This window comes from Anser brachyrhynchus (assembly GCF_964034855.1).
Source record: "Anser brachyrhynchus genome assembly, chromosome: 3".
Taxonomy (NCBI): domain Eukaryota; kingdom Metazoa; phylum Chordata; class Aves; order Anseriformes; family Anatidae; genus Anser; species Anser brachyrhynchus.
In genome coordinates, this window is record NC_137696.1 from 71034356 (window position 1) to 71178534 (window position 144179).

The 144179-nt window shown below is 40.8% G+C and overlaps 3 protein-coding genes and 4 long non-coding RNA genes across 16 annotated transcripts; 1 reads left to right on the plus strand and 6 right to left on the minus strand.

Annotated features, from left to right (window-relative positions):
• Window positions 1-533: 533 nt before the first annotated feature.
• On the minus strand, window positions 534-55516 carry PKIB (cAMP-dependent protein kinase inhibitor beta). Of its 8 annotated transcripts, none has more exons than XM_080588362.1 (4): window positions 55187-55516; window positions 25365-25496; window positions 5995-6169; window positions 534-1443 (listed from the first exon to the last, which is right to left on the minus strand). In XM_080588362.1, exons 3-4 carry the CDS (start codon window positions 6140-6142, stop codon window positions 1358-1360), a joined length of 234 nt encoding a protein of 77 aa, XP_080444488.1. In that variant the 5' UTR covers window positions 6143-6169; window positions 25365-25496; window positions 55187-55516; the 3' UTR covers window positions 534-1357. The 8 variants fall into 8 exon arrangements, with proteins under 8 accessions (XP_080444488.1, XP_080444484.1, XP_080444486.1 ...); XM_080588358.1 differs by having other exon boundaries at window positions 25287-25496; window positions 55187-55515; XM_080588360.1 differs by having other exon boundaries at window positions 25334-25408; window positions 55187-55514.
• Window positions 55517-59284: 3768 nt separating this feature from the next.
• LOC308193536 lies at window positions 59285-64459 on the minus strand. Of its 2 annotated transcripts, XR_013949706.1 has the most exons (4): window positions 64237-64459; window positions 63543-63659; window positions 62536-62828; window positions 59285-61454 (listed from the first exon to the last, which is right to left on the minus strand). It is a non-coding gene; the product is annotated as an uncharacterized lncRNA (long non-coding RNA). The 2 variants fall into 2 exon arrangements; XR_013949707.1 differs by having other exon boundaries at window positions 59285-62828.
• A 2958-nt stretch (window positions 64460-67417) lies between these two features.
• LOC308192443 lies at window positions 67418-72137 on the minus strand. The gene is made up of 3 exons (XR_013948816.1): window positions 72109-72137; window positions 69638-69949; window positions 67418-67934 (listed from the first exon to the last, which is right to left on the minus strand). It is a non-coding gene; the product is annotated as an uncharacterized lncRNA (long non-coding RNA).
• Window positions 72138-74085: 1948 nt separating this feature from the next.
• LOC308193544 lies at window positions 74086-77759 on the minus strand. Its single transcript, XR_013949715.1, has 2 exons — window positions 75808-77759; window positions 74086-75595 (listed from the first exon to the last, which is right to left on the minus strand). It is a non-coding gene; the product is annotated as an uncharacterized lncRNA (long non-coding RNA).
• Window positions 77760-78638: 879 nt separating this feature from the next.
• Window positions 78639-95772, plus strand: SERINC1 (serine incorporator 1). The gene is made up of 10 exons (XM_080588369.1): window positions 78639-78804; window positions 83973-84134; window positions 84929-85122; window positions 88108-88187; window positions 88365-88502; window positions 90370-90539; window positions 90667-90757; window positions 92354-92495; window positions 92606-92836; window positions 94176-95772. The coding sequence occupies exons 1-10, from the start codon at window positions 78766-78768 to the stop codon at window positions 94312-94314; spliced, it is 1386 nt and encodes a 461-aa protein (XP_080444495.1). The 5' UTR covers window positions 78639-78765; the 3' UTR covers window positions 94315-95772.
• A 1070-nt stretch (window positions 95773-96842) lies between these two features.
• HSF2 (heat shock transcription factor 2) lies at window positions 96843-111700 on the minus strand. Of its 2 annotated transcripts, XM_080588366.1 has the most exons (13): window positions 111420-111700; window positions 108525-108633; window positions 108179-108306; window positions 107267-107391; window positions 104893-104968; window positions 103687-103748; window positions 103493-103577; window positions 102478-102644; window positions 101110-101379; window positions 100452-100557; window positions 98904-98957; window positions 98199-98283; window positions 96843-97813 (listed from the first exon to the last, which is right to left on the minus strand). In XM_080588366.1, the coding sequence occupies exons 1-13, from the start codon at window positions 111558-111560 to the stop codon at window positions 97524-97526; spliced, it is 1698 nt and encodes a 565-aa protein (XP_080444492.1). In that variant the 5' UTR covers window positions 111561-111700; the 3' UTR covers window positions 96843-97523. The 2 variants fall into 2 exon arrangements, with proteins under 2 accessions (XP_080444492.1, XP_080444493.1); XM_080588367.1 differs by lacking the exon at window positions 98904-98957.
• A 20045-nt stretch (window positions 111701-131745) lies between these two features.
• On the minus strand, window positions 131746-139416 carry LOC308193543. The gene is made up of 3 exons (XR_013949714.1): window positions 135711-139416; window positions 132278-132425; window positions 131746-132169 (listed from the first exon to the last, which is right to left on the minus strand). It is a non-coding gene; the product is annotated as an uncharacterized lncRNA (long non-coding RNA).
• Between the last annotated feature and the right edge of the window lie 4763 nt (window positions 139417-144179).

Below are 144179 nucleotides of genomic sequence, written 5' to 3' on the forward strand. Positions count from 1 at the left end.
CCACCCTTTACTGAATGGTCCCAAAAGACAGCCCATGAACAAATGCAAATGCATAGTATGGGTGGTAGCTGTGTGGGAAAACCTCCCTGCCAGCTCTCTGCCAGCTGTAAAATACACAGATATTTTGTAGATGGAATACCTGTCAGATGTCTGATGTACCTATTGGGGATGCTTCTTCCCTCTGGCTACAGTCCAGCAGAGACTGTATGGGCAAATAAAAGCATTTGATTGTCAGTGCTGGTTAGGTTTCACAAAGCACATAAAATGGCAGCTGCTTTAGACTGCAGTAACGGCGCACGTCTGTGCATGACTCTTGGGTCTCCTACAATAAAGGGGTGCATGTGGGTGTTTCCAGGAGCACGACTTCCATTGCACAACAGTGCCTTTCAGCGGGGAACACCCATTGTAAATATCAAAAACATTGGAACATCTTCATCAGCAGTAAAGAAAAAAAGCAAAACTGAGATGAAATAATTTTATATTATGGGGTTTGAGTCTTGTCAAATAAAAGAAACATCAAGGATTCAACAGAAGACGGAAAACATAATAGCTATTTAATTTCCATTGTAAGATCAAACAGTTTTAATCACTTACAAACATGGCTATTTTATTTCAGATACACATGAATAGCTACAATATTAAGCCTGAAAACAGAAATGACAGAAGTAGCAAGACTGCTGGGAGTAGGATATGTGAAATGATCTGCCATAATCAAATAGAGTTTAAAGAGAGTTTAAAAACAGACACTGGTGGTTTAAGTGGTATACAAAATTCTTTGAAGTCAGGAGGAAGAGAGAAAAATAAATATTTTTTTGTTTCCTTTTTTTTTTTTTCCTAATTTTCACATTCATCTACATATCCCTAATGAGAACAAAAATCTCTGGAGATGAACTGCAGATTAGGTCAGTAATCTAATACATACTTATTATCATCTTAAGGTGGGGAGAATAAATACACCTTTGTGTTAGAGAGAAAGAAGCTATTCTGGAAAATTAAGAAATAGGTCTTTTATTTTAAAGCGATCATTACTTGGTACATCTGCTATTTATATTCATTGAAACTGTCAAAGAAGATTAGTTAGGATGAATACAATAACCATTACAGAACTCAGAACAACAGATACATTCTTTAGTTCTCTTCCCGTCGGGATGTGTAGAACATTGTTTCTGATGGACTACAGTAGAAAAAAAAAAAAAGTAGTTCCATCTTAATGCCACCTAGATACAAGGATGTTGCAAAAGTCTTGAAGTCTTGTCTGTGCTGCTGCAGTAGCTACCACACTTCAGAACAGGTAACAACACAGGGAAACTCTGGAAAGTCTGTTGATGGGTTTCGCTAATCCAGCAGTCCTTAAGTGTTAGGAATCGCTGCTCTTTCCCTCTGCCTCTTGACTTTCCAGCAAGGCTTTGGATGATGGCATTTCTCCACCTTCTGCTCCTTCATCTACAAAAACAGAGAATCAAACATTTATACCACGCACACTCTCAGAGCTTTTTAATTGCTGCTAAATATTTGGGTTTCCTGATCACCTCTATTTAGATTGGCTCTTTATTACCACACTCATGGGTGCTTTGGAAAGGGAGATTAACTGAAAAGATAAAGAACTTGCAAAGGCATCATCCAAAAGCAATTTCCTATTGGTGCTGATTTCCCTGTTCCTTGCACCTGCTGATCGATGTACACTTGGTTGTAAGAATCAGACTGGAGAAAACTTTTCTTTATTATTATTTTTTTTTCTGGGTTATTTCCAAAGTCAGGTTAGAATATTGCATTCCTCTCAGAATTGCCTGGTTTCAGGTAGATAACATTACAGTTTATGAACATGCCAGTTATCTGGCTGACCTTTTTTACCAAGAAATACCTAGGAAAATTCATCCTGTTTTCACAAGATGATGGGATGTGTGTGTGTATATATATTAATATATTTTTTTTCCCTTGTATTCTGACTTGGAAGTTCATTCTTCCACACACTAGAGTGGAATGATTACACAAGTAGTACAAGTAAAAGCACCCTAGCATAAGTGATTTATGGTCATGGTCATCATTAGAACAACAGAATTCAGCTCTGTCTCTTTTGATGCTCGATTTCTGTCACTGAGAAATGAGAACTCCTCTTGCCTTGATTTCCTTGCAAAGCGTAATTATTTTCACACTATCTTCAAGTCCCACATGGCATTAACAATGGTAACAAAACAGTTTGTATACACAAATCTAAGACAGACCGTAGCTTTTGGAGGCAAGGAGGGGTCTGCTCAGCAAATCTGGTTGTACCATCTTCCAAGTTCTATCCACTTTAACAGTCATAATCTAAGGGGTACATTTTCAGCTATTTGCCCTGAAGACTTGCCATAAAATATTACAAACAGACAAAAGAATTATACATCTTGGTCTCTACATACCACAGCAATTTATCAGCTAAAGCTCTTGGCAGAAACTGCTTGATGTTCTCAGCCTGCTCAGTGATTTGGAAGCTTTGGAGATTTACAGTGGTAAATTAAGAAATGAGTTATTTGCCATCCTTCACTATTACATAGCACAGCACTGCTGTGGAAGGGGAGATAGAGCTCTATCCTCTATTGGCTGCTCCTATGTGGGGTTGGATGTCCAATACCAGTGCAGTCTTGCAAACAGGGTAGAGGAAAACACACTTTGCTCAAGGAAATCTAATCTCGTACTTGGCAGCATTTAGGTGTGCAACAAGTGCTAAGCTGCTGAGTGCATCAAGTCAGTCATACATAGTCACCTAGAAAAAAAATCAGCAAACAAGTTATTGGCAGAATTTTCCCCTAAAGCAGATTACAGGTGGCCAGTGTAGCCTCTTTGCTCTCAAACTTCTTGCAGACTCCTCTTTAACCTTTGGATCACCAATGACACCAATCAATTGTTTAACGTGGTTCCACTACAGCCTCCTACCAGACCACCTTTGGGAAGTATCAGCCCTCCGAAACTAACGCATCACCAGAGGTAGTTAGGCTACAGATAGCCTTCATTTCAGAATTAGGCTCTGACAGAAGTAGCTGGTGCCAAAATCTCTCCCATCCATGTCAACGAGAACATGAATTTGGTGCAACCTTCAGGGTGCACGGGAATTTGTATCACACAGACAGGATCCTTGTGTATTCATAAAGAATACATGCATCTTTTCTCAACCAGACAAATGGTATTAGCACATTCTGTTCCTGACCTTTCTATCTGACAGCAAGTAACAGCATTTTAGAAGGAAAGGAAATGTATGATCCAATGAGCATTAGCTAAATTTGAAGCAAGATGGAGAGAGTCCTCCTCACCATTTCCCACAATCTTCACTGAATCTTTCACAGCAGAAAAAAATAGGGCATGCTTTATATAGCCACATGTTCCATCTTCACTTTTCTCATTTATCCAGCCTTTTTGCTCTGAGCTGGAAGTGGCTTTCATTTTGTTAATAGCTTATTGTTAAAGCCAGAGACAGGCAAAAGAGTTGCTTGTTAGAGCTCAAAATGTTTCCCAAGCAAACAATTTCCCAGTCACAGCATTTGAACTTACAAATTTTCTGTCCATTTTGATGAGTTCCCCTCATTTTGCTTGCTAGCTGATTGGAAGTTTAACTGACAAGAAAATGAGGCTGTAATTCCCATTCGATACTTGTAGAATTCCCAATTCCCAACCCCAAAAAGCACCCAAGCAGGGCCCACTCGTCACAGTGTGCCTAACTGTGTCCTGTATTCACTTTCTATTATCATTACTGCAGAGTGCTGATAACAGCCGCTGCTCCTTCCGGGCATGCTCTGGTACAGCTATATGCCGACGACAAAAGCAAAGGATAATTCCGTGCTCTAAATTGTTCTCCAAATCCTGGCAGTGCTGGTCCTTGCATTTGTGAGAAAGCATTGGTACATTTTGCTAATACTAATGTAGCTGTGTCATTTCTTTTTCTTTATACATTGGATGAACACCAGAAGAGGATTATTCTGTCTGGAGTGCTTATTATATGTTGTGCTGTAACATTTCTTTTAACAAGACATTCACTCTTTCATGTTTATTTTTATTCAGGGAAAAAAAAAAAAAAGGATCAGAGAGAAATTTTCCATATTTTAAAAAGTATATAATTTCCAACTACTAAGCTTTCTAGAGACCAAAATGAAACAAACATGAGGCACTTATCTTCCGCTGCTGTATGTTTTGAGCTTTGTTTAACATGGTTTTGTGCATGTCCCTCAAGGTTCACTGCTCTAAACAATACAAAGGTTAGTTATACGTAATGTAGCAATGAATATTTCAGTGGGTTGGACTGGCCAGTTCAAGAGCTTTACTTCCACAGTTCCTGACACTAATAACAGCAGTAATTCCCATCTGCATCCCGTTTGATAAGGGAAACAGTTCTCTCTTGCTGGAACCTACTCTGTTCACCATGTGCAACCTGTGCCAGGTGGAAGAGCTTTTTGAAATTAAAAAAACAAACAAACATCATATTTGAAAATTAAAGCATTAAACATTAAGTGCCTGTTTATACTTTGGAATAGATTTTCAGCACTGAAGTCACATACAACACAATGGGAAAGTCTGTAGGGATGTACTTCTCATATTCCTAGGGAAAAATCACTTCTCAAAGCCAAGGAGTTTGAACTGGGGCTTATCTGCTGGCATTAACCCGTGTTACTTTGAATGCACTCTGACACAATGCCCACTGCCTGTCCCACCTGCTCTTCCAGATTCCCCCAATTCTCCTCAGTACTGCCCTTCAGCCTAAGTATATCTGACCATCCTTGTTGTTTCCCCTTTTTTTTTTACGTCCACCCTCTCCCCTTTATAAGTCCTTGTTCCATTTTTCAAAGGTAATGCCTCCTTCCAGCACCCATTCAGATCCTTATTTCCCTCTCCTTCCCACATTCAAAGCCAGGAGGTGGTGATCCAGTCCCTTCCCACTCCTCCTGGAAGTGCTGTTTCTACCTGCCCTCTTTTTCACCACCAGCAGTCCTTTGATGCACCCAAGATGGGTTTGGATTTACAGAATCCCAAAGAGTATAAATGAAATGTTCAGAGCAAGAACAAATTGTAATCAAAGAACCCCCGACAACTTAAAGGTGTTAGGAGGCTGTAAGTTCAACATCTTGTAATTGCTTTCAGCAATATACAAGCAGGACATACAGGACATACACCCTTTGTGCCTGGGAATCCTTCCTGGGATTCATGGGCCCTCCATTCCTTAGCACAGGCTCACTGTGCTGCCCCTGCACCATTGCAGTTGCTAGAATTGGACCACCAGCTGCAGTGGTGTTTGTAAGAGCTGCAAAAGTGACAGGCACGAGAAAGAAAAAAATCTTCCAAATCAGGACCTAAAAAAGTAGGGGCGAGCCATGCTCAGGGGCAACATATAATTCTCATTTCTCTGGCATCAGAAATCAGACTTTTCCTGAGCAGTGGAAAGAATCTGAAAACCTCTCTAAAAGTGAAACAAACAAACAACAAAAACTTAAATGCAAAGCCAGCATTGATTAGACCCGTGTTCATCAACAGGACATTTACCAACCTAAAGAACACGGCAAAATGCAACACTGCTGTCAGATAGCAATGTCCAAAGCTTAGTAGCAGGAGTAAATCAGTGTAAACCCTACTCTTAATTTAAATGTCTGAGTTGGGATGACAGCTGTAATCGGATCAGCAGCGCAGCTTACTGTCTTGTGCTGTTATCTCAGTGCAGGAGGAGACCCTAATTTATAGCTGATGTGGTGGTTTTCCAGGCTACCCAGCAATGTACTGTTTTTCCCTTTCTTCAGTGGAACTGGAATTCAGTTCCCAGCACCCTTCCCCAACCTACTGCACAGAGAATCTGTGGGTGGATGTGGCAGACTCAGTCTGGGTTAAAATTAACTTGTCTTGTTAGGAGGTACAAGCGGTAACTGCTTTAGAAGGTTGAACTTAATCCTGAATGAAGAAAAAGATTAGTATTGACATCAAAATTGCATGACGGCAGAATGCATAGAAATGTCTGCTTCTGGGACGTACAGGCATTACCTTCTGAAACGGAGAGCTCGGCCAGTTTGTGTGGCAGGTCTGAAGTCCCAGCACCAGCAGGAGAGCCCAGGATATCCGGCAAGGCGTTCCGGCGGCCCGACCTTCCTGATGCTGCAAAATCTGTGACCAGGGGCTCCACATCAGTCATTGCTGACTCCTTTCCTCATAGCAACATCTGGAGATAGATCAAAAACATAAGAAGAAAACAGCCACAGCCTGGCAAAACAAAACAAAACAACAACCCTGAAGTTGGGTCTGGTTCTTTGGGATGGATGCTAATCAAACGAGCTGCTCAACAAAATGATAGCCACGGGCTTTGACCCAGTGGGTCTCTTGTTAGTAAAGCCGCATACCTCAATGTCGGGTGCTGAAGCTGTACGTGCCTGTGCATTTCCTTACGTTGCCATTTGTACACCCAAGGAGCACAATGCACAGCTCTCGACCTACAGGAAACCTGCGGATGAAGTCAGCAACAGACCTTTCTGCCAGCCACTTGTATGCATTTTTATGACCTGAGCCCTCTTTTTAGTTGGTTTTGACACACAGCCACTGGGAAGGGAACTGAAACTCTGTTTAGTCATACTGTCTCTATGAAGCAGAACATGTTTTCTTTATTTGGAATCTTGTTTGGACTATTATTTAGAATCTTGTTAGAACAAATTCCTTTCACAGAGGAGTAAATTATATAAAAAGACCTCTCAAAAAAATAAAAAATAAAAATCTGCACAAAATTTCTTTATCCTGTAAATTCCAAAACACTTGCTTTCTTCTGCTCCTACAGGAATAACTTGTTTGCTTGGTTTAACCTCAGCTTGTGCACGTGACTTTTACCTAACAAATAACCAAAGCCTGGACTGAATAGAGCCAACAGTGCTCTGTTCCCTCAAGCCTGTCTCAAAGCCAATTGAACTGAATGTGAAAACTCCTGCTGACCACAACGGGCTTTGGATCAGGAATAGGTGTGTTTGCAGGATCACACCCCAGGGCACCAGCTTCTGTGAGAACACCTGGAGCAGAAGGTGGTGATACTTAGCTGCCTGCCACACACAGGGATAGTGTATGAAAGCTCCCATTAGCAACTGTTTTATTAAGAATCATAGAAGGCTATCACACCAGAATTTTACACATTTATTTTCAGTAATTAACAGAGTAAATTCTAATAATTAGCCATGAATTGTTCAATTAAAACCAATACTTGCTCTGTATGAGCACGGTTCTGCGTGCAGTGTGAGAACAGGAATATTGTCTCTGTGTCACTGGGCTCAGCATGTGATGTGGAAAGGATACAGATGGGGTTGGAGACCTGCCTGATGGAAGGCTATCAGGTTTTGATTGACAACTGCCTGTATTTAGAATAAGAGTTAGATAAGCAAAGTCTCATTTTTACTGTCCTTCATATAACAAACAGAGAATCATAGTCACCACTCTAAAATTCTGCCAGGGTTGGGAAACAGTAGTGCTCTCACTTCGTGGATGGAAAAAACAAGGGAGATCTCTAGGCCAAGCATTGCCTGTTCTGATGTGCAGGAAAGGAGGGGCAGAGCTTTAATTACTGATGCTGACCTTGTTTCCACCACAAAGAACATTTCCCTCTTCTCCCTCAAACTTCCTTCAGCTGTGTCACTCCAATTACAGTAATAAATATCCTTAATCTTCTTTGTATCTCTCAATGTGTTGTAATAAAAGAAATGAATCCTCCTTGGCAAGAAATGAGGTTTAAGTAGAATCTGCAAATCTGAAAGATGACTTGAACTGGCAAACAAACCACTTTCTTCAACCGAAGTCAGTGATTAAAGGTTCTGACCCTGAGATTTGAAAGCTCCATCCTACATGAAAACAGCCAGGCCAAGTCCAAATGAATCTTTTCCATAAGCAGCAAAAATATAAAAGTGATAATAGACATTCAGGAATGTGACTTTGAGAAAATATACAAGGTATGCATATCACAATTCTGGTTTAGATACAGCATTATACTTCGTATTCATTAAAATGGGTGAGCTCAGCACTGGACAAGAAATAACAAAATAAGGAGAATGAATCCAAATTTACAGACACAGTCTCACGGCTTTTTGTAGGTGTTTGTACTTAGTTAACTGTAGGTGTCATAAATATATTTCTCTACATGCTCACCAGAGAAGGAAAGGAGACTGTAAATTACACTTCAGAACAGAAAATACTCAGCATCTTCCTTTGCTTGGTAAAGGCATTAAGATTTGTTCCCAATGCCAAAATACTGGTGTGGTATCCTCATTTCACTTCGGCCACGCAGTTGGTGGGCCAACACTGTTGTGAGCTGGCTGCTGTTCATCAAAAGATCTCCAGACTGACATGAGTTAAAACACACCAGAGACTTTCTCAGACCTGCCTTGTCCATTTGTTTTTTCCTCTTTTCTCCCTTGCAATTACTTTGTAAATGGACAAAATCTGCTCTACAACTACAACTGTATCAAACCACCCTCTCCTGTAGCACAGTTTCATCTTAGCCATGTTGGACACTTATGTCAAATCCCTCCCTTTTCTCTCCAGCCTCCCTCTTTCTTCCCAATGTAATCTCCCTTTGGTGCATAATGCTAGGCCACCCAGGAAGATGACGAAGGGCAGTCTGACATCCTTCCATGTACATGAATTTTGATTTATTATTTGATTTTAAAAATGTGCAGGGGCAAATCTTAGAACACCTGTTGGACAAGAAATCAGCCCATCATTATCTGTCACTCTGGTGGGCACAATTCAAGTGAGCTATCTAAAAATAACAGCAATACACTGTCCTTTGCGTAGCAGTTACCATTATGGTATCATCATCATTTTTTCTGTATTAAATCTTAGGTATCAGAGGCTGAGGAGAAGGCTGAGTTCAAAAGTTAAGGGCTACTCACTTCTAAGTGAGTAGCACACTTCTAAGTTTGAAGAGAAAGGACTGAATACGGGACACTGTCTAAGCACATTTCAAAGATGAGACTACTCCAGCAGGCTTATAATTTACAATATGAATCAAAACTTATGACCATTTAGGTTCATATAAATCAAAACTTAAGTCTACCTCCAAACATGGAACAGACTGTATACAAAATGTCTTTCTATAGTACTACAGTTAAATGGCATTTCTTTCTTTAATGTTCTAAGGAATTTGTTCACTTTCATTCTGCTGCTCCGTTACAATAGTATTTTCTAAGTCCTACATCTAGGTATGGATGTAGAGCTCTACTTCTCTTCATCTGTGTCTAGCTTTATTTTTTTCACCATTTCGATCAGGAAGTAACCATCTCCCTGAGGCTGGCATCCTCTCACACGTGTTATGTGTACCATTTTTCATGCTTTCTCACAGGGTAAATAATAATCATGGTGTGCACAGCATCAGTTTTCCCAATTCCACTTCTCCCTCCAGCAACATCTCCCTCAGCTTCATTGAGTTCATTTTGCTGTAGACTTATCCTAGATAAAGTTATGTACATCTCGCCAATGCCAGCATGCAGTTGTCTTTCTCAGCTTCCAAATTACTGTTTTCAAGTTCCTCCCATGTCACCGCTCACCAGGCTAATGGTATATGGTTTAAAGAAAGAGTGACAGATTGCTGGAGCAGAAGATTCCCTACTTCGCTGCCTCTCTCTTTTCCAAAGCAAAAAACAGGCAGCCCAGACAGCAGAAGGGACTGGGTGGGACATGAGTTGAGTGGGGAAAGTGGCTGTTTGCAGCGGGTCAACAGTAGGAAGGCAGATGGACTGCCAGACCAGCTCTCCTACTGAAACTAGAGACAAGGGCTTTGGCTGTCATTATAAATAAAACGTAACCCAACAAGTACTCCATCAATATTCCATGGTACCAGATTAATTTTGCTGCTCATTCATGGGCCATGACACAGGGCTAAGGGATTCTCAGGAGTATAGTTAATCCTCTCCGATAATCCTCTGAAATTCCTACAGGACCACACACGATAAACAGCAGACCACTCTGGTGCACAAGGGGGAAGGAAGAAGTCTGCTTGTGCAAACTGGCTACCACCAAAAGTAAAATTTGATTAGTGTACCCATCAGATTTTCAAGTGAGTGTCCTCAGAGAAAATGATGGCAGGCAAAGTACCAGCATTTTTTTCTAAGCAAGACAGCTAGTTTGTTAATCTTTGAATCTTCTTTTGTCAGCAGCATAGCCAGCTTCTCTGGGGAAAATGAGTCACAGGTTTATTTAAATGAATTACAAAGGAAAAGAACAAATAAGTCTCCCAAAACAACTTGTGTTGAGGATCAAGGAAAAAATGCTTTACAGTGCTCAGCTGTAACAGGTGCCACAATCCACGTTAAATGTCAGCGCTGTCTCTTGCTCACCTTATCTACTAGAAAGTAGATAAGTCACCACCGTACATGTTTGTGATAGCTTTTTTCTTCTCATCTTTTTACTGTTTTATACAAAGACAAAACACTGTTTTTGTTCTGCTTATAAGGACAAACTATTCTTCAGGAAATGTCAAAATGTTCCTGACATCCATGTTGTTGCAACTCCACGTAGGAAACCGAACAACCAAATACATCTCTCCTTGCCACTCAGACTCTTCTCTCCTTTTGAAAACTTTTCTCTTAGGCCTTTGTCTGCACTATTGAATTGAAAGATACACTTCCCAAACACCTTTCCACTCCTTTTGAATGCTCATTAGTGATAACAGACTGGAAAACATAAATCCTCTTAGAAACACTTGAGAAATAGAATAGCCAAGTAATACTGCAAGAGCCAGATTGATTGATTTTGTGTCTTGACGGTCTCTTGCTGTAAGATGTATTTCAGCATCTTGTTTTATTCAAGAAAAACTTCAGTTGTTTTTATTTTTTTTTCTTTTAAGTAAGAGGAGTGTTCTTCAAGCACCTTTTCCCCAAAAGTCTGTAGGTTCAAAAGTGTTCAAGTAAGGAGAACAGAAAACTTATTGAATGCAGTACTTCCCACTGTGCAACTGAGATGAAAACCACATCTCCTTGCTACGCACTTGCCATGCTTTCACATCCTCTTCTGCTGCTGCTGCACCCTCGTGGCTTTGCCTGCTCTTCCCAAAGATGTCAGAATAGGAACATTCTCATACGTGCTAATGTAATCTTTACACTTTATCCTGAAGCAGTACAGGACCACAGAAAAGGAAAAAAAAGTTAGGAGCAGTCATGATTTTAATGAAGACTGTCCAGAGATTACAATGATGACTAATAGTAACCTGGACATTTGCATAACAATTTTTGTGAGATCTCTGTTTGGTGTTTTTCTCCACCAATGAAATTTGCAACACACTCATTTGCCCAGTGGTGGGAAGCACACAAATAAAAGCAAGCAGTCTTTAGGATTTCTGTAGCATACACAGATGTCTTGGCTGTTTTGGGCTTAGAACAAGAGTCCACACACTTCTTGATAACTGGAAAGGCAAAACAATATAGATAAGTATACAAAAGTTAAAAGTGAAGCACTCAGGAAAAGAAGTAAATTCTTTAGTTTTGTTTTTTTTTGTTGGTGGTGGTGGTGGTTTTTTTTTGTTTGCTTGTTTGTTTGTTTTTTTAAATATATCACTAAAGTTGAAATGAGTTTCTGTTATTTTTCACGGCAGAAAGATGATTTGGCTTTCCGGTACCTCCAGAGATGTTAACTAAACTAACCGGGAAATTAAATTATTTCCCGTCTCTGTGAATCTATAATGCAGAAGCATGTCTGGGTCTACAGACTTCCTACATCTTAGGTCTCAGCCTGGGCTATTACAGCCCATATAACACATGACATTCTTGGCATGGCATCTGAAAGTTTGCTATGTTGTTTACAGGTTTTCAATTTGGTTTCTTCACAAAGTGAAAAAAGCTGGACACACATCTGTATTCTTCTGCTCTGGATGTGACCTACTCTACCTTCATGTACCGGGGCAATATCCTTTCTGATAATCTGAAGAAATGGCGTCCAGATGTTATTTTCAAAACTTTTTATTACTTAGTCTCAAACCAGTCAGGTTGAGATAGCAGTTTCACACCATCCCTTCATTTCCTGCCTTGGTCCTCTCAGAAGAAGCACTGAGTCAAAATCCAAGATCTTTCTCCTGCTGTTCAGGTGCTCATCAGTTTGGGGTGCAGAATCTGAAAGGCTGGCCAAAGCTGTAGAATAATGACAAGAACTGAAAATTTTTGCCCCTTGGTAACATACAATTTCTAGATATATCTTGTCTGTGCTTTCATTAGAAATGGTTCAAGATGGGGAATTAATTTTGTTAAGTGTTAAGGACTATCACAATCATCTTCTGTCCAAATGCAAAATATATATTTTTCTTAACCTCTGTTTTCTCCTGTACACTGTACCTGGACTTTCTGAACACTTCCACATAGCTTATGTTATAGGAAAGAGAAGAGAAAAAAGCTACATAACGTATTAGTCATGATGCTTTTGTACTTATGGAGAATGTGCAGATGCTATGGTGAAGTTCACCTTCTGAAAACCTACACAAAGTAGAACAGGTTTACTGTGAGCTCTTAGACACTGAGTACACGGTGCTCTGATGTACAGAAAAACACATTACAAGAATAATAATAATAGCACTAAGTAATGGTACAAATTTCCCATTTTGAAAGAAAATAAGGAAGAGGGGAAAGGGTCATGATACTGACAACCTAATCAGAAGTTATTTGCAGTAAGTAATAAATGAAGTGACATTAGCTGAAGGCGGTCAATACCAGCAAAGAGAGCAAGTCACTTTCCAAATGTCTCTGAGTGACCAAAAGCAATGACAGACACAAGTTTTAGTCGAAAATACAGTTCAACAGGGAAGAAAGGCTGATGCATCAGCTATGCTGGAAAAAAAAAAAAAGTCAAATGCATCTCCTACTATGGAATAAGAAATGAAGCTCAGCGTGGGGCAGGGGAACAACCTAATTCCTCCTCTTATATTTTGGCCATTCATCCTCACAGTCTTCGTTACCCATTGCAAAATGTATACATATCCCCTGTCATACACATACACTTTCTGATCTCTGCCACAGAGCCTCATATCCTTCCTGAAGATTTACGCCTGGCCTGAAATGCTAGAAAAGTTTGTCCACCCACAGGCACATACTCGAGAAGTAAGTTAGGAATTACTTAGACATCATTTTTAACTACCTAAGTTTCCAGAGGCCCTGGTAACTCTAAGACTGCAGTTATGTTGTATTTATGATTTTTCATATTGCCACAGGCACACAAGGAAGCCAGTATCTTTACTGTACCACCTAGTCTTGTTACTATGGTCACACGTGCACCACACCTTTCGTCTGTCCTCTCCCCTCAGCTTGTTCCTCAGTCTTTGAACTATGAATTCATTGAGGGAGAACCAAAGGAGCTTCTCCCTCTGCTTTCATACATAGCCATTGCCCCAGAATCCCAGGAACACTTTCCTGAAGCACACACAGATAAACAGCTGCGTAAGCCAGCATATGCACACGTCGGTACTGCATTCTCTATGTGAATCAGGGAGTGATTTGGTCTCCACTTGCTCTCTCTGTGGAAGAAAATTACTCTGACAAAACCACTTGGAGAGGCTCAGGCAGCAATCAGCTTATAGCATGCTGTGGTCTGCCCGCATAATGCCCTCTGGTAAGGCAAACAGCGCAGTGCAATATAAAAAGCAGCAGAGAGAAGATGAATTTATAATTCAGCAGATATATAGGATATATAGGAACAGGACAATCTTATGCACTAAACCAACACACATATATACCAAACTCTGTTACTGGAGAAGGCCCAAGTCCCCTTCTGATCTTACAGGCACAAATGAGGAACATTTCCAACTAGACCAGAGTGAATCAGGGGGTATCGATATTTATAGGGAGGTTCGTAGGAATGGAGATCCTTGTAGACGTGCTTACTAAAGGGAATAGTGGCAAGGAAAGAGAAGTCTGGTAGGAACATGTGGGCACAAATTGCTGAAAGACAGGAGAACAAGCATGGCAGAGAAGTAAGAGACTATAGGTGTGCTTGTACATCAGAAGAAGGAATGACAAACTGAGATCTATCTGAGGTAAAGAAATTACCTGGCAAACTAAAGAGACAAGGAAGGATAACTCTGAAAAATGACTGAGGAAGAGGGATGAAATTACGTAATGAGGAATTTATTTGGATGGCAAGTGGGATGTAGGCAGGGAAGAAGAGAGGCATGGTAAAGTCTGGGGAGACTTTCAGGAAACCAGTCCTACTGGAGGATGCATACATCCAGTAGAGCCTATGGATTAGCAGCAAATTAGGTAGCAGTAAAACAGGCATGTATGTGCTTAAAAGTTTGTATGTACAATTAACCCAATAGGCCCACATACAGAAAACCTGAAGAGTCTGCACAAGAGAGTTTAAATCACTACAGATTTATTTATTTTTTAAGGGGGATAAACTATTTCATTAACGTGCCACATGCTATAACGTCTTGTTAACTGAAGATTCAGTATTTGCAATGACCCCTGATGTTGCGGGGACTCCTCAAAACAACAAGTAGCTACAACGTGAGCTTCTGCACAGCAGCTCCCTACCAGGGTGAAAAGTCCCTGTCTTCTTCACATTCAGATTTCCCAAGGACTCTCAGAGGCAGAAGCAGGTTTGGTGAAAGAGCTACCTTGCTGTCATGAAGCTCAGTGCTTCTCTCCAGCTAGGCAGTAGGTGGTAACAGACTCGCAGTGAGCAGACAGCTGGTTAAAAGGCTTTGAAGTCCCTAGGCCTTCAAAACATGGGTCTATTTCAATGAAAAAGCAAGGACAAGCTCTCAGAAGCACTTTACTGTTTTATTTATGCAAATGACAGCTGACTTTTGTTTTATTATCTTTGTCACCACTAAGTAACATTCCATGATTATATTGAAAAACATAATCATATCTTATTTGTATGATTCTTCCTCCTTCAAACCTACAAGCTATATCTTTTAGTTTTTTGAAAAACAACAACAATTTGAAATACTGATTTGATTGGTTTATGAGCGCTTTTAAAAAATTAGTGTAAGGCTACATTTTGTCCTTGTTTACTGTCATGAAACTCAGGGAAATGCCAATAAACAGATAGATATACATGGTCTTAAAAGATGTAGGATGCAGGCAGTGCTCATATAAGCAATGCTAGACCCAACCTCAGATTGGCCTGAATCACACCCGGAGAACAACGCGTCCTACATGTGGGCTTCTTCCCTGTTCAGGTTCAGTCGCACCTCGCTGATGTGGAAATACTTGTGTTTAGCCAGTTTTGCACCACACACCTTTTTGCTTCCTTGCCTGAACACAGGAGAGCATCACTTTCTTGTGATGCTGTGGTTCACGTCTGCTGGACACTTTGGAAGAGCTGAAGTGTAACCAAATCCAAGCACCCACTCTTCTCCTTTGACTGAAGTAAAACTTGCCTATTTCAATTTTTCATTTCTGTATTCTGGCTTCATGCTGCCAAACACACAGAAGGAGAAGTCACTATTTCCAGACCAAGAATTACTCACAGCAGTCTGTTTAAGGAAGGAGAAAAAAAAAAAAAAAAAAAAAAAGGAAAGAAAAGAAAAAAAGAAAATCCCGAAGAGAAATTTACCATTTCATTGCTAATTACTCATACGGGTCTGCATACTACATTTAAAGCCAAGTCAGCTTAACCTTCAGCTCGTAATTGGGCAATCAAAGTACTGCTAAAGTACCATAAGCTAATTTTATTTTCTTTATAGCTGCAACAAAGCCTGCTTGTCATTGTCATGAGAGGGTTTCTAAATCTAGCATTTTTCAAGTTTTTATTATTTGTCTAGCTTCTTTAAGAACCAAATCAAAAGGCAAAGCTGTTGACAACTTCAAATAAATCACTAGTGCTTATTGTTGGTGCTAGCACCTATTCCACTTTATTCACAAAGAGCAAATGTCAGTTTGATAGCTGCTCGGATGTTTGAGTGAAGTGTTGGGGTGATGGCTACAAGACTAGGTTCTCAGGGCTTCTACTGACTCAAGTTCTTTGCTTTCACCGTGAAGCTCTGCATAACTATTTTCCCCCAAAATTTATTCTTTCTCTCACTTCGGTTACTTCTTCTACCCAGAAATGACCTGGGTTTCCCGAAATATTCTTCTAGCTCACTCACAAATGCTGCTGGAAATCCAAACCAGAATACTTCTTTTAGCTTTCTTTAGTGGATAGGATGTTGGAAGGCAAAATGTATTTGCTCAACTTCATACATGTTTATTTAGGTAGTAAAATATTATTTTATTAACTCAGCTCAAGGGTAATAAAAGGTCTTTGATTTTGCAAATATAAATGAGCTATTGTAGGATAATTCTATAAAGCCATCCCAGCTTGAAGAAGAGCTGCTATATCCAAAAGGTTTTGCGAAGACATTTTCCTAATTAATAAAATATATTTTCTGTCCCTGTAAACTTTTTTGCAACCACATCCTTAGGCCAACACAGGTGCCGGAAAGCTTTACTAAATCACTTTGGTTCAGCCTGCCTTCGGAGGAAGATGAACCAGTGCATGTTGGTGTGCTTTTCACAGTAATCTGATGACTTCTAAGTAAACCCCAGCAGAAAACAACCACTTGATATGTGAAGTCTAACCCAAACAGAACAGAGCTCACCCTGGGCTGCAAGTGACCCTGGTGCACTGAAGCACCTCTTAATGAGTTACAGAAGTCTCTTACTGCTGTGCTTGACATCTCAGTGACTTTAACGTTCACAAAGATGAAAAATCAATAGGACATAAGGCTGCATTTTGAGAGTTTGTGTTGAACTGCTTTTCTTCACCCTCTTCTAAAATTGTATTTTAAATCTGGATCATCAGCTCCACTTCTTTCCCCTGCTCTGTATGTTGCATTCAAACTCTGCTTATGACTTAGCACATATTTTACTTCATATACAATATTTCTTCAATATCAAATGAATAATTTTTCATTTTAATTTCACTTTTTGACACACATCATTTTTATTCTAATATAATTCCAATCAGTCATATATCCTCTACAGCATACCTGTTCAGTCTTGGTAGCAATCCTGTTTACTGATTTTAGTGAAATTTCAGATAGAAAAAATCTGCCTCGTTCTATGGTGACTCACCAAGAAAAATAGACTGAGATTTGAGAAATGTGTTTGCCTTTAGCCTTATAATTAAGTTAAAAAATGACCCTGATTCATGAGACTTCCCGATTATATTTACAGAATATTTTAATGTGCTGATTAAAAAAAAAAATTGATTACAATTCACTGAAACATATACCCTGATAGTATAAGTTTACATTTTGATCCTGCAGTTAGTTATGCACGTGCTTAACTTTATCTAGTTGGAAGGCTTCTGCTCTTTCTATTCAAATTTGGCAGTACAGAAAGAGGGCTAAACTAGGAATGTGAAGGTTACAGAAAACCTTCAGGAACAGATCACTGTGTTGGATTTGTCCCACTCAAACTGGGAGACAGCAGTCTTCTCCATTGGATCAGATGCCTAAATGTTATCTAAAACTCCACAGAATGGGGAGTATGGCAGCACAGATATTTGAGAGCACCTTGTCCTTAAATTTTCTGGGAATGAGCCAGGTACAGTCTGCTCCCACTGAACGGCACTGCTGAAATTGAATTTCAAATAAATGAAGAAAATACCCCTGAACCCACAATCTCTTGAGGACTAAAGATGGAAACAAGTAGGGCATATGATTAGCCACAGTACACATTAAAAACTTCTTCTTTGCAATTTATTTTGGATTAATTTTATGCTCAGGTGAAGGGTTTTATCTGCAGCACTCTAGTTGCTCCTCACTCCCTATATTTAGATGACTCCATTTTTTTTTCTTTGCATCTCTCCTGAAAGGATATGACTGATCACAGAGATTTATAAACTCCCTGACTTTCATGCTATTTCAGAGTGTCTCTTTTCCCCAAGAGAATAGGCCTAATAGGTGAAATTCATACTAGTTATAAGGCTAAACAAGTCAGTGGAATTACACCTGGGATTCATTTGGTTTAATTTCTTTAGCCTTTCAATATACTTCCATTTTATGAAAGCATGAATCACCTCTATTACCCTCCAATGCCCTTGCTCTAGGACATTAAACAGCCTTACTGTCTTAGAGCTTCACAGTTATAGAGTAGCTCAGAGTAGCTCAGGAAAACAGACATATTTCAATCAAACTTCCAGTAAAATATACTAAGGAGATAGTTTTATGGTCTGCCTGAGCTTATTCGGTAATTGAGGAGAATTATTGTCTCTTAAAAAAAAAAAAAAAAAAAGTAAGCTCTAAAACCAGATCTCTACCTCCAAAGATTATCGCCTGTTGTTCAAAAACAAACACCAAACAGCCATTTCTATGACATGTACTGAGCCAGTCAGATAATTTCCACACAGTTGAATTAATGTGTTTTAAATTAATTCAATTAAAATTACCTATAATTAAGACAGGTGGCTTTCAAAGAGTCATTTCCATTTTGGTAAATGATCCTTCAGTAAACATGCCTTTCTACCAACACCTAGATAAAATGCTTTAAATAAGAACCAAGGGGAAAAAAAAAAAACACACATACAAAAAAAAAAAAAAAACCACATTTTTATATCCCAAATGATAACAAGGCTATGAAAACAACCAGTACAAATGGGACATGTTAAAAGATGACAGAGGAGAAAGTAAATAAATAAATAAATATATAAAAGTGCTTTTATAAATGACTTGAATCAAGCGCGGCTAGATCCTTCAGCTATTTTTAGCTGGAACATAACCAAGCACAGAGCTTTTATTTAACTTTCTTAATCTACGTGGGCCACTGATGCATAAGGGAAGGTGGAGGGGTGGAAACCAAAACATTAAAAAGCTTTGTCCCTTGTCAAGTCTTGCTCCTATCTATCATACAAATAACTTTAGTTTGCAGGCCTGCATACTTATTTATCTGGTTCTTTTGGTTATAAAAGTTTAACAATCATCTTTTTCTCTTGTTTTTATTGTTATTAATTTAACATTTTTGTCTGCTGTATTCTGAGCGAGAGACAGGCTTAATTTTGACATATCGAATCGGAGCTTTTCTCCCACAAGCAATAGCAAAAGCAACAAGTGAGACCAGTCCAACCAAGCATTTTTACTCTGTTTTTCTGCAGAGCAGAATTGGGTGGGATTTCCTACTGAGTGGGAGGCAGCTCACCACAGACAGTGCGCTTGCCATTTGCCTCGCTGTCTGAAGGTGCTCTGATGCTGCAGAATGAGTGCCTGAAAGAACCACTTTCAAGTTGGCTATGGATTGCTTTTCTGTGCTGACATTTTGTAGCCTTTACATTTTATGTTAAACTGGAATTACTCCCCTTGTGAGCTACTTGGAAGATTTTGCATCCTCCGCGGCAGCTGGCCGATGTGCATACCTGTGTAACGTGTTGTGTGAGTTCGGGAACTGCTGAATGCTCACAAACAAATTTTTCCCATCTGCTAAGCTAATGACATCTTCTAAAATTTCTATGAGCTCTGAACATTTCCTTTTTTAGCTTTGCCAGCATAATCACATTACAGCCTGACACCCGGCAGTGTAAATTAATCTTTTTTTTTTTTTTTTTTTCCCACGTAAATCCCTCGGAAGAGGATTGTTCCCCATTTTGTCTTATTAAGCAGACAGGGAAAGAAGAAAACAGATAGGTACTATCACCAAGCAAAACTTCTGTTTCTAGACAGATTGAAACCAAAACAAAGGCAGTTTTGGAGGACACATTCAAAGATGCATCTTTTCCAGAAACACACAGATCTAATTGCATTGCTTCATAGGAACTCCAAGTGAGTTTTGTTTGCAGAAGTATGGAGTTGAGCTTTTCAAAACAACTCCCTAGAAATTATAGTAACTGTGTTAGTATAACTGGTGTTCTGTTTAATGTTGTTCTAGCACTCCAAACATTTACTTCTTGTTTTACATACTTCTGCATTTACTTTGCGTTAAGACCTTATCTGAGAAGTCAAAAATATGAAGGATGCTTGCCTTGCTTTCCCATTGAACATACGTCCTTAGAGATGGTGGATTCTGGTTTTCTAGACTCCAGTCAGCACTGGAGATAAGTAGAACCTACACTTCCCTCCTAGAGTCCTATGTGAATCTGGATAGAGAACTGTAGATGGTGGCATTTCAGGCAACTGGCTTTTCTGCAGAAGACCACTTGTTCTTGAAGAGCTACAAAAGGCTACAGGGGCCATGGGAGATATTTTTCTCTGATCTTCTTTGCCACATTTTATGGCTCAGTTTAAAATAAGCAGTTGCAAAGTTTATTTTATTCATGAGTTTGAGTTTTTCCTCAAACCTCCCCATCCCCCTTTAAGAAATAATTCTGTATTTTCTTGGTTGCAGACAAAAAGACATGACCCTTTCACAGATCTGCATGCTGCACTTATTCTGAAACCACAGGTCACATTCTGTTCCTTATAACGTCAACCAAACCAGTACAGATTTGTTCAACACAACAAAGGTTTAGGAGAGAGTTGATATAAATCTCTGCAAATATCCCTCCAGAAAGTCTTGTTCATTCATTCTGAGGAAAAAAAAAAAAAAGGCAGGATTTGTTGTTGCCTTGAACTTGTAACACCCATCCCGAACTGTAAAGAGTCTGTTGAATTCATGAAGACTGTACAGAGACCCCATAGCCAGGTCCAAGCCCACACGGTGCTTTGTGTTCAGAGCTGTTTGTGGTTAGTGCTCCACCACCTCCTGGTGACCATCATCCTCCTGGTCACAGAGCTCCAAAAGCCTTGCAGTGATACAGGTGTCTCTACAGGACAGACCTGACAGTCTGCATCTGGAGGGCCACATGGGCAGTGGCTCTCCCCAGTTTCACCTGATGAATCACTCTTCCTCTCTGAAGGAGGAATAGCTGCTTCCACAGAAAAATTGCGGTACCAAAATTCTGTACTGCTCAGCAGAGAACTCTGTAAGGCACCGACAGTCACAGACAACGAGCAAAATCTGAACATAAATCTAGAGGCTATTTCTTTCTTTCTTTTTTTTTTTTAATCTAACCACATTCATTATACCTCATTATACCAAAGAAGATTCTTACTCTGCTGTTTCAATGGAGGGGCTAGAAAGACTAAAAAACCCTTCTTGGTCACGTGTATGTAAAGCCCAGCAAGCAGAAGAACATCAGAAAGGCTAAGAATTTTTAAATAAAAGGGTTCTTTTCTGCTTGCTTAGTTTGTTCAAAGCAATACGGAGACAAGTACAGCTCTTTAGCTAAAGCTCATTAGGAATGCTAGACACTTATGAAACCTCATAAAATATTAAAAAAAAAAAAAAAGCCTACCAGAGGTAGAGAACACAAATGGTAGAATACAGCAGATGAGAACATAACTCACAGGACAGAAAGAAAGGATATCGAGTATCAGAGAAACAACTAGAACATTATCTCAATTTCTGGCTTTCAACTGACTACAGCAGAACACCAAGGGAAAGCTGAATTGTGGCCAAGAGGGAAACAAAACTTGAACACGTTTCAAATAAATAACAACACATCCACATACAAGATCATATGCCTTATAGGTAGACTTCTGGGCTTCAACATTTCAATTTAGGGCACTTCTGGTACAAAAATCAGCTTTCTACACTCAGTCCTTAATAACAGGGTCTTTGAATTCTCCATCCTCCAGTAAAAGAGGCAGACTCTCCGCACTTGCTGTGCTGCTACATTCACTTCAAAGGTAGTAATTACTGCCTAAATGCTAGTTAAGGAAGCAAGCTGTGTCTATTTAATGGCATTCTGCTGCCAGAAGTGATAATTCAGAAGCTGTCAATAGCCAGTCACGACGACACTGTAGCATAAAAATTGCTTTTATGAGATAAATAATACTTTCCCACCCAATTGGCATCAAATGTCTACAACAACAGGTATTCCAGCATCTACACACCGAGTTTCACAGCAGCCAAGAAAGCTACCTGGAAATAACCATATCACTTAAGTTTCTATTAGCCGTCAGCTGATTTGCATGGAGAACCAACTGGCCAGCAGGGAAGAGGGTTACCTACTATGGTCAGTCAGCCAATCTTGCCCAATTCTGTTCCACAAAATGCCAAGTACCTTAAAGTTCATGGTTCATATATGCCTTCAGCCCCACAGCACGCTCCTTCTGGAAGAGGGACAGGGCATGAGCTAAAAAGAGGAGAGAGCCACCAGTAGAGCTGTGCGTGATCACTGCGAGGAACATCCAGGAAGGCAACGGCAGCTCTGGCTCCCACCACCCCCACGAAAATAACCTGCCATCACACAGCTACCAGAGAAGCAAATTGCCAATGGAAAAATCTCACTGCTTTTAAAACTCAGGAGGGCTGAAACAACTTGTTGTTGTACAAATAAAAAAAAGCTCTTGTGTGCAGAGTGTGTCAGCAGGGAAAAACAAGAAAAGGAACACTGCGGAAAAACAAACTTCTCAATCAAGGAAATGACTCAACCATTTGTGCAACGGCAAGAGAGTCTCCACCTGACATTTTTCAAGGGTCAAATACACACAAGTGGAAGGGGTGATGGGATTTTATTAACCACTGGATAGGTTTCTTCCAACACAGAGGACCCAAGCTGAGTAAAACTCTACTGCTGTAAATCCAGAGCAATGCCACAGGAGTTATGCTCCTCTGGATGTACACCAGGGCAACTGAGATCAGGGTCATCCCACAAACTGTTCATATCAGCCAATTATTTAGTTACTAAAGTGAAAAGAGCTCATATACAATGGGACATTTTAGCGGATGTCTGTGGAATCATAGTTAGCAGAAATAGAAATCAATTTGCATAGATATATTCTCCTTTTGTGCACTGTCATCTCTATTTTGAATGTTTAATCTAGACATAAAAAGAAGAGAAAAAAGGAAAAAAATGTTTAGATGGTTATATTAAGTTAGCCTCCAAATCTCTTATGTATTTATTTTAGTATACTACAAAACCACATCAAGTCTACACTGATCTATCCATCCAAGAATTCAGGACTTCCCAATATAATATTCTCTTCCCCATATTTTCTCTTGGGTGACCATTCTTCCCTCTGGACTTTCAGATTAAATGATATTACTCCATGAAACCCTGCACAAACCCAGCACAAAACCCTGACTGCAGGTACTAGTTATAAAAAATGACACTCCATGAAGTTACTAGAATAGTAATTCAAATATCAGCATTTTGAAGTTGATAGGGGTTTGTTATGGAGAGAATATTGTATTTCAAAATGCTGCAAAATCAATTGTACCACTTCTCCACCTCCACGTCTTTGCAAGAGGAATTGATACAATAAAAAAGAGTACATTTACAAGATAAATTGCAGTCTTCTCTGCAGCTTTTAGCACTCTGTTAAATTAGTTTTCTTCTTGTGCTTGTCAATTACGCCTATGTTATTGGTTTTGCTTAATTAACACAATCCGGAAAACTTCAACAACATAACTATTCTTGGACACTGGCTATGAGATTGCTTCATTTATTTTACTAGTATAGTTGTAAAACAAAGCAGGAATGGGGGTCTACCTAAAATCCAGGATCTGAAGGGACTAGCATTAGTCAAGGGAAACAGTAAATGGTATCATGGTCATACCTACCTGTGCTGCAGGAGCAGGAAAGAAGTATGTGGTTGCCATCATGCTGATACACATACACAGCCCATCTCTGGAAATGTAATAGCTAGAGCTCTGTTAGTCCCCTTTTCAACCTATTTTCTTTCCTTCTACCTTCCCTTACCACCTCTTTCAGTAAATCGTGCCTGGTGTCATTAGGGAACCACAGAACTGCAAATGTTTTCTCAGGGTAAAACATTCTCCCATTCCAAATTTGTTGTTTACCTGAAGACTGAAAATCGTGTTTTTAACTCAGTTGCTATATTACTGGACAAACAGTTGGTACAGTCAGTGCTCTGAACCACATCCTCAGCCTGAAACACTTTCTTTGCACACATGCCCTTTCAAACTTGACATTTCATGTGTTGATTTTAGCTGCTTTATAGTTACCTAAGTGCTGAGGAGAGGAAGAAAACAACATGCACACATAAAAGGTCTGTTGATGGCTTCTCTCTTTTCTATTTTAAAGTTCAAAAGCATACATATAATACATCTTTTCAGCTCTACAGGGTTTTCACCAGCTAAAGGATAGATTTTTTTTATGAGCTGTTACTGCAGTTGCTGAAACTGTGACTCAGCAACCAGTCTCACACTTAGAAGTTTGGCAAATGGCTTGATGCCAGATAAACTATTATCCACCTAACAGCTTCCTCATAAATAGCAGGATGCTCTAATGCAAGCTCGCCTACTACCTGTGTAAGGACAGATTATTTGCTGTAAATCCAGGTAAACTTCACTGGTCTTGCAATGCTGAGAGCATTCAGAATCTCCCAAGCAACAGGATGTTTGGGTTGTGGAAAGTCTATTCTGGCATACCATCACTAATTAAGAAAGAATTTTACAAGTCTCATTTCAAGAAACTTATTTTCCAAATAAAACTGCTGAGACTTTTCCTTGCTGGCTTTTTCCACAGTAAGAAGTTGTACTTAGCTGTTGAAGAAAATGATGAAGAAAGTCTTCTCAATTTAAGTTCAGTACGCTCAATCTCAGTTAAGTCTGTACTACTATACACCAATCAAGCTATCTTGTACAAAGTCTGTAAAGAAATTAAAGTTAGACTATGAGATATGTAATTGACATCCAGAATGCTCTTATTTTTATAGATGAAATGCTTACCTATGCATATAAAGGCCATTTCAGGTAATTAGCATTTATTTTGTATTATTAGGTATGGATACTGTTGTTGACATACAGCTCTTACACCAGTGTTTGAGGTCATATGTCATCCAAATTCTTTTTCCTCCAAATGCCATTCCAATGGCTATTAAGGTAAGGTGACTAAAGATGAAAAGAAATCTCTCTACATTTGACTGGATATGGAACTGTTCAGGCTCATACTACAGCTGATGAAAAAATCCAACCAAACAAAAGAAACAGCTTCTCTCTAAAGTGAATAAAGATGGGTATAAAGCTCACTGTTAGCCATAAGCAAAATGAAGCTTTTTGTGGACTGTCACTATGAAGGCCCAGTACTGTCCCTGACCCCATCTTGCCTCATTTCTTGTTCCACAGACCACAATTATTTGCAACATCTGGGACTGGATTCTTCTTCCTTCTTCAGCAAAGAGCATGTATACACATTAGATGGGTGCCACAATACTTTCACTTGAGGTACCAGTCCTGCAAGGTAGAAAGAATCCAAACCATGAAAGTAGATGCTGAAGCATCTACAAAGACTTGATGCTTCAGAAAACCACTTCAATTTACAAAGCTCATACATGAAAGGAAAGCCACCTGGAACTAAACAACTGATAATACCTGGAAGAAGGGCATGCCTAGGGATCCTACCTGTTGCAAGGAAGTTGGGTTGCCAGGAAGTACCTCCATCTACTCACCAGCAACTTCATCAGATGAAGAAATAATCACCTCTGCAATGACTCCTTCAAATCACCAAGCAGAGCTCTGTCCTCCTGTTGAAAAGGTGCCCAGAAGAGGAGACTTAGGGCTCTGAAGGAAAACTGGCTTCATCTTCTGTTTCCTAGGTGAATGCTTTGCTCACTAGGGAAAAAAAATAAGCTGAGCAACAGCACTTTCCACTGTGCAGAAGATAATGGAAGTATTCTAAATTAAATTCTGTCTTTTTGAAGTCAACTAAGTTTTACCACCATCTTCACACTTTAACTTCTAATACAATGCTTCCTTTAAGGGAAAAAAGAAGTATGTCATAGAATTTGGGGTCAGGGATGGCATTAGTCAGGCCACCATTTGAAACACAGAGGGAAAACATTATGCTTGAAGCCTAAAGACTGCTTCTGTAATTTATGCAGTGACTGATTCTTATACAAGAAGAGCGAGCCCTTGGTCTCAGTGCAAGGTTCACAATTCCCACATCTCCAATGGAGTCCTTTAATGACTTTGCTCATTTTGTCCCCACAAATCATGAATTCTTACCATCTTCTTCTCCTATTATCTCTCAAACAGATGGATAAAAAGTGTTCACAGCAATGAGCTGTTAGTAAAACCAAAACAAAATTAAAGTAAAACCACTGTGTGTTTATTTAAGACTTAACACTAAAAGCATTGACCACGTTCCAAGGAACTGCTGTTTCTCTGAAAGAGTATTTGCTTTGCATTGCCAATATTACATTGGCAAAGTACTGATAAAGAAAGCACTAAGAGGACCCCATCCCCTCAGTCACATCCCAAGGTAATCACTGAATTTGAACTCAGCAACTGCTAAGAAAACAGTGGTGGCAAGATGTCAAGGCAGGTATAACTAGATGGTATGAAGCAACTTTTGATAGACAAACTGATGAGCCTACACCACTGTCCACTTGAGGCCCTATGTTTTCTGGGAGAGACTATTTGCTCTCCTTACTGTTAGTCAATCTAGCAAATTTCAGTTTCAAAAGTAACATTCGGGGGGAAATGATGCATTATCAAAGATTCAAGAGTGTCCCAAAGAGAAAGTGTCTGTTATATACTTCACTTCATCATAATTTTTGAAGCATTACATGTCATTAATCAACATTAGAAATCTGACCTTTGAGTCCTTTCATTATAGGAAAGAAAATAAATTCTGCAATTTTCCTAACTTTATTTCACATTTATTATTAAGTCATTATTTCAGGCTATTCTTAGGTACATTTTAGATGATGTCTTCATCTCTTCCCATTCTGTATGAATTCTAACTTTGCTGCTGAAAAAAAAAAAAAAGCATAAGCTTTCTGAGTTTTTCCCAAAGTCTGCTGAAAGGGGGAAAGGAAGAATTAACATAATTATGAAAAATACGAACTAGTTCAACTTCATCCTGTCTAGTCTTCTAAAAGAATTCTACATATGAAAATGGATTAGGATCACCACTTCCGGGACAACTCAAAAACCTAATTAAAGGAAAGCAAGGTATCCTACTTGACTTTGCAGAACACTTTACAGATAGACGGAGTGAACAAAACAAGAAGAAAGGGCAGGGGTAGGGGGGAAGGTGGAAGAAAACTCTGGTGGTTTCTCAGACATCATGGTCTGCTTATGCTTGCTTTTGAATATCAAACAAACAAATTTAGGGATATCCCAAAATGTCAGTGTTCTGGGAAAAAAAAAAGGAGCAATCATTTCAAAACAAAGATTTTCCTATTTGGACAATTGCTTTACACGTCCTGGTTAAGCACCTCTTTTATGAAGACAAGGTAGGGTTTTTCTCAAAGAAAAAGTCTGTCAACATCTCAAAACCAGCACACTTTTTTATCATGCCAAGGCTCAGTTGGAGGAGATCAGCAATGATATTTTGCATTAGTGGTAGGTCTCTGAGAGTGGCATAGGACGTGCAGCCAGGAGGAGATATCTGGGACAGAGCCAGAAGCATAGGATAAAGCATGGCTGAAAACTTGGTGATATATAACAACAGAAAAATTCAAGTTGGAAGAGACCTCAGGTCATCTGCTCCAATCTCCTGCTCAAAGCAGGGTCAACTATTCAGATCAGTTTGCTCAGGGATTTGTACAGTCTTGTTTTGAATATGTCCCAGAATGGAGAATCCTTTCCAAGGACAGAGACTCCACAACCTTTCCAGACAACCTGTGCCAGGGCTTAACTGCTCACATGGTGAAAAGTTTTCCCTTACCTCAAGTCAGAACCTGCCCTGTTCTAGTTTGTAACTACGGTTTCTTATTCTCTCTGCTGCGCAACTCTGTAAAGGGCCTGGCTCCATCTTCTCAGTAATCCTTTGTAGGTACAGGAAGGCCAATCTGAGATCCCCTCGTCTTCTCCAAACTGTACATGTCACGGACCCTCAGCCTCTCTTCATAGGGCAAATGTTCCTCAACTTGATGGCCTCCCTCTCCAGTTTATCAACATCCTGCTTATAAGGCAAGGACAAAGCTAGACACATTCTTTCCAGACATAGTCTAACAAGTACAGCGCAGTATCTCGTTACAACTTCCTCGCCACCAGCATGCTCTGCTGAGTATGTTTAGCTCATTGTAGACAACACACAAAGCAGGATCAAGATGGTCAGAGTCACAAAGAGTTTTCAGGTTGAACTGCTCACTCCCACAGGTGTGCAAAAGACAGGGAGCTATCAACCGAAGCAGTGTGACTTTGCATCCTAAGAGCCTCCATCTTTCCGAAACTGGGCATGGCACCAGATTTCCTGTTAGGCAGAGCATTTGGTGCTCCAAATCAGGCATCAAAAATCAGCTTTGTTATTCTGAATGGGGCTGGCACCGAGACTGGTTTCCAGATGGTTTTCTGTTGTGTGTTTCTATTGCATAGAGGAACACAGCAAAATCAGAGGAAAAAGCCTTTTCCAGAGAGAAGCAAGAAATCAGGGAAACTGAAGTAAAATTGTGAGGGCTAAGGCAATAATTAGTAAATTAAGTCACTTCCTGTGTCGCTCTTTTCTCAAGTAAGGAAACAGCTGTGGAAGCTCTCACTTTCATGCCAAACAAATCAGTGCTTGACTCTCCGGTCTGTAGTAGCCTTGGCTGGCATTTTCCAGTCTCATTTATACAGTTATATGCAAAGCAGCCAATTACTGCTCTTATTATATCTTTATTGACAAAAATGGTCTTTGAAAGGACAGATGCTCTTGTTTACCATCCCCTCAGATTTCAATCAGTCTCCACATCAGTGTTTGTACTCTATGATACACGAAGTATGACTTCTTTTGCTCTTTATCTGCTTTTGATATTTAATTTTTCAAACAGCTTGATGCCTGTATTAGGGACTGTTTTGAGTGTTTCCATCTTTGAATGTGTTTCCTACAGCTCACTGATCTCAAGTTCATTGATGAATATCATTAAAACTCAATGGGAGAAATCAGTTTAAGAATTTGACCCCTGTACTAATCCTGGCTCCTAACAGAACCCGAGTATGGCTGGAGGGCACACACCTAATAATACAGTTGGGACACACCAAAACTGAGTTAAAGGACTGCTGACATCACTCACCTTTAGCTATTTAACCATGTTCCATCTATTTATTGCATTAGAGCCCACTTTCTACTTGGCAAAAGACAACTCAAACACAGTAAGGGATAATGTCAAATCAATGAACTGAACTGCAGTGCAATATCAAATCAAATGCCACTTTTACTCCAAAGTTGTAGCACTATTTGTCACTGTACCACATAGCTCTAATCCATCAGGGCACTCAGTGAAGTGTTTAATTCTTGTAGTTGGAAGCCTAAAAACACATACTTAAGCACTCTGTACAGCTGGGGCCATAATTGCTTATTTGATCTTGTTTTCTAATTTTATCTTTCAAAATAGCAGTCACAGGCTTAAGAGAGACCACCAAGAGAGAACAGATCCAAATATTCACCTTTCTACTCTTATCTCTAAAAAGTCCTGAGTATTTTTGACTTCTACAGATATTGGACACCGGAAGTTACTTAACAACTTACAGGATCAAGCTTTACTAAAACTGCAGAAATTTGCAAGTTTTCGTCAGAAAAGTTTCTGTCATTATTAAACTCTAGGAAAATGTTCTTTTCTAACAGTGGACCTTTCCCTGACATCTGAACTCCGGTACCAAGCTGGTACACTGACAGACATGCAGTCATGGCCTAGAGCCCAAACCCTCTGAGGAGACCAAAAGGACAATGAAATCCCAAGTCATGAAAAACAGGATTCACCTTGCAGCTCATCCCATCCTGCCTATGGGCAACCACGGGAGGCTGAGCCCGGAGCTCCTTGCTGCTGCTGAGAAGCAGGAGGTGGGGTGGAGGAATTGGGGCAGGAAGGCACGGTACCCTCTGATGCCACGGCTTCTTCATCCCATGCCTCTTGACCATGAAGCCATGTCATGGTTTCCTCACTCCTTACCAACTTGCTTCTTTTCCTTCCATCTTACTGATGCAGAATTCAAGCTAATAAGCTCTGTGTGCTTCTCGTTCTTCAAGTGAACTATAAATTACCTGGCTTGAAGCAGAAGCCCAGGATCTACAGGCTACAGGAAGCCAAAAGATCAAGTTAGATAAGCCCTGTGCAGACAGAGGGCCAACTGCAGGGTTAGGGGCACAGGTTAAAAGTTTGTGAACAAGAGTAATGTTACTGCTGGCTGCACTGTGAAAAGGTAAATGTATGGCTGCAGTGCTAGGGCCTATGAAACACAAAGCGTTAGCAAGAAGCATTTTGAAAAGCAAGGCAATTTAATTTTAATCACCGGTCAGAGATTTGGGGAAGGCTGAGGAGGAGGAGGTTTGGGCTTTCCATGTTCCACAGTGCAACCACAGAGATGCTAGTGTGGAAGTAAACACCTTTATTGACAAGATCTAGCACAAGGTGGACGTAAGTAGAGCCACATGGACGTCACCAGAGCACCTCTGGGGCAGATCTGGTAGCCTGAGACACAGAGAAAGTCACAGACTCAGAAGGGGCTAGGGGAATGTCAGTCAAAATGAAAGTCTTGTCTTTCCTCTTAGGCTGGTGAAGCTGATCCTGCCTGTCTGTCAAACAGAAAGGGAGAGGGGACAGCAATCTCCTCCAAACACCAGTATGTAATCTTGGTGACTCGCAGTCAGCAAAGTCACACAGACAGACCTCAGTCTGAGTGAGGCTGTAGACTATTTCCGCGCAGGTTATCATACTGTGCACAGGATTTTTTAAGTGCAATTATAGTCTCTGACATCCTATCTAAAAAGAGTTATCACCATAGTAACGCCGAAATCACACGGCTCGGCACACCTGATACCAATCAATCTTGAAAACATCTTTTTAAAGAAACAGGCTTCTGGAAAACTGCAGATGGAGGTTTCTTTTTGCTACCAAGAAGATGCTCTCATAACAAAAATGGAAACTGTACATTATAATCTTACCATTCCTGCATTCAACCCTAATACCTATTTATCAGTTTAAAAAAAAGGGATAGAAAATAAAAAGGGCAGCGGTTCTGTGTTGGAAAGAGTGACAAACGATGAAGTACTGCTGGCATGTAAATGGCATGTTGCATTTTGTCCCTTGAGCATTAACTGTGACTTCTGAGAATACAATTTGTGCTGAAACAAAACATGAACATTCCCACCGTAATGCCACTTCACCTTCCCAGGATACCAGCTTTCCCCTCAAGTGTTAAACAACTAGAAATTTTGTCAGCTCTTCCTTTTTTCTTTTGCAGCTTGCAATTTACTTCGGTTGATTAGAGTTGCGTTCCTCTGCATGGGTAGAAAATCCTGAAGAAAAACACGTTTAAGGAAATGATTTTTGCAATCAGTTTGCAGAGCAGGCTGCTGGGCACCACGGCTTCCTGAAGTGCCTTCTGCCATGGGCCCTCTGGACACATCCAGCAGCCAATACACCGATGAAGCTGCTGATGTCTGTGTGGTTTTGTTTGTTATTGGTTTGTTTTTATCTCTGCCCTAGCAGCCTTTGGGCGATCCGTGCAGTGCCTGCTGCTGTGCCTGTTTCCACAGCCTGCTGCCTTTCATTATTCTAGCAAAACCACTGCTAAAGGTGGATGGAAATAATTCCAGCATATAACCCATGCACAAAGTTCAACCAGCCTCAGCAAGTTAACCCTGCTATTTCTTATTTGATCCTATCCCAATTATCACTGCATTTTGAAAGCCTACCACTTCTTAATTTTCCTTTGAAAAAGACTGTTTCTGTTCTGATGATTTCCATCTTCGTCACCTTCCATTCATCTATATTTTATTTTTCAAGTAAGTCACCGCTGTAATCATTTATTGTGACAGTGCCTCTCTTTTATTAGGCATGATTTCAGAACAGAAGAGCCATTGAATTTGCCAATGCCATTGATTGACAGTAGCTGGATATCTATCCACCACAATGCTAGTAACGAATTTGCTTAGAAATTCTTCCTCCTACATTCATCCTGGAGATGAGTGTAAAAACATCATGAGTAGACAGTGTATCAGCCTAAGGAGGTAAGGAGACATCCTTCACTAAGCCTGCTGAAGCCTGTCCCCCCTTTGCCATTCTCTCAGTGCTGACCCACCAGAACAGATTATGTGCGCACGAACTGTTTGAGCTCCTCTGGGTGACTGTGCACTGAAATAGATTAGGAAAATGCTTCCACAACTCATTCCCAGAGAGATGGTCATATCCAGGACTGATTAATTTCCTAAATCATTAGGTGACCACTTTGGAAAAAGCTGTTGCGCTCCCATCGCTTTTAAGAATGTTACCAAGATTTTTATAACAAATAAAGTAATTTGGTGCTTATGATATATATATAAGGCAGCTGTTAGGATAAGCACTTACTTACATCACTTTGCACATATCACAGCTGAAATGTGAAGCCATAAAAAGATATTTGTTTTGCTTAGATAGGAAAAAATTCCAGTTGCCTCCAGTTTTAGTGCGCTGTTGGCCTCTTTCCTACAGGTGTGCTCCAAGTCCAAAACAAAGAACAGAGATAGAACTAAGCTGCTGGCTGTTTTGAAGCTAGAAAAATAAAGGGAATTGCTGATATGTAAACATTTGCAGCATAATGTTAACACACATCATTAAAGTTAAAGTGCCGATTTGGTGAAAAGCAATCATCTTTGCAGTTCACTTGTACAAATGAAGTTCTGCAGTAATTCCCCCAAGATGTTGCCATGCAATACCTGAAAGCTGTACGAGGTATTTGTGCTATCTGCAGCACTTCAGAAACCAGCACAGGTGGTCATGAAGCTCTATTATGCACAAGGAAGCTGGGCTACACATCTGCTCTCATAGAGCATGGATGTTAAATTTATTCAGCTGCACTTCTGACTTGTCTCACGGCATGTTGCATTATTCTTCATCAGGGCAACAGATCCCAACAGGTAGAAACATTTGTTCCAAAATTAAAATTAAGAAGCCACTAACAGTTAACTGAGTTTCAAGCTATGCCATGGCCCAAATACGGTTTTCAAACTGCACAGGTATCAACTGCAGAAGAGAAGCACTGATTTTGGTGAGGATTAAAGACCATAACTTGATTATATCAGTTACCTTTTGTAAAGATAAGTGGCAAGGGAAAATCAGGAAAGTGCAAATGAGTAGTTAGAGCAACTGATAAAGCTGTATGTAGCCTCCTGAGCTTTATCAGCTTATTGAAAAGAACTAAAACCCCATCCTTCCCAAATCCTTAGTTTAAAGTCAACCATGTAATCTATACAGTGAAACACACAGAAAAAGTCTACCCTTGCCCTTAAAGAGTTTTAAATAACCATTTACCACGCATTTCAGCCTGGGAGGATTTCCTACTCCAGCACCAAGGAAAAAAACAGTTAGGGAACAGTATAACAGATTATATTTGCCACATCAGAACGTTGATTCAATCGTTTCCCATATTCACTTATAAATCAGGGATCATCACAAAGAAAGGTGAGGGTCAAAACACCTCATGAATATTTCCATCACCTTCTCTAGCAGGTCGTTGTATGCTTTTGCTGACTTCAAGATCACAAACTCTTCACTCCTATGCAGCTGACACAGGAACACTGTACAAGTCAACAGCATTGCAGTTTTGCAGCGCATGCTAAACTGATGCTTTCTGTTAAGGCTGCCTTATGCATATGAGCTTCAAATATCAAGTATCAGACTGTGGACATGACTTATAGAATCATAGAATATCCCGAGTTGGAAGGGACCCATAAGGATCATCAAGTCCAACTCCTGGCACCACACAGGTCTGCCCGAAAGTTCAGACCATGTGACTAAGTGCACAGTCCAATCGCTTCTTAAATTCAGACAGGCTCGGTGCAGTGACCACTTCCCTGGGGAGCCTGTTCCAGTGTGCAACCACCCTCTCGGTGAAGAACCTCTTCCTGATGTCCAGCCTAAACTTCCCCTGCCTCAGATTAACACCATTCCCGTGGGTCCTATCACTGGTGTTTACGGAGAATAGGTCCCCTGCCTCTCCACTCCCCCTCACGAGGAAGCTGTAGACTGCGATGAGGTCCCTCCTCAGCCTCCTCTTCTCCAGGCTGAACAGGCCCAGTGCCCTCAGCCGCTCCTCATCTGTCTCCCCCTCTAGGCCCTTCACCATCTTCGTTGCCCTCCTCTGGACACTCTCCAACAGTTTAATGTCCTTTTTGTACTGTGGTGCCCAGAACTGGACACAGTACTCAAGGTGAGGCCGCACCACCACACCTTTTACGTTTGTGTTTGTTTGCTTGCTTTTTTCCCCGGTGCTCTCTTAGAAATACTATCTTTATGTAAGTACTTCTATTCTGTGACTTTTTTTTCCCCTGATGTTGTAAAGTATAAATAACTATAATAAATAGCTTGCTAAAGATTTATTTGTACAAGTACAGACATCAAACCACTATGATAATATATTTTCCTTTTGTACAAACCACTATGATAACATATTTTCCTTTTGTACTAGTGTAAAACTGTAGTGAAATGATATTGGCATGACAAAAATTTGGCCCATAAAAAGCAAACAGAACTAGAACAGCAGAACAAACAAGCAAAGTCAGTCAGTTCCCCTTTCCAATTCAAAATTGCCTCCCTGGCACCTATGTCAAAGACTCTATTCTCCTAGTTCATTTTTAATTTCTCAGCCTCACTACTATCCCCTAGAAGCATTTGCTCACTTTTTTCCCCTCCACTTTCTGTGCCTCAGAGAAGAGCAAAAAGCAAAGACAGAGCTTGGCTTCTCTGACAGGATTTGCCTTCATCCTGTGATAGATGATGCTGATGCTATACTGGGATTTGGTTGTTTTTTTCTTGATTTAAACTTGAAAAACATCAAAAACAACAACATCCCTCTGAAGCACTGAGGAAGAAGGGCACCGGCTCAGCACATTGCTGTAACTCGGCCTGAAGCTGTCTGAATAGCCTCAAGAACATTTGAGGACAGAGACATGCCTCCTAACAGAGGATTTATAGTTTTCATTTACCTGGGATTTAGACGGAGCAACCACTACTTACTTGCCAGCTGTGAAACGTCAGAGGAGTTGCTGCTACCAGCCACAGCCCACGCTCCCCTTCTCCAGCCATAGCAGAGAAGGGCTGCAGCAATACGAGGGTGTGACAGCCACCAGCCCCTGCCAACAGGAGCAGGCGACCAGGAGCAATACAGACACCCCCTGCCAGCCCACGCAAGGCTCCCTCTAGCAGCTGGGACTCGCAGCTCGGGGACGTGTCTGTGCACCCCATCCGCATTCCCAGGGACAGCTAAAAGCAGCACTGTGCAGAGCTCTGGAGCCAGCTGGCAGGTGAAACAAGGGGTATGCCCAGGCCACCTGGTTAGCCCTCCCCGAAGTACGGGGGCATCCCTTTTTTTGTGTCGTTCTTTAGATTTTTGGTGTGCACGGTTCAGGACTCCTTCTCCACCCCCACCCCCTTCACTTCTGTCTTTTCACAAATAATTTGACCTATTCAGAGTAAAATGGAACTTCCGGGGGATTTGAATGTGCTAAATGACAAATACTTGGAGCGTAGCTTTGAGGACCCAGATGTCTGATTCATGCATCATGGAAAGTCATGACAAATGTCAGTGCACTCTCCAGACACTCACCTGCCACTGTTTTCCTGAGGTAGCCTGGCCTTTCACAATCATTCTCAAGATAAAATGTAAAAGGTTACTGACATGGCAACAAAAGAAGACATGGCATATTACAGCTGCTCTTATGATTTTAGTGCATGCTCTGTTTGGAGAATGAATCAGAACCAAACTAGCCCAGCAAAACCATCTCCACTCCTAACTCTGTCTTCTTTTGAAAGAAGGGAGCAACTGGCAACTCCAAACACATGCACCCACTCCTTGTCCAGACCGTGGACTGGAGAAAGTAACCCAGAGGAGACGGGTCTGTCCCATCACACACAGAAAGATCTGGCCGATAGACAATAGGCTAATGAAGTGCTTCTTAGTGAGGCCCCCACAGTTCGGCTCCCGACATACCTACCATTTGGCTCATTCTGTGTTTGGGTTAGATTGCATCTTTCTTAGGAGACAGCCTCCAAAGTGCTGGTCTCTGCCAAAAGGCATTTTATGCCAGCTAAGGAAGGCTACAGGCTTGCTGGCCAGGTAAAACCCTGCAGCAGGTGAGGGACCAGAACTTCAGCCTAGGGACAGAGCTTTTGAAGGCTTCCTGTCTGCTCGCATGAAAGCAAGTACAGCATCTGTTTGGCCACAAGAGGACAACTTGCTCTTTCCTCTAAAATATGGAAATATGGTGTAGGTTTAGTCTGTGCAGTGCTTTTACAGAACATCTTTAACATGCATGCAGAGCAGTTTTAGAGATTCCACCATTTTTTCAGTGAGAAGTTTATACATGGTCTCTCCAATGCAAAAACCCTTTATCACAATTCCTGCATGGCGCAGTGTAATTACATTGACCTGGATGTCAGTGTTGCAAACTTCAGTGGTGTGCTTACACAGTCCATGGAGGCTTTGAAGAGAAAAAAAAAAAAAAAAAAAGAAGGAAAGAGGGAAAGAGGGAAAGAAATAAGGGGGAAGAGGGGAAGGTTTCTACATTAAAGAAATAAAGATATGAAGTTAACATGGACTGAGTACCTGATCCAACTCACACTGAAGTCTGAAGGGAGAGACTTTCCAGGATCTCAGTCAGGATAGGGCTCAAAGAGAGGGCTGTTGTATAGGCTTGGACCAGCAGCAGAGTTCTGCCTTCAGGACATCTCTGAACCTTGAGAAGATGCACAACTATTTATTCCTCCCCATGCAGCCTACGCTGAACGTGAAGGATATCGGCAGGCCTGATTTCCACACTGTAAACCCACATTTTAGAAGTTTATCTTTCAAAAATGTATGCAGCTTATCAATTTCCACATTTTTACCATTTCCAGACAGAGATATGTGGCCTCTGCATCAGAACAGATAAAAGAGGTTAATTCAATTTCTGATCTCATGTTGTAAACTATTAAGCTACACAGCTTGTGTCATGACCATTATCTACAGTGAAATAAGGGGAAAAAATGTATTTCGTGAGTTCTGCTTTTATCAAGTCTTAACAAAAATGTCTACAGCTGATCGATAGGTTAATCTTATGCTTAAGCCACATCCACTTACAGTTTTGGCTCCTTCCTCTACCAGTTACTTGCGTAAGCAAAGAGCACTCTACTGCTTCAAAACAAATTTCACAGCTGCAGAGAGAAAAAAAACCATTTTAATACCTTGTGTTACTACTACTTACTCATAAGTATTTTAAACTCTTGAGATATTTAAAATCTGTTTGCAGCATTCAGGAACGAGCACCCTGAAAAAGGTTGTTTTCAGCAACAGAAAACTAATTTTCAAAAACAAGTCACTCTACAGCAAAGAGGCCTCAGTAAGCATCCTTCCTTTAAAAAATCTGACTGTAAGCACTTACTGAATTACTGATTTGCAGACCTGCTGAGTATTTGCACTTCTCATGTGGGGACTCTACAAACTTAGGCTGAATGACACAATGTAAAAATCATCTACTCTAGTTAGGCTTGATTTCAATGATGTAAGTTTAGAAGTTTTTGTTAAACGTACAGTTTCTTCTGCTCTTCAAATGCAACATTAAGGAGCTCTACACTCCTGCTCAATAAGATCTTAGAAATCATCAGGATTATTTCGGTTTCTTCCAGAGCTGTGACGACATCCTATTTCACTCTATTCCTCTGGGGTGTCTGAATGCACATCTTCTGAAATCAAAAGAGCAGCTAGATCACCTGAAGGCTGGTCACCGTGCGTAACAGCCCACCTCACCTCAGAACTTCTTTGTGTGCTGAGAGGCAGTGCTCCTGCCTCCAAAACGGCTTACCCTGTGAAGTACCAGCCATGTACCTGCACACCTGGAGTGGACAAGAAAGCAGTGGTGACGGCTGGGCTAGTGACAAGGAGATGATTATAACAGTTGGCAGATGGCATCGAGGAGATAGCAGTGCCATGAAAAGTAATATGAATCTGGCAGCAGTGAGGCTTGGCTTTGAAAAGACTGAGGTTATCGTTCTGAATCTCTTGATCTTTGGCCAGGATCTCTTTCAAAAACCAACACCGAAAATTCCCACACCTCCACAGACATATGGCTTGCTTTCCATTGCACATGATCTTAGCATTTCGGATATCCACAGGATCAATAAGCAACAAATCTCGATTGTTTCCAGAACCAAACTTGCTTGGTGTCATGCAGGTGTCATTATGAAGCAATGTCTGGATGTCTGAGGCAAATCTATCCTGGACCTGAAAACTGGATTCAATCTAAAGAGATGATTGAGGGGTCCAGGATGTAATTAATAATGCTGAGAAGGTCGAGAGAAAGAGATAAAGAGAGCAAAACCTATCAACAGCTACTAAACACAAAGATACCATATCTGGCTCAAGTAACCATGAGCTGTTGAGCACTGTAGGAATGGAGAATATAGAGGGGGAAGTACTGTTGTGTGCTGATAGTCTTTTTCCAGTCCATTTGTTTTTGACCTCTGTCAGAGGCAAGACACTGTACACTACATAGTCATTCAACCTGATCCAGTACAACTGTTCCTGTACTCTGCAGGAAAACATGAAAATTAAAAAACAAACAAACAAAACAACTTACAAATGAAATTCCCATTTTGTCACTTCAAAGCAAATGGAAAACTTCCCTCCCCTTCCACACCAGAGACATCCAAATCATTCAGTCAACATCAATTTAGACAAATCCATTTCTTTCTGGACACCCAAGCATGGCACAGCACGGCACACAGAGGTTTCTAGTTTGGTGTTGGCAGCCTGGTGCTGTGGCTAGGCAGAACATCACATTTGTAATGAAGAGAAGATCACAAAAAACATTTGCAGTTTTGATTTCCACCTCCAGAAGTTGGTGTACAAGACCTTCCCCAACCAGCCTTACAGCAGTCTCCAGATGGGAATTTCCTCCTGTAGCAAGGAAAAGTCAAATGGGTCTGCTGATTCTGGAGAGGCATAAAGCAGAATCTGGAAGTGGAAAATTACAAGGGTATTTTGGGCTAATAAGGCATTTTGTTTTCAAATGAAAATGCGAAAAGACCCTATAAACTGTTCATTCAGTTTAGTTTTAGATTTCAAAGAAACTGAAAGAATGCGAAAGTGCTCTAAAGACTGAAAAAGCTCAATCAGAAAAGAATATAAAGATTATCAATTTTGTCTTCCTATTGAAGTTGTGTAACTCCTCCACTTGTGCTGAACTCTACTCAAATGTTAAAATGGAAGCTTTGCAGCATACAGAGAGATGAACACACAGGTTTTTCCATTTTGATCGTCCCTGAAGCCCTGCCACTCTCCACTGGTGGCTGCAGAGGCAGCCTGGAGTACTGCAGGTTGTCCTTCTGAAAGGGCAGCAACTGGAGAAATCAATTCCTAAAGCGGTGCTCTTTCAAGCAAGGTGATACCGAGGAAATTTAAAAGTCAAATGCCTCAAAGAAATAACACCTGCTCTCCTGTCTACAGAGACATCCCTGACACTGGGCAGTCAGGACATGACAATTTATGTGCTGCATCTGCATAAATAAAGCTATCAGCATAGATGTGAGCGCCGAAGTCAGCAGTTCCAAAACGAAATACCTCTTTAAAAAAAAAAACAAAAAAACGTGATTAGAAGGAAAAGGATGCCAGAAGCCCAGAGCCACCTTTAGCTACAGCTTGTATGGCTGCTTATCAATGTTCGGCTGAAGTAATCTGCTGCCCCACCAGGGCTTGCCAAAGGCTGAATGAATGGCTTTTGGAGGTGAGGTGCAGGGAGCCCCAGGGAAAGACCATAAATCACATCTGATCCCTAAGGAGGCAGAGGAGAACAACAGAAGGTTTTCTTCAGGTTTTGATCTTGCAACATGCAGACCACACAAAGATGCAGCTCAAGGTGTTCCCTGAGGGTTAGGGCTGCGCCTCTTAGCTCTCCCCTGAACAACAGCATCTCTGCAAAGAGCACAAGAGAGAACGCAGAAATCATTAAACCCCAGCCCTACTCTCTTCATACCCCATCCACAGAGCGGATTGCTTTGCAATCCCCCCAGCAAAAATTCTTGCTGCTGTCAGTAGAAGAATGCAATTTAACCTCTCATGAAAACACAGTATTTGTATTTTCAAGTAGCAGTAACAACAACCACAACCAAAGCATAGCTGATGTTAACAGCAGGAGGATGACAAGCCTAAAGAGAAGCAAGCGTGTTTGAAAGCTACCATCCTGTGTCCAGAATGACCACTGCATGCACCATACTGCCTCACCTCAGACACAGATTTTCCCTCCCCAGTTTCATGCCACTTTAATAGTGCTCATCCTCCTCCCTTTCTCCCACCCATGCTGTTCTGCACAAAACCTGACCATGTTTGTTAGCACGAGGGTCTCTGTCGTGCCGGCTCTAGGACCATGTCTGCCAGCATTTCTTTCATCCGAGCAGGCTGGCTGACAGCACATTATTCTGCATCAGGTATCACCGAGATCAAACCTCAGATAAACTAAGGGAAGGAAGCCTTGGCACACTGTATATCCAAGGATATCACATTGATTATAACTAAAGGTCACCTCTGGATTCAGTGTGCTATGAAACCAAACCTCAGGCATTTTAATGGTATTTTTGCTTTTCCATCCTCTGTGTATATGGTTTATGTATGACAGGAGACTACTTATTCAGCTTTTAGCAGCCTGTAAGTGAACATAATTCTGATTTTAATTCACTAGCTTATTATTCCTGGTCCATCTCTCAGCTATGCACAGCAACGGAAAGAATATATTCATGTTTATGCACAGTCCACTCTGCTCTTAATAGGGCACTTATAGCAGACATGATTTAAGAAGACATCTCATAAGTCAGCACTGGTGAGGTCCAGCTGCAGCCCCAGCACCAGCACGCTGCAGAGGAGGGGAGCCTGCTAGGGGGCCACGGAGCGATTTAGGGAGCTGGAGCACAAGATATGCGAGGGGAGGCTGGGGGAAGTGGAACCATTCAGCCTGGAGATGACAAGGCCAAGGAGGGACTGCCATGGCAGTCCTCCACCACCTCCACGGGCCTACTAAAAAGAGATCCCGGCTCTTCTCAGAGTCGCTCAGTCACAACAAGGAAACTTGGTTTGGGCAGAGGAAGAAAAGATTTATAGTGAGAGTGGTCAAGTCCTGGAAATGGGGCTCAGAGAGGCTGTGGAAGCTCTGTCCTTAGGAGATTTTCAGGGCTCAAACAGAAAGCCCTGAGGAACCTGTCCTCACTTTGATGTCAGCTGCAATAGGTAGGCTAGATCTCACAGAAATTATGAGTCAGGCATTGGAACGGGTTGCCCAGGGAGGTGGTGGAGTCACTGTCCCTGGGGGTGTTCAAGGAAAGGTTGGACCTGGTGCTTAGGGACATGGTTTAGTGGGTAACATTGGTGGTAGGGGGATGGTTGGGCCAGATGGTCTTGAAGGTCTTTTCCAACCTTAATGATTCTATGACTCTAAGCATGGCCCAGTCCTCAGGAGTCTGTGTATTCAGCCAACTTCCTTTTGGGGTTATTTGGGGTGAAAAATATTTGTGCGTAGCAATGCAGGCATACCCATAAACTTTTTCACAAATAATGATTTTCCGTTATCATCTGCTTGGCACAGCTGAATCCAGAGGACATCACTCATTTGCCTCGTTAAAGAAAACAAACTCCTTTGTCTTTCCGTAAACTTTCCTGGTGACACTGTTGTCTGTTCTGCATTTTAAAGGCTTTGTCTTACAACTCAAAGTAATGTTTATTCTCAGGATTATTATAGATTAGAGGACAACTTGAAATTTCTTGATGAGCATGCACGTTTTCTTGTATTCTGCTTTACAGGATCTCAGGCCTGCACAAGCATTGCCAATGCTCTTCCTTGAGACTAAATACATACTGCTGGCCTCTGTTTTCCTTCTCCATCATTTAAAAACAGAAAAAAAATATATGTTTTGAGGCAAACAGGTAAATGCAAAAGTTCTGGCTGTGCAGTCCTCCAGGTGCTGTGGTGGAGCCAGTGAGGATAAGCTGGAGGTCTATGAGAAAATGTACCCCTGCTTCACAGCTCCCCCAGCTGAATGCTGACCTCCAGCTGGGGGGGCTGCTCCCTATGCAGGATGCCCCATAACCACCAGAGGGGCCCCACTGCCAAACCACAGCGTGGGGCCATCTGTGAGGTGCTACAGCCTAAACCCTGAGAAGCTCTTTTCATCTGTTTTGTTGCTAGTGGTTCGTGGTGGTGTTTTTTTAAAGCCTGAGCTACCCATGAATATAAAGTCCAGTACAATTCCTCCATGATCTGAAAAGGCACTGCTGGTTCAAGGCAAAGACTCATAACAAATCTGTGACTCCCCAGAGCCATTAAAACAGCAAGTTAGCAGATGGGAAAAGGCAGGTACATCTAACTAAAAATCACCTTTCCTACAGATTTCCATGTTTGATTACAGATTTATTTCCTGCTTATGCAGACTCACTTTGCAATACGTACAATATTTCATTACATTTCCTGTCCAAAAAGTGGTACAGTGTAACACCAGAGCTGTTCCTGAGCTATGGAGAAGAGAATAAGGTAATGTTTGCTACCAAAGCAGAAGCATAATTCAGTAGTATTATAATAATATATAATATATATAATAATATAATATAGAATAGTATTATAATTCAGTAGAAAATCAGTACAATTTCATGCAGACTTCTTCTAAAGTGAAGGTCCTTTAATAAATCCTATTAAACCCAAGCTTCGGCACCAGATCCAGCATGAAGTTGTTAAAGATGGAGCTATCTTTCTGTGGGAAATTTATGACCAGAGGAAACATCCTAGCCCTGGTATTTTTATAGCACCCATTCATTTTTAAAAGGAGGACAGAGAGATCCAGGATATCAAAGACTACTGAAAGTGCCTTCTACCTTGAAGGAAGAAAATAACCTGAATCGGGACACCTGCCATAGCTCCTGAACTACATGTTTACAACTGGGTGCAACTGGTGTTGCCACCACACCTCCATTTTTTCAGCCAGCACCCTCCTCAGTGGGGGAGGGAAGCATTGCAAGGTCTCGCTGGATTCAACTTGCCCACCCTGGCTCTAAAACCCGCAGTGACTGCTGCTCCTGTTCCAGCACTCGTGTTTGCCGTTTGTCCTCCTCAAAGGAGTGTGTTGACAGAATAAACACAAGGAAAACAAACCATCTACAAGAGTGATGCAGACAGTACACATAACTCTCCTCAGAGGGGGCAACACACTGTGCTCAGGGCAGCTGAAGTCCTCGGCCTGCTCTGCCCCTGCGCCCACACAAGGCCGCGGTGCCCCTGGCAGCTGGTGGCAGAGCTGTCCCTGGGCTCCCCGGGCAGAAGCGGTGCCAGGACGTCATGCAAAGCCACCACAGCACCAAAGCAGGCGTCCACCCGCGCTTCACTGTGATGAACAGACACCTTCACAGGCCTCAGAGAACGAGCCGAGGTTGTGGGGGAGTTTTGTTCCTGCAAAATGCTCCCACCACATTACACGAGCCCAACATTTCCTCACTTCTCTGCTCTACATAACTGATGCCTGTCGTCAAAGTCACCACATGCAGAAATCCACAAGGCCACACAGCACAAAGCAACCGTTCCTCACGCCCTTTCCATGCTTTGCAGATCTCGTTTTCCAAGTCACCGGCTGGCCAGTCACCCCAGCTCTGCGTCCTACTCCTATGTGCTCTGCCCCCGGCTGCTTTGCTTCAAATGAACGTCCCACAGACTCAGTGCCCCAGATGAGACGTGCAGGAAAATTATGTGCTATTTTCATGCAATTTATGACCAAATATTTTTGTTCCTCTAATTTAGAAAATGAGGGAACAATTTCCTCTAGAAGGTAAAAGCTACAGAATTCATTCCCCCAACACCCTACTATTTTGTTTAGTTTAAACATTGAAATTGGAGTCTCAATAAGTGTTTGTTGGCCATTTAGCACAGTTAAGTTCTATTTTTATCTAGAGCAGTATTATTTCAGATGTCACAGTTCAACAACAAATACTAAGCACCATGTTCATGCAGGCTGGAGCTCCAGTTCCAGAGTTGTCACTGGAAATGCCTCTTTCTCCTGAGTGGCAGCTTTTCCACTGAAACATAATTAACAATATAACACATCACTGCAGCTCTTCTGCACTTCCATTTGCAAACAAACTGGTGCTAATCTCCATCAAAATCCAACATTGCTTGTCTCCTCAGCTTCCCTTCCTCCTCACCCTCCCTCCCTCCCTCCCTAAATTCAGAGACATAAATATACAAGAAAATGTGTGAAGATACTTTCTGAAGAAATGTAAAATGGAAAAGGATTGTCTGCTATGTTCCTCACTCAAAAAAGCCTATGTGCCTTTTAGACACTGAAGTCCATATGCTTATTTTCTTAACAAGTTTTGAAACTCACACACACTGACACCAGACATAGCCATGCCTTAATATTCCTTACTCAGCTTAAGGTGTTTTTTTTTTTCCTCTCCCTACAGAATTTGCTTCTCTGAACAATCCCAGAACAACTCCAACTGCTCACAGCTTAGGTGCTCGCTGTGCTATCTGCTGGAACTCTGCAAGTGCAGATCCCAAAACATCAAGCTGTTTTTAGTTCCCACACTACCTTAGACTTAGCATCTTCCCCCTCATCACATCCCATTTAGTGATCATCCATATATCTTCATGTTTCTGAACATGAGGATACATGCCCTACACTCTCTCTTGCAAGATCAAACCTTAAAAAGGTCTCCAACAAAGAGCATGTGTCTCCTTCTGCTCCTATCAAGGTCTCTGCCGAAAAATATAGGACAGGTCAACATGGATACCAGAAAAATCAGCGCTAGGTCTTACTCTGCACATATTTTGTTCAGCTGTCTAGATTGGCCCATTTTCTGATGGAGCAGCTTAGAATGCCATGGAGAGGAGCAGAGCCAGATGCACCTGCCAGCTCAGCTCCTGTGTGGTTTGTAATTGTTACTTTGAAATTTGAACCCCTCTTTTACACTGTGAAATGTGGTTCAAATACAAAGTCATGGCCTTATCAACCTGCTTACAACCTTCTCACCAAGAGATTGGGTGTCTTGCACCTCAGCAACACAATTCTTCCTCTCACAAGGACAATGTGATTAAATATCTTTCCCCTGTGTTCATCCCTCTTAACAACACTTACACCTTCTAATTCACCATCAGACCTATTACTCCTTCATTGAACACTTGCATGAGTTATATGTTCTTATATGAGAACTCGTAGTTCCTGCTAAGACACTCGAACAAATAAGAGAAGTTCAATTTCAAATGGTAATTACACCTTACCTTTTCTGGGCTCTCCTTGTCTTCCAAGCCTAAATTGCTGGGCTGCCTCACTCATCACAGACACGACAGATCAGCTGCCATTTATACATAAACTTTGACTCACATCAGATGGTAGCTAAACCTGTCAGCCCCACTTTTCTTCTTCTACGAAATACTGCCACTGGAAAGCCTTAACAAGGAAACTGAGATCACAGGAAGTGTCCTCCACTCCACAGACTACAGTACCAGCTGTTATCTCTGTTCTCCAGTTCTCAGCCAGGTATAGTGCAGGAACAAATGCATTCATTCCTACCCTGACAGAGGCAGGCTGCAGAAAAGCCCGGACTGGAAGTTCTATCTTTTTGATGGCTTTAATCAAATGCAAACAAAACACAGAATCAGAGGGTGGAGAGGGAGCGGGGGTAATGCCTGCACAGTCCAAAATCAGAATTGTCTTTTTTTTTTTTGAATATGCTTTGATTCAGCTCTAATCTTACGTACTTTCTAAGTTCTAGGCAACAAAATTCTATTTTTAAAAAAGCACAGAAATAAGGCAAAGATACAAAACTAAAGAATGACCATCTCATAATGTGTGCTTAGAAAACTTTCACAGTAAAATACTTACGGCAAGAGCTGAGCAAACAACTATGTTTTGGAAGTTCCCTTTTTAAAAAAAAAAATACATCTCTGCATCTCATCTTTCACTTTTTTCCAGAATATAAACTTGTATTTAATTTTAAGCAATAGAACTTAAAGTTCTATATTTTTACATAAATTTAAGGAACTCGCAACTTTCAATATCATTATGGTGCAAAGTTTTAATTGATATTGTTTGGATGTGAAAAGAGGCAAATATCACTCCATGTGAAGTTGCAAAATAGGTCAGCTGGGTACATTCGTTCAGCTTCCTTCTACACTCTTTAGATGCTTTACCAATTACTAATTCTTTCTAAAGAAGGCTCCAAAAGAGTTTGTTCCTTCTTTGCATGACATAATTTAACTCTCTACAAAGGCCGGCTTATTAACCAGTCACTTAATTAACACAGTGACTATACAGCTGAAGGTTGTATTATTTCCATCAAAATAGATGAGTTTCTATAATAGCATTCAATTTCCATGGCAAGATGCATGAATTGTTACAGTTCACTCAAAACAAGTAATTGTCTCTACTTAAATGTGATTACAGCAAGTAGGCTTCCATTTGGAATTATTTTTATAATCAGTACAGTTTAATGAATTAGTATTATGAATTAGTATTTATTTATTTTACTTTCAAAACTTGCTAGAACAGAAACAATACACTGGCTCTATTGGTAAATCTATTCAAGAAAAGCATCATCCAATTTATTCTATTTTAAGTGCTACTTCCAGCTAGCTTTAAGTAATGGCAGTCTGGAAGGAGCAAAGGTACACAAAAGTGAAATAATCCATTAATAAAAGGAAGTGCATGGAGAGCAAGTATACTCTCTTCAAACTATCAGAGATAAAATTACCAAATTCAGAACAGCAAAAGCTACCATCATCCTCTTCCTCATAAAGGCATCAAACCCTGGCTCTCTGCTATGAGACTTCCACATTCAAGTGGAGAGTTTACAACCACATCAATAAAAGGACTATCCATTAGTAATCAGGAGGGATTTTTCTTCAGTTCAATTCCTTTCACAATTCTAGCTGTTCCAGCAAACAAATAAAAGTTCAAGGGGAAAGAAAAAAAATTATTCCTCATGCACTCATCTTCTTAAGCTTTTTTTAAGCTCTCCACTGTAAACAGCAAGCACTGTTAGTGACAATTTCTGAGTAATGATGGGGAAAAGTGAGGAGGTGGTTGAAAGCACTGCTGGCTTGCTAATGCAAACACCTTTATACTACTCAGGGAACATATGTGCAATCACTGTTTATGAAGCAACTTTGACAACACTGAAAGGCGCTTTTTGTTTTATGTTTAAGTGAGACTATGTCTGTTTTAGAAACAATTGCTTTTATTTTGCCGTGTGTGCACGTGCATGTGCTAAACAGAAGCAAGCCACAGTCTTAATAACAGCCTAGCGAGTGGCTGTCTTCTCTGGAGACTTCATTATCATGAGGCTTCACCGCACTCCAGCTCCTCTGAGAAGACACTTAAAGAGAACACAAGAACGGTGGTGTAGAATTTCTAATATTTGAGGTTTCCAAGAAGAAAATCAGTAAATATATTTCAAAGGACCTAACCCTACTGAGGGACCTTTTTCTTCAAAGCCTCAAAATCAGGCCATTACAAGTGATGCCATCTTCTAAGAAAGATTAGTGTTTCATTTCTGAATGCAGAACATAAATATCACATGCTAACACTTAAGCAAAACATGTTTACAGAAATCCCTGCCTATTCATACTACCACATGGTGCCTTGGAGAAAGCTTCTCTTAGGTTAACAAAGGCAGAAGCTAACTGAATTAGACTTGAAGCCTGAAACAGAGCACGTGCAGCACGCTTACAAATTATTTTACATAACTGAATTTAGCCATATTAAATATATTGATAATGTAATCTCTTAAAGACAGGGACTGTGAAACTCTATGCTGTTTAAGTGCCTATTTGTTATTTCTTATTAGAGGTACTTGTCATTGGCCTTCTTCTAGTCTAGGAAATTAGGGTTCCTCTTCCCCATTACATTTTTTTTTTCATGCACAGATGGTAATTTAAACTTAACAGCAACTTCTCAAAGGCTCAGCTTTGAACTTCAGATGATAGGATCCCTGACCGCTATGCTTGGCTGGGCACTCGGGGTGTCCCCATCCCAGCCCCGTGGCAGCAGGCTCAGCGCTGAAGCCAGGCCGGGCTGCTCAGGGCTGTGTGGGGCTGGGGCTGGAAACCCTGAGAACTGTGCCAGCATGGCCTTCCCTGACAGCCTGTCCCACGGGGCGAAAGCTTCTCCCTGAATCCGCTCTGAGCCTCCCTGGATTCAGCCAAGGCCCTTTGTCTCCCCAGCTCCTTTCTATCCACCATCTCTCCCAGGCTGGGCCAGCCCCGGTCCCTCAGCATCTCCTCACAGGGCAACTGCTCCAGCCCTGACCCATCGTGCTCCTGATGTCCTACCAGCTCTAGGTACTGTTGCTTCTCCCCCAGGGGGAAGTGCATCTTATTTGATCACATTGACAGCCCTTGTGAACTTAAGCTGCAGTACCACGACTCCTTGCTTCAGGGGTGGAGCTGCGTTCCTGCATGCAAGCAAGGCTCTGCTACAGGCAGGACTGCAGGCAAACCGCTGTGCCTGTCCTGTCATCTCACCATCCAACTACAATTCTTCTCTGTAAGAGCATTCCATTCGCTCTTGAAAAGTGGCAACAGAAACACAGAGCTCTGTTCTGCTCCTTGATGCCAGCACGGCTTCCCTTTTTTCCAAGGACAGTATATATAAAGCCAATCCTCCAGATTTTTATTCATACAGCAGCAGAAAAGCTCCAGCACTCCCACTATACCCTAGATTTAAATTTAAATGAAGTGCCATATGATTGCCCAACATCTTGTCACACCATCTGCCAAATCTAGCAGTGCTATTCAAAACTGCCTAAGCCCTGAGATATGTAGTTATACTTCAGGTATTGGGCAAACCACATCTTTCTGTGTGGTCCCGTGGGGGAAACTCTAGTTACATTTCAAATACTAATTTCAGAACTGCTTGTCCACTCAGAGACGGAATTTCTAGAGACCATCTTCCAAAGTTCTGTTCTCTTTATCGTTCATATCTAACCAAACCTTGTCCACAACAAACAGAAGAGATCAAGTTCTCCACATAAAAATACCTACACAGCAAATCTTGCCAACACTATTCAATAGACACTCTCTTAATTAAGGACTCTAACATCTAACTTTATAGTTACTTATGAACAAAGCATACCACATATTGCCCAAGAATTATAGCTATTTTTGATGAGGAAGAGGGAGGACATATACTCACCTTAATAATAATCTCCTTGACATCACACAGTGGTATGTGACAGACCACTTTCATTAGTTCGTACAAAATATGTAACAGCTGCCAACGCTTCTGATTCTGTCTAAGAAAATACCTTGTAATGAAGACATCATAATTATCAATGGGTGAGGTTTTTAGCTAGAGGATACAAATAGCACAGGACTCAAAACTAGGCAAAACAGAATTGAAAGGAGATGTCAAGTCTGAGTAAAAGGGAATATATTATTCAGACAGAATACAGACTTGTGTGAGTTTTATTAATGCTTGTCTAGTGTCTCTGTCACCAAATGATGGCACAAACATCATGAAATACATTTCAGGTATTTTTTATGGCATATATGAAAATATTCACATCAACAGAGCTTCTAAGATAACTCCAAGAGGTTTCCTATTCAGGATATGTTAGGTCATGGTGAAAATTTACTAGCTTTAATGCAATGAAGTCCTGAAACTATAAAGAATCAGTGCTACTAGGGTTCTGGGCATACAAACTGAAATTTCCTCCTTCGTTGTCCTTATTTTCATTTTTGTTGGTTTCCTTTTCTCTTAAGACTTATCACACAAGTACTGCTAAGAGTTTTGTATTCAGAACTATCTCAAAAAGTGAAGGGTATCCTCCATGTCATCTTGCTCCATTAAGAATAATAATCATAAGACCAAACCCAGAGATCTGAAGGCATTTGGTTTTGTCTTATAAAAATGGTTTGCGTGCTACAACGATATTCACTTCCATACTTATTTCTGTTGACCTACTAGCCTCTTTTCACAGAAACAGAGGTGCCTAATGGCAATCCCATCCAATGCCAACAGTAGGGATCAGAGCTTCAAATGGAGGAAGCTGCACCCAAGAGGTGCTGAATTTAACATGTCTTCCAAGGACGTTTCAACAACTCTGCAGTGGCATTACTGAGCAGTTTCAGGTTGCTCAGGGGCCTATTGACAAGCTTGTGATTTCTCAGTGTTGCAAACCAGTTCTAAAGGTTCATAAAAAGGCTCATAAAAGGTGGCCTATTTGCCCACAATGGCTAGAAATTAGCAGAAGTTATTCATTCCCCTGTCCTATATCAGTGTGTTTAGATCTGCAGACATTAACATGGGCTACAAACCCACTTCACCTTCCTCTTTTGGATGCATTATGTGGACAGGAAGGGGAAAGCAAACAGAGAGGAAGATAGCATGTTGCTAACATTACATAAGCAGCAAATACTGCTTAATCCAGATTACAGAAGAAAAAAAAAAAAGGAAGAAGAAATTGCTTTCTGATCGGTTATTGCTTTCCTGGGATCCTCCTAAGGAGAGCCTAGCAAAATTGTAGATTTTTAATTAAGAGCTGCATCCTTGCAGCACAGTCTAGTACAGAATTGCCATTATCTCTAAAGTTAGCAAGGAAAGATTTGTGCTACGTATCAAAGAAAGCACATGCAGGAGAGCTTCTACTGCAGATATTCAGCACTAATGGTGTTGTGGCAAGTTAGCTGCAACACCTCCTGTCCAAACACCCTAGCCTGGGTACATCTGACACAGCTCCACATTCAAAGCTTGCTCAAGGTACACATCTTCACACATGCACCAGAAATACAACCAATTTAGCAGAACCATCACCTCCCCTCACTGACACTAGGGGATTTTTTTTAGGCTGAAGTCAGCTGAGCTGCTTTGGCTGCAGCTGACCAAGCTAAAAGGCTGCTCTGAGCCCAGCTGCTGGCTTTCACACCCCAACCCACCCTCCTGGCCTCCAAACCCAGGCCAATGCCCTCAGGATGTTTCCCTTTCTCTGCAGGATGTTACTGCCCTTCCTTCCCCGACCTGCCAACATAACCCCAGGTGTTTCCACACCCTACCAGATCTGCCAAAGAGATTCAAGTTAAGCACTTTTACTAGCAAGTTTTTTTTAAGATCCTCCGGATCCAGTTTAACTGAAACAGACCGGGTAACACCTACATATGCTGCTACATCCTGTGCTTCTGAGAGAGCAGCAACTTCTGGTGATGGGTGGGTGTGAGAAGCAGCTGTGGGAGAAGCCTCTTCAACCAACTGGGACAGGACCAGAAGAGGGTGGTTGTGCCTGGTCTCACCTCAGGAGGTGAGCGGGAAGTGCCATGTGGCTTGGCCAGGCAAGAGCCAGGAGATCCTGATCCTTGAAAAGGGTTTGGATAAAGCTGTTTGTCTCCATGCAAGTACAAGAAGATGAAGTAGGGCAAGATGTTATACCAGCATGCATTCTCACTCCCATAGAAGAAAGGCATTTTTATGTGCCTCCTTCCTCCTCTCAAAAATATAAGCTGGTAGAATAGAGTTAAATTTAATCACTATACGAACACAATGCTCTGTACCAAGTGTGGAATGCAGATTTTAATAATACTTAAATGATTTCTAAAATATGTAAAGGAGAGCTTAGTGCATCTGCATTGAATGTAGATGAATATTTGACAAGAAATTAACTCTAAGCACTCTACTCAGTTGGTTTACTTTATATATGTTCATGCACAGGCAGTAAGTCCAGTTGATACGATTTTTACAATTGGAGAAGACTGGCAAATCAACTATATCAACAAAACTTTCTAAAAAGCACCCAAAGGAATTTTCTAGAAATGTAACAAAAGAGAGACGAAAGGCAAGTATTGTGATGGTATTGATGTTGGAAAGGCCATAAAGGAGAAAATGGGCAATTGCGCAGAAATATAGCTCTTAACTATAGTTATGTATCAGAACAAATTATCAGAACAATGATCGTCACTTAAAGGTCAATAAAAGCAACATTTATTTATAATAAGTCCCTGCTAGATAAACCCACGATGCATTTTAATATTTGTCCTCTGTTATCCTTCTCCTGTCATGACACACACATTGTTACGACACTATGCTATGAAGAGAAAGCAGAAGAGAAAGTTTGGATTCAGCTGTAAGCAGAAGAAACAGCAGTGATGGAAGGAAACAAATTACAACCTAATCAAAAACTTGTAAGCAATTCAGAGAAACTGACTGGAAGAAAGTACATTTTATTGTGACCACAGCAATCAAGTGTTTGCACTGAGGCAAGGTAAGAAAAGAAAATTACTGCACCGTCGGCTATCGACCTGTATTGAGAAGTATTAAATTATGGGTTAGGAAAGCAACAGGTCAGTTTATAAAGTCGAGGAACAACAGCAGCACTTACATATATCTCATTACCAGAAACATCTCAGGCTAAGAGTTTATTTTGAACCAACTATGGAGGAGAAAAGGCATGATCAAAACCTCCTAGAGACTGTGCACTCCCAAGGAGCAGAGAAATTGAAAACTATAATCACCAACCTTGTGAGTAGCAAAAGCTACGATGTTCAGCATCCTATGGAGCACCCACATGAATTTTCTGATGTCTAATAAGCTGAATGCTTGCTACTGCTCTCCCCTCAGTGGGGGCATCAACATCATCTCTCTTATCTCCCTGGTCAGCAGCAGTCTTGAGGTTTGTAAGAATGTCATCACTTTGAAATCTCTACTCTTCTATTTATATTGGTTGAAATTGATCCCCGGGGTAAAAAAAAGTTACTGGCGGACAGTGAGAGGAACTATCAGTTGGACAGCATTATTATTTCAGCTTCATTTCTGTAGGAAACCAGGTCAAAAAATATACTCAGGACAGAAGGGAAGAAATAACATAGAGAAACCCCAAATTGAGAAAATTCTTAAGATCAGAATTATCGAACCTAGTATACAGTACATTATTTTATGTGTGAAAAGCCAGATTTTGGAGTTTTTCACAAACAGATCGGTATTCCTGACTTCTTAGAATTTCTGCAATTTCTAAGCAATGCTCTTAGGTTGCAATGAAAATCTGGATGATCTCCATATCTCCATATCCATAAAAAAATTAATGCCAGACTCTTAATTCATTCTAATGCAGATATTTCACTATTCAAATACTGCTACCAGAAAAGATCACTTTCATTCATTTTTATAATTCTCCCCTTTCAGTGCTGGTAGTCAGTCTTGAAGCAAAACAAACCCATGGGTCTGAGAGGCCAGCCTGGATGCCAAACAGAGGAATAAATCAGGCCATCAGCAAGCTTTGAGAATCCTAGACTTCTGAATGACAAAGACAGCTCTGGGATATGGCTAGACTTGTTGTCTTCCTGGCACGTCTGATACTCATGTGGGCTGCCTTGTTCTCCAGAAGGCCACAACTTCATTACAAATCTTCTGAAGAAAATTCACTGCCTGAGATTACTCAAATATGAGTTGAAACAACATGACACAGTAGCAAGTGTCAAATCAAAAACACTACATCAGTAATTCATTTTGCTGTAAGCTATTGCTCAATTCTAAATCCTCAACTGTTTCACTGCTCACAAAGCTGTTTGAGAACAAAGAAGTTGCTAGGAAGACATTGCAGTGAATGAAGGCTCTTTGGCCCTCAAGATATGGAGAGAGCACAGAAATTTCCCTCACTGTTCTCCCAAAGCTTCACTTTTCCCCAAAAGAGAGCTCAGCAAGGTCCTGGAGCATCTTCACCAGAAGGAGAAATCAATAAACTCCAGGAAAAGGCCTGGTATGAGTTCAGGGAGCTTACAGTCTCCCAGGAGAATGATCTTCAGCTTATGGAGAAAAGTACACATATGATTCCTCACAGACTGATCCCAGGTTTTAGAAACCAAAGAAAAGAGGTACATTCTGAATGATTCATTAAAAACTTTCATCATTATATTAGCCATAAACCTTATTTGAACAGAATAGATCAATAAATGGACACAAAACAACAATTTTGTTCTTCCAGACATTAACAACATGCTATGAGTTTTTCTATTTCATGATTTGCATCAATATTTTTAAATTTGTCATGATTTTGAAGCCCATGGATATTTTCATAGCATTCCCATGCATGTTTTGTTGCTTTGCTTAAATTGGTTACTGTCTTGACATATTCTGACAGGTCTCTATTCCAACAGGGTTTATTTCAAACCACCTATGGAACCAAACTTTCTAATGGTGAAGTGATTGCTTTTAGTAGTTATTTGGATATTTCTAGTGAAGTTCCAGTTCATTTTACCTCCATGTAAGCAGTTCTTGCCAACCACAATGTAACATTTCACAAACATCGTAACAGAGACGTTTATAATTTCAAAGGGAATATCAGCAATTGGAGCTAAAAACAAAAACACCGGACCATGACTTCTTCGGTGAGGAAAGGTAAACAAAGAGTCAGCCTTTACTTCAGGTGTTTCCAGGTCTCTGTTCTGATCTGGTTTTTGCTAGGTACAAAAGGTGGTTAAGTTATACTGGGTAAGTCAACGCACCCTGCGTATTTTCACATTCGTAATTCCTCCCTATGCTGCCCACAAAGTCAGCTCAGATTTTCTTGAAAAAAAGTTTCACTCCTTTCAAAAACTCCAACATTTAAGAATCGGGTACATCTGTACCAACCAAACAGCATCATGTAGATCACTTTGGGTATTGCTGCAGGAATATTTTGAATACCCTTTTACTTCGTCCTTCTCTAAAAGCCCTTGCCTGCTCTTCAGAGTCCACAAAGGACTTTTTAACAGATGGAGATGAGCATCCACAGGAACCGAATTAAGAAAAACTGTCTTACTGACAACACTGTTGCAAACAGAAAGAAAAACTCCTGTCTAGTGAGTGGTCAAAATCCTCTCCCTGTAAGGACTTTAGTTACAATCACAGAAAGATGAAAGCCAAGGATGTATTTTAACTGATTTTCCAGGACTATCTTTTGCATCAACAAATTAAAAGCCACGTTACTTCGTTCTCTCGCCCGTGCGACTTTGAGCGTGAAGCACAGACCTGACTTGTCAGAAATGTACTTTAACGTCAGTGAGCAGTGCGGCTATGTGAATAACGCCGCTTATTCCCACTCGCTACTTTCCCGTGTCCCCAGCGCTGCTTAACTTGGCCGCCCGAACAGAGTACGAGAGAGGAGGGCAAGGAACTGCGGCCGGATCACCCCTGCTTGCCTGCCTGCCTGCCCCGGGAGCCCCTCAGCTCAGTCCCCCCCACGACGAGACGCAGCCCAGCGATGCCTCTTCTTCGCAGCCTCTCCAGGCGCTCCCGGAGCGTTACCACCCCCACAAACACCACGAAACACCAAAAACCCAGCCCCCAGCAGCCCCCAGTAGCCCCATGCATCCCCCAGTAGCCCCCGGTCTCCCCGCGCTGCCCCTGATGGCAGCGGGAGGGGACGGCGCTTACCTGGAGCCGGCCGCCGTCTGTCTGTCGTTCTGTCGTTCCTCCGCCTTCCTCCTCCCTTTTCTTTTTTCCTTTTTTTTTTTTTTTTTTTTTTTTTGCCTTCGCCAGCAGAAGAGCGCGGGCCGCCCTCCCGCTGCTGCCCGAGGCGAGCAGCCGGCGGCTGCCAACTTGCGCTGCTGCTGCCTCCGCCGCTGAGAAGTTGGTGGCGACCGCGGGTGGCCCTCGGTGGCCGCGGCAAGGTCACGGGGCTCGTGGTGGCCGCGGCCCCCCGCGCCTGGCCCCGCCGCTCCTGTCCCGGGCCGGTCCTGGGCCCCGCCGTGGCGCGGCGCTGGAAACACTGGGGTTAAGGGGAGGCTCTGCCGCACCCGGGGCCACCGGGAAAATGTCTCATACACACAGGCTCTGAAGGCTTTTAAAATGACCTCGACATCTTAGGCATTGATTTTGACATAGTTTGTACATTGTACCAAGGGGCTCTAGACTATTCATCTGGAAATCCTATTTTATTTTTTATTTTGAAATCTCATTACAACCACTACAGATTTATCTGAGCCTTAATCCCGCCATCACACTAGATCCCGTCATAGCAAAATGATCATAGAATCATAGAGTCCTAGAATATCCCGAGTTGGAAGGGACCCATAAGGATCATCGAGTCCAACTCCTGGCACCGCACAGGCCTACCCAAAAGTTTAGACCATGTGACTAAGTGCACGGTCCAATCTCTTCTTGAATTCAGACAGGCTTGGTGCAGTGACTCCATCCCTGGGGAGCCTGTTCCAGTGTGCGACCACCCTCTCGGTGAAGAACTTCTTCCTGATGTCCAGCCTAAACTTCCCCTGCCTCAGCTTAACACCGTTCCCGCGGGTCCTGTCACTGGTGTTTACGGAGAATAGGTCCCCTTCCTCTCCACTCCCCCTCGCGAGGAAGCTGTAGACTGCGATGAGGTCCCCCCTCAGCCTCCTCTTCTCCAGGCTGAACAGGCCCAGTGACCTCAGCCGCTCCTCATCTGTCTTCCCCTCTAGGTCCTTCACCATCTTCGTTGCCCTCCTCTGGACACTCTCCAACAGTTTAATGTCCTTTTTGTAGATGATGAGAGAACTCCTGTAGTCCCAAAGTCCCAAACGGACAACACCCCCAGAAATATTTTCCATTCTTACCCATTTCTCAGAACCTCACAGATTCAGCTAAGAATGGGTATCATACCTGTTTGGTTTTTCTTTTTCAGTGGTTACCCTACAAAATATGTCAAGATTTTCATCATAATTATCTATGATAATAAAGACAATAGAAGGTTTAGAATTCTATTTATCTCAAAACTAAAATTGGTCTTCCTGAACCTAAAATCCCTCCCTACTTGCATTTTTCTGTTGTGAGTTAGCACACTTGGGATCCATTGTCACAACTCTTTAAGCCTTATTATTACAGTAATTCAATTTACAATGGGAACTTTAAACACCTAATAACTCAGTGCATGGCTTAGGATTGGTTCATTATCTTGCATTTTTGTTAGACCTTTCCAAATGTCCTCTTAAAGAACTCTAATTTGGAGTCATGTCTCCACACTCCAAAAGATTTTTCCTTATAATATAATTTATTACCTATCCTTTAATGATTAGCCCCTTTGTCATTTATTTTATTATTTGGGTATCTGGTTTGATTTCTCAAAGAACAAAACAAAACAAAACCACCCTCATGACTACTATTTTTAGTTTAATGACTAAAATAACTTATAGGAAAAAAAAATATAGGAAAGAGTTATTCAGATAAGGGAAACCTGCAGTTATTTGCCCATGAGGGCAGTATTTATGTGATCGATTTACACTCAGGAGCTCGTTTTTTGCTGCAGGAACTGGAATTCAGTGTGCTGTTCACCTGTAGCACATCATTTGCTTGAGGACACGTGAGGAAAGAAGAATACACCCAACTGCTGTACACACCCCCATTACAGATATTAGTGCCAAAATGCCGTACTAGTGGATCTAGCTTGCTAATATTAATGTGAAGGCCTTGACATCTTTCTAGCCCATCTGGATGTCTTCTGAGAGAAACCCCAACCTGTGTACTGCTTCTGACAGATGCAGTGGTAGAACTTACTTCTTTTGAGGTAGTCCAAGATGCTGCTCCCCTTTCCCCTTGCAGCCAGCGTCTGCTGCATGCAGGCTGGGTTTGACACGTGTTGTTTGGCCTAGGGCCCTTCAGACACCTGATCTGGCCCAGACTCGCCATAGATGCCAGTAAATGTGATGGTTACCATAGGCAAGAAGTTCTTCCTAAGGGATGTGCATGTTCCTACTGTGGCACTGAGAAGAAACCTTTCTGCAAAGAAACAAATCAGTTGCCTCAGTGATATTCAGCCATGGAAAGCTGTTTTCAAAGCAGCTGGGATCGACTGCTGTGGGCATGCCTTGACATGGAGCAGTCCACTTAGAACCACAACAGGGATTCTTTTCCCTTTCTTCACTATAAACTGTTATTTCTTTTATTTAGCTGCATTTTCCCCCTCTTTATAGCAAAATCAATGTCACTTGAAAAACAGATTTTATATCTGAAAGCCTTGCTAAGAAACTTGTGATGTAGCTCTGTGCAGTCTCTATATTTTTAGACATCTGGAGGATTAGGAAAAAATCCTAGTGTACTTTAATAATATTCATTCCAAACCTTTCTTTATAATGTTGGATATTTCTGATAGAATGCAATAAAAGATTAAATCCCAAAGAAGCTTCTAATGAAATTGTAAGGATCCAGGGAGGAAAATATTGTAGATCAATATTTTTGAATTCCAGTTGAGAAATTTGTGAAGATATGCGTTACTGTGGTGCCTAGAGCAAGGGAATGAATTCAGTGGTCCACATCCTTGCTCATCCTGTGACCCTAACGTTTTCCACCTGACAGCTACAATTTCTGAAATGAACAGGATATCAATAAAGTCAAAATGAGGCAAAAGCAAAACACAGGACTGTTACAGCCTTGGGGCCACATATCACTCTGACTGCCTTAATTTCAGTGCAAGGATTATTAAAGATACCTCTATCTGAGGAAGCAAGTGGGGATAAGGTTTTACAGCATGGCTGTAAAAAAAGGCTGTCTCCTTTCACCCATCTTCAGCAAGCCAGCACAGGAGGTCGAACTGAATGTGCCCATCATATGTGGGCAGACCCTAAAACTCTCTTGCTCTCGGTGCGGTGTCCCCAGTGCAGCAGGCACAGGCAGGAGAGGACAGGTAGGGGAGCAGTAGCAGGGGAGCAGTGGGGACTGCAGGACCACTGTCCTGCTCCTCAGCCTTACGATGAAGCAAACCTCTTGCAAAGGGTCCTTCCCTGAGCTGTGGGTAGAGCTGCACTCAGCTGGGATTTTGTGGGAGCTGAGCAGCCATGGCTGTGGCTGCATCAATATATCAGAGGCTCAGGAGGCCTTTTAAGCTGGAGGCAGAGTTTTGCCTCAGTAAAGGCTTCTGAAATCTCTTTTCTTCTAGAGATTTGGCTTTAGAAAGCTGACATTTTGCCCTTATTGGAAGCATCATCTTAAGAGATTCAGAATAAATGAATATTCATTGCAAAAAAAAAATATCTTAGAGGGCTATAAATAAACTGGCAGGGTTAAAAGGAGTAAAAGGCGTTATGTGAAGCTAAAAATCATGTTTCAAAAAATGGAAGTTGTATGCAAACAAGGGAGCTTACATAGAACATAAACCCAGACAAATTAGGCTTAAAACTATAAACAAATATTTTGAAGAACATCTAGCTGAAGACAGGTATTAAAATTACTAATAAAACCTCTTCTCAGCCCATAAGAACTAGGAAGCTTTGTACAGTTGGTAGATAATAAAGGAGCAGGAAGATCACAAAGGTCACGGTAGTGGTACTAACTAAACTCTTAGTTGCAGTGTTCACTACCAAGGAGCTTATAGAGGTCCACACACCTGCTTTCTTTACAAAAATCAGGTCTGAAAATTTATCTCACATTGAATGGTTGGAAGAAAAAAATAGCTCACATAAATAAAATGAATAATGAAATCAACCGGCCTAAGTCCTGCCCACCCAGAAGATCCTACAGAGGTCAGATAATGAATAGCTGGTCAACTAACCAAAATGTAAACTTACCATTCAAACAGTTTTTGAAGTCAGACAACTAGAAGGTACCAGACCTTGAAAAGGGCTCCAAGAGGGTATTTGTATTTGAGGTGATCCGTTTAAAAATATCCTAAGGAATAATATCGGTCAGCATGTGAGTAAATCTGAATTCATGGAGAAACATTGACATGCCTTTTGGGGAGGGAAACCATGCCTCACAATCTGCAAAATCTCCAAGTTTCTTCTTACGTAAATGATCCGGTCATCTTGGTGTCTTTTAAATATTATTAATACTTCTGTCAAGGTCTTTTAGGTAAGACCTATGAAGACCTTTATAAAGAAACTCAACTATCTTGAGATTAAAAGAATTAATAACTACTTAAAAAGATGTTAAAGAAATATTAAAGGACATCAGGGGATACTGAAGAAAATGGTCCAGATGCAACTTCTGTCTCAACACAGGGAACGAGGCACTAAATGAAATCCTCAAAAAGTGTGAAACATGTAAAAGGAAGTACTCTTTCCACATAGCACATTATTAAATGATGTTTTGCCCACATAGTCAAAGAACGATGTAAAGGAAAAAAAAAAAAAAAACACGAGCAGGTAATAAAGTGTAAGTTATGGAAGAAATACCCGTAAGGTACAATTAAACATACACACACACACACAAAAAAAATATTTTCCATTCTTTATAAGTATGAGGCCTCTAATAAAAGACCAAAAGCCACAAGTCTTATGATAGGCTTCAGAAAAAGAAAAGAAAGTTCAAAAGCATCATCAGTGTCACAGCTTTATGGCCTGAAATTTGCTTGCTTGCCTGGGGAAAGCACAGACTCTGAGCACATTCAGGAATATTCTTGGGGAGGCTGTTATTTGGAAAAGACATTTCAGCATGAATACTGAATTTTTATTTATTATGTACCAGCATTTTCATTACAATACTGACAGCATGAGCACCGCATGGAGCCCCTTCTAGTTTGCATAGCACAATTATTCAAAGTGGTAACATTTTCTTCTTGTTACCATCGTATAGCCATGATGATCAAAAAGAGGGCACTGCCTCCAACATATTGGCCTCCAGCAAGTGGCCTCTATTCAGTACAAATCAAGAGTTAACTCCACATAAGTTTAAAGGAGGTGAAGCAAAAATCAGGCTTCTGATTCCTGATGTTACATGTATGCATCCAGATGTATGCAAACTTCCAAACGCACACATTCTGCCTTCTGTGTTATAGCATCAGGCTTTACATCTTGCAGTGACCTAAAGCAGGACTGACAACTATATATACGCTTTGAATTAAAGGGAAGGGAAGAGATTACATTGCATATATTCAGAAATGTCTGCTCAGAGGATCTGCAGCCGAAATGTGTGTATCAAAATGACAAAGCCGGGGTTTGAACAGAGGTGTTGCTTTTTCAGCCTGGAGTTGGCCCTGACAAGTTGCATGTGAGCCGTGCCCCGCAGATACCCAGCTCTTGCCTATCCTTCCTCATCTCCAGGCTCCCACATGCATGCATAAAAGGATTAGATCATTTAAATAGCCTTGTTACAAAACTGTATTGAAACATAGATACTGATGCAAATTGTACAGCCTGTTGGCACTGTATGAATCATGCCGGGCCTAGAATGAGTCTACATTAATTCCAAGTGTGCTGCATTTCCATTTCCAAACTAGTCCTCTTTTGATATTCATATTGCAAGTTGCCTTCATTGAGATTATTTTCTTTCTTCTTGCAATTTTCCTTTGCATCTATTAATGCTCTTGCCAATTCTTTATACACATAGCTGATTTCCAAAGCTTCTCTCCCCCTGTTCTGTGTTTGATCTTCAGTTCTTCCAAAGGCATGTAAACAATGGCAATCGGAAGTCAAGATAAAGAAAGAGGCATTTCATGAACCAGTCATAATAGCCAAATTCTTATTAGAAACAGAAACAAAAGAATTGGGAAAGGGTCTGTTCGCACTGTAAGGTTGCTTTTCTGAGTCCCAAATATACTTACAGTTTACTTGTGTCCTACCATTTTGGTCATCCTCACTTCTTTCCCGTGAAAAGCACGCACAACCCCTTGATGCCTGTTCCTGCTTTCTAACGGAACATGAGCTGTTCCCCTGTGTCACCTCCATGGAGAACACAGACTCACGTGTAGCCTCACCAGCAGCACATGCACAAGGCAGCCGTCTTCTCTCAAATGAACCTAGAAGAAGGAAGACGAGTCAATCTGGTGATATTGCCTCTGAGGCGTGCGCCCGCTATGATGGCTGCTGTGGTGAATAGCTGTACTCAGATGATACATTTGGGAGTGGTTATAAAACACCTGTCATTAAAAGTTTGCATTTATTGAGTCAGACATGATGCTGATGAATTTGGTACCCATGGGGATCAACTGGCAAAACATGTACAACCCTGCAAGCTTCCTTTTGATCCTTGCTACCAAAAATCACAAAAAAACACTTTGAATATCATAAATCCCTGATATAGCCTACTGGGTGAAAAGTTCATTAAAAGTCATATTCAATTAACAAATGACTGTCATCACCAGATGTGTATGTCCTGAGGTACAGTTTAATATATGTCAGCCACAGCCAAAATGACAAGATAAATGGTGATTAATGCTTAGCTGACTGTTTTACAAAGCATCACTCTAAGCAAAGGAATAACTATGAAATAAAGAGCCTAACCCTCAGAACTTAAGCTAACTGGGGTGAAAATATGAAATAAGGGAAAAAAGATGAGGTCCATTAAAATACAGAGAATTGGAATATGTTTACAGTCATTCTCCAGGCTACATTTCCATGTTTCACACAGCTGGGGAGAAAGCATCTCCTTTTCAGATCATTAAATAGACAAACTTTCTGTTCAGATAATCCACAGCAACAGAGCTTCAAATCCATCCCCAAAAGACAATGAAAGCAAGCTAGAGACTCAAAAATGACTTGCTGGGCTTCTGAAGAGAAGCCGCACTGCAATGTACAGCTCAGAAAAGCCTAACTGCTGCTGTTCATGAGCCTTTCTAGAGTTTTGTGGGATGTCTTCCAAGTCTAATACGGTATTGCCATGATGCATAATTTCATCAGCTCTGCTCAGAGAACCCAGGGCCTTTGTTGATACAGAACGTTTAGCAAGTTATCTCAACTGAAAGATTTACACAGTTCCTGATTTCTGGGTTATCAGATTTTGGTCCAAACACTCTTTCAAGACACCAACTCCATTTAAATTTATCTATTTATTTTTCCTCACTCTATTGGAAAGGTACAAGGAAGCTGGAAGACATTTACTTGTATGGCTGTCTGCAAGGTGTTTCTTTGTGACTGGTCTGTTCACTTCCAGAGCTGCTAACACTGGGTGCTACAATAATGTCACACAGTGCATGAATTCTTGGGCTGAGCATGTTCACTTTTTCTAAGCTAGCTGTCCTCTGCACACCATAGCAGTTAGACAATACGATTGTATGGGATGAGGATATCAAGAACATATATTTCCAGTCACAGTTAGACATGTTGGGAAATTGTCCTACCAGGAACAATCTTCTCAGATGTCGAGGACAGGCTGTAATTACTGAGGAAAGCTGCTGAAAAGAAAAAGAAATGAGAGAAAAAAAAAAAGTTGAAACACAAAGAATACTCTCCAGTTTTCTCACTTCATAAGGGACAGGTTCACAACATCCCTCTAGTCCCCTTTCAGGTTTCCCTCTTCCAAAGGTGTTTAACCTGTCTCTCAAACCTGGCCATGCAACATGACTGTCACAAAGCACATGTTGCTCAGCTTGCAGAAATGCAAGTAGCAGTGAGACATGCCTTCTGCCTACACTTATGTGAACACAAGGTGCAACATATGCAGTCTGACAGCAAGTACAGTCAGCCAAAGCTCCTGACATCAGGTTAGCTTCATCAGCAGTAAGGACCACTTGTGTAACAGTGTGTGGTGAGTTGGTTGCCATTAATAAGGCTAAAAGAGTTACAGCGCCTGATTCTCTTCTGTACGCCTAAGATAACACATTCATTCATTCCCCGATAAATAAAATGACGCATATGGGCTGCAGTGATGTCTTTGTCAGGTTTTACTTCTCATGTGATGTATAAAGTATATGATACTTCTGTAACCATTTCACAACATTGTTCTCTGCTCTTTTTTTTTTATATATTTTTAAGCAAAGCAAGTAATATGTGCAAAGCAAGTAATATATTATCTTTCAACTGCAAATTACCAGGGCTATGGAACACAGCTTTTTTTCAAAGTGCCAATCCCATCTAAATAACCAGCCACATTAAGGCATCCAGTTTACCTTTGCTAGGTTCATCCTCTGATTTTTGTTTACTAACGAGCACTCTTCAGCAAGCATTGCATGAAGGAGCTGGAGATTACAAAAGTGTATAAAACAGCTTCTAAATGGCTTCAACAGCTGGAAGAGCAAAAAAACCCTAAGACACATTAATGAAGCAGAAGTCAGCAGAGACAAAAGATAAGAGAAACAGCATCATTGTGCAGAATTATCTGCATGTCATCACAAGGTGATCAGAGAACTAAAATTAGGACAGGCACGCAAGCACATGACTATTAATTAATTTGGCATTAGTTGTTTTAATTTGGAATCTGAGTAATCTGGACTAAAATGTTTGAAATAAAGATGACACAATGCAACTAATTTGGACTCAAAATTTCAGAGAATAGAATGGACTCGAGTTGGAGTTCCCATCTCAGATGTAGAGATCATTAAGTCAGGGGTGATGTAAGCAGTATATCTGCACTGTGTCTTTCTGGGGTGTACCCATTTCATGGCTGGCTCAGAGAATTCTCCAGGGAGAGCGCACATGAATACTGAAAAGCAGCAAAAAACTGTTCTGAAGAGGGGTGAAAGGATATTTTGTCTTAAAAAAAGGCAGAGAGAAGACATTTTATGAAAGACCTTCTCAAAATGAATCAGTTGTTTGGAGTGTGTCAGGTTAGCTTTACAAAACAGGCTGTTTCTATGTACTCACCATTCAGAAACCTACAGTGAATCAGTGAACTAATTTCTTTCAAAAAGTTTCTCAATAGTGACTTGCCAACATTACTGGAGAATTAATCTTTATAATTCAGCTGTCAAGCAGTGTGACTGATCACCTATAGTCTTATTCTTGCCGCTTCATTACACGGTTTCAGCTTTAGGCAGACTTTTTCCTCTGAAAAATAAATAAATAAATAAATAAATCCTTACCTAGTCATAAAATTAATCTCAAATTTAAGCAGCCTCGAAGATCAAAGTTCTTCACTTTGTGTTTATTAGTTTCAGTCAGATAATTATAGTTATCTGAAAATACTAGGAAAGCAAATGTTTTGTTCTCTAGAAAACTTGGGAAGAAGGATCATAATTAGGGCACAGATGATGGATTAGAAGATACAGTGTGACCTTCTTATGTAACCTTGTGCAAGACTCTCTGGGCTTTTGTAGAAAGGGAATATTAATAATTCAGAAAATCATTAAGAGGATAATCACTGTGGATTGGAGGTCCAAAACATTAAACCAGGTAATGAGACCATAGAAGAAGAGAATAAGAATGGACATAACAGATTTTTTCGCTTCTGAGGCAAGCAATTTGAACAAGAATTTAGCTGTCGGAAAGATTGTCAGTGAAAGATCAGGAAAAGACATGAGCTTTTACAAAGCGAAATTGAAATATTTTTCCCCTGATGGTAATTAAAATGTGGAAGGTCCAACCAAAGCTACCAAAACAATTCCAATAAAAATCATATTCAAATAAAAGTTGGATGTAGTCACATGGTACCAATTAGAAACCATATCGTCATACAGAGCCAATGGATAGGTCTATCTCCAATTTACTCATACTTCATGTGGCATGAGGATGCCACAGCAGCATCTTTGTTTGCAGTCATTCCATTATCATGAGACCAGTTACGATTCACACACAAGTCTGATGACTACAGAAATGGTGCATGGGGTCTTTCCATAAATCAAACTTAATATGAAGTTCCTGCCATGACAGTCTAGCAGCAGTATAGAGCTTGCATACATTTCAAATCATCACTATGTAAAAGACACGCAGACTGAGGTTTTTTTCCACTTTCATAATCCCTGAAATATGTTTCCCCTGATCGTCCAGTAGAAAATGGGACAGTTCGTGATATGCAAACGGATGGTCTTCTAAATCAATAAAAATATTTGAAATAAAAATATATTTATATAAAAATATATTTATAGTCAGTCAGTGTGTACCAACTGAACATAACAGCAGAGTGTGACTGCTTGGGTGGGCAAGTCTGGGTTCATCCTGCTGCTCTCCACTTTCATTCTCCATCATTGGGATTATGATATATATATAGCAAGGAGCTCGTCTACCTCCAGAAACACATCTCAGTGCTATCCTGAAGCTTTGAGTCCTATTGACGAGATATCAAAGTTTAAAGCCCTCTCTCCTCAGACTCTTGAGTGAGAAAAATAGCAGTGGGTTAACTATCATCCTCTCACTGACTACGCAGGGAAGCTCAGGGAACCAGAAGTTAATGAGGCACATCATTTAAGAAAGCATTAAGAAAGATTTTGAGTGGCCTTCACTTTGCCACATTGCAAGAGATAGATGAGGGTATTTCTTGGCCTATGATTTAGCCCAGATAATGGGCACTGGACAGTGACCTTTAACAGACCCCTAGCACCATTCAGTCCAGCACCACATCAATTTCTCTCAGTTACCATTCACATTGCCCTGAAATTGCTCTGAAACCACCCTGCTCTTTCACTTGCTCTTTCAACTTCCAGCACTTGACATGCTGCTGTCAGAGATGTTACAACCTGGGAAAAAAAAAAAAAGACAAATTACATTTTATTATTTTTCTTGGAGCACCAAACCTGAAACCTGTCTCTGTTGTTGTATAGCCTGGAGCTGTCTTTTCTTATCTGTGTACCAGGTGGGTAGGCAAGAATGACATCTCTGTCTCCAAGCTCTGATTCATTACTAAGTGCTGGCAGGAAATCTCATTGCCTTTTTTATGAGACATCTCATGTCCACCTAAAACAGCTTTCCTACATGGACATAGGCAAATGCTATTTGCAACTTGGTCACTTTTTGCCAAATCTCTGTGCTCCAAAACAAAGCAGGTTGGGGGGCATTCTAGAAGTGGTGGGAGACTGCTGAGAAGCATAGTGCCAACCCCCCCAGCAGACAGCTAACACAGTTCTGACTGTCCTAGCTTTAAGCCCTTGAGTTGAAATAGGGGTTAACCTCGTTCAGCATTGAAAGGTTTCTATCAGGGTAGGTGTGAGACACTGGCTGCTCAGGACAAACTGTGCTAAGAGTAAGATGAGAGTGCACGGAGGAGCTGGCAAAGGCCATCCTGACCATGTTGCTGACTAAGAATGGTTCTGGACAGCCAGAGGAGCTCACTTGCCCCAGGCCAGGGCTCTGATGGATGAGAGATGGAGGGAGGTCAGGAAGCATTTCCTTTAGATGGATAATTTTCCTGTACAGTTGCCACACATTGCCAATGGCACATATTGTCATTGAAGACAGATGTTTTGTAGGATAAATTTGAGTTGCCACGACATACAAGGTACAAGATAAAATATAAGAGAAATACTTTTTAGTCAGAAAGGATATCCATATAAAATAACTGCATTTACACAAAATATAGGAGCATATCAAGCAAGTTTGTTATAATAACATTCTGGAAAAGCCTGAAAAAAATAAGAAAGCAAATCTAGACCAGACAATACCTACTGGAGATGAAACAGCAAAAATACGGTTGCACTAGTACTAAACAAGGACAAAAAAACTTGTGTCAGAAGACTAATAAAAATTACCACGATTCTTCTTCTTGCCTTAGGTTACAATAAACCAATCTGCAACAGGAAGAGATTAGGGAGCTACTAGTAATGAATAAGCGGGATTGCCACATTATTCTTAGTACCAGACTAGGTAGACACCCTCTAAACTCTCGCATAGTTAAACAAATATCCCTCTTCTTCAGATGTCAGAGTTTTTAAGTACAGGAATTGGATCCTCTAGGGGACATGTTGAATTCACAGCAAACTACATAAACTTTTCCTGACTCCATTATCATTGTATGGTATTTCACCAGTGTCCCTCTTTTAACATAAACACTTCAAGAAGAAAAAGAATCATATCAGAAATAAATATAGGCAAAATGACAGTCTAAGGACAAAACTTAAAACAGTTTCTAAAAAAAAGGGTGGGAGGAAAGAGAGGTGTTAGCACTTCCAAAGAACAGAATCTTTGTTGCTAAAATAATAAACTGTATCTCTGAGGCCATGTAGATTAGCCAGAATATTATCCAGTAGACCTCAGCAACTCAGGAGTCAACAAATACAGCTTATTTGTATTGAAGCAAATACCTGAAACACATTTGCATTTAATACCTTCTTGAACTTTTATCTTTCTTGATAATGTCTTCTGGGTCAATGCCTGAACATTGCATATGGCTATAGGTCACAATTTAGTACCTGAAGCACCATCATGTGCCCTTGTGAGCCTGCCAGTTGGAGCAGTGCAAGAGGGGCATGCCATGGAGATCCATACTTTGCAGCAGCAGTCATGTTATCTGCCAGCTCCACCCACTGATCAGCTGGGCTTTGGCTGTCTCCAAACCAAAAAGGTTCTGCTCTGGTCCCTCAACTGTGCTTAAACATTTTGAAATAAGTTGTGAGGCTGTTGAAAGAGAGTCTCTGTTAAAGGAAAATTAGGAAATATAAACAACTAAGGAAAAATACTAAGATTCCTTTATTTTTCATGATAACAGATTTCCCCGTGCAGTATAGTGAACCAGATGTATGAAACAAGACCTTGATATGCTTGGTTAATTTCATATGCATAAAGAGGAAATAAATGATGAAAATATTCCAAAGCAGTCTTAGAAATAGTAATGCTTCTGAATGTTGCCTCTAGCCCGTGGCTTTTCCACCATTATTACAAAGCAACTATTCTAATACCATTACTCCAGTGTGGAATACCATGAATGATGAGGCTCAGATTTAGCAGTGAAAAAGCACTGTTTTTCAAACCAGCCTGTTAAGCCAAAGAAGAAAAATCACAGAAGGATGTAAATGTTGTTCAGTGTGAGGGTTTTTTTCTCATTACATTAAATCAGTTTAACTTTTGATTCTACGAGATTGTCCATGGAAAGGGAAGGGAAGGGAAGGGAAGGGAAGGGAAGGGAAGGGAAGGGAAGGGAAGGGAAGGGAAGGGAAGGGAAGGGAAGGGAAGGGAAGGGAAGGGAAGGGAAGGGAAGGGAAGGGAAGGGAAGGGAAGGGAAGGGAAGGGAAGGGAAGGGAAGGGAAGGGAAGGGAAGGGAAGGGAAGGGAAGGGAAGGGAAGGGAAGGGAAGGGAAGGGAAGGGAAGGGAAGGGAAGGGAAGGGAAGGGAAGGGAAGGGAAGGGAAGGGAAGGGAAGGGAAGGGAAGGGAAGGGAAGGGAAGGGAAGGGAAGGGAAGGGAAGGGAAGGGAAGGGAAGGGAAGGGAAGGGAAGGGAAGGGAAGGGAAGGGAAGGGAAGGGAAGGGAAGGGAAGGGAAGGGAAGGGAAGGGAAGGGAAGGGAAGGGAAGGGAAGGGAAGGGAAGGGAAGGGAAGGGAAGGGAAGGGAAGGGAAGGGAAGGGAAGGGAAGGGAAGGGAAGGGAAGGGAAGGGAAGGGAAGGGAAGGGAAGGGAAGGGAAGGGAAGGGAAGGGAAGGGAAGGGAAGGAAAGGAAAGGAAAGGAAAGGAAAGGAAAGGAAAGGAAAGGAAAGGAAAGGAAAGGAAAGGAAAGGAAAGGAAAGGAAAGGAAAGGAAAGGAAAGGAAAGGAAAGGAAAGGAAAGGAAAGGAAAGGAAAGGAAAGGAAAGGAGAAAGGAAAGACACTGACTCTATTCTTTCTCTCAAGTTTTTTTGAAAACAGGGACTTAAAACTAGGCATGATTTCTGCGTGGAGCCAAGTGGTCTGCTAGCTGGAGGTCCAGAAAATCAGGAAGTTCAGATGAGTTGATGGGATTGCAGAGGATTTACGTACATATAAATTTAGGCTTCTATCTCTGGAAATGATTTTTTTCTCTATCTGTAAAAACGAATTCCATATGTAGTCAAAGGATTCTGAAAATAAACACCAATTTGCTTTCTTGAATGCATTGATCACTATACATGGTGCCTTTTACTGTTGGGTTATATTTGCACATAGGTGATTTGTACAACACCAAAAAACAGCAGCGAACCATTATGGCTTGCCAGGAGATCATTCTGAGAGCTCAACAGACTGAGAGAGCAGTTCTTCTGTTTAGAACACAGACATAAATCTTTCCTACTAACAGTTTTGTTTAGGGGATAGGACTACTTGCATTTACATCTGAGCCTATCACTGTATATTCTCACACTGGGAAATATGCATGGTAGGGGAGAATGCTTACATGTACAAAAGTTGACCTGAAGAATTCTGCTGTCTCTTATACTCTCACACTCTCTTATACAAGTTGTTACCGATGCAGAGCCCATGTTATCATCCAACTTTTCCTCGTGTTCAGTACTGTAGGACTTTACCCAAGCCTACACCTGCCAAGCACACAAGTTCTTCTGGCCAGCGCGTCGCCGCCAGCCTCCCAGAGCTCTGCAGGGGAGGCCTCTCGCCATAACTCATCAGACTACAGAAATGATGTTCCTTCCTCAAAAATCTTCTGAAACGTGTAAAAATTATGTGTTTCTGCATTGCCCCCTACATTGTCCTGAGACAATTAAAAAAAAAAAAAAAAAAAAAAGGACATTAAGGGATAATTTTGGACAGAAAAAGACAATTTTGTAAGTTTGATTTCCTTCATAAAAGAAGCTATTGATGTGGAAATTGTTATTCTACTTTTACATAAAATTGTTATGTTACATGAGGAAGAGATCTTTTGTCGTTAAAAGGAGAAAAATGTAGATACTTTTTATCCCTAAGTGTATGATTCTATACTTAGCTAAGAATATCGCAAAGGCTGCCCTAGGTCAGAGTGAAAGTCTCCTTGCCCAGCATTATGTCCCTGACAGAGGAATAGCAAATGCTTCAGGAAAGAGTGTAAGTGAAGGACGAGCAGGTGGTGATAGCTTTGCCATCCTAGTTGCAGCAATTACCATTTTAAGGATTTCCTGAATACAGGCTGCAACTGGACAATTATGTTTAATAGCCCTTGATGGATCTTGCTAGCAGCTATTAATCGAAAAGGGAGCCTCTTTTGTCATTTCATGACTGATTAGTTTCTTTGAAAGCTCTTCCTGAGGACCTTGTGTAAGGCTTTTTAAAAATCCAGGTACACTGTACAAGCCAAATCATCCTTATTCATAAGCTCACTAACTAAAGAGTACTATTAGGTTTGTGAAGCATGTGTTCCCCATAGGCTGAGCTGTGCAGGTGTCCCCGCAGCCTCTGGAAAAATTGGTATCAGATTTGTTGTCCTCTGTCTTCTGGGAGAACTGCCAGAACCACTTAAATAATACTTAGGGGTTCAGCAAATTTGTAGTTTAATTTGTTTAGAATAGCCGGTGAACAACATCTGATCCCACCAATGTTATTAATTTATTCGAAATTATCCATAGTGCCTGAGATATTAGTCCTAATAGCAAACTGATCCTCAGCTGTTGCTTTCTTGTTACTGCAACAGGTAAGTGTTTCTATGGAGAAAATATTAAAACCCTACAGTTTCATCTCCTCATGATTATATTTTCGGATTAGAGTATTGCCACTCATGAATGGCAAACTTTATGTTTAGCAGGAGCACATAATTGAGGGAAATAATCTCCTCATTGCCTTTGAAAATGAAGGGAAGGTCATTGATAATACAACTAGTAACAACTGGTGTATATCAGCTTAGCTCCAGTAACATCCTTACAGATAAAGAAAAAACATTGAAAATAATAATAATAATAATAATAAAAATTTGAAAAAGTATCAGCTTTCTGTAATAGTTTGGCTTTTTATGTATAAGTATGTATTTTAAGGGTTTCTGAAAAAAAACTTACTGCAATAATCAACTGCTCCAGATACCGCTGTCCAGAAAACAGATTAAGCAGATATTGGCTAGACCACTATCTTCCTCTAGCCTAGGCCTTAACTATGAGGTATAAAAGTCTGAGGTCATTTAGAATTAAATTGTCTCATTTAAGTCTTGCCTATTAATCCTGAGCTAAAAATATCTAAATTTCTTGACTTATTTTTAGAGGAGACAGTAGTTACATGTATTTTTCAAAAGAGATGCAATTAACAAAAATGTTACAGCTTGAATAATTATATGTGCTGCCTACTATATATAGAAAAATAATCACCTTTTCAATTAAGATTGGGACACATATCTCCATTAAATTCAATGAAGACAGGTGACCCTGTGCCAGTTAAGGTTTTGGCCCAGATGTAGATTTCACTCACAATTTAAGAGGTATTTTCAAAAAATCAGGAAAAGAATTTGCCTCCAAATTAGCCATTACTAACAGAAGTAAGTAAAAACCAAATGGATGTGTGCATATAATGTGGAAATGAAAAGTGAGATGCCAAGAAATTCATCTGAAGTGCTGGTATGGCAGATCATTTCAAGTAATATCGTAATGCAAACAAGTAAATATGTGTACATGTATTTGTGTATGTGTATATGTACATCAATGTGCAACATGTAGGTATGTAAATGCACACATACATATATATACACACATCCACATGAAAAATGAATAACAACAAAAACTCTGTGTGTCCACACCTATTAGGATAATATACACAGACACACATAGATGGTGATAGCACAGCTTTAAGATCTGAACTAGTTTTTGTTAAATCTGCTCAGAGTAAAAGCTGAGGAAACCTTCTAAAGGAAAAAAAAATAGTTTCTCAGTGAAATCTCAATGAAAAGAAGCATGTTACCTTCCACTCCCAAGTTACTCCTGAGTTACTCAAGGATCCTGGAGACATCTACTGTTCGCCCAGTGGGCTGTAAAGTGTTTTAAGAGAACCGTCAATTCTGGGACTTCACGCACAGCTGTAAAACAAAAGATGTACCAGTTCCTCAGCACTGTCACTACAGCTGCTGGTTGCTCACCTTCACCAAAATCATAGACTCTCAGTGTTACGTGAACAGCACCGAGGAGCTGGTTTGGTTTCTAACTGAAAGGTCATATTTACTTTGCTGAGCCTGGGGGAAGGAGGAGGACTTGGGCAGGGTACCACTCACTGGCTGATCACTTCTTTTCTGGGAGATGGGAGCACAGACAGCATTGGTGCCACAGAAGATCTCACAGGGATATAACGAGGCAGAACAGTCTGATGCACCACCAAAGGAGAAGCAATTCATATAGTTGCTAAACTGTGAGAGACATTTCAAGTAAAGCTTCCTGCTGATGGCATCTATTTGCCAAAAACAGCATCTCTTGTGATACATGAAAGATGTGTGTGGGAGCTTTCAGAGCATTTGCTCTCTCTGTTCCTGTTACGATGTTGATTAGTGTTTGTTCATAGGCAGGGAACAGGGAGAACAGGGAACCGGAGAAACCGCAGCCTGCCAGTGGGGATTCAGGCAAGCCTAGATCCACTTTGTGCTGAAAGCTGCCTCCAGTGGATTCAGTGAGACCATGTCTCCAGTCGCTTGGGCTTGAGAGCAGAGCCAGCCAAGAGCGATGCCACTTTTGTGTCTTTATGTCCTCTCAGACACTTGTTGGAGTTCTCTAGTAGACATGGTAGGGTGATTTTGGACAACACAAATGGATCCAGGTCTTCTAAAATCTCACTGACTGACAAAAAATAATAGAAAAAAATAATTCCTTGATGAATTCCACAGATTTCTTTAAATTTATGCCCGAGATGAATAGTAAAAACACAAAGGTTCCCATCGTCGGACCACTAAGAAAGATGGGAATAGACTGAAAGTTGTCAATATTGGGTTTTAAGGGCATGCATCACACACTGATGAAAGGCACAATGCTAGCAGCAGTGCACAAGATGCCCATTATTTAAAAACACTGGATCATACTATGCTACTCAAATTGAAGGTGTTTTATTACAAATGTTTCTGTCTTTTCCTGTTAAGAAGATAAAGCGTTATGTTGAGATGTGGAACTGTCTTGTTATTTTACCTTTGGAGAGAATTTTTTCCAAGCAGACAATAGCAGTGACAGAGGTAGAAATTAGCTTTCCTCCCTCACTTACAATGTCTGTGATGAGCTTTAGCAGGAACATTAATAACAGCCCTGACCCAACCTTTATTTTACCTTCTGATGCCAAGAATGGACTGACAGCAGTTTGCACAATCTGATAATTTTTTGTTCTTTGCTTCATGACAGTCAAAAAAGTCTTTTTTCTCTATCTTTTTTTTTACAGTACTGTAAAAACCATTTCAAATTATTCATTGCTTTCTAAAGATTGATTAAATCAATACATATTTATTTAAAAATATGTTGCTTATCGATTTCTGCTCAGTACTATATTTTTGAAGATGACAACATAATTTTATAAAAATATATAGTAATGCTCCACCATTTGAATCCACTACCATCATTTAATTTTACCAAACTAAAAGGGGTTTGTTAGAACAATAACAACAAAAAAAATCATAAGAAGGAAACCAAGATAAATATTTATTCTGTAGTCCTATCTGTTTCTTGGAATTAGAATTAGATTTACATCTATTCCAGTCCTTAAAAATCATGGCCTCTGAACTCCATTTCACTTCAGATCTCTCTCATATCAGTCTCTGTACAGTCCACCAGAAACAAGAGTTTTATGTTTTTGGATTATGCAAATTCTTTTGTGCTCGAAGTCTCTCTGAAAACAGCGATATAAGCCTGGATATCATAATCTGTTATCACAGAAATTATTGCTATATTAAATTTCATTTAAAGGATGGAGGAGAGAAAAAAAAAAAAAAGGATTTTTGTAGATTTCACTTAAATATAGCTTAAAAGGAATGGCACGTAGCGGTGTACACAGATTTATTGTAGGAATAGATGGCTGTAGACTATTTTTCTGTTAACTGTTGAGATGAAAACACCCCCCACCACCCCATTGCCGGTCGCCGTGCACAGCCGTGAGCCCTTTCCACTCTTGTGTTACGCTGCCCTCTAGGGGATGCTCGCTTCACGGGTGTTGCCGTGCCGTGGAACAAAAGCCTACCACATTTTCCTCCCTCAGTTCTGAAGTCGGAAGGCTTTTCCTTCTCAAAAGTGTTTTTTTTTTCTTTTTTTTTTTTTTTTTTTTTTCCTTCTGAAGGTCTTGTCTCTATATTCCCTTGGCAAAGAACAGGGGAGCAGAGGGGCAGATGCTGTCTGGACGCACTCACCATGTTCAGCATCATAAAGCTTCTGTCTGACCTGTCCTAGATTACACTTGTGCTATTACGCACTTGGAGTCGCTAGATCTCCAACACCTCTAACATAAAATTATGTATTTGGAAAAGCCTTCCCTAAAATACGCCTCTTTAGTGTATCTTCTGTATAGCTTGCCCTTCCTGTCGGCAGCCTGAGGACATGAACTCAGCAGACAAAATGGTAACCAGGGCTTTTCTCCACAGGTTAAAGTGTGTGTGGTCATGGTTGTGATCCCCCTCACAAAGAAACTCTGAACTCTTTACATAGCTGGTGCTCACTGAAGGGGTAGATGGAAGTTACTTATGCAGACTGTGGGATAGATTGGTGGTTTCTAGTTTGGAAAAGACAAACTCATTTTCCAATATGCATCTGACAGAAACACAATTTCTAGCAATAAGATCCCTAACAGAAATGAGAAAAGATAAAAAAAAAGGGACAAGCTATTTGGGCCCTGTTATTTTCTAAACATTTTCAGACAACTACTCAAATAATGGACAGCTATGGTTCTCATATCTATACAAGTTCAAGAAATTCACAGGGAAACAGGAGATCACATTTGAAAAGCAACCTGAGGCAGATTTCTGAGCGTGAAGGGGTTCTATCCCTCTTCAAACTGAATAAAACTCAAGCACTGCAATGAAAATAAAGAAATGACTCAAAACTAGCAATGCTGCAAGAGGGTTTTCTAGTGGTAGGTGGACTGACAGCAACTAGTTAAAAGAAACTCCAGTAAAAAGGAAAGTATTTACCATCATCGCTGAAGGTAAGCAAAGTCCTAAGTATTTCCATAGCAGAATATGAACAGCCAAAACAGAGCTTCAAATTCCTGAAGACCAATTTTGAGAAACTGTATCTACACAACCAAGATTTCAGAGTATAATTAATAGTTGGCAGGCAAGCTGTATTTCACTCAAAAGTGAAATAAAATTTCAGAAGATAAATTCCTGTAGCAGATCTTCTCTCACGTAATTTCTTGGAAAATATGCGATGGAGGAGGAGGACTTGGTTCAGCGAAGTGTACGTAATGCTTCAGTATCTTTCCACAGCAGATACTACAAATAAGACAGCAGAAATTATTAACTAATCAGAGAACAATGATGTGATTTAATATATTGGAATAAAAGAGATTAGGTTGTTCTGGGTAGAAACAGTCTGTCTTGGCTATCAGAGGTTTTTGTAATGAGAAAGAGTAGACTATGAAGATCACGAGAATACTGAAGCAGAAAATAAAACACATTAATTATTGATTCTGTGTTAGGCTTACATGGCAAGGACTTGGTAGCAGAGGGTCTGCAAGGGTGGCCTCTATGAACAGAGTTCAGAAGCTGCCCCATAGCAGATCAGAGCTGGCTCCAAAGGGACCCGCTGCAGGCCAGAGCTGAGCCAATAAGTGATGTTGTTTGTACCTCAGTGAGAGCAGATTTAAGAAAGGGGAAAAAAAAAATTCTGTGCAGCAGCAGCTGGGAGAGTGAGGAGTGAGAACCAGCCCTGCAGACCCCAAAGTCAGTGCAGAGGGAGGCCAGGAGGTGCTCCAGGCGCCACAGCAGCAGTTCCCCTGCGGCCTGTGGAGAGGCCCCTGGTGGAGCAGGCTGTCCCCCTGCAGCCCATGGGTCCCACATGGAGCAGATCTCCACGCTGCAGCCCGTGGAGGAGCCCCCGGTGGAGCAGGTGGATGTGGCCTGGAGGAGGCTGCGGCCCATGGAGAGCCCCCGCAGGAGCAGGCCCCGGGCCGGAGCTGCAGCCCGTGGAGAGGAGCCCACGCAGGAGCAGGGGGTCTGGGGGGAGCTGCCGCCCGTGGGGGACCTGTGCTGGAGCAGTTTGCTCCTGGGGGATGGACCCCGTGGTACGGAGCCGTGTGGGAGCAGTTCTTGAAGAGCTGCTGCCTGTGGGCAGCCCCCGCAGGCTCAGTTCGGGCAGGACGGCATCCCGTGGGAGGGACCCCGCGTGGAGCAGGGGCAGGGAGTGACCGTGAGGGAGCGGTGGAAATGAAGCCTTAGGGACTGACCGCAGCGTCCATTCCCCATTCCCCTGTGCTGCTTGGGGGTAGGATGTAGAAGAGGGTGGATGGGGGAAGGTAATTTTAGCTTGCTTTTAGTTTCCCACTGTTCTACTCTGCTAGTGATAGGCAATGAATTATATTCATCTCCCTATGCTGAGAATATTTGGTCCATAACAGTAACTGACAAGTGATCTCCTTGTCCTTATCTCAACCCTTGAGCCTTTTTTCATTGTATTTTCTCCCCCTGTTCCGTTAAGGAAGGAAAGTAAACGAGCAATTGCGGAGCTGAGCTGCCTGTTGTTGTGAAACCACTACGGACACACATTTGGAGACTCCAGAAAAAAAAAAAAAAAAAAAACCTTCCTGAAGGAAAGGGAAGTACTCCCATTTTGGGAGATTTGAAAGGAACACAGTTCATTAGATGAAGCTAGCCACAGTGTTGTCTGTGAGGTGATGTTGGGCCTGCAGAATCTTCTGTCTATTGCAGTAGTGCTATGTAGAAGATGAACAAAGCACACTTTACTGGCTCAAAATTGTGCACAAACAAAAGTGATCATTAAGAATTACAATTGTGGCTTTACTGGCCTAGCTGAACAGGCTTTAAGATTTCCCCCCAACCCTGCCCTTCTGCTGCCCCCCTGGGGCAGATGTATGGAGGGTACAGCACCTACCTCACCTATAGGCCCCAGGCTTGGGCTCAAGTAGGAGAAAAAGCAGTGCTTGCTGCCTTTGTCTCCCCATATCTTTTCTCTTCCTTGTTGCACACTACAATTTCACTTCTATTACGCTACTTAATGCAAGTAAAGGTCCCATTATATTACAATATATTATCCCATTATATTGTGGGGAAGATGGTTCAGGCCTCACATTCACATCGGAGGTTATCTGCACCCAAATTCTTGTGTTTGTGCAGGACTAAGAGATATTTAATTGTAATAGGCTAAAGAGAGCCTGGTGGCCACTGGCAAGTAGACTTCAGTGAAGGAGCAGATGTATCCTAGCTAACAGTCCATTCTGTCCCCCACCATCTAGCATCTCAATTTAGCAAAATTTTTACTCTAGATAACTTTCAAAACCTCTTTTAACTGATTGGTTAGGACAGGAAGGTTGGATTTTATTTCAGTTCAGCATTCAGTGTCCACTAATTCTATGTGCTTACCTTTCAAATTAACAGGTATAACCACTATGTTAATTATTCCCATTCCTTTTTTTTTTTTTTTATTGCTGGACAATAGTCACAGTCTTAAACCATCAGATCACAAAAGTTCCTTCTCAGCTTTTTCTTTTCACGTTTTATTTTGAAAATACAGCTACCTTTAAAATCAATTATAGATGATAGATTCAGCAATATTCACAGATAACATCAGGCTCAGCATGAAAGACCAGGCTGAGCAGTAGCTCAGCATGAAGTACCTGCCTTCATATGTTACTAAGAAGGTAAACTTGTGAGCAGCATGAAAATATTCCTTATAAATCTTTTTTCTTAATCTGTAAGATGAAGCCATGTATTGTCTACTCCTTACGAGATGAACTGTCATACTGAGAAGTACTTTATTTTAAAATTAATTATTTATCCTTGTTACTTATTAAATAACAGCTTTTCAATATTAAAACACATTGGACAAATGAGGTGGTCATGTTTTGGCAGGCGAAAAAATATCTTTAATATTGCCTAATTATTAAAATGTACATTTTCTATTCCTTGGACATCCCATTATTGTATAAACCGCTTTTGGTTTGGGACTGTGAAGTTCTTACTAGTACTTATGAAATCGAGAAACACGGTCACTAATGAGCTTTGGTACAATTTTGTATGTCCTGTGGGGACACGAGCAGCGGTCACCAGTGGCTTAGGCCAGTCGCACACGCACACGGACAGCAATCCCGCACAGAGGTCTGATACCGTGCAGAATCCTAAGCCCTGAGCGTGAGTTAGGCGCAGGGTCAGGCTGCCAGCCTGGGTCCCCAAGCACCGGCTCCCCGTGGCGGCTGCCATCACCCCCCGGCACCGGCAGCGGGCGGGTAAGGAGCAGCCATAGGGAACCTCCCCTCGCCCCGCCCCCTGCCGCACGAGCCCCGCCCCCGCCCCACCGCCCCGCCCCCGGACGTGACGCCGCCGCCGCCATCCCAGGAGCCGGAAGCGCCGCGCGAGCCGTAAACAGCCCCCGCCGGAGCCCGCGGCGGCGCCGCGTCCATCTTGTGCAGCCCCGCCCGGCGCGGACCATGGGCAGCGTGCTGGGGCTCTGCTCCGTCGCCAGCTGGGTAAGGCCGCTCACGGGCTCTCCCCTCCCGGTGTCCCGCACGGCGTCGCCCCGCCGGGCGCTTCCGAAGCCGCGTTACCGAGCGGGTGGCGTCCAAGCTCCCCCGTCCCTAACTCGCCTTAAAAGCCTAACTCGGTGTTCGTGAAGTTCGGTTTGGGGAAACGGCGCTCCTGTGACGCCCCGCTGCCGGCCGTTGTGTTCAGGGCTTCTTCCTTGCGGCTTTGTCTGGGGCAGCTCCGCCCCTCTGTGACAGCTTTGTCTTGTCGGGGCGGCTCTGCGCCGTGCTCCCGTGGTGTCATCCGCCTCTGAGCGCTTGGAAACGGTGCTCCAAGGGGGGTTTAAATCTGTTAGCACCGCGCAGAGGATCGTAGAGATCGGTGAAGGTCCTTCCCGGCGGGCATCTTCCCCGTCGAGGCATTGCTGACTTATCTCTAAGGGATGATGTCTTTCTAAATCTAGGCCTTGTGTGAATAACTCACGGTCACGTGGGTGGTGAATCTTCAGACGTTTGGGATAAAAATCTCAGTGGGATTTTGGAAACCTAGATTTCCATACCAAAAATATTGCATTTATTGTGCTTAGATAAAATGAAGTTGTATCTATTTAAATAGGAGCTCATATAGCCCACAGTCTACTAAAGCTTCATATAGATTCAAGCTCCTATCTCAATACTATAATACACCAATTGATATAACTTTATTTTTTCCTAGTAGAGAGTAGTGATATTGAGAGTGGTGATAACGTAACTCCTTAATCTGCTGTGCAAAATTAATAGAAGGACCATAGAGATGGTAAATTACTGAGTATGAAGTAAGCTTCCAGGCTGAGAGGCATGTAAATAAGCTACCAGAGTGCTGATAATATCCTGCTAAAGAGATACTGTCAGTGTTCGTTTTGCTTTAATCAACATTCTAAACACCACTTAATGGATTAAGCTAGTTAGGGTTTAATTGCTAGCTGAATAGAGATAACTTAACATTTTTAATTGCTGCCAAATACCGGGTGACAGTATAGCTAGTTGTAATGAAAATAATCAAGTTAAAATATGTTGTGTTTCAAGTGCATGAACAACCTTTCTGGTGACTGACTGGTGTTTGCAGTGCATGAAGAATCCTTGTATGGTTGCTCTTGCTTTTGAGTGTTGTTTTCTCTAGAGAGAAATGCTTTCAAGTTCCGCTAATGGTCTTTTAAATAAAATGACTTAGGTAATCAGGTAATCTTGGTTAAATCACATTTACAGTGGGTGACTCTCATCCCTTCCTTTAAAGTGCCTAGACAAACAGTTGTTGTTTTTTTTTTTTTCCCCGATGGCTTTAAAGTGTTGACTTTCTTTCCACGGTTAAAACCACAGCTAATCGGCACTTACAGCCTATGCAGCATAGGAATCGAAAGTGGCTGTGGTCCCTAAGGATGTGTCTGTGTAAACAACTCATGGCTCTGAAAGAGGAACCAGCTGTGAGGGGGGTGCGTGGGGGGAACCAGATGGGGGGTGTGTGCTGGGGCAGGCTGTGCCACGGCCGGGATTACTGCTCCATGTCTCTCTAGGAAGACGCTGCTGCTGGCATTGCTTTGTGGGGCCCTGCATTGTGCCATGCAGAGCTGTGCTGAGTAACTGACCTCGGCATCCAACCTCATGCCTTTATTTCTTCTTGATATTTTTTTTTTGTGTGGCGGTACTTCTGGTTATGACTGCACTCTGCAGGACTGTGCTGATCTGGCAGTCTGTAAGAGCAAAGAAGAGCCTGTGAGAGACAGGGGGTGGGGAGAAGCCTTAAAGAGCATTGTCATCTCACCGAAAGGTTTCTGATCCTGGTGGCCTGGATCAGTCAGTCCTGATGGTTTTACTGGGGCTTGCTTGTATTGCAGTGCCCTCTGAAACAGCTTGTCTGCTGCTTCCTGCGCTTTAATACTCTCTGTCAAGGCAAACATCTTGATTGAATTGGTTGCTTTAAGCATATGGGTAGGGATGATGTAGCTAAAACCTAACTAGGCCCAGTGGGGGCTTAGTGTTTGTGCAGACACTGAATTCAGTGCATAATCATTTAGACTATATCCCAGTAAGAAGATTACATTTGATATCAAAAGCTTATTCGGTGCACATCAGTGGTAGTAATGCTTGACTTGCAGTAGTCTTATGGGGTTTTCTTTCTCCTGTGTCCTGCAACGTTCATCTTGTGCGATCCTCCTGTAATTTCCACTGTTCTAGAGACTGAAGTGATGAGTTTGGCAAGTGTGAGTTAGCTGCCTGTCCGACTGGTTGCTCCTGGAATAGGTGTGTTCTTATTGTGCATCCATGAACACCACTGAGCTGCTTTTTTTCTAAAAAATGTGCAGGAATGTGTGTTGGTCAGTAGGTTCAACAGTTACTGGATGGCACAAGATTTTTGTTGTCATGATTTGGCCATTATTGTCCTAGCTTCCTTATGAAAATGAGTTAAAAACTAATTGCAGAGTAGCTCTTTGTCTGCATCTGTGACTAAGCTGAATTTCACCTGAGGAGTTAATTTTAAGCTTTGATGTGTGTAATGGTAGCTTGCTCTTTGCACTGTGGTGTTGTCTGTAGGCCCAGAGCTCTGAATTTGGGAGGACAGAAATTGACAGAGACTGTCCTTATCTCTTATAAACTGCATTCCATGGGCAGACTCCTTTTTGTTTCCTCTTCTATTTGAAGGCTACTACTCATTAGCAATGGTTTTGATGATAGTATAATAATATTATTTTATGGGAGTGGTGTATATTTATGTATCTTTCTGGAAGAAAGAGGGACTGTAACGTGGCTTCCCGTAGGAGCCAGCTTACATGAATAGTATCGGTAAGTATCTCTTGCTCAGAGATGTGCATAGTCACAGCTTGTAAGAATGAGCTGTTTGGGGCCACGTGTTTTAAAAGCTGATGTTGCTCAGACATGAAAATCAAGCGAGGCATGTTGCCTCAGTTAGGGCACGTGTTTCCCGCTGAGGTGGACACGGTGATCTTTCTTTCAGCTCCTGTGAGCCTCTAGAAACATCCAGGTTAGGTGCAGTCCGGTGTGTTCCTTTTGATACACTCAGAAGGAAGCTGCCTCGATTACTTAGGCATTTAACAAGCTATTTAACACTGGGATAACCCAGAGGAGTTATTTTTATGCCCAGCAGTCCTTGCACCAACTTGTCTGCAGCAGATGAACCTAGTCTCGTATACTGCTCTGCTGAATTCAACCTTTTTTTCAGCAATATCTTTGAAAATATGAATGCACACAGAATTAGTTCAATAAATTAATGTTTTGAGCAGAAAATAGGAATATCCTTCAGTAGAGAGGTTATTTATTTGGGGGGAGGAAATACCATAAATACATAAGCACTCTAAAAAGTCCTGATGCATCCGAAGCCAATATTTGCCATACATTTCGTGCTTACTAAGCACAAACACCCCTAATGTATTGCTGGTAATCAACATCTTCCTACGCTTTGTGTTGCAATGTTACCGAATAGAGAAGGAGGAGGAGGTCAAAAAGAGCACACTGGAATAGTTACAGTGAAAATCTACTTAATTTCACTTTTTTTTTTGTGGCAAAGCAATTTTAATTGTGATGTTTGTTAATTTAAAAATGATTGTGTAGCATAGCAGAGGGAAAACTCCTGGCTCTTGTGTCCTTAAGAAAGAGCATGGAGAGGAATATAAGGCAATCATTTAAAAGCCCCGGGTTGTGGGTCCAGCGTGTGGCTCTGGTTGAACCTGTCAGAGGAGAAGATGTGCCCGTTTTCCCCAGGGCTCTCAGGAGCCTGCCGGCAGCATCCTGGCAGCCTTCCTGCTGGCCCCGGGGCCTTGCCAGTGGTGCCAGGCTGCTGGTGTCCTGTTTGCCGAGTGACTCAACTGGTAGGAACTCTCCGGCACATGCCCACACCCTGGATGGTTGACGTGCCCTCGTCATGTGGCCCTGTTGCTATTCCCGTTCTCCCGTGTTTGAGTGTCTTTCCGGTGGTGACTGACACCGGTGATGGCTTTTATTGCCAGACAGAGGTGTACCTGAGCTCGTGCCGGGGGAGCAGCGAGGTTTGCAGCAGTGTGGGGGCTGCGTGGGTTGCAGGTTATCTTGTAGCTTACATGGAACAGTACTTGCTTAACGAACCTGGTGGCAACTGTAGCAGGGGATGCATTTGATTCTCACATTGGTAGACTTTACTGAAACTGAATAATTTGTGGCCCCCGAAACCTTAACTATTAACCACTCACTGGAATTTCCCATCTTTTTTTTTTTTTACATAAAATAATTTATTAGTGAACAAGGAAAAAAAAGCAATTTTGATTGAATCTTCCCTCTTCTGGCTTACGTTTAGTTGTGGGCACTTGCCTTTCTTTTGCTCCCTGAATGGTCATGCAGCAAGTGACAAAGAATTGGTGAGGGGTGAGGTACAGGTGTTTTCAGTGAATCTGCTCCCTTCTTCCCCCAGCTTTCTGATTAAGAAAAGATTTCACCCAATGCAAGTAATTTTTTGTCCTCAATTGACCCCCGTAGCATCTACAACTATAGAGCATTCCTATCCAACTCTTGCCGTTGATATTTGGTAGAGCTGATAATGCATGCTTTGCTTTATTTGTGTGCTTTGTGACTGTGTGTTGCCAGCTAACAGAGAATTATGTGATACCTAAATGTGAATAGCTGTTAAAAATGCAATAAATTGCAGCCCCAGCTTTAGGCTGTTTTACCCGTTGTCTGTGCTGCATGACTCTGCCCCAGTAAGGACTGCAGCCCAGCTCTGGTAGGTGCTGAAGACATACCTAGATGGTGCTTGGACTCGGACTTTTTTCTGTGGGGTGTGTTTCATCTCTGCAGCTGTGGATGGGAGGATGTAGTTGCTAAGCAGAAGTAATCCTTGAATCTTAATTAGATGAAATAAAATATAAAAACGAGAACAAGTAAGCCAGAATCCAGTCTTCCATTCCTTTGAATGGTTAAATGATTACTTTTGATGTGGCAGTAATTGTACTGTACAGTGGTACACTAGGAACTGCTGCCACGGTTGTTAGGAGGCTCTGTAACACGTTGCAGCCACTCCATCTACGCTGGAGATGAGATGCATGGCATGAGTCATTTTCCATCTAACTTCTGGGGATCCGTACAGCCTGATTGTGACCAAGGAATGCAAAGCTTTCTAAAGAAATTGTTTTTACCTTCTGTGTCCCTGTCAGATACCATGTTTGTGTGGAAGTGCCCCGTGTCTGCTGTGCCGATGCTGCCCCAGTGGAAACAACTCCACCATCACAAGGCTGATTTATGCGTTCTTCTTACTCCTCGGTGTGAGCGTTGCCTGTGTGATGTTAATACCAGGAATGGAAGAGCAGCTGAAGAAGGTCGGGTTACTTCTTTGTTAACATGTTTGGTAGAACAAATGTTGCAGATAATAGTAAATGATATCCCGAAAGCACGGGTTTTATTTAAGTACAACATTTTGCTGCAACCTGTGCTTCACAATCACTATTACTTTGACTGTAGATCAAGTAAATGATGAACTCTTGGGAGCATCACTGCATAGATGAAAAGCACTATTTAGAAATAAAATTGTATCTCTTCTTTAATCGCTTGAATAAGAAAGATAAGTCTTTCCTCAAACAGGAAACTGTAATTAATATTTGTAGAGGTTTAAATTGTTTATTATTGAGGTGCTTGTGTTTGTGGCACTTAATTGATTTTGTTTGATGTTAATAAGAGTATAAAAGAGTAAAAGAACCACAGTCTAACATTATTTTCTAGTTTTCATTGTTCTCTAATAGTTAAAATTTTAAGTCTGCATATATGTAGCAAAAACATTTTTTACTAAGGACAGTAGTATTTTTTCACCCAGGGAAGTGGGAAGTGCTTAGATAATTTTTACAGTTTTAGTTATATAAAGTTATATCTACTTTTGGTAGATAGTACGTTCTGTTAGGCAAGCTTTTGTTCTTCCACTTAATTCAATACATTTAATAAAATTCATTTAATATTTGGCTTAAACTTTAACTATACAGCTCTGCAGTATCACTTTCTGCAAAGTTTGTAGTTGCATAAAGTTACAATATTAATGAATTGTATATTAACAAAATGCTAATATGTATTTACTCATTTTATTGAGCTGTAAAAGGCATCCTGTATCTTGTGCTTATCACAGATTCCTGGACTTTGTGACGGAGGGATTGGAACAGCCATTCCCGGTGTGCATGGCCATGTGAATTGCGATGTATTAGTTGGTTACAAAGCAGTGTACCGTGTGTGCTTTGGTATGGCCATGTTCTTTCTTCTCTTCTCCTTACTGATGATCAAAGTGAAGAGCAGCAATGACCCAAGAGCAGCTGTGCACAATGGGTAAGATGCAGAAATGAGAAGTGAGGCGGGCGGTTGTGTGTGTGATGCAGCTACTGTGAAAATTAAGCCTGCAGTTAAGCGTGCTGCTCAAGTGTACTGTTCCACAAACAAAGAATTTTGAAAAGTGAGAGGAGTGTTGTTGCAGTAGAAGGCATTCAAAGTTAGAGTTCTTAGAGCAGATTAATTTTTGTAAAAGAAAAAGATACACATGGCGTTAGTTTTCAGAGCCTTAACTATGACAGTGGGTAATCTGTCCAGATGTTTCCCAAAATTAGTTTCTGCTTTTGTCCAAAGAAAACAAAATTTAAAAATAAAAAATGGTACCAGGTTTCATTCTACTGAGATTTTTTTTCATAAGTAGAAAGTTTAAAAAGCCTCACTTGTCCTCTAGGAGTTGCATTCCGTCTAACTTTGATGTTTATTGAGATTCTCTGTATATGTAGATATGTAACATCTCTTATCTCCTTGCTATCTTTTCTTCAGTCTTCTTCTGTAAATAAGGAAAAATAAGTTGTGTAGTTTGAGTGTCCCAATATTTTTTTGGTTTCATTACAGTTACTTTTAGGAGACTGAAGATATTAGTGGAATTTCAGCTTGCAGGTTGACTCAAGTGATACTTTTCTTCCAAGGTCAACCTACGTGTAATGTAACTTCTTAAATCTGTAGGGGGGAAGAAAATCAGGACTGAACAGAATATTGCTTTAGTTCTTTTCTTTGTTTAGGTCTAAAGAAAAAAATCTGGATATGGTATTGTTAAGATGCATTAGCAGTAGGAACTCAGTTCAGCTTTTTTTTTTCTCCCCTTACTTTGTTCATGAGAGTATCCCCTAAATCTTTCCAGTACTACCACAGGTAACTGTCTGAAAACATATTTGTTAAAAGCAAAAAGGAAATGGATCAAGTATGTTCTGTTACAAACACTTTGAGGAGTGGGTGTGTGAGGTTTTTTAACAATAAAAACATTTTACATGGTATGAAATCTTCTTACCGAAGACCACTTCTCTGTTTGGGATCTCTTGTTACACTTATCTGAAGCCTCAGTGCAAATTTAAGTACTTTTTATACAATCTACAGCAGTTTACTCTTAGCCAATCTAGTATCAACAGTAGGATAAAAGGAAAAATGATATTCTGTGACAGTTACCAGTAAAATATTTAATGATGATAACTTCCAACACCTCTGTAGCAGGTAGTTGCTTCAATAATATGCTTTACAGGTAGCTTTGTGAAACCGTGGGTTTTGATTTTGAAATTGTGTGTATCCTCACTAATAGTTTGCAATGTAATCTTTCTGTCAGTCATTTGAAATATTCAGAATATTAAGGTTTCCCATGCATATGCACTTCTTCACACTTGTACGTCAAACGCAGTTGATTTGATCCAGTGCCAGTGTTCACTTTCTTTGCTTTTGTAACAGCAGTCAGGATGGCTTCTTGCCTCAGGGTAATAAAAATAATAGGGGGAAAAAAACAGTTATAATAGTTGCAATGTATTCAGGGGATTGTTGCTGGCTTGCACAGAGCGCGTGGCAGCTGTAGGTGTTACTTCAGAGAAGTCTTTTCAGCTATCATGCAAGCTGTATGTGGATAAAGCATTAAAATCCTTTTAAATATCTGGAATTAAGGAATAATTACACAAAATTGAAACCGTTCTTATTTCTATATCTGATAATGACATTTGCTTAAAAAAAAAACACATGTGGTTTCAATAACTAGTTTTTGTGGGTAGTGGTTAGGGGTTAGGGTTTTGGTGGTGGTTTTTTGGTGGGTTTTGGTGGTAATTTTTTTAATGTATTATACAATATTTTTCCAAAGTGAATTCAGCTTTAATATTAGGTTTGGTCACTATATCACAGTGAATTCAGTTTTCCCATATTCTGCACTTCTTTCATCTTACATAGTTCTTTTCTATGCAATTGAAGTTCTCTCAAGAGTTCTTATCTGAAGACGTTTAATCTCATTTTTGGGCTGTTATGATCAGGTGGTGGTGACTGAAGTACGGAAAAAGATGGGAAGGGTTAGAAAACTTGAACACCATGCAGCTGTTTGACATTGTGAGGGTGTGGTACGTGTCTTTGTGCTATCTTGAGTTTTGAAGTACATGTAGTTGGTATTGTGCCTATATTTGGAGCTGTGTCATTCTGATCAGGAAGTCTTTACCATCTTATAGTTATGTTGAGGGTAATTTTTCAATTTGAAGTTCCCGATGCAGGAGATTTGAACAGTCTGCATTTGGTGTGTGCGTGGTGAATCTTTGGATAACACTAAAAGACTTCCCTGTCTTCTATGTAAGAGACATCTGACCTGTTGTTTGTCCAGGAGCACATATGTTTTATTGGAAAAAGTGCAATGCTGCTGGTTTCAAACAAGGGCTTTGAATTCAGTTGTTTGCTTTCTGTCGAGGATAAATCCATTGTTTTTGTTGCTGTGATAAATCTTCATCAGGTGTCAGCGTAAAGTCTGAAGTTATATGGGAAGAGTCTAGGCTTTTATACATCTCTGTGTAAGAAATGATTTGAGACTGGTAGGGAATTCCAGCATAAAATTTTTCTCATTGTAGGCACCAACCAAATCCTCTACTTCTTTAGTTTTAATATTAAAAACAGGTAAAGGCTTTTTTATTTTTTGTGCCCATGACTTAAGTATACATGGAGTTCAATAACCTCATTTCTCTAGGTAAAAACCTTTGGGGTAAAAACTCACAACTTTGTACCATCCTGGCTTTGTACATCAGGGAGATAATTATGGGAAATAAGTACTGAAACCATGCTGTGAGTCTAGCATGGTTTAAGCATCATTTTCTGGAAGGGGAAAAAAGCCTTGGGTAGATAGAATAAGATTTTTATCTTGAAAAAGCTGAGTTAAGAATGAATGAATTAAAAAACAAGCCTTCTAAGAATGTGCATTTTGTGTTGGCTGAGTCTCTGTGAAGCGGATCATGTTTCAGTAGATGCCTGACTTCTTTTTTCCTTTTTTTTTCCTTTTAGATTCTGGTTCTTTAAATTCGCAACAGCACTTGCAATTAGTGTTGGAGCCTTCTTCATCCCAGAGGGACCTTTTACTACTGGTAAGAGAATATTGGCCTTCTACTGGATCACGGTGGATCATACTGGTTTTAAAACTAAAGTGTGTGCTGATAGCTTTTTTTTTTTTTCTGTATCTGCATAACTATAGACCTTTTCTGTGTTTGAGACAGAGCAGTATATTATAAATGGCTCTAAACTGGTTTTATTTCTCTTTATAGTATGGTTTTATGTAGGTATGGCTGGAGCATTCTGCTTTATTCTTATTCAGCTGGTCTTGCTTATTGACTTCGCCCACTCCTGGAATGAATCTTGGGTTGAAAAAATGGAGGAAGGAAACTCAAGATGCTGGTATGCAGGTATTGTATTACAACTGAAAAATAAATAAATTTCATTGTGTTGAATACATCATTCACCAAAATAGTGTATTTTACAAGAGTGCAGAAGATCTACTTTGAGCACAAATATCATTTTTTCAGATGGTATAGTTTAGCTCAGTTGTCAAGCTGTCCTTTTGATACCAAGTTAAAAATGGAGATAGAGGGTGGAGGGTGGGAGAAGAGCAGCTCCCGCTGACTAGTAAGATCTAATCTCTAGGCATGTGGTATCAATTTATGAGAGCAGAGAAGTGGCTATTATAGTGTGTGTGTTTCTTCTACCCAGTCATAGGCTTTGTTACACCTTAACACCGATTAAAAATAAACTAGCCTACTACTGTTCATATTAGGCATAAGCTCAATATGTTTGCCTGTCATTCTTCTAAGATATTGTGGTTGTTTCACCCTCATGGGCAGCTAAACTCCACCAAAACCACTCTTTCATTCCCTCTCCTCAAAGGAACAGGGGGAGATCACTTGCCAGTTACTTTCGTGGACCAAACAGACTCAGCATAGGGAGATGAATAGAATTTATTTCCTATAACTAACAGACTAGAGCAGTGAGAACTCAAAGCACCTTTGTCCAAACCACCCTCTTCTGTGTCTTCCCCCCTGAGCAGCACAGTGGAATGGGCGCTGTGGTCATTCCTTAAGGCTTCATCTCCGCTGCTCCCTCACAGTCACTCTCTGCCCCTGCTCCCCGTGGGGTCCCTCCCACGGGATGCTGTCCTTCCCGAACTGAGCCTGCGGGGGCTGCCCACAGGCAGCAGCTCTTCAGGAACTGCTCCCACACGGCTCCGTCCCACGGGGTCCATCCATCCCCCAGGAGCAAACTGCTCCAGCACGGGTCCCCCACGGGCGGCAGCTCCCCCCAGCCCCCCTGCTCCTGCGTGGGCTCCTCTCCACGGGCTGCAGCTCCGGCCCGGGGCCTGCTCCTGCGGGGGCTCTCCATGGGCCGCAGCCTCCTCCAGGCCACATCCACCTGCTCCACCGGGGGCTCCTCCATGGGCTGCAGGGGAACTGCTGCTCTGTGCCTGGAGCACCTCCTGCACTGACCTGGGGGTCTGCAGGGCTGGTTCTCATTCCTCTCTCCCAGCTGCAGTTGCACAGCAGTTTTTTTTCCCCCCATTCTTCAATCTGCTCTCCCAGGGGCCCAACCAGCATTGTTCCCTGGCTCTGCTCTGGCCAGCAGCAGGTCCCTTTTGGAGCCGGCTGGAGCTGGCTCTACTCTGACATGAGGCAGCTTCTGAACTCTGCTCACAGAAGCCACCCCTGCAGCCCCCTGATACCAAAATCTTATTATGTAAACCCACTGTGGGCATATACTGAGTGAACAGCTGAGATAGTGAAGGAAAGTACAAGTCATTTCACTGGAGAAATATGTTAATTTTAATAAAGCAATTTCAGATGTGATGATTTAGTCTTTTCAAAAGAAAGCTCAGCCTGTCTTTGTACAGTGGGTGCTTCAGTTTGTTCTTTAATATTCTTAATAAGATGGAATTGGGAAATAGGTTTTGTATTTCTTTCTGTTGGAGAAGTGGTTATTCAGTTTCTCTTTTTTTAAGCCTTTGTCCAAAGTGTTTGTAGTAGAACTATATTCCTTCATTCTTGGTGGTCTTGGTTGCTCTTAGAGCACTGGGAAATGAAATATGGCTTTGTGCTTCACATTTTTTTTTAACATCTCAGGTTATTTAGAGGAATCTATTTCATTTACATTTCAAAGCCCAGAGCTGCTCTCCAATTCTGTCTTTGTATAAAATATCCCAAACATGATCATCATCCAATATTATTTCAGTTTTACTAGTCTATTAATAATAAATTTTAACTCTGTTTTTGTTTCTCTTCACAGCTCTGCTGTCAGCCACAGCTGTCAATTATCTGCTGTCTCTAGTAGCTATTGTCTTGTTTTATGTTTATTACACTCATCCAGAAGGTTGTTCTGAAAACAAGACATTCATCAGTGTTAATATGTTGCTGTGCATCGGTGCTTCTGTAATGTCAATTCTGCCAAAGATTCAGGTATGGCTTTAATTCTGTTATCTTGTGGTTTTCTGTGTTGTTATTTCAGTGTTAGAAACCTGTTACGCAATCATGCCCGAGACCTTTTAATTGCTTAACTTTGCTTTTTCGTCACTACTTCATACAGGAATCTCAGCCAAGGTCTGGTTTGCTGCAGTCTTCTGTGATCACAATTTATACCATGTATTTGACTTGGTCAGCCATGACCAATGAACCAGGTAAGTGTAGCAATAGTATATGGCTTTTTGGGTGCCAGGTTAGCAGTAAACTGTATCTTCACCTATTTGTGAGGCAGTATTGGAATGAGGTGTTACAATGTATGCAAGTTAGAGGCAGGCATAGTTCGCGGTTTCTCCCACAGCCCCAAATTCCTGTAATAACACCGAAAAAACAGTTCTTCCAAAGATCATGTTTTTTACTTGCTCTTATGTTTATTGTATAGAAGAATTTCTACATGTTGTTGGCGGGGTTGCAGTGGTCTAAAATGGTTACAAGTCTCATTTCCATACCAGGTTTCAAGCTTCTTGCCTGGTGACTGAGCTGCTGCTGCTTTGTGTTTTTCCTAATGGAAGATTTTTATCTTGTCTGAAAACAACTGAACGTCTATTTAAAAATAAAGAAATAAATAATTCCATTGATGGACATAAACCCCCAAATACTGATTTTGGGGGCTTTTAATTGCCTCTGGCATTGAAGTGGCCCTTTAATCTTAATCATGGACAATATTTTGTGCTTCTGTGTAACACCAATGATGTGAGTCAGCGTAACTATTGAGGTGTTACGGGAAAATACGTTTCTGATACTTTCTGCTCTTTCATTTGTGTTACCTGTGGATGCTGAGAGTTGTAGCATTCTTTTTTAACTTTGAAATGATTCCCAATCTATAGAGTATGTAGTTTTCAAACTTGGTTTCTAGCAGTAGAATTTCTTACATTTAATATGCAGAGCACCTTTATTTTGTTGAATCTAATTATGAGATGCAACAGTAAAGCACGTGATACATAGAGCAGATAGAGGATTTAAAACTTGTACAAGAGTTTTATGTAACATACAGCCATTTTTCTGCTTTAGAGATTCTATAGGCTACAATTAGATTTGGAGCTTTTATCATCCAAGATTTTGACGGTCACAAAGTTTCTTTGTATTACGCTGTGTTGTGCTTTAACTGGACCGGCAGCTAAACACCACACAGCTGTTTGCTCACCCTCCCCCTTCCCTCTCTGGGATAGGGGAGAGAAACAGGAAAGTGAAGCCTGTGAGCTGAGATAAAGACAGTTTATTAAGACAGGAAGATAATAATAACAATAATAATGATGATGATGATGATAATAGTATTACTAATAATAACGTGTACAAAACAAGTGATGCACAATGCAATTGCTCACCACCCTCTGACCAATGCCCAGCCTATTCCTGAGCAGCCGGCCCCCCACCCCGGCTAGCCACCCCTATATATTGTTTAGCATGACGTGAGATGGTATGGAATACCCCTTTGGCCAGTTTGGGTCAGCTGTCCTGGGTCTGTCCCCTCCCAGCTCCTGCTGCACCCCCAGCCTGCTCGCTGGCAGGACAGAGCGAGAAGCCGAAAAGTCCTTGGCTTGGTGTAAGCACTGCTCTGCAACAATTAAAACATCAACATGTTATCAGCGCTCTTCTCATCCTAATCCAAAACATAGCACCCTACCAGCTACTATGAGGAAAATTAACTCTGTCCTAATTGAAACCAGGACACTCTGCATTCACCGTAGAAATAAAACAAGAACAGAACAAATATTTAAACGTGTATGTAAGTTCTAACATAATTTCCTTCACAGATAGGCGCTGTAACCCGAGTTTGCTGAGCATCATTGGTTACAATACCACCACCATTCCAACCCAAGGTCAAGTGGTGCAGTGGTGGGATGCACAAGGAATTGTAGGACTGATTTTGTTTTTGCTGTGTGTCCTCTATTCAAGGTAAGATTGCTTTTAAAAAAAATCCTATTAGCTTGTATTACTTCCGTTTGTTAGATACGAAATTGTATTCATTTGGGTAACGGTACTGTGTCTTTTCCTGTCAAATACAGCATCCGAACATCCAATAACAGCCAAGTTAACAAGCTGATGCTGACCAGCGATGAATCAACACTGATCGAGGATGGAATGCCCAGGAACGATGGCTCCCTTGATGATGGAGATGATGTGCACCGAGCCATAGATAACGAAAGGGATGGAGTTACTTACAGTTACTCCTTCTTTCATTTCATGCTTTTCCTGGCATCACTGTATATCATGATGACACTTACCAACTGGTACAGGTATCTACATTTGATAATACAGAATGCTAATAATCTGCATACAAGAAGCTACATTTAGCTGGATTAAGTCTTATAACAACTAAAAATAACAAGGACGGACCAGGTGTTTACTGACAGAGCTAGAAAAAAGAGGTAGGACATGGTAAATGCCAGCGGGTCAAGGGAGGTGTTCCCTGAGTGCTGAGTAGGTGAAACAACTACTCAGCACTGGTGAAACCACAGTTGGAATGTTGGGTCCAGTTCTGGTAGTTCTGGTCTCCCCAGTATAAGAGAGACCTGGATGTAATGGATAGAGTCCCACAAAGATGATGAAGGAACTGGAGCATCTCCTGAGGCTGAGAGAGTTGGGACTGTTCAACTTGGAGAAGACTCAGGTGGAACCTCATCTGTGTGTATAAATACCTCAAGGGAGGGTGCAAAGAGGGCAGTCAGGCTCTTCCAGTGGTGTCTAGTGACAGGACAAAAGGCAATGGACGCAAACTGTAACACAAGAGCTTGTCTGAACATCAGTAAACATTTTTTTTCACAGTGGGGGTTATCAAGGACACTAGCACAGATTGCCCAAGAAAGGTTATGAAGTCTTCCTCCTTGGAGATATCCAAAAGCTGCCTTGAAATGGTACTGAGCAACCAGCTCTAGATGTCTCTGCTTGAGGAGGGAGGTTGGAGCAGATGACCTCCAGAGGTCCCTTCTAACCTCAGCTGTTCTATGTTGGGGTCTATAGTGGAAGCAAATTAAATCGCCTGCTTGCTGAAATGTCTTCCTAGATGTGAGTTCAGTGAGTTATTTGGGTAGTCTTTCCACCTATGTACATCTGATAATATACAAACAGATGTGTAACAGCTTGAGCAGATGTTATTCAGAATTCAAAACAAAAATTAAAGGTCTCTAATAATTTGTTAATGAACTCTTTGTACCAAAGTAACAGAACTAGAAAGATTTTCTTCTAGAGTAACTCTTAATAGATCTGTTCTGGATTTGATTTGTGGCCCTTCTTGGGTCAATATTACAAGAAGATTATTAAGTCTCAGGGGTTGTCTTTGCACTAGATAAATTGCATTACTAGTATGTATATAAATACTATCCAATTCCTCTTTCCACAGATTTGCATAGTAATTATTTCTGCTTCTTGACAAATTCTCTTATGATGTACATTCTGAGCTTCTGTTGCTTTCCAGTCTCCTGTGACAGCAACTTAGAAATGGCATTTTCATGCAGATTGGTGTGAACTGACTGGAAGAAGGGTAGAAGAGGTGTCCTTTGAAAATGTTGAAGAGTAGCTTACTATACGGCCATGTCATATTAAAACAGAAAAGCAAACTTATTTTCTTTCTTTCAGTCCGGATTCTTCTTATGAGACAATGACCAGCAAATGGCCGTCTGTCTGGGTGAAGATATCTTCCAGCTGGATCGGCATCGTGTTGTATGTGTGGACTCTGGTTGCTCCGCTGGTTCTCACAAACCGTGACTTTGACTAAGCAAGCATTGCATTAGCTTCATCATGTCTTTAAAACAAACAGTATTCCAGGTTATAGTGTAGCTGTAAATATGTGTGCACACGTGCTGTCCATGTAGTATACCCCGCTTTATTCTGCATGATCACCTCGAATCGTGTATTTTTGTCATTTCACCAAATGACTTTTTCTAACTGAGCTCAGTGACAATTGCTACGATGATGGTTTTCTTAGGATTACTCTAGATCTAGTGCGTTGGAAGCATTAGATAAATCAAAGCCTTGGGGAAGTAGGTCTTTCTCCCCACTCCTCAATTGCATTAAATAGTTTTAGGGAAAAAATGCGCAAGTGTTAACCAGAGTAACAAAACTGTATTAGATCAGGCTTTGCAAGAAAAGGGGGGGGCTGCCTTTGATAATCCACGTTGCCTTGAATCCAAAGTAAGTCTTGAGTAAGCATTGTTAGACTCAAAATTGCACGTTAGAGCTTATGGGACACGTTGCATCATGTTGGCAATAAAAGCCTGACCTTTTCTTGTAAAGGCAGCAATACCTTTAGCACAAATATTAATTGGGGAAACTTGCACCTGAGGTTGTGGAGAGGCTAACATCCTCCTGGGAATGACTGGATCCATTGCAGGCAGGAAGACAGACAGACTGGGGGAAAAAAAACATCCTGGTAGCAGATGCTCAGATGCATGTTTTTAAGGCACCTGTTTACAATATGCATCTACATATTTTTAAAAAGTAGTTTAAACTGAATAGCTGTGCTGTAATTTATTGCTGTTGTGTGTGCCATCTTCTTTCTTGGCTAAGTTACAATCAGAGGGTTTGCAGGGAGTCGAGTGATGAAAACCGTAGGCCCTTCAGAGGAATTTCTGTGGTATAGTGATTAAAATAGAAGCAGAGGAAAAGGAGCACTGAAATTGCAGTAACTAGCAGAGGCTTGCATTAAATGAGACTTCAACAGAAGTGTTTCTTAATACATTTGGGGCTCTAAATTTTGATCTCTTTTAATGTGTTTTGTTTTTTTTGCTGTCCATTGCTAGAGATGGACTTGAGCCTACAAAGTAGTTCTAGACGAAAGGTAAAACATTAGGTGTTTGATTAAAATACTGTATAGTATTGTGCAGTTATGAAATCTTAAATACCTTTGTGCTTGCTGCTTTGTAACTGAAGTACATAAGCTGCATTATTTATATATTTCTGTTACTTGCTACAAGCTGAAATTTGAGCAGTCTGATTGGGGGTTACCCTAAAGCCTTTAGCAGTTGTCACAATTATCTGTTACTGTGGTGTTTATACCATTACTTCCTGTTGCTAATTCTTCTCTAAGCTTTTATTTTAAGTTTACTCCTAGACACTGACACTTATTGCAGAAATGACATGTCAGTCAAGCTTGAGATGGTAATGAAAGGATTAGTAAGGCTTGTAGTAATTTGGAATATGTGGTTACCTTATTAATAAATAAATTTGGATGAAACTGCGTAATGACTTTTCATGTCTCATACTACTGCTGAACATGGTGGATGGTGCCTGGTTTTGCATTGTATTCTAATCTTACCTTCCTGGCCCTTGAGATCTTGTGCAAGTCTGTGAAGTTTTCCATGTTGTCTCTGCCCTGTGTAGTCATCTCTCTCACATGTGTAAAACTTGTGTTTTAACTGCATGCCCCACTTCATCAGGAAACAATTTGGGCTGCATTATATTGCACTTCTTCTAAGCTTAGGTAAGACACTTGAATGCTGATGTTAATATGGTAGTTTCCCAGTCCTGTAACAAGTAACTGGTCCTTCCCTGAAAGAGGAAGGTGCGTAGTCAGAAGTCAGCTGCTTATGCAGTCAGCTACTTGTATAAGTGGCTAGACTATACCTTTGAAATCAAACAAAAACCCCACTGTCAACAGTCACTTTTAATACACTTCCCCTATTGTAGAAGATATTTTCCACTTACGTGTGTGAGAAATTAGTACTAAATTCCAGTTTCTCTGATTACTGGAGCACCCTACCCTGAAGTTTCTTACAAAGCGCTGTAGCTACAGCTTTGAGGCCAAAGCAGCTCCATGGTTATAGATTTAGCATACGCTAAGTCAGGTGCTCAGAATGATATAATTTGATTACAGATATGTCACTTGTCACCTTCCTGGCCATATAACCCCTCTGCCATTCAGCTGTATAATGCAAATGTAGTAACTTCACTTGAATGAGCGTGGAAGACTGACTGACAGTAAATGCACACACCTTTGGAATAAGGGTAAAACTTTTCCACTGAAAGGAACTAGTGGACTCTGCAGCAGTTACCAGTAAGAAAGACAAGTAAAATTTTATATGCTACTAAAAGAAATTAATTTGCTGTATTAGCCACTACTTTTTTTTTTTTTTTTACTAATGATGGGGTCTTACATATAAATCTCAAAATTTGTAGATAATGAAACTACTTTCTAACAAGTATGCATAGGGAGGCAAATTTTTAATAATTAAGGCACTAAACACCCCAGCTGTTAAATTAATATCCACTTGGCATGTGGAATAAGAGACCAACTCTTACCAAGTATCACACTTAAGTAACGTTTATTTTATCAGAGTAGATGGTCCAAGTTAAAAGTACTCATGCAGTCAAGGGGCCTGGTGGCTGAAAAGAACTTTTCCCCAGTTTGTGCTATGTATAAGCACTTCCACTGAAGTGAAAGTAAGGCAGAACCAAGATTTAGCAAGGTACAGGCACTTTGTTCCCAGTTCAAGCAGGGAAAAAAAAAAGCCTACATCAGGTCCTGGTTCCCCTCCCACCCCAAAAAAGCTTCATGTTTATTAAACAAAATGTTGTAAAAAATAGAAAAAACCCAAGATACAGAAAGTCAGTGCTCCCTAACCATACACTACTATTTTACGTTATCATATGTAAGACCAGAAGTGGAAGAAACCATAAATCAAAGCTTATTCTTAACAAGTGTTCAGTTACCTTGGATATTTAGAGATATGTGTAGTATACCAAGTGTTTGACAGTGGTATAGTAACAGTCTGACTTGGTATTGCCAATGGTATCTAATAGTACACTGCGTACACAGTACTACACAGTGTAGTTAAACAATTGCTTGAAGGAAGGAAGATAGGAAAGATATTTTAGATTCCACATTATCTGGCTACATAAAACAGTGATTTACAAAAAACTCATATACCAAACAATATTCTAAATAAATAGTTCATCTTCATGACTATATACAGAGTCCCCATTGCATTAGTTATCCAAGAACGGCATGTCTGTGTCCATGGGTGCTGGGGCAAGTTCACATAAATAGAACAGCGTGGCTTCACTTGCTTCTGCCTCGGTCAGCGGCTCCAGCCGCACCAGCTTGCTCTGAGTTGGTTCAGGATCCAGGCTGCTCTCCAGGAGCTCGTCCACTTCCAGCGGTTTGTCCACAGAGGAAGGAGTTTCGGTGGTGGAGCTCCCACTCTCAGCATTGGAACCTGGGTTCCCATCAAGGAATGCAAGCAGTGGAAATGCAGTATACTGTATGAGTTGCTTATCTAAGGGAAAAAATTCCCAAAACGTTATCAGTTCACATGCCATCCTACATGTAGAAAGAAGAAAAAAAAACAGCACCCCATATAACTTATTTTAAGAATGATTAATAATGAAAAGTTCTATGTGCTTGTTTTAAATGATTAAAGAGTTACTACATCCACTACATCCCTACATAAAGTTATTTATCCAGATTCTCCTGCAAAACATCAGATTCTCTATGGCTGGTACAGTGCCAAAAACCTAAAAAGCAAATATAATAAATATATTTGTTTTGGTTATTTGCTTATCAGCATCATACAAACTTAGACAAGCAAATAATTGAGGCACTTTTTAGAACAATGCTTGCTTAACTCAAACCATTTCAACAAAACACTTATTACAACTAACCTGACTTGGGCTTAAAAACTTGTGTTTCCTGTGAAGCAGCTGGACCAGCATTATTCTTAGTAGTTTCTATTCCCTTTGTCTCCATCTGGAAAATAAAGTAAAATCTTAAATACATATCCTCAAAGCTTCTTTCAACGCAACGACAACGATACTAGAACTTAGCTGACCAACCATTTAAAAAAATATTTGTGAAGGGATGCACTGGTATCAGTTACTCACACTAACGGATCATGGCAGAGAAAATGTGAAATGGAAACACAGATTTATTCAAGCAAGAACAAAAACTAATGCTCATAAACAAACAGGACAAACTCAAAGAGCTAGTATGTTGCTCTACTGCTTATTCTAATGTTTCCTTTCCCACCAGACAGCACAGATGAAAACATTTTGACAAAGTATGTTTATAAGTACTAAAACTTGGGTACAGAAGATACAATAATCTCTACAAAAGAGGCTGGTAACAAGTACAAGTTTTAGTTTCACAGTTTCAAATGACATTATATGTTGCTAATTAGAGTGTTTTTCCCCTTCCTATTTAAAGCTTAACAGGATGAATTCAACTGCAGCCTTCCTATACTCATGGAAGTCTTGAAAGCAAGAGCATGAAAAAAGTGCTATTGTACCAGGAAAAAAACAGGAAAGGATGAAAAAAATTTGAATCTCTCACTACTGTGTACATTGAGCAATGATGGGTTTGAGACTTACTTTGGTATTAGTGATATGATCTGTGGGATTCATCTGCACGGAGCTTGTAAAAAGCTGAATAAGACAAAACACATCAAGCTTTAAGTATCTCGATGCTCCTATTAAGAATACAAGAACGTCACATCTGCATGTGTGAGAATAATCCCTGCACTGTGTTTTCACCCTCAGTTAGGATTAGAGTTTATTTACAGGTAGTCGCCACTTCTGCAAAGAAAATCTTTGGAGCGTACTTCGGAATCGCACGAACTTCACTGTCAAAGGAAACAACTGTAAGCGTGTCTAACTCGGAATAACGTGGTTCGCTGCAGTCTGAGAACCACCAATTCATTCTTACTTTGCTTCATGGAGAATTGTGTGTACAATAAGGAGGAACATACCCTGAACAAGTTTTCAAGTGACACTGAACTGGAAGCAATCAACGATACATAGGAAGCAGAGCTGTTAAGAGGGATCTTAGCAAGCTGGAAAAGAGGGCCAACAAGTACTCCATCAAGTTCAACAGACAAATGTATCTAGGACACAACCACCTCATGCACCAGCCTAGGTTAGTGACCAAATGGACAGGGAACAGCTCCTCAGAGATGGACCTGGGAGTCCCACTAGACAACACCCCACATAAACCAGCAGTATGACCATGCTACAGAGTGAACGGTTTTAGGCTTCCCAGTATGAGAATTTTCAAACTACAGAGTCCAAAGGGCCACAGATGGTTAGCGGGCATGATACATACAATGGGCTGAGAAAACATGGTTTATCTTGTCTGTAGAGGGCAGACAAGGGCGCTAACTGCACCCTTCCACTACTGATAAAGAGGTGTTACAGAGAAGACATACTCCACAGAGGTGGATAGAGGACAAGATGCAAGAGTGACATGCTGCAGCAGGGAGAATTTGGACTGACATAAGGAAGTTCTTCACAGAGAGCAAAGCACTGAAGCAGGCACTCAGGGAGGCTATGGAATCTCCCTTTGGAGACTGCAGAATTTGAGTTGACAAGGCCTGTGCAACATGATCTAACTTTCAAGTCGGCCCTTGAGCGAGGAGGTTGGACTAGATGGCCTGCACGGGTCCCTTCTAACCTAGATCACTCTGCTAGACATGAACCCGAAGAGAAATTGAAAACGTACACATACTTCCAAGAAATTACCTGAAACATCAGAAAACCTTCTAAAATAAATGCCAAGAACCTTTTTAACCAGAGTTCATTGAGATGACGACAGATTCTGTGCTGGGCCATTTCAAAGCAAAAATATTAATCTAATTGATGTCTGAGTTTATGTAGCAACAAATAAAAATGTTATTTCACTAAAAGCCATTATTTGGTCAAAAATTTACATCACTGTCACCACCACAGCATGCACTTGGGCAGTGGTGTAGTACAGTTATACCAGTGCCACAGAAACATATTCACAAATATTTATAACTGTCCTTTTTGAAAAGAAGAGCAAAATATAATCTTGAGCGTTTTAAACAGTAACAGTCTATACAAATATTTTCTTGAGTATATTACCAAAATACTAGAAATACTGAAATAAACAGAGAAAATTACATCAACCAGTAGGTCTGGATCTATGCTGAACTGTCGTCCTGATAACATGGCCTGGAAGTCCTCTAAACTGCAGTCGATACTGTCAAGATAATCCAGAAGTTCAACTCTAGAAGACAAAACCAGTATTATATTACTGTATCCACTAATAGAAGAAAGAAAAAAATCACAAGTTTTACACAGATGTGCTACGTAATCTAAAAATCTTCACCAGCACTATTTTGACTTTTTCATTAACTTAACTTCTGGAAAAGACTGAAAACTTTCAACCTTACTCTTTAGAGACGAAGCCAAGTAAAGTAGACAGGTGCTCCAAAAGAGAAATCACATCAACGTTAGACTATGAATATCATCAGCAGAGACAGAACTCCTGCATCTCACTAGTCCTAATGGAGTCCAATCTGCCTGCAAGAATCCTGCATATAAATCCTGACAGCATCATCAGTTTAAACAGCGTTATTTAAAACATTACACTGTCAGATTATGTACTCCAATTCACTCTCTTCATGATGAAAATCAGAGGTGGTCCCATGGTAAAATACTTAAAATCGAAGGATCTATCAGCATAAAGGTAACATACATTTATATCCTTAAGAGAAGCTACTGTTCTGTCCTTTGAATTTCCATCAGTTCTAATACTTAAAAACATCAGGCTACTCACTTTCCAAGAAGGTTTATATTCTGTGAAATTACTCCGCTCTCATTGAGAATGGAATCCATCATTGAGACTGGATCTTCTGCAGTTAAAGTTGACTGGCTGTTCAGCTGTACAGCACTTGACATGAGCGGACTTGCACTGTCACTGACAGGGCTGAGGGGATCGTTAGCTGGGACAGCGACTGATTCTGTGCTTTTATCCCCTTGAATTACAGGGGCGTATTCTTCCTCATTATCATCTTCCACAATTACTATATCAGGAGAATGACTGCAGCTGTAAAACAAGACAAATGAATTGAAGTGTTCCATACACAAATTGGTACATTATTCCATACACCTAGTTACTTTTTTAACGCAGCTCAGTTAGTAGACACTGTTGTGCTAGACCACACTAGGAACTATTAGGAGCACAGAGGAACACCAATGTTTTTGCGTTAGAACAAGGAAAAGCTTTCATATAAACGTGAAGTAGCTATGAAATAGGCCAAAGCATATGAGACTGCCAAACAAGACAGACTGTGTGTACTTTGCATCTTTTTAGTGGAATAAAATCCAACTCTGGATTAGCCGTAACATGAAGGCTCTCAGTTAACTGTGTTACAGTTAATTAAGCTTGCTTTGTACACCAGGAAGGCAACCAAAAGAACCATGAAAAAGCAGTTTCAAATAACTTGCTTTCCGCTGTACACTGGTAGTTTTCTTAACACTTAAGTAGTTGTGCTGTCTTACCTTCATTAAACTTTTCTATCAGAGAATGCATTTCCAGACATCAGTTCAACAAACATAACAGTATTAGTTCAAGCATAAACTACTAACCTCTAAATTTTGTTCCTTGGGGCATAATACAGGCCCTATCAATATCATGCAAATGAGGAACTACTTCTATAGTGCTAAGTACAGAAAGAAGAAATGTAGTCCCAAACTACTCGGGACTAGAAAAAAAACACTAAAATTCCCCAAATTGACTAGCATAGTAATGTTCAAAGACCACACCAACACTTGATAAACAGCACATGGAAGTTAATCTCCACAAAAAACCTTTAAAAACAAGGGATGCCATCCCTGTCTGTATTCATAACTAAAAGTAAGAAGACATCAATTATTCTGTCTTTTGACAAGTAGTATACTTAACAAGAGTCCAATAATACAGGTTACTTCACACTAGTTTCTATCTTCAACATATTAAAACTCTGACAGCCAGTTAACTATTGGGAATCCAGAGGAAACCTAGCATGAATTCACAGATGATGTTCCTATACATGGAGGAGTCTTCTTACCACTTTATTAAAACAGTATCTAAGACATCTGAATTATAGCACAATATACAGCAGTGACACCTAACTACCTATTCAGAATTCTAGAGACTTCTTACTTGGAAGAATCTGAAGTGGTATCTTCATGTGCTTCTGGTGTAACAGGAGGATTTTCATCAACCATGGTACTGTCCTCATCGGCCACATCCTCAGTAACATCATAAATAATGATGTCATCTGAAATTTGGTCCCTTTGTTTTAACCCCTCAGTTCTGTTGAGAGGTACCTGAGAATTATTTTTAAAAGAGTCAGGGTACAAAAGGACAATCGGCTTCAGCATTCTGACACTTATCACTGCATCTTAAAATGTTGTAATTCTGAAACAGTAGAAGAATTTTCCAACACCTTGGAGATTACAAGGGGTTTGCATGGATCTAAGCTTAACAGAAAAAAAAAACATGAATAAATAAATGAACAAGATGGAGAAGAGCAGCTACAGAAAAAAAATGTTTGGCAAGTAATACAGGCATAGAAATAAAAATATACTAGCAAAAGCAACAAAAAGGATACAAAGACAGGACTACACGAGAAGTAAAAATGCTAAAAAAGTGACTACTAGTCTTGACCTGCCATTTAAGTAGTACTTGCTAGAACACTCATTCTGATGATTTCTCCACCCACAATTATTTGTACAGGAGAAAGTAACTTTCAGAGCTGTGACACATTCAAGCAGCACAAAAACTTGACATGACTTTGCTGGGTTGGGTGCTGCCTTGCAGAACAACAAGGTGGATTCTTTTCTCTGAATGGGGGCCTCAGCTCCAGGAGCCAACACCAGAACATACACATGCTTAATGGCACTATTATTACAAGCAAACTGCTTTCAGTAGGATCACATGTAGCTGTATTTAATACACAGGTAAGTGGCTTACACATGATCATACTGACAAGTGAATGGTAATTATCAACACACTTGGCTTCTGAAGGATACACATGGCATACTGCTTCTAGAAGCTGAAAGCTCTCGGTACACAGTTATGTTTCTACCCTCAATACGACACATTACTTGATCTGCCTGCTTCCCTGGACTCCTTCCTTCATCATAACAAATGGCACACATAAAAGAAAACTTACATGATGGTTACTGTCAGCCGGTTCTTTCACAATTTGCTGAAATACATTTGACTTTGTAGGTCCATTAGTGTTCAGGAGAAGAGGCCTAAATCACAGTAAAGGAAGAAAGCCATCTCAGAACTAATTCTTCCATTTTATTCAACAAAACATGTCAGTATACTTACTGGATAGCAAGTTTTCAAGGCCATATTTACCTCTTGCGCTTTAGGCTCACTAGTTGGTTATTCTGCACCAAGGTAACAATAAATTGCACAATCTATGAGGAAAAGAATACTATCATTAGTCAATTTACCCTGTAACTGCTTCTCTCTGAGCACCAACATACCTCACAGCATAAGACTTTGTTAACCAAATCTATACCAAAATAGCACATCACTTATTGTGTGTGCAGTGATTTTTATATAGAACTGTTCAGAAGAATTAAAAATCAAGGCAGATCAGAAAACATGGCTGGTAATATCTAAAAAGAAGAGTTACTCAGTTGTTTGAGAAAGGCTTTTTTTTTCCACATAGCAAGTAATAATTTTTTTACATGTCACTCAGTATATATTAAGAAATCCAGTAACTCAAGACTATCAGAAGAATTCTAATTCTAATGAAAGAAGGCATGTAAGGGTGTTGACTGTATATATAACCTGTATCTATAAATACTGGACCTGATGAAAGGCTTTTTTGACAGATTAAAAAAAAGACACATACAGTTGACATCAGCTGCCTTTCCCTTTGAAATCTCAGCCTATTTTCACCTATGTTTTAAATTTAAGGACTAAATGAAATTCTCTGGCTTGAACTAACTGAAAAAAAGATCAGTAAAAGTCTCTGCTACAAGGCTGCTTATAGTATTACTATTTCTGACACATAAACAAAATAAGAATCTGTAAACTCTTTGCATTTACATTGGTTTTGGTAGATCATAAATCTGACTGTTAAGCTAACATATTAGCAGTGGGTTCCATTCAACAACCTATTCTTCTGATAACGTTAGAAACACACAGTTAGTATTAAGTGGAATTAATCTCCAATACTGAACTTTGTAATTCGTGTAGTAAGATACCATTTTTTCCAGAGATCTGTCAGTACTGTCTATTAGTTACCTGATTCCTGAAGAAATCAAAAACCAATGGACCATTTTAAGGCTATCTTAATGAATGATTTACAACGTTCCTGAAATTCTTTCTTTGAAAATGTTTACAAGAGTTTTGGCCTTAACTTTTGCTTATGGGGTGAAATATACTGAATGTTTCTTTCACACAGGTTTGCTCACCATGCACCACCCAGTTGTTTTTTTATTAAAAAGTTATTTCCCATGCTATGATAAAAGAGTGAGGGCAAAGAAAAGTAACTTGACAGAGTATTCTTAGCTTAGAAGCACTCATACTGATCTTTGAACAACGTCTTACCTTCCTAATAACTTGCTGTTGTTGCAAATGCTTTGCTCTCAGTTCTGCAACTTCTCTCCAAAGAGATTCATTCTCTCTGTTTGAAAAGGATAATTTAAAAAACAAAACAAGGTTTAAAATATTCACAGGAATAATTATTGTTAAAGATTAGTTAGTTTCATTAAAGCTCTTTGAAATGTGTTTTTAGGTTTCAGGGAAAAAAAATCACAAAGTCAACAACCCTCATAAATAACTAACCACAAAATGGAGAACCAAACACAACAAATAGCTTGAAGAGAACTTCCAGCCTCCTTAAAACATATTTTTTTCCCCAAATAGAGAAATACTTATTACACACACGTTCAGCATTTCAAAATGAAGTATTTTGTTTCCTTTCACATAAAGTTACCTTCTCTTCATTCTAGTAAATAAATCAATGAAAATCAAACAAACATACAACTGGTTTCTGGCAGCAGCAAAGGACTAAGACAGCCAAGGAATATCCCTTGGGAACAGCCCTTTCACCAGTAAATATTGCATTTCTTCGTCTATATCAAGCCTGTATGCCCCTCCTCACACACCTTTTGCTAGATGCAAGACATCTATCAGAAACTACATCCACCTTGAAAGCACCTTTACAGAACAAGCTCAAGCCTTACAAGCAGCTGTAGGTTGTAACAGCTGCCTTTATTAGCTTCAGTAAAGGGACATATATTAGATGCTGAAAAACAGGAGCACAGCAGAGCTGGCAGCTTTCAGGGAACACCGCCATTTCACAAACCTTAGTTGTTGCAGTTCTCACAAGAGTCTAGAACAGAGATAGTATAAAAAGTGCTGTAAAGTGACCCTTGCTATCATATCCACGAACCTTCTTGCTTCCAACAGCATAAAGCATATTAATCAGTAGATAATGAATACCAAAAGCTTCAGTGGATAAGACAACATACTACCCTCCTCTGTTTCGTAGTTCAGTTTTCAAAACAGATGAATGCCAAAATGGGAAGAAAATCTCTCCATTGGTGTTTCGTGTTTTTAGGAAACCTTAAGCTTAATTTTCATAAACAGCTGCTGATAGGCAGTATGATGAAGCTTAGCAGCAGTCTGAGGATTAATGTCTAACACACAATTTAAAGGCACAGTTCCATCACAAATTTAGTAACTGCAGTCAGGGATTTTGAACTTTCTCAACCTTTCCACCAGCTTTATAAACATGTTTTGTAGGACCAGGTCTTCTGACTTAGCTCCAGTTTCTACTTAAATCATTTTAAACTCGTGGAACAAGACGGGTATCAAACACCGACCATTCTATCTTCTTATCTCTACAAACTGTCAGGTCGTTAGCAACCAGATGTCATTTCAGCCAAAGTCAGCCCTATTCTGAGCAGGGCTTTGAACCTTATGGCCTCCTGATATGCCTTCCAACCCGAATTCATCTATGATTCAAAAGGATGAATGTGAGCGTTTTTAATTTAGACTGGCCAGTTTCTAATAAAGACCCTTCCTGGCCAAAATGTTTGCCTTTGAATACTCTATCACTAGTAATTAGAACTGAAAACACCAACTGAATGACACCATGTAATTCTCAAAACTTGAACATACTGCTTACCTCTGCTGCAGAGACAAGCAGTTGTTTATTTTGTCAATTCGGAGTCCTGAGACAGAGTTACCATGGAGGTGCTCCGACTTACAGTGCAAGAGCTTATCCCTTATTATCCCATTTGCATCTACATATTCATACATTTGTGACACACCTCTCATATTGTTGAGAATAAATTATAGTAACTACACAAGCAATACTATTCTAAAAATACTCTATTTATATTTGGATTTTAGATTCTGTATCTCTGTGGCTGAGGTAACTAATGAATTTTCAAATTAGATTTCTAACCAGACTTTTATAACCATCAATTGTCCTGCAATTTCAGCAGTGAGGGAATGAAGACAGAGGAAACTAAAAAAACAATGAGCAAAAACATTAATTATAGTATGAAAGTATTATAAGCAATTTGCACAAACCAAACTCTGCCTCAGACTAAACACAATAACCATTTCAAACTTGAAGTCACACATACTCAGCATACTCTACGCTAAGAACTTACTTGAATCTTCAGCCTCAGCACCATTATGGAACTAAAATTAATCGTGTTTAATTGCCTACTACTAGACAGTTCTTCAAACATCAGCTTTGCCTATTACTTTTAGTCATATCAAAATGTTCCATTTAAAATGCAATTTTTTTACTGGAATTTCTCTTCCCAAAGCAATAGTTACAGTTGGACACTCAGAAATCAAGAGACCCTTAAAATTGTGTCTCACACTTAAGTCAGATTTGTTCTCCAGTATCTATTGTCAGAATTACTCAATTTCAGAGCTGAGTTGCTGATGGGGCATTTACCTTTTCAGAGCAGACAATCGAGATTCAATAGTCTCTTGTTTAATTTGCACCTTTTGAGCACTACTTATTATTTTGGAGAGATCTTCCTGGCGTATCTTGTTTTCTTCAGGTCTTGAAGAAGAAACCTTTAAAAGATGAGAATCCAGAAGCAACACTTTCCTTTACTCGTTATTTGTTATTTTGTAGATCAAGTATATTTTGTCTAGTGTTGATACTATGAGTTAATAATAAAACAAGCATCAAATACTAAAATACAGAAAATCCTTACAACAGTCACCATATTAGTTTTAGTTATTACAAACATCTGTATTCATTCAGATTTTCCAGGCATTGTACCCAGTGCTCTGTATCGTAACTGCTTCAAACTAACCCACGTTAAAAAGCATCTTCCACCACAGTTTAACTTGTTGTATTTGTTTCATAACAATTTTCTCATTCGCCCTCTTCAGAGTAACAACAGAGCAAATTTCAGAAACGTACGTGTTTATACGTTTGCTCCTTCTTCTCCTTGGTGGAAACTTTACTACTTGCAGTAGCTGCGCTCTAAAACAAGCTACATAAACAAACAGACTGTTGTATTACTGATGGTACAGTCAAAGCATGTGCTGCACTCCTAATATACGTTTGCTAAGTGTTCTATTTACACACCTCATTTTTGCTGCCTGTTAAGCTCACTATGACAGGAAAATACTCAGATAAAGGAGACTAGTCAAATAGTCAAACCCCCCAAAATACCTTTAAATACATCTTATATATATACACATATATATGAATGAGAGCAGCACGGTTTATTTGCTTCCCCAGACTCCAAGCTCATTTGCACTCACTATCTTGCAATTAAACATGACATGTAATTTGCTATTCATTTATACTTACTGGTACAGCTTTTTTACATACTGATTTTTCACTAACCTTCCTTTTAATGTGTTCCAACAAGTCCTCCCGACCCTGCTTAAAATATGGGTGCTGAAACTCTACCGGACCATCTCGCTCCAGTTTGACAATCCCAGAATCAACATGGACAACTTTACGGAAACCATCTTTAATAAAAAAAAAAAAAAAAAAGAGAAGAAAAAAAAACATCTCTCAACACCCACGTTAAGGAAAACCGCTGTGACTATCCTTTTATCAGGTTTGAGAATGAGACAGCAACCTAGTAGCAGAGAACACAGCAGAACTGCTCAAAGGAAATAATCTATAACTGAACACATGCAGGATCATGAACTATGCCAGAAACCAAAAAACCCCAAGAACTTACACATGTTTAACTGTCTGACAAAGCTTGCCATGTTGTTGTGCTTGAAGTATTTGGGAAGAATCTCTTTTGCAAATCTCTGTTCATCCAACACCAAGAAACTCTGGCCATTCTAAAACGAGAGAGACATTAAGCTTCTTAAAGACTATTGTAGAAAACACTCTGGGCTTTTAGAATTAATCACCACATAGGAATGCTTCCTTTGTGCACGCAGTATGTAACTGATCTGCTTGCCTACAGTTTTCCACAACAAAAGTGTACAAACCCTTCAGTTGCAAAGCAACAGAGAATTCCTGATTTACATTGCTATCCATATCTAAAGGGAAACATTTCTATTGTTACTCTTCACTTCCTGGAGAGAAATGATTTAACGACCAGTTTACCAACAAGTATCAGTGTCACTACAGCAGAATACTATCGATGTTGTATGTAGCTTCACAATCTTGGAATACAGCAAAGAGACTGCAAGGTAAAAAAAAAAAAAAGCCACCACAACACAACAAAACACAGCTTAAGTCCCTTCTGCTTCTCAGCATAATAGCATGACTAGTTTGGTAAGACCTGTAGAGAAGATGAAGCTGTCAAAAGCTGAGGGTGTCCACTGGATTTCAGAGTTACCAAACAGCACTTAAGACAATACCTCCCTCCTCCTGCGATGCCAACTGTGAGGGAGGACTGATCTTTTCCCCACTGAACTGGTCCTCAAATTTCATCCACGGGCTGAGACTAAAATAGAAAGAAGGCTCTGCTCTTTGTTCTTCAATGATCTTGCTCCAGTAACTAAAGGACAAGTAATTGGCAGGATCCAAATCAGCTGCTTCAAAATGGTACAGGTTTCTCTGTGGTCTACCCACGGTACTCTCACTTGGCACCTATGGAGAAGCCTACCATCTTTGACAATCGTCATCGCTGACACTCCATCTTCTCCGAGGCCCTTTGGTTCAAGAGGCCCCACTTGTTTCTTACCCCCCAACGCCATCAGCTCTATGTTCCCCAGGCAGCTTGAAAAACCAGCACGAGACCATGTGAAGATCTTTACCTAAGACCTTGTTTCTGACAAGCAAGCGAGGATCATCAGAAGCAGGGTTTACAAACGGAATGCCATTAGATGAGTTACAAGCACAAATCTGAGAACAGTAGGAAGATGAAAGCTTCCCAGTAATGTATACCTATCTCCCGCTGAGGATCAGTCAGCGTAAGGAAAATGGGAAGCAAAACAGCAGGAACAGATGACTTTAGCTAATGCATTAACATAACTCACTAGCTGAAGGTACTCAACCGGTGCTACAGTGACCTGTAACGCCAACAGACAGTTTTCATGCAGCACCTGACTTCACGGTTACTTTAAAAATTTTCAGACCTACAGCAGAACAATTCAGGAGATAGTTCTTCTCGTCCTTGTTGCCTTGACAATCATTTACACTGATGTTGTAAACAGACGTCAGGTTAAGGCCTGACTTTAACTCAGCGAAGCCTTACTACATAGCTGAATACAGTTTTCAGGTCTTACTGTTACTGACAGCAGCATACAGCAATTGTCCAAGTATTTCACCTGTTATTCCCTGTATATGTTTCAATGTCACCGCAACCTCCACTAAGATAGGCATGTGGAGAGACAAAATGTGGTTGTTCTGCTTCAGTTTCTATCCACCCAGGGTAGAGACACAGGAAAAAGTGAAATGTTACAGTTACAGCACTTTGCCTCCACTATTACACCTGACATTGTGTATTTTTAAAACAGACAAACACTCACATACCAAAGGCTGCCAATACCTTCCTCCATCCAAGAACCACTAAATGCTGCTAACATGAACCACAATTAGTAGATCTTCCTTCCAAAAACTGCCTTGCAGAATCTCTAACAATTTGGCCTTAATTCTTAATTAACGAAATAACACAAAGAAACCTAGCAATAGCCTTGGTGTGTTTACTTTACTACAAGCAATACATTTGGAGAGCGTCCATAAGGTGGCAAAAATGGCACGTAAGGCAGGCATCACTCCCTGCAGCGCTCAGCATCTCTCTCCCAAAGGAAACAAGCAGACGGAAAGCTGCTGTGGTCTAGGCAGAATCCACAAGTCTCCTTCTCCAAAAGGTTCAGGTTGAAGCTACCGGTAACCTGCTATCAGCGCAGTGCTTAAGGGAACCTTTGATGGCTGCCTGAATATTTAAACTAAACTGAGCTGAAAGCTGCCATCTCAACACCACTCGAAGATGCCAACGCGGTTTGAGAACAGCCCTTTTAAACACGCTGTTGGGAAAACGTTTAAGATAGAGAAAAGCATGACGTTATTGTAGAACAATCCGCGCGGCGCTACGGGAGGGCTCCCGCTGCCTGCGCCCAGACCCGCGCAGGATCGCTCCCCGTGCCTCCCGCATTACCTCGCCGGGCTGCAAGGAGGCGGGCACGTCCTGCTTTACGGTATTTTCAGACACTCGCGGATTTCGCCGCCTGGCAATGGCTCCGCGCTGCTCGCTACGGCAGCCTGGCACTTCACCACAAAGGATCCGAGAGGAAGGCCACCCGCAGCCCATTTCCCTTTTTTTTTTTTATATACATTTATTTCTGAGGGACGAAGCCCAGCCAGACGCGACCGATGGGATCACGGCACACATCCCCCCCCCCCCCCCCCCCCGCATACCCCCGGAGGGGACCCTCCGCACCCACCGCGGTGCCCCCGGGGCCGGCGGCGAACAAAGGCGGCGGTGTGCGGGGGGGGTGGCGGCGGCGGTGGGGAGGGCTCCAGCACCGCCATCCCCACGTGGCCGCCGCCTGCGGCCCGGCCTCGCGCCCCCCCCCGCCCCGCCTTCCCTTCCAGCCGTTAAACGGCTCCGAGCCCCCCCCCCCAGCGCGGGTGCCCCCCCTGAGGCGGGCGGGCCCAGCGGGCGGCGCCGCACCTGGCTCCAGGTGATGAGCTGGTTGCTGGGCGCCTCGCCCACCAGCGCCCACAGCTTGCTGAGGAAGGCCGGCACGCCCGCGCCGGCCGACGGCGGTGGCTGCTGCTGCTGGGCGGGCTGCTGCGGGTGCTGCTGCTTCATCGTGCTCGGGAGCCGCGGCGCTGCGGCGCGGTGCGGCCGGGGGAGGGGCAGGAGGGGGAGGAGGAGGAGGAGAAGCGGCGCGGTGCGGCTCCGGTGCCGGCTCCGCCCCTCCCGGCCGCCGGCCGCGCATGCGCGCGCCTGCGCGCCGCTTTTACATAACGGGCCCACGTGCGCCGCCCTCACGTGCCACAACAGCACCGCCCGCACGTGCAAGTGACAAGGGGCGGGGGCCAATGGCGGCGCGCGCCTGCTCGCCGGGGGGCGGGGCCACGTGCGCTGAGGGGCCCGAGGTCCCGCGGCCGGTGGAGCCGTGCCCGGGGCCTTCAAGATGGCCCTGGGCACTGCTGCCCGGGCACCCCGCGGTTGAAGCCGGCGAAGCGGCGGTCCCTGCCCTCCCGGCGGCAGGGGAGGTGCGACCGCCTCGCCCCAGCCTTTGGCTGCCATTTTGGCACAGTACCTCCAAACGTAGGCAGTTTAACTGCAGCTGCCTGTTTCCTCTACCTAGTGCTTGCAAGGATAAATAAATCAAAAAGCTGATTTTTCAGAGTTTCCAGTCACAGTAACTCACATAGAAAACTGTCCACCTCTCCAAAGCTAGTTGAAGCAGTCATTTCTGGTGTCACCTGGCTGTCAAAGGTGCTGAGAACATGCCCTTCTTACACAATCCTTGGTCTTCAGAAAGCTCTGTAGTCTGAGAATGTTAGAATGTAAGAATGTTAGAAAATAACTAGACTCTAACCATTCTTAGTCAGATGAAAAACATGAGTATACATACCATGCTAATTTATTATACAGATATGAGAAAAAGAAATAAGCATATGCACAACAGACCCAAGCTAACTCTCTAGCGAAGATGTCTGTCATTCCCAAAGGAGACCTCCTTGCAAGGTAAAGCATTTAAACTTCAGATGTACTGACTGACTATAGAGCCTCTCAAAAGAAATTGATTTAAATCAGAAGCACAGTTGAAGGAAAATAGCCTAGTGAATGGTAAAAATGCAGTAAATTTCCTTCCAAACTCGATTCTGATAAAAGAAATATTTGCTGTGAAGTCTGCAGTGAAGAAGCTCTACAGCACTAAAGCTACTATCTTCACAACAAATGCTCAGCCATTGACAGCATTACTGATGTTTCAGTTTGTTAAGAGGTACCATAAAACTGCAAATCAAATCTCAAAGTCTCAAAAAAACCAAGGTCAACCTGATCTGCTTCAATCTGCAGTGGGAACAGCACAATGTGATAGAAAAAAACACATTAAGAACTTTCAGCTTGATAGCTTGCAGGAAGATGAATTTAAATATTTTATATTCAAACTATATATCACCTAACTTCTTTCTCATAGCATTAGCTGGCTATAATAACCTTTAACAAACTAATTCACTCACGTTCACTAGGTCATGACTGAGAGAAGTCACAACTACTGAGTTTAAGGCTTATTCCAAATACCGATCCTGAAAAGCTAAAAATAAATGCCTTAAAACCTATTAAAAACAAATTTATAATAATTGTCTAAGCAATTTTTTCATCCTAACATGCATGCAAATTCCTACCAGCTTTCATTTATGTAGCTAGAAATGCCAGATAAGCAGAGCGAATATAATTATGATTTGATCTGGACACAGTTTTGTTCTCCATCTTATGTTTTCTGTTTACATCATCATCTTGGTGACAAAGGCTTTTATATAATTTGGTTGCTAACCTCTTAGGGTTGAGGGAAGTCAAACTTTTCTTGCTGGACCTCAGTTTAGGGGAAAAACATAAAGAGGAATTTTCTTCTGAGGCCTTAGGGCATAAGAACTCAAAGTTATTAATTTAATACCTAACATACCGCTCAAGTAACCCTTCAATTAGTTTTTTATTGTCTTACAAGGTCCAAGCAAGGTAACTTCTTGCCTATGTTCGTGAAACTTCCTGTTACCTTACGAGTCAGTGACTGTAGAACTCACCAGCTTAACCCATGGCTATTTTACTTCCCAGTATCTTCATGAGCAGTGCTATCAAGCTTCTTTTTCCACCCTGAAGTAAATTTTTCCTCCATTCATCTTGCCGAAATATGGTAATTATTATCCGTTCTGAGACAGCTCAAACTAATTAGATCTTTCACAATACTATTCCCACCTTCCCTTCACCAGAAAAACATTGGAACACTGTAAAACTTTACAGGTATTGTGAAATTCTGTGAGTTCAGAAAAAATTCCTCCCATTAACCCTTAATTCTCCCCATATCCCTCAGGCCCCAGCAGACGGGATATTTTGCTATTCCTCCCCAACCTTGTGTCCCCTCCCTAGGACCCAGAGTCCCCACATGTGGAAGTTCCAACCTAAGACCTTGTGCTTTGGGGACTGAGAGCACACTGCCAACAGGGAACACCTACTTTCCAGACCCCTCTCTTACATCTTTCACAGAGGGGCTATGTAAGTAGCAGCATTGCAAATCTGGGCAGGAAGCCAATGGAACAAAGCTAGGCATCTATTCATATCGTTACCTGTTTACTTGGACATCACATATGCTTAGAATCACACCACCACTGATCTCTTCCACTCATGGCAGAGCAGCACGCAAGCCACATAGCAGTCCCATTCTCCCTTAAATGAGCTTCAGCCACAGATAGCCCTGTTTTGATGTGGTTTAAGGTAAATTATTTGAAATGGACTCTGTGCTTTAGCGTATTTACAAATATACTTACAAAGAGAGGTCACATGGAACAGCCCTTATGTAACAACACTCTTCTATTATGAACTTTATCTGTCTTCTCTCAATTCTGATTTTTCTTTCACCACAGTGGAATACACAGCAAGGGTCAACAGCCAAGCTTCTCTCACAGGCTGTTGCTATGGCTCTTCTCAGTCTGAAGTGCAGTCTGTATAAATTCCTGTTATGCCAGACTCTGAGTAAAGCCTAAGTCAACTCCCCAAGGGATACCAGTCTACAGATTTTCCTCAAGACAAACAGCATGAAGCAAAATAAGCAACTGAAAATGACAAGGGAGTCAAAGGTAAGGTGACACATTTCAAGGCAATGCTCTCTTCTTTTCATGACCACTCTTTATCCTGACTGCAGTACAAAGCATTTGAAGGTTGTTGCAATGATAAGGTAATAGAGACAAACACAGTAGTCCTGTAACTCTCAGACATACTATGATGTGTGTTTCAGATCCAGTTATCTTTATTGGTTTGCCTATAGTCATCCCTGTGAAGGCAAAAGAAAAGCAGTCACTGAGCTTGCACATATGTTGCCACTGGAACAAATACATAAGGGCACAAGTTAACTGTCCTAGAATGCCCACAGTATCAAATGCTGTGCATTGCACTTCACAACCAAAATTTGATCCAAGCCTTCCCCCTTAAAAAAAAACACATTATGCCATTTAAGTAACTAAAGAGCGTTCTCCTGGGAGTCCAAACACTGCATGTATTAGCATCTCCTTAAAAGTGTCCCTAAGAGGCCTTGCTTTGAGTTAATCCTCCTTGAACTTAGGGACAGTCTTTGAAATTTGTATCTTCATAATGCAACTGGTTAGAGTAGACAAAGACAATTTCAGAGAGCTTCTGAAGAGGTTATTCTTCTAAAACAAGTATCCTCTGTTTCATGCCGTCCTTGTGCATTTGATTCAAGTAGTGTTCAGTTTTTCAGTTCATTTTTTTGGATAGCTAACCTATTCATTTTCCTTCTCTTCTCCACACAACCTGCAAGAAAAGCAGATGGCACTGTCAGCACACAGGGTACCTAGTGGTCAATGATAAAATAAAGACTAAGTTTTAGAATTAAATTATGATACTTAAGTATGAAATCCATTTCCATTCATGATTGATGGCTTTTTTTTTAAAAGGAAATTTCATACTCACATTTGTATTTATTACTAACTCTTCAAGATATCTTGCTATAAAAATGGTACAGGAATTATATCGATTTTTTATTTGCTTAGGTAAAAGGAATATTTGTTTCAGGCCTTTCCCACTTAGACAAGATCTTCTAACTCTATGAAAGTGCTCAATGCACCTTAAAAGACTATTTTGATTTTATTACAAGGAAATTTTGCACACTGGGAAAAGATGTTTTAAACAAGCTTAGATAGATTCTTAGATAGAATGCAATCCGCTTCTTTAAAAAACATCCAGTCTCAAAATGCATGAAGCCATTGAAGAAAGTTTAAAAATGAGACCAAAAATATGAACCTAAAGCCAGTTCTTAAGCCGTTGTAAGAACAAGTTCCAGTATCAGGCCAGATTATCTGATCTTAAGGGGGCTTTCTGCAAAATTAATCCTTATTGAAGCTTTTGGAAGTTTTCAAAGAACATCCCTTCCATTTGGTTTACTCTTACCAAAGCACAAAGCAGAATAGAAACTCTTCACAGAGTATCAGCGTGCAATTTTAAGCATGTATTTGACATGTAAAAATAAGTGTTCTTATTAAGTTATAAAATTAAGTTTATTCTCAGGAATAAAATGTATTAAATTAGTCCACCTCTTAAAGGTCATTCAGAGATGATCTGAATGCACAACACCCACCTGCTCTGTGATTGTGGAGTCTGTCATGTCATTCCCACCTCACCCTGCTGATGGCTATTAAACCACCCTCTTCAGCCTGTTTAAACCGAGAAACCCACAAAACTGAAAATATAACAAACCAAACTGGTTAATCTCAGTCTGATCTACCTGAATCTGAACAGGTAGAATGGTAATCTTCTGCATCTGTGTCTAATCCACTGTTTTTCATTGCTCAAGTTCCTGTAATTTTAAGGGAAAAAAATTACTTGATGTCCAAGAACATGACCCAAATACTAGTATTGTGAGAGACGCTAGAGAAAGTAATGACTTGCTGCAGTTTCCACAGGATTCTACTATTTCCTTTCCAGCTTGGTTAAAACTACAGCTGTAGCAACCACACACCACTGTTCATATGAAACTGAAACGCCATCTATGCTGCAACTGCAGCTGTCATCATCTTTGTTTAGTTAGTAAAATGTAATCAAGTTATTTTTGAATTTGCTATCAACGTGTTTTCTTGCTAGGCTGCATATTCTTCTTGTCCCCAGATTGGCTATTATGTTGAGATTATATGTTAAAAAACAGGACAAAGCCAGCAACTGGTAGTTTTCTATATTTTGCAGATGTAAGAACTAAATACACACAGAGCACCTGGACTTCACAGTTCTGGCAGATGCTGTCTGTGGTTTGCACATTTGGGGCCTTATCCTGAAACTTTAATGGAGTCTCAGCAACAATCACTTCCTCCTCTCCCTGCCTCTAGATAGGAGATGCAATCAGATCCCAGTCACCTTGTTTAGGGACTTTACAAACAACAGATTAAGATTTCATTAATTTTGTTATTGATCATTAAGGTTCTCTACTTAGTGCTGAGGAACAGAACTCAGGATGTAGTGCTCTGTTATTTGTGACAAATTATGAATGAAAAATCTGTATTTTTTTTTAAAACAACAAACAAGCCACATACACAGATGACAAGGACATTCCACTTGCAGATTTACTACCTATACTACTAGAGAGGCCAATAAACACGATCATCTCCCCCGCACCCTTAGGAAAAAAAGCATTTCCCCATGTTACTGTTCAGAAACAGCTGTCCTCTAGTTCTCTCAAGCTAGATGCTGCTCCTTCAAAAATATATGGAGAGAACACTGAACAGCTGGACACAAAAGACTGTAGGACTGATAAGCATTTTGTCCTCCCTATCCCTTCAACAATGTCATGTTATTCAATCCCTTCCACCATCTCCACTGTGCCATCTCCTGCAGTATGATGCAATAACTGTTAGATCAAGGCACAAGGGATTATAAAATATAAACAATCAATTCCTTAAACACCTTGGGGAAGGGAATAAATTTTTAACCTGTATCAGTTCTATAATCCAGTTCAGATAATTCAGATGCAAAAGCAGTTTCATCATCCCAACCAAGAGAAAGATCCAGGAGTAAAAGCAAACAGCTAAGGAAGCATGAGTTAAGGCAAATTATACCTTGTCAGACTACAAAAAAAGCAAGACATTGCTTTCCCCCCCCCAACTTAGTTTATACTTTAAGTCATAGGATGAAGGCTAGGTTAAGTGATTTTCCAGGTGCTTAATATTTTTGATCAATGAAGACAAGTGTCAAAACAAAATTTGTGTCAACAAGAGACAGAGGTGTTAGAAACAATGTAGGCTTGGGTTAGAAGAAATCTCTTAATGTAAATAAAGAACAGGCAGAAGTTCAGTTTCTTACTAGATGTTCTCTATTATGATGTCTGACGACTATGTTGGATGTATATATTCTAGAAAAAGAATGTAAACCTGACAACACAGGTTTATGCGTGATAACAACAGTTTCAGTCTTGGAGAAAACACTTTTAGACCATTTTAGATGGATTTTTTCCAACACTAGAAACAAACAATAATTAAATCTAAACACACAGCAACTCTGCCACACCAGTGTTAGAAAACACCTTAAGTTGCAGAAAACATCAAGACTACTTTCTATAGCGTGCACCTTTGCCTGATCTTAAAATGCCACTGGTGGGCTGCCTTACTCAATTTCTTACATGCCTATCTGGTGAAGAGAGGCATGCCTCTCCTCTGAGTATTTCCAGTGAAGTTGAATCTGTTTTGAGGCCAGAAAAGGAGATTAGTTTAAGAGATTCACCCAATCCCATAAATCAACTCTTTAGAGAACCTTTACACTCCAAGATCTTCTACTCTTTTAGCTTGCTAACTTCCCTTCATTCTCCAAAAGCTTGGTTTGTCAAGATACACTTTCTTAGTTAATGAACCTGTACATTTTTATTGCAGTTCGTTTTATTCTCACTCTGACCTCGTAACTTGATTTTACGGACCAAGTTCTTTTCACAACTATTCAGCGCAGTACTCCAAATCCTGCTAGCTTCAGAAATCTTCCAAAATAGTTGAAAACCTCCTGGCTACTACTGTAAAAGCTGTATGTTTAAAAGGACAATTAAGCATGTTGTAAAGCTAGGACTTAATCCTGCTTCTTGTATGCATCTCTATTGAAGCCTGTAGGAGTTAGCATGGAAGTAAAATGAAAACATTGTTTGTGTAATAGTTTTAACACTACGCAATGCTTAAAACCAAACCAAAACACAAATGCTCTCAAATGCAGCCAAGGTAACCAGCAATGAAATAGAGAAATGCTTTTTTTTTTTCCTGTGCCTACAGATGTAAAGTTACAGGAGGTCAAGTCTACTGATATTTTAAATTTTTCAAAGCTTGCTGTTAGATCTGTGGATTTTCTCTGGGAAAAGGAAAAAGTTAATCTAACCTGACACTTAATAGCTGTTTGTAACTATGGCTAAACCAAGTTGTCATAGCTTGAAATTCAAGAGAAAAATCACTCCCTTGTATTGTGTACGCTGTCTCTAGGTGACCACTAAGTGCAGAGCTCTCCTTTCAAACATTCAAAGGCAGGGAAGGCCACAAAAAAAAACATACAGGCTGTAACTGCAGTTTGCACAGGAGTACTAGTTCTGCAAGGAATTTTTTTTAACCTCATTGTGACAAGGGGTGTTCTACTTATCTACTGGACAGCAGTACCAAAACTGGCATCTGGTGTGGAAACATCACAACTGAACACACGAATGCAGTTTACATATACACTGTATACATCTCCACTGAACTGTAAGGATCCCCAGGTCCCAGTGGAGGGGGCCAAACATGACCCAGAAGATCCTCCCCACCCCCAACGTTTCATGTTGTGAAACCCATTTTAATAATCTATAGGTGGAGCTGTGCTTCACTCTAAACCTGTGGAAGCACTGAAGAACGTAAGGAGATTTCTTTAAATCAAAAGGATAATCTGTCTTATCTCCCTCAGGGAAAGATCTGTTTCATTGCGACACATCTGGAAGTATCTAGATCAGTTCCAGCAGAGATCAGGAACTGTCTTAAACAGAAAAGTCCAAGTACAACTTGGAAAGGTTGGCAAGGGATGAAACAAGAAGCTGACCATAGGTTCAATGGGAAAAAAACACAAACATAAATCCAAGGACACATATGAGGTCCCTGGTAAGGACATGCTCTGTTACATTAAAAAAATACTTTCCCAACGTGAAACATTATAGAACAGCCCTGAACCAGAGAGAGCTGGTCAAATGGCTGTAATCTCATAGTAGTTTGGTTTTGGAAGCGAAGCTGGCAGAAGGGGGGCCTGTCCCATCAGCTCCTTCAAGGCAAAAGAGTTCTCAAGAGCTTTTACAGCAGACTTGGCACAGTCTGCTAAAGTGTTCTGTAGGTGGGCACCGCGATCATCTATCAAATAAACACCACCCCTTCACAGAACAGGAACAATTTCACTTATTATACATCTGACCTTTCTGGCTGAGCCAGCCACCTACCTTCTTCCAGACTCAGGAGGACTGCAGACCAATTACCCTCCTCCTGTATCAGGTGCTATAAGCTCTGGCATTTGGGGGAAGGTGCTGATTTATTGTTTTTGCATAGGAAGCATACAAACTGTTCACACAGTGAATCAGCCTGAGAAATTCCCATGAATGCCTTTTTTTTTTTTAAACACTATCAGCCCACAGTCAGCTCAGTTCTCCCAGAAAATAGTTTTCACAGTCTGTGTAGGGAAAAAAACAAAGGACAAAGAGACTCTCCCTTCCCTGAGAAATGAGGCAGTATTGCAGAAAGGCTGCTGTCACCTCAGTAACGCACCAGTCCACATCCTACCCCTAAGTTGCTAAATCAGTTACCCTAACAGTTGAACCTTCCAGATTTAGTGAGTGATAGTGGTAGAACTCCAGCTTGTGACTCATGGTCACTAACAGGACAGCTGGAGAGGTTAAAGACATCTGACACAGGCATTTTGAGTCACCCTGCTCCCTAAAGCATAAAACCAGTGGGATTTTAATCAGACCTTAACCTTTGAAATGGCAATTTGAAATAACTCACATAAGCTTGGCAGTGCTATATTTGAGTACCACAAGGGTTTGAAGAAGACGCTGCATTACAGAGCAAGTATGTATAAAAGGGAGTAAGACACATGCTTTTACAAAAAAATGGTGCATTAACCAAACTTCAATATGGATATGCCAGAATGACATGTTATTCACAGACATTTAAGAATTACTTTCCTGAGCATTCTACCAAAGAAGATCTAAATCCATATAGAGTACTCATTTGACCATTGAAGGGTTCTGACTAATACTTGCCATGGTGATCCAGATCTATTTAGAAGCAGCATTGGTCCTGCCTATTTCTTCTTTCTTGATGGCATCTAGGTTTGTGTTAGTGATAAGGTAGTTTCTGCTCATCCTTGAGCAGCTGTTGATGAGAACAAAATGCCCATTTACAAGTTTAAAGCTGTCTATACTGACAAATGCAGCACAAAATTCTAACCTTAAAACCTTTTCAACCCTGGGAAAAATGCTGCCTTAGAAAATGCAGAGATTAACTACAAAAGTATTGCTACATCGAAGATTATAGGTGTATGCTGGTGTACTATTTAGACAGTAATCTGGAACTGGTAAAGACTACAGAGATATCACTGTGAGCCAATTGTTTACACAAGATTTTTAATTACATGTATAAGTAAGTGTTGTCTGCCAAGTTAACAACAGTATTATTAAATGAAGCATGCCAGATACTGACAACAGAAAAGCTTTTTTTCTAAGAAATAAATTGTTGCTGCATATATGAATGAAGGATCAGTTAGGCACAAGGATCTACACTACAGACTCTAGAGGTCATCTGTTCTGCACCCCCTCCCCAGCTTTACTCAAGCAGGGCCACCAGCAGCAGGTTGCCCAGGATCATGTCCTGCCAACTTCTGAAGACCTCCAAAGGATGGAGGCTCCACAACCTCTGGACACCCTGTGCCAGTGCTGTCACTCACACAGCAAAGTGCTTCCTGATGTTCGGCTGGAACCTTGTGTGTTCCAGTTTGTGCCAGTTGCCTCTTGTCCTGGCACTGGGCACCACTGAAAATAGCATGGCTCTGTCTTCTTTCCACCCTCCCTTGAGGTATTTATAGACATTAGTAAGTTCCTCCCTGAGCCTCCCCTTCTACAGGCTGAACACTCCCAGCTCTCACAGCCTCTTCTCATAGGAGAGGTGATCCAGGGCCTTCATTATCATGGTGGCCCTACACTGGACTCTTTCCAGTATGTCCACATTGCTCATAGACTGAGGGGCCCAGATCTGGACACAATTCTCCAGGTGTGGCTTCATCAATGATGAATATAGACAGAACTAGATACCTCTGCATTTGTTAATATTTTTAGATTAGTAACCACTAAGGTAAAGCAAGAAAAAGGTCACAGCCTCTGCTGCTTCCTGAACATGGACTGCTTTATTCCACCACCTCCCAAAATAATAGCTTCATTTTTGGACTAGGATTATATGATGAAATCCACCTACCTCTCAGAATACAGACATTTCAGCTAGTAAGTTAAAACAGGCATACATGTTTTAGGCTCCGTCATTTCACGGTGACTTGTAAAAACAAAACAAAACACAAACTCAGATTCTCCCTAAATTGGAGAGGACTTCTTTTACACTACCTGCCCTAATCTCAAAAAAATCTTTTGGTATTTTCTCTCCACAAAACATTAGGCCATTCTACAGGAAAAAAATTCAGATTTGCTCTTAGAAATGCTTTCAATGTATACAACAAATGCTCATTTTAGCTTAAAAGCTTCCATTAAGATTTTAGATAAAAACTGGAAGTTACTTGATTTTGGGTGCAGTGGTAGAATGCACTTGGGCTGAAAACACCACAAAATTTGTTTGATTTTTATTGCTAATGACTTAACACATCAGTATCATAGCATCATCATTCTACGTACTCCTGAAAACATTTATAGGCAGATGGACTGCAAGGAATGTGAACAAGGAAAGCCAGCTCATGCTGTAGGGAGGAACGCATAGTTCTGGCAAACTAAAAATAAAAATAAAGCATTAACACACCATATGCTGTACAACAGCTAATAGTATTATTTAGAAATATTCCAATAAAACAAAGGTAACAATGGCAGAAGTTCAGACCTACGAAAAAAAGGGGACTTAAGTCAGCCACCTCTGACAGTCATATTCGTCACCATAAAAACTCGTGTTTGTTTATAACTAACAATTTAGTTTTTTTCATTTTACACAAACCTTAGGATAACATATACTTGAAGAGTTTTCCTTGTGACCAAAGCTACTAGCCATGCCAGAAAACAGTTGAAATACCACTGGTAGAACAAATTTTGGCTTGTACACAGACCACGACTTAAAAGACTGACTTGTCTTGCACCACAATTGTAGTATCTTCCTATTCAGTAAGTTCTGTTTTAACCTCTGTGCATCTGCATAGTAGTGTTAATACGTTCTCTTTCCAGCAGTGTAAGAAAAGCAGCCAAAGAAAGGGAGCTCTTCAAGTATTTTCTTGTAGGTGAAATCCTATCACAAAAAGTAATTTCAACTCAGGTAATGCTCAAGTAACTTCGACATTTTGGAAATTACAAACAACATTGGTGTAAGAGAACAGCCTGCGTGCACACAGTTAATATTCAACAAACAATTTTTTTCATGCTTTCAAACTGAAGATCGCAATCACAACTGAATTATTTCTTAGAACGTGTCAGTTAATAATCTGACCAGGGAGAAGGCTAAAGTAACTTAGAGGAAGTAAATTTTTTTTTTTTTGCAAAAGAAAACACTTCGAACTGCCACAGAGTCAACAGTAACACAGCACTGGGTGAAGGACTCATTTAATGACACCAAACCCTTGGGCAAATCTTAACCTGTTCTAACTTTCACTTCCAGTTTATGAAATGGTGGTAGCTTCACATACCTGCAGCAGAGATGTAAAATCATGTAATTGCTCACAGTCTGAAATCTTCAGGACTAACAGCAAGCTTCTCAGTCTCAGCCTTGCTGAAGTGCTCACTCATATTATTAGGGTAACCAGCTCCAATTACAGAAGTACGTATGTGAAGGTAAGAACTACATTTTCCACAGCTTTTCCCTCTTGGTGTCAAAACAAAGAGTTTAGACTTCTCCTTTGTAGCAAAGTAGCTGAAGCACGGAATAAAAACAGGACACATTTGCTCAACAGCTCTCACTCCAGCCCAACAGAAAACAGGGAAAGAAATGCAATGGATTTAATCCATATTAAAAAGCTTCAGTAAATCACCATTCTGCAGCTTAGCCTGTGAGGTGACCCGACATCAGCAAAAACATTCTTAAGAATGTTTTCATTTGTGACTTATATTGTGGAAAGGTAAATTTAAAACAAAAAGACCTGTGGTTTAGGTTGGTTAATTTTTACCTGACAGGTCTCAAATTCTAATGGACTATTTGGAAATTGATTCAAAGCAGCAAATAATGACTGTGTGGCTGTCTTTGCTCCAGAAGATAAGTTTCATAAGCATCTCAAACGGAAGTTTCAGAGTCCATAAAGTATGTTCATTCTGGTACACCCATACGCTATATACTACTTAAATTCCCCTTTAAAAACCTAACTAGCCATGAAATACTTTTTCCTAATGCAACAGAGGAGCTGCACTAAGAATTAGCATTTTCCCTCTAGCCAGAAAAGGTGCTGAAACAGGAAGAACATTTCCACCTCAGACTAACACTGAACCCAAGCTATCGCTCTGAAGCCTTTGCTTTTACACACGGCAGAACTCCATTCACATTCAACAGCCAGAAGTAGAGTGTGTGTCTCTCACTGTTTATACTAGGTTTATGCAGCAAAGTTTTGGTAGCAGGGTGGGGGCTGCAGGGGTGGCCTCTGTGAGCAGAACCCAGCAGCTGCCCCATGTCAGATCAGAGTCAGCTCCAGGGTGGATGGTAGGGCAAATGCATTTTTAGTTTGCTTTAACTCTCACTGCTCTAGTCTGCTAGTGATAGGCAATAAATTACATTCATCTCCCTTATGCTAGTTCTGTTTAGCCTGTGACAGTAACTGGTGAGTGATCTCCCTGTCCTTATCTCAACCTTTGAGCTTCCCCCCCCCAACATTTTCTTCCCCCTTCCTTCTGAGGAGGGAAGTGACAGGCAGGAATGGTGCTGAGCCACCTACCACCTCACTTCTCAGCTCCTAATTTACCAAGCAAAAGGAATACCCTGGTCCATAAGGAAGAAGTCTCCATAGAAAAAAAGGGATGCCTTTTCTCATCCTTATTCCCCTCAAAAAGGAGCATTGTTTCCCAGCCCTCTCATGTATCCCTTTTTCCTAGTAGCTCTATTTGTTTTCTTATCTCAAGAGCAGAGTAGGCCACACAGGGAAGGGCATGGATGCCCTTCTCTCTGACACTTTTTCAAGACTTCTCATCCTTGTTTTACCACATTCAAACATACAGATTATCTACTAACCCTTCTGAACACATACTCCTACCCACATGTTTTTTAGTTCAAAAACAGCTACTACAAACTAGTTATGACCATGAGCTAGAACATGCTGAACCAACTGCCATGAACCAGAACAACTTCAGTCAAGAGAGAAAGCAAACAGGTAAAAATGAAGGATATTAGTTTAATTTGCTTGCAGCAAGGGTGTCTTGTTACGGAGACCAACAATGCTCAACTCCCACAGATCATCAGCCTTTCCCTGCTTAGACAGATCTAAGAGTTCTGGTACTGTTCTCCCCATAAAGTTGAACCCACTGTTCTTACTCTTCAGCAATCCTTCCCCATGTCTGAAATGTGTCTGCTCAAAGTCTTCGATGAACAAGGTCCCTGCCTCCAGTTTCATGTTTGTTTCTGCTTCCTGTCCCATCACAGTGATTATTCCAAAGTCTGGAAAGAAAAAAACACAAAGCAACTCCGCAACTTGTTCAATATTTGATTTATTGCACAAGAAATATCCAAGCTATTTTCGGTTATTCAAATAATGTGAGGAGGAGACTGCTACAGGCACAATCAGGGAAATGAGGATACTTAATGGCAATAAAGAATAAGCTCTAACATGCCCTTGCTTCTACATTGTTAACATGACAACATAATGGATGGATCTGTAGTTTGCTCGCTCTCAATGTAAATATTACACAGTACATGAGGATTTTGTACTTCAGTCATTGATAAAAAGAACTTGTCGGTCAACATCAAAAACAATTAGCATTAATAAGAACAGGCCTCCAAATACTATATTTTCAGATTGAGAAATTCAATACATAGGATTTATGAGAATTCAAAAGAAAATATATTTTGACTTTTTGATTATAATCACTACAATTAAATCACTTTTTATCCTCAACTGTGTAGCAATTGTATGGGAATGTTTGTGTGCAAACTATCAACAGCTTGAGCAGAAGACAATAGCTTAATTTCTGTCACTGAAAAGAATGTGGTCCTCTGATGACTAGAGCTACAAGGCTACCAAGTTATTTTTCTACTCCTATATCAAGGCACACTATTTTTCTATAGCCCCTCAGAAATTCCTTTCATCAGCCTTTCACTGAAAGCTCTGAACTCCATTTCCATCAATACTTTTTAATTGTACTATGAGTTTTCAATAAATAAAACTATACAAATTAATCCAGAAAATAGATCTAACACTTTAAAATTCAGTAAACTGAATGATTCCAGGTAGCAATCCCAATAATATCAAAATCAAGTTTTCCTTTAAGTACATTCTATCCTTGCCTGCTAAATTACTGCCCCATGCAACTATTACACAAAAGATTAAACTCAAGTTACGCAGCATTCTTCCTCAATATGTCAGGTAAAGCATTAAATAGTAGCATTAAATACTTAATGCAACTTCGTATTTCAGGAACTGAATATTCTCCAAAGAGCTCTAAAAAAAAAAGCTAACTCCACAATCTCTACATGTTGACATCACTGTGCTAATAGTGTAGTGTGACTACTAAAATATTTTTCTAGTACTTAGAGGTTCTTTGTCTCAAGAAATGCCATTTCAATGCTGAATGATTATAGTCATAAAATAGCCCAGATCAGAATGGACCTCGAATGATCATTTAGACCAACCTTTCAGGCTAAATGGGAACTTAGATGGTATTATCCTGCACCCTGTCCAGTCTTGTCTTGAAAGCCTCCGGTGATGGGGATTCTATCACATCCCTGGGGAAGTCACTCCTCTGATTGATCGTTCTCACTGTAAAGAATAAAAATAAAAAGTGTTTCTTGTGATATTAACTTGAACGCTTAAAAATAAACAGATTTCTTAGGAACATCAACTAAAAGTGACCATATGTACGTAGTAACAGTTACTGTCAAACATGACAATTTGAGCATGCCATGAAGAACACATTTTTTTCAGTTTGACCTAGAAAAATACAACAGAACATGACAGATACGATACATGTAATCAATTATTATTTTTAAATGTTAAGAATACCTCAAAATTGCAACTTGGTACTATGTACAACAGGGCAAGAGCACTCTTACGGTGAAAGTCCCAGAAGTTATTACAGACTTGTCAACTGCATACATTCCTTGCTGTTTGTATGTAAGATTATTGACATCTCACATTGGTAATAAGGAAAACAAACACACTAGGAGTTTCATTACCTACAGCAGTATTGTTTTAAGACCATGACAAGTGGTGATGATTACCAAGGTAAAAACTAGTGGGAATGAGAGCTCAAGGGAAAATGAAAAATCTAAGCACATAGATAAAGAGCCCCCTTGGGAAGTGCTGAGCAGTACCAACTAATTAACTACTGTGCTCATTATCATGCTACATAACATCTTACATAAGCTATGATTTCAAGCGTAGACTGATTGCAGCTCCAGCCAAGACAGAGTGCATGCTGAACTACACCAGTTGCTCTAGAGAAGAACTATGAGTAAAAGTTAATGGTTTACCCTGGCTCACTGCAAGTAGCTCTTGAGCATACTGTTGACTGCAGTCTCTCTCCTAGGCTATCTGGGGCCTAGGAGATCATTGAAAGCAACTACAATGCTAGTTTTTCTCACAAGTCAGGTAACAAAGCATTGCAAGGAGTGACGTAAGTCTTAATATTCAAAAATAAAAGAAATATCAGCTTTAGAAGAACCACAGCTACTTAACTTGTAGCAACTTCATTTTTCTACTGATCAATTGATATTTTGGCTTACTCACATCCGCCTTTACCTTCTGATGGTAAAAAACACCATTGAACTACAGCGCATGCACACAAGAAGAGATCAGCATCTACCCATATCTTTGTATTAAAAGAAAGAATAATAGCAACCTCCTTTTCCTTTGAGTGCAAGGATTTTCACAGCAGAACTCCTAATTTTACTATCAATTTCCCTTTCTTGGTACACATACCTAGAGTTCATTAGAGAGTATATGTTATTTGCTTGCATTGGCAGAATTTTAAGTTTATAGCTATCATACTCATTTCATTCATTTTATTTATTTTTCCCCTCTGTGATACCCATTTTGCCCAAATCCAAACAGTTAGTTCAGGGGACTGGTCCAAAATAAAAATAAAACATCAGATGTTTAAAGATTAAAAAAAAGCATATTCCAGTATTGGTGAGCAACATTCTCTTGATTAGAAGTGAAAATAGAAGTAACAGGAGCTTCTGCTCCCACAGAGACCTTATAGAGGCCTTACAGTGCCTAAAGGGGGGCCTACAGGAAAGCTGGGGAGGGACTCTTTGTCAGTGAGTGTAGGGATAGGACAAGGGGGAATGGCTTTAAACTAAAAGAGGTGAGATTTAGATTAGATATTAGGAAGAAATTCTTCACTCAGAGGGTGGTGAGGCACTGGCACAGGCTGCCCAGAGAAGCTGTGGATGCCCCATCCCTGGAGGTGTTCAAGGCCAGGCTGGATGGGGCTTTGGGCAGCCTGGTCTGATCGGAGGTGTCCCTGCCCATGGCCGGGGGTTGGGACTGCGTGGTCTTTAAGGTCCCTTCCAACCTAAACCATTCTGTGCATCTATGATCCTTCCAATATCTCATTTCACAATCTAACTCTGGCGTGGTGCTGGTCTTTTGTCAGTAATTATAAAACAAAAATCTCAGAAATTATATAACAAAATATCAGAACCCTGATGTGGCACCAACTGTGTTAAATTCTTCTTTCATAAGATTAAAGATGTTCTAGCTTTCAAAAACAAAAAATACCTTGAAAATGTTACTAAGCAGAAGAGTAAGTACTGATGTCCAGTGAAGGTAAGAATAATCTACCAAGTCTGACCAAAATGTATTTTTGATGTAGCATAAGAAGTGATACATAAGTAATACAGAAAAACAATTTGAAGGCCACAACTAAAGGAATTTGAAATACTTTCCCCAATCTTCTATTAGTCACTTTAGTAACTTTAGTAATATTGCAAGCGTATAGAAATCTGACTATTTCTTCAGACAATCATTAGAAGACTTGGGTAATGCTTGTATCTTTTGTTAGAAAACAGTAAGTGCACAAAGCTTATGAGAATTTACACATTTTGGGACACTATGGCTATGTTTTCTGTTCTTAAAAGAAGCAGCGTTTTTCTCAGTCATTTCTCACTAATTAGATCACAGTCAATATAAAAATCAAGTTACATACTGGAAAGCTATTAGCCATTACATCACCAGCACAAAACTTTCTATTGCTAATGGAACAGATGTACTGTAGGGAATAACAGTACAAAAACCATCATGGCAAACACTCAGGGCAAACAAGTCCTGCTGGCTTCAACTTCTTGATCATTTTAGCTGCCTAGACAGATATCATATTGATACAAGATGCACACACATTTATGGGAAGAGCAAAGACATTAAGGGTATAAGCAAGGAATTCCATACAAGAATTTATATTCTCATTCATTTAAGCCAGAATATTTCTTATAAGACCATACAGTTCACAACTGCAAGCTGACACCAGTGTCAAAGAAGTTGGTCATAATCACACCATTTTAAATTAAAGTTTTCCTCTAGCATTGCTCAGCAGCTCCAGTTAATCACTGCCTCAGACCTGCTGATGCCTCATTTGCTTCTGTTCAGTATCAAGAACTTCCTTCCAAAGTTTTTTTTTTCCCCTGACAGCTTAAAGGTAATATTTCAGTAGCTCTTAGAACAGCCGAACGTTGACAGAAAAAAGTGTTTTGTAAATAATACTGAGGTCCTCAAAATGATAATTTAAAACTTCACTTTTGAGGAAAATATATTTTTCTTCATGAAACAGAAAAGATCTAGAGAGACAATACCGAAAGCTAAGGGATCATTATTGACACATCCTAACACCGTACCAGTTAAGCTGCTCTTAGTTACATATCTCAAGCAGGAAATACATCCTGCATAAAATAGCCATCATGAACAAGTTTCTAGCATCCCTCACTTAGTAAATGAAGGGCAACAATAAAGGTGATCCCATGAAGCATTCTGCTGCTTGAGAACACAAGTAAGTTAAAGCAAAGCAAAACAAGTGTGACAAGTATACTGATAAATTATACATGCTTATACATAAAGCATGAGTGACCTTTAGGCTCCCAGAGTTATTAACCTGGGTCTCATTTATTAAAACATCCACCAAAGCGATGATGAAACACAGCAGAGGCATTCCAAAGTGAGAGTCCCCATTTCAATGCAGTCAAATTAAATTTGGTTTCCAAATTGACTTAATTAAAAGATCACATTGATTAAAGTAGACTTCATCGCATCTTGAATATAAAAACCCTAGAACTGAAAAAGTGCAAATGACAAACAAGAGGAAGGGAACTGCAAACAGTACACACAATAACACATTGGTCAGCTTTGATTACGGTTGCCATGTTGTTGCAGCCTTGTACCAAGAGGACTATGAGTCAGGCAATGTTTCTATGGAGATGTAATACCTTTTATTAGACTAACTGATATAGCTGGAAAAAAGACCTGATGTGCATCTAGGCACATAAGCTCTTGAGGTCACTGTGTGACCTAAAGCTTGCCTGGCACCCTATCCCATTATAAGCCAGTCTAATAAAAGAAGATTACCTCCCTCCACAGACCTTGTCTAATACATATTATTATACCACATGCAGACTCTGGAAATAGACAATAGTGAAGATCAGGGTGCTGGTTTAGTAAGAGTCACGTACAGTGAACACTTTTCATCATAATACCCGATCTCTCAAAACAGTTGCAGTGCTTCCTCAAAATATCACGAGCAGCAGATAAGCTATGCCAAACAAGCAAAAAGTCCTCTCATATAGTGCAACAACACTTTCAGGGAGTTACCTAGATCCAAGAAACAGTATACTACCTGCTTGTTTAAAGTCTGCAATACAGTGCCAAGGAAAAGTGTGGCAGGAAGAAATTCAATCCACGAGAACAGGGAAAACAAAACAAAAATAAAATTATCACAGTAGTATTCATTAAAAGAGGTTCCTGTATTACAAGAGCTGTGTTTCGCTTAGAGACAAAGAGCCAACATAAATGAATTAGCAGTCCATTCTGAGAAGATGGAAAGGGATGATACTTCACTTGGAGAAAGAGAGATTATGTAAGTTCAGAGTAGTCATCTTGTCAGCAACCTGAGTTAATTAAATTAGCTTTAAAGGTCATCTCTTCGAGGAATTACTCAAATGCCCTGAAAGTCTCAGTGAGGTACTCTTTTTTTTTTTTAAAAAAAAACACAACCCAAAACATTGTTTCCTTGGCTTTCACTATCAAGACCTCTCTCAGAAAAGCCTCAAGTCATACTAGAACATGTTAGGCATTTTAAGTTTCCCAGATTTCTTTTACAATAAAGGTTTTAAGCCTCTGCTTAAGTCACATTCTTATAACACAAGTGCACATCAGACAGCTTTCCAACAAGCATTAGGCACTCCAGGCATGCTACATTGCAGCCATCTAAAAACATGAAGTCTAAGATACTTACTCCAGATTTGGAATGTGAAGTACATCCAAAAGGGAAATTTATCCTGTCCTAGAAAAAAGTGACTAGATTTAATAAATCCAACTTTCAGGGTAGCATTTCTCAATTTAGCAGACAGATTATTTCTTTAATTGTCTATCCTGCCAGAGAGTTGTTTCCAGGAAATAGAAGAGCATGGCAAGCTACAGAACTCTCCCAGCTGGACACTAATATAGCAGGTACATGACCGTAAGTAGTATACAAAGAACACTTCACTTCTTTACCATGAGAGAGACAGAGCACTGGCACAGGTTGCCCAGAGAGGCTGTGGAGTCTCCTTCTCTGGAGATATTCAAAACCCACCTGGATGCCATCCTGTGCAATGTGCTCTAGGTGACCCTGCTCAGTATGGGGGTGTGGACTACATGATCTTCAGAGGTTCCTTCCAACCCATTTTGTGATTCTGTGAACACAGAGGCAATTATTACTAATTTGGTGAGTACTGGGATCCCAAAGACATCGTTTGGGAATGTGGTTCAACACTTTAAAAAGTGACAATGCTCTATGTAACACGGATGCAGTGGAACTATGTAACACGGATGCAGTGGAACTATGTAACACGGATGCAGTGGAACTATGTAACACGGATGCAGTGGAACTATGTAACACGGATGCAGTGGAACTATGTAACACGGATGCAGTGGAACTATGTAACACGGATGCAGTGGAACTATGTAACACGGATGCAGTGTGTAGCAGGTGGTTCCTACCACATTTTGTTATCAGATAAATCCAACTCCATTGAGCAGGCCCCTGAAGCAATGGACAGATGTATGGTTTAATTACAGAACAATTTTCCATAATCAAAAGAAAAACCGGAAGTTACCAACTGTACCTAAACAAGCAAAGATTTTGACTGTTAGAGATGGTGGTACAGGAAACAAAACAAGAAACCTCCTACCACAAACTAAGAGGAAAAGACACTCAGTGTCTTGATACATACCAGCTTTAGAAGGATTCACCACACCTTTTTAATGATTCAAGTGCAGAGTCCATTACATCCTGTCTTCCTTGCACTGGATGAAGAACTGCTAACACCTTGTCAATCTTCTATGGATCAATGTTACATTTTCTATACAACGTAAAGGCACCTAAAGCAAAACAGAACACTGAATAAAAGCAGTGAGAATTAGAAAGAAAATTAAGTCCTTTCACTTAGCATCCTCCTCACATTCTCAAAAGGTTCATTAAAAGAAGAGAAGCATATATAGGAAAAAAGAAAATGAGGTTGAACAACCAGAACAATCCCACACACTACTAAAACATTTACTCAGACAGAAGTCTTAAATTCCAAAATGAGAATGTTGTTTATACAACTCTTTAGACACAGATGTTAGATTTACAAGAATTGTCAGTATTTCAGGATCATGTGCAACTGTGCCTTTTGAGGCAGTACGATACATGCTTTTTCAGTTAAAAGTGTCAAAAGACTTATGATATTGTATTAAGCTGTTCTTGTACTACATTGCAAACACTTAGGAACACAGAAGCTGCGAGACATAATGTTTGCAACCAGAGTAACTTAACAGTAACAGTACTAAATGGTGCTCTCAATCAATAAATACTAGTAGACACTGTCAGTCTTGGTCTGTTCTATGAACTTATACAAAGAGTGTAGGGAGCTTAAGAAATGGAAGATTTATCTTTTAAATTTAATCGCTAATGAAACCAGGAGTCATGATGAATGTACTTTAAGAGCAAATCAAGTCAATAAAACCTACCAGTCAAGGCTTCTGTATGAACTTCAGTACAAAAATCTTGACTTTAACTCAGTTACAAACCTTCAAAGAAACATTTACTGCAATCGGTATTTTAAAAAAAACCAAACTGTTCTGTGTTGTTAAGCATATTCTTACAGCAGAATATTTAATTCAAGAAAGATAACTCAACCAAAGAGTGCTTGTTAACCCAGATCTCTTCCCTGACCCCACTTCCCTGCACAGGTGGCACACCCTGGGAGGCAGTGCAGGGGCAGGAAAATAGACATCAATTCAGCTCACCTGCCTGCTTCTCAGCTCATTAACAGCAATTGCTGCAGGCCAGTGTGCTCTCAGGCACTCATCCTGCCACTAGGAGGAGCCAAGCAGGTTAGGAGACAAGGCTTTAGCAGCAGGTTAAGAGACAAAGCTTAAACTGATCCTCATCACAAACACAGAAGTAGTAAGAGGAAAGTTAACTCTGGTCCCTGAAAGTCATTTAGGGGAGACATTGTTCTTCAAGAAAAGAAAAAATAATAAAGGAAAACCATCAAAAAACAACAATACACACATGGAAGAGAAAGAGGGAGCAAATGAAAAAAGATTCCGATAGATGTCAATACAACAAGGACATTGTAGGCAAGTTCACCATGTTCTCTTTAAAGAGAGGATTCACATTTATCCAGTGTATCTGTTATGGATCATAATGTTCAATACTTGTCATATTAGCTGCATATTTACATGCTGCACTGAGACTACCACACCACCACATCAGACAAGAGCTTGTAAACACCACTAATTCGTAACAGACATCTTATTTAAAAGACACATTGAGGAATACAAATACATTTCAGTTATAGAATAAGCCACAAAAATAACATTTTAAAAGCTTAAAATCTTTTAATGACTTTCAGGATTTCACAACCATAGCATTTTAGTAATGAATGACAAATTGTTTTTCACAACTTTTTTTGGAATTGAAATGTCTGGTTTCACTTGATTTAATTGAACACTTGATATTATTCAAACCTACAAAATATTTTTGCCATCACGTGCTGTGGTTTCTGGAATCAGACCAACTCTACAGAAGCATTCAGTGAAGTGTTCTTTGGTCAGAAAAGACTCCATCATGGGAAAAGGAGGAAAAGGGAAGGATTTAACTCCTTCCCCCCCCAACTAGCACACAAAATCCTATAAAGACAAATAAGAAAGGATGTCGATAATTAAAGAACAAGGGCTAAAGTTAGCCAGCCTGACTTGCTAGTTCAGTGGAAATCCTGAAAGTTACCAAACAAAATAAAAGCCACACAGTCAAACTATATAAACCAAGATCCTCTCCTCACTGTCTCAGAGACATCCAAATAATACCTGTCAGTATGATTTTTTTTCCCCCCCTAAATAAAAGAATCAAGTCTCAAACCACAATGTCTAAAGCATGAAAAAAAGAGTCTCATGAGCAGCCAGCAAGCTCCTTGGAGTATAAGCAGCAAGTCCTCTGTGTGAAGTCTTGCTCAGCGAGCCCTAAATTCAATATTATTCTGAAATAATAATGCATATACACCCAATATAATGCATTTAATTAACAAAACAGTGATAAACCACTGTGAGATCTATTTATTGATATATTTGATATATTGATGTATTTGTCATATTCCCACCAGGCGTGGACTAATGAGCTGCTCTTGGCCACAGCTGTCAGCTGACTACTTAACAGCCTGACCATAAGGCTGTAAGTCACAGACTTCAAGTAAGTAAGACTCCTGCATACTCCCCTGAATGATGCAGTCCTTCCCAAATCGGGGAACCTTCCCAAATGGGGGAACCTCGGCTGAGGCTGCCCATTCTATCACACTGCTCAAGTCCCATGAGCTGCAGGAACTGTGCCTGACAAGCGTACAGTGCCTCTTTGTCTCTCAAGCGACCTAAACCTCACGCTTAACGGATCAAACAGAACCCATTTTTCTTGACAAGGCTTCTTACAAGGAACTTCTCTGCCACTTCCTACTCTTCCTCTGTCCCCTTTACTTTGCCAAAATTCTTCCCCAGCCTCCAGTTCCCCTTATCTACTCACCTGGACTACAGTCAAGGTGTGCTGCACCTGACTCAAAGGTGCTCTGATGCTGGAGACCTGATCGGGGGCTTGCCATGACCGCCCAACTGAGTACCACCTCTAGCAATGCCTAAGAAGCTGAATTGTTCCCTGGGGTGCTACAAGTAACCTGTGCATCTCTCCTCCACCAGAACCCCCCATTTTACGAGATTTGAAGGATCCCATCCCTTTCCAGGTGACCTCAGAGTGAAAACACACATTATGAAGACTTCATGAAGGCACAGGAGTATCACACATCAGCTGTGATCCACAAATGCCAGCAGAACTGATAAGCCATAACAGTTTTCCATACTGCTGGCCAAACGTGGCATTTGTAGTTAAACTGGCATCTCACCCACAGGTGAGCAGCAGCTCTACGCCTCTACAGAAACTTGGTTCTGTATTGGATTTATATAATGATATATGGAAGAACAGTAGTCATTTCTTTCCTTTAATGCTCTTTTAAGAGCAGAGTAAGCTCACGGAGAGCTGACAGCATACATAATTCCTAAGGGGGTTTCTGAGAGGCTCTGCCAGAACCCCCAGACCTTTGCTAGGGACACGGGGCCACAGCGGGTGTGTTTTACTACCTGAAGGCAGCCGTTACCAGCACCGCACCGCGGTACCCTCGCACAGCCTTCTCCCAAAGCAGCTCTTCCTTGTTTTAGGAAACACACGTTCTGGCTCCGACCGCCGGCAGGCCAGCCGCTCGGGGGCACACTCACCCCCCTCTCCGAAGCCCTACCGCCTCCACGACCCCCGCCCCGCCAGGGCGCCGCCATCTCCGCCCCCGCCCCACGCACACGGGCCGAGCCGGAAGGCGGGGCGTGGCAGACATCTTGGGCTGGGGCGGAAGTCCCCGACACCGGCCTCCTCCTGCATGCCCGAAGGAAGGTCTTGCCCTTAACCAAGATGGTGGAGGGGTGCCCTGTGTTGGCCTACGTGCGTGGTTATTAGCCCTTCGCTGCGTGCCCCCAGCTGCATGCAATTGCTCAAATATCCTCAGTATCCCATTTCTTTAAAGAATCCCCTACTATTTTGCACCCACTGGCCATTTACTTTTAAATTGATACCGTGTTTTTCCTGTGCGTCTCTTGTGATCATGGCCTCGCAGCCTTACTATCCTCTTAGCCCATGCTCTGTTTTCTGCCTGTCTATACACACAACCTGCATGGCTCATGCCACCCTAGCATCTCAGTGAGCATAAACATCCCTGCAATTGCTCTGGTAAATAACACAGGGAAACCGACTGCAGGACATAGACAGTGTTTCCCCATGCATATTCTGCTGTAGGCTGCACCCCAGCCTTGTCTGATGAAGGGACACATGAATGTGGGGTGACCTGAGACACATGAACATATTGAGGGAGTCCTCAGCCAGCCAGGCACACCGGGAGAAGGTCTCCACCACTCACCCACTGGGACACACATTGCTGATGAGGCCAGTGGGGCTTCTGATGAGCCTCAGCCTCCAGTGCTCAGGGCACTGTGTATGCTAGGAGAGGTGTGGGGAAGTGCATTGTCTTTCCTTCATCTTGTGCTGTGCCCAGCAGTGGACAAATGGGCTTGGTGCAGTCACCTTTCCACATCCTGCCATGTGGTGACACTAATAGTCACCTGTTAAGGCTGTGTTTAGAATTAAACATTGGTGAGTAGTGGTGTCATAACCTCTGTGCTAAGAAAAGGACTACCCAATCGAGCCAGTGAGAAAACTGTATAAGCTGAATGACACCATTTTCATAAATTTAAACATTTCCACATGGCAGAATAAGTCACCTGCATGCAGCAATCAGGACTTAAAATCCTTAAGCTTTATCTAGAAATAGGGATGCACCCTGTTGTCTATATACAGAGCTGAGCCAGCAGATGCGGTGGTGATGATGGTGATGGTGAAGGAGAGGTTAGAGGTGTGACTGGATGACCTCCATTCTGCTATGAATTAATTTTCTCAGGATCAGGAACTCAGCTATCACATTACCATATTTATTTAAGTAATATATATATATTGCCTGGATCCTGCAATAAATATTTAGCTATCAAATGTGTGTTTACCTGCCTCAGCCAGTTCAGGAAAACACTAATGCATGTAAGCAGAGACGGAGGGGTTTGAGTAATACCTGTCTTATTTGACTATGTGAGACATTCATGTGTCAAAAAAGATACATGGTAGACTTAAGCTATATAGAATCATAGAATCATTAAGGTTGGAAGAGACCTTCAAGATCATCTGGTTCAACCATCACCCTACTACCAATATCACCCACTAGACCATGTCCCTAAGCATCAAGTCCAACATTTCCTTGAAAAACCCCAGGGACAGTGACGCCACCACTTCCATGTGCAATCCGTTCCAATGCCTGACTACTATTTCTGAGAAGAAATGTCTCCTAATTTCTAACCTAAACCTCCCGTGGCGCAACTTGAGTCCATTCCCTCTAGTACTATCACTAGTTATCTATACGCTTGTAAGTATCTATTAGAAAGGACAAGGTAGCATGGAAAAAGAAAACGGCACTGATAGCTGTTGGAGCATGTGCAGAAAAGGAATTTATACCTAATCTAATGTGAGGATGTTGGATGAGATTAGAAAAAAGTATCGGAAGGGTTTTGATCCTAGTGCAAAGGATGGCATTGCTAGTCAGTCAAGGGAAGTGATTGTCCCACTCTACTGTGCGCTGGTGCAGCCTCACCTCAAGTACTGTGTGCAGTTCTGGGCACCACAGTACAAAAAGGACGTGAAACTGTTGGAGAGTGTCCAGAGAAGGGCTGCTAAGATGGTGAAGGGCCTAGAGGGGAAGACGTATGAGGAGCAGATGAGGTCACTTGACCTGTGCAGCTTGGAAAAGAGGAGGCTGAATCACAGTCATCGTGGTCTACATGTTCCTCACGACGGGGAGTGGAGGGGCAGGCACTGACCTATTCTCTTTAGTGACCAGTGATAGGACCCAAGGGAATGGTGTCAAGCTGTGACAGGGGAGGTTCAGGCTGGATATCAGGAAGAGATTCTTCATCGAGAGGTCGGTTGCGCACTGGAACAGGGTCCCCAGTCATGGCACCAGTAGTCATGGCACCAAGCCTGTCAGAGTTTAAGAAGCGTTTGGACTGTGCTCTTAGTCATATGGTCTGAATTTTTGGGTAGACCTGTGTGGAGCCAGGAGCTGGACTCGATGATCCTTGTGGGTCCCTTACAACTCGGGATATTCTATGATTCTATGACTAGAAATAATTGCAGTAAGGTACAAACCATAAAAGAACTGAGTAGGTTCAAATGATCTTTGTAGAAAAATCTCAAAGAAGATTTATTATATCGTGGTAGGTACCTACTGAAAGTCTTGAGTCTCATTTTGTTTGGTTAGGGGTGATCTGACTACCTAATATTAGAAAGATAAATTCTGTGAAGTAGTTTGTCGTGATGACTGGATTTAATTTCCCAGTATGGGTTGAAGAGCAAATTATATTGGTAACAGTGGGACACTGTTGTTCCTAGCGAAAGCTGAAGTATGAAATTTAACAGAGTTTTTCACAAAATAGTCTCTGAGCTGAGAAGAACAATATATTTTGCGAAAAAGTTTTTAATAAACAGTTACAACACTATAGGAAAGCTGAATATAGTAACTAAGAATTTATTCGGCTGACATAAAGTATAATTAGAAAGTGCCAAGTATTTAAGGTCTTATCTTCAAATGGGTACATTTTGAGAAAGGTAGCAAACTGTTTGGAGAGGAAAATGTAAACCTGTTAGTCATCTGTTAGTGACATTTTTGACAAAATGAATTTCAAAACTTTTTCAAGAGGGTGAAGAATTGAAGTACTGTACTAGAAAGATTAGATAGTCTTGACAATGAAGGAAAGAAATGAGGAAAAATACAATAGCATGAAACAGAAGGTTATGTATTGGGCATCAACTGCAAAATGTCTTTGAAAAATTGAAAGTCATCTGTAGGAAATAAAGGACCTAAATGTACTAGACAAACACAGGATGACCGGGAGTCACTGGCATGATTTAGGCCAAGAAAAAGGCAGAGACATTCAGGCTAAGTATTTCTAAGCCTCAAAGGGATCCTGATACTGGTTATTTGTGGGGATATTCTCAAGGGAAAGAGTTCACTTCACAGACAGATCTGATTAGCTGCATTCCAGCTCAGGAATAATAAGATAACAGTTTTAATAGGAATTCATTAATTCTTTTTAATTAGTAAAGCAGCAGCAAATGGCACTGTTGGTCTGTTCTTTCACTGAAGAAGAAACTTTGTCCATTTTAAGTGAACAAAAGTTTGGACAAGGTTTTTTACCGACATTCCCCCCACCCCCCCCACCTCCCACATTTTTTTTTTCTTAGGTTTCTTTTGAGGCTGCATATAAGCAAATCAAACATTTTTATTTTGCATTAGAAATCTCATGTTGAATGAAGAAGTTGGAGTGTAACTTTCCAACTTTCTATTCGAAATAACCCTCAAAACCATAGGCTGAAGGGAACCTTCTGAAACTAAAGAGGTATAAACCAGACATTTTCAAATTCAATCTTCCTGGATAAGCGTCGTTTTAATGTATGCCTCTAGGTGGTGCTAATGTTATGCCGGTGGTCAAAATCGCAGTTTTAAGAAACGCTTCAGATAGCAGTGGAAACATTTTGTGCGCAGCTTTTGAGTAGAGGGAGTCATATTTATTCAACATATTGATAATTTGCAACTAAGAAAAATTCACACAATTTCTGGTAAATGAATCACCCATAAATTTATGTTCAAATAACATTTAAAGGTCTTGTTTGAACCCGCAGAAACTAATCATTTCAGAAATGGGCTTGACAAAACATCTTTAAGTAAATGTTGTATCAAAGAATTGTGGCATGTTGGATATTAGTTTGCTCACTGTTTGGAGAACTGTCTTACACAACCACTAATCTAATGACTGAGTTTATTTTTAAAAGATACTATAGCTTTCAATTTTTATTTTACATGTGTCTAGCATATAGTAATTTTCATGTAGGCTCCATAGCACTAGAGTTATAGCTCTGCCTGCCAACAGTTTTCTGGGCCTCTGTGAAAGCAAGCACTTTCAAGCCTTTAACTGATATATATATAAATGTGAGAAAGGAAACCAAAGCTTTCTACTAATAGAGATTTGTGCACAGTTTGCAGAAAATAGGAGCTGGCATTATTTGATGCCTATTTTAAAACAATATACATTCTTTCATAATAAAAGGTGATTATTTATCCAGCCATTTTTCCTTTGAACTGTAGTTCAGGATACTTTTTCTTCCTCCTGCCTCATTTGTACAGACTGACTTGGCAGCCTAGGTTGTTCAGCATTCTGATACATACTAATAGCTTTTGGATATAAAAAATGGAAAAACACTTCTGAGTCATTGTTACTGACTTTCTTTTTCACAATTTAATTTCCAGTTGAGACAAAGCCCGGTGATAGGTTGTCCTGTAGCTCACCTCAGTGCTTTATTAAATTAAAAGGAAATATATACATAGCAGTGGCTCTTGTATGGCATGATAGGTGGGCTGCACAGCCTGCTGAGAGAGGAGGCAGCTGGATGATAAGAATGGGCCTTGGGTTTACCGCATCTAGCATCCCAGGAGGCACTTTGTCCTCTGTACTCTGCCTGGTCAAGGGCAGCAGGGACAAGGCTGAGCACCCGCTCCCTTCCTGGCATGCATAACAACAGATATTTAATTTTTCTCTGGTGGGGCTCAATAGCGTTTTTTTTTTTTTTCTTTTTCTTTGACTTTACTGTTTTCTTTTTTAAAGTACATTGTCCTAACTCATCCAATCTGAAATCCATCAAACATTTGTCATCCCTTCGAAATATCTTTTGGATTAGATGTTGTGCACTGTTGGAGCAACAGTAGGGTTTGAGGACAGACAGTGCCTTGCAGAGCCAATCATTTAATTTGTAAAGCAACACAGACGTGCGATCAGCATGGGTTTCAGTGTGGCGAGCTAACCACATGGGTAATACAAATTACTCACTGCTTATGGGTAATTAACCTGCTAATTATTCATAAAACATTTTGCTCTGTGGTGGTTTCATAAATTGACAAGAATCACCCAAGCTGAAAGAAACCTTTAAAAATTCTTTTTACTGTTGCCTCACTTTATGTCAAGTCGCATCATATCCCAGAACAACGTTTTTGTGTATACAATGAGGTAATAGTGAAAAACGAAACTCCTTCCTTCCACATGAATGCCAGCTGTCATTTCACGTAACCAGAGATACCCACCTATACAAGGAATAAAGAGTGCAAAGAGATTGTGTCTGGTACCTGTTCCTGATTCAAGTTTTAGTATTGGGATAAGCTTTAGATGAGATATAAAACTTAGATTCAGACTCTACAGTTTTGTACCTCAACATTTCTTTTTCAAACATAAAAGACTTTTTTAACCCTTGTGTTTTCACCAGTTCTATGATTCCCTATTTTGGTCGTAGTATTCTACAAAGGGTAACCTCTCACATAGGAACGTGTCAGTATGCTCTTGGTACATAATGGATGCAAAAAAATGATGGACGCTATGATTTTAATCTTCTAAATGATCAAGAAAAGTATATAGCTACACCAAGTGTTGAAAGCTATGCTATGTCCCTGGGTGCTAGGATCTCTGGGGCTGTTTGGGCAGTTGGGCCCTGTTTTCTTAGGACTTCACATTACAGTGGAGACAGCAGCTTACAGTGGTTCTGGGCTTGCTTGGACTTCATTTTTCTCCTTTACCCTGAGTGAAGGCAGGTTTCTCTGCATCATAACAATCCTTTCTGCTTGGATATACACACCTGCAACAAGCCTCCCAGTAGATTTTTATGATGAAGGATGCCATAACTCAGCAGACCTTTTCCCTTACTTTCTCAGAATTGCCACCTTTTCTCCTTGACTGATCCCATACAAAACACTTTTTCTAGTCCTGTTTTCTAGCATTTTAGTAGAAAGAAGGAAGAGCCAGGAAAAGGCATGAGAGGATTCAGACCACCTCCAATCATCAAGACTGTTCTTCCTCAAGATGTGTGGCATACATCTGTGTCATACCTGATGGACTTTGAATGATGGAAATGCATAGGCTCCCCTGGCAAGATAGTGTTTCACTGTGTTGTGACTCTTTTTTTGTTTCTCCTTAATGTCTCACACCAATCTTCTATGTTATGTAAACACTTTGCTACTTGCTATATACACTGAGCGCATCCATAAGCTTATGTCTGTAAACCTGTTCATAAACTCATTTTCTGTAGTTGACTGCTACAGTTGAGTATTGTTCCTCTCCTCTCCAAATTTCAGCCCACTGAAATTCAGTATGAGCTGGTTTGAACCCTCCACTTTCAGGCTTATGAAATAGGTGGCATAATTATCTCAGACATGTCACTGCTTGAAAAATAGTTGTATTTTGAAAAAAAAAACAAACGAACAAAAACAAACAAACAAACAAAAAACACCAAACATTATTTCCCTTAAATCACAGGCTGTGAAGATTTTTAGACTCTGGAATGATACATGTACTGTAACTAAGCCATAGGGGCAACACAAATTTCTCATTTCAGAAAGGGTAAATGGACTAAAGGGCAAAGCCTCATAAGATTTATTAGTTTATAGTAGACCATTTGTCCATTGTTGGTTTGTTGTCTTTGAAAATGGCTATTGATCTGATGTGTAGGAGTAGGGAAATTCATATAATCCACTTGGCCAGTTGTGAGACAGGCTAAGAACAGGCTAAGATAAAGGACAGGCTACATGCAGAAAGGGAGTTGAAAGAACAGTGAGAAAATCCGCTGTGTTAGCTGACAATTTACAGAGGTGTTAAGGGTGGAAAAGACAAAGTACCACCATTCTTGTCAAGTCCTAAAGGGTACAAAAGGCACAGCAGAAAAACAGCATGTGGTCTCCAATCTAAGAAGACAAGTGATGTGATGAATACTCAATAGCCAGTGTCACTTGTCCTCCTTGCCACTGAGGTGGCCTTGGCCAGACTACTTGGAAATACAAGCATGTGAGTGTAAGAATCCATGTGAGTGAAATCAGCTCTGTTTAAATTACCATTTTCTATTATACAGTTTCACACTGAGCTATGTGCAGCCTGAATATTGCAAAAAGAACTTACTTTGAGGCTGTGCTCAGATCCATAGGTAGCCAAGAGATATAAATAAAGGACAGAAACTAGTATGCACAGTTATTTTTGTGTGAATTTTTCCATCATATGACACAAGCTTTGTAAACAATAGTGTGAATATTTCAGCTATTTTCTGGTTTAGACACAGTTATCTTTGAATCCCAAATTGCATAAAGGATGGTACTGAAGCAGCTCAGGTAGAGAGTGGAAGTACAAAATACAAATTAGGTTCTGAAGACCTAGAGAATCCTAAATCTTTTTACTACACACTTGGTAAGGGTTTGCACGCATAATCCTTTCAGTTTCACTGTACTTCTTTGCTTGTATCCTTTGCTTCTATTTATGCTGCAAGGATCATCAAAAAATATTGTAAACTTCACCATTTAACATGTCAGAAACGGAAGCAGCAGAAACTTAAGCAGCAATTTATTTCCTTCGTAAGTAAGCCTACTGTAGACTCAAGGAATCAAAGAGTAGGGAATGAAGCCATTTGATAGTTTGCAGATGTATACAGCTTCTTCAACCAGGCCAAGTCTGTAGTTCAGGCTGTTATTGAGATGCTTTGCATTGTGCTGCTAAATGACAGTGGAAGCTTCCTGAAAATAAAGGTGATTATTTTAAAACCAGAGACCTGCTTACACAAGTCAGGCTTACAGATAATTAGATTTTTATATAGACTACTTCGAGAACTTTGAAGAAGTTGTTGCTTGTAGCAGCGTGTATTCAAAGGTGAACTAGTTTTTATTTCCTTGAATTACCAGAAGATGATAAAAAAGTCACAGCAAGGGTCTCACCATTCATTCCTGTACAGTGTCTGACACAAAGCAAACAGGAGAGATGGGAAAGCTGAAAACAAATTTCTACAGAGAAACAATGGTTCATTTTCTTTTCTATATTCTCCTCCCTCCTTCAAAACAAAGACAAAACTGAAAGTTACCAATTGGGAATACTTTGGATTATTTC

Coding starts and splice junctions, on each gene's coding strand:
- HSF2 (XM_080588366.1), bottom strand. CDS start 111,560: ATGAAGCAGCAGCACCCGCAGCAGCCCGCCCAGCAGCAGCAGCCACCG. Junction 108,634..111,419: donor AGCTCATCACCTGGAGCCAG/GTGCGGCGCCGC, acceptor CTCTCGTTTTAG/AATGGCCAGAGTTTCTTGGT. Junction 103,749..104,892: donor AACAGCAAGTTATTAGGAAG/GTAAGACGTTGT, acceptor TTTTCCTCATAG/ATTGTGCAATTTATTGTTAC.
- PKIB (XM_080588362.1), bottom strand. CDS start 6,142: ATGACTGATGTGGAGCCCCTGGTCACAGATTTTGCAGCATCAGGAAGG. Junction 1,444..5,994: donor CGAGCTCTCCGTTTCAGAAG/GTAATGCCTGTA, acceptor CTGTTTTTGTAG/ATGAAGGAGCAGAAGGTGGA.
- SERINC1 (XM_080588369.1), top strand. CDS start 78,766: ATGGGCAGCGTGCTGGGGCTCTGCTCCGTCGCCAGCTGG. Junction 84,135..84,928: donor TGGAAGAGCAGCTGAAGAAG/GTCGGGTTACTT, acceptor TGCTTATCACAG/ATTCCTGGACTTTGTGACGG. Junction 92,837..94,175: donor ACACTTACCAACTGGTACAG/GTATCTACATTT, acceptor TCTTTCTTTCAG/TCCGGATTCTTCTTATGAGA.